A 143,161-nucleotide genomic window follows, 5' to 3' on the forward strand; every position below is an offset into this window, starting at 1 on the left:
TTTAGCTCCCGACTGCTCGGCCCCTGAGCTTCCTCCTCTCAGTCACATGTTTTCACAGAAGCATCCGTCCACTCAACGTGTGTGAAACACGTTCAGCCCAAGTGCTGGGTGCTTGGAAGACGCCGGTGAACAGAGAAAGACACACCCCATCCAAGTGGGAACAGGGGAGAGATAAGTAATTGGTTGTGTAGTTAACCTAGTTTCGTATAGCTTTGCAAGGAGAGAGATGCTCTAACACAAAGAAAAAACAGCAAGGCAAACTCCGTAAAGACTGGGAGTGAGTGGAGAGAGGTTCAGTGCTAACAGCAACAAAGGTTCCTTCCAGGATCCAGCCTCTCTACAGGATTTCTTCCTTCATAGTTTCCCTATAAAGATTTTTTTGTAAGTTTTCATTAGGATTTTTTTACAATGTGTTTTTCTCATACTCACCCCTCCCCTAACTCTTCACAGATGCACGCCTCTTCCCTATCCACCCAACTTAGTGTCTTTTTTTGGACCCATCAAATTCAATTTGTGTTGGGTGTTCTTGGGTCTGTGGCCCTCTATTGGAGCACGGCCAACTTGCCAGAGGCCACAACTTTAAAGAAAACTGACTCTCCCTCTCCCAGAAGCTGCCAGTTGCCAATAGCTCCTCAGCCGAGGGTAGAGCTCTGTGCTGGTCTCCTCGTCTCCATGCCGGGATCTGGTCTGGCTTGAGCCTGCCCATGTCATGTGTGTACTGTCACAACCACTGTGTGCTATGAGCAGCACATTGTGAGCAGCTGCGTCCAGAGGGACAAAGCTCCAAGAGAGACTCAGTCTCCCCTGCTGCACTCTCACTGCTAGTATTCAGGCATTTTACAGGCCGGCCCTTGGGGTTCTGACAAGATACGCCCTCAGCTGTAGCCACTAAGAGCACTGCCTGTGCCTATTCAATGTGTTCAGTTTTAAAAGGGCCCCGCCCACCTCCCCTCCCCCATCTCCTTTCTCTCCCACTGCCCCCTGCCCTTTCTCCGTCTTATGATTCTTTTCCCTTAATAAAAATCCCTGTCTGTTTGAACTCTGTTGCATGGTGTCTTTTTCCCTCGATCTGCTTTTCTAGATTACAACACTCACCCTTTCTCACACACACAATCCTTTCCTCCCGTGGGACTGCCAGCCTGTAGCCCTGTGGGGTTGAACAAGATGAGGATGACCAGAATTCTCTTCCCCTTGCACTGAAATGTTCCCTCACTGCCATGCGTCTTTTCTTTTCCCGTTTTTGATATCTTTCTGGCTTTTTCTCTTTTTTTACTTTATGTTTTGGTGTTTTGCCTGCATGTCTACGTGAGGGTGTCACAAGCCCTGGAACTGGAGTTACAGGCATGTGAGCTACTTTGTCGGTGCTGGGAATTGAACCTGGGTCCTCTGTAACCCCTGAGCCATCACTCCAGCTTCTACCACATGTCTTTTTAGCTGAAACAAAGCTTGTGGCTCCTCCCACCTCAGCTTTCCCCCATGTCTTTTGCTGTAGTTGTTTTCTGTTTGTACCTACAGACATTACAGTGAGCATTTCCGTTATCTGTTCCTATATAGAAAGCACTGGAAGGCTTTTAAAGCCTTAAGGCGTACCCCATGCCCCCACCCTGTGACACACCTCTTCCAACAAGGCCACACCTCCTAATCCTTCCCAAACAGTTCAATCTTGTGGAGACTAAATAAGTATTGAAGCGTATGAGCCCACGGAGGCCATTTCATTCAAACTACCACACTGCACACCCCAACTCCCCAGGCCCATGACTGTATCACAATGTAAAACGCATTCAGTCCAACTTCAAAAGTCCCATAGTCTTTTAGAGTTGCAACACTTTTAAAGTACAAAGTCTCTTCTGAGACGAAAAGTAATCTCTTAATTACAACCCCCTGTAAAATCAAAAAGCAAATCACACACTTCCAACCTCCGATGTCCCCAAAATATATATTACCATTCCAAACGGGAGGAATGGAGTGCATTGAGGAAATGCTATGCCAGGGAAAGATTGAAAGCCAGAAGGGCAAACCCAGCCCTGCAGCTTCATGTCTGGTGTCAAAGGGTTGAGATGGCTCCGCCCTTCCGTCTTAGCTAGCTCCCTGTCTGCAGCTCTTCCTGGCAGATATCACACAGCTCGGCCGCCTGTAACATCTTGGGAAACCAGTGAAATCCAGGCTTCACTTTCTCAGCTTCAAGCAGTGGCCTCTCGGGTCCTTCATGAAAGCACTTCCTGGCTACGCATTGCCTGGGCTCAGCGACTCTCCTTGATGATGACTGAGGGAGATTCCATAGCCCATTGCTTGTGTGACTCTGAAGCTAGAACCACACGGATAACCTTGCCAAGTTCAGCTCTCATTGTGAGGTGGAGCCTGGCCCCTGCTGAATTACATTTGCAGAAACTTTCACTTGCTGCTGGTTTTCAGGAGCAGACATTCCCTTAGGTTGCTCCTTTCACCTGTCGGAAGCTTAACTGGGCTGGTCATTGTCCTGAGGACGCCCTACCCTTTATTCCAAGGTTGGTCAGACCTCACTTTCATCTCCTTATCTTGCCCAGCTAATCTCTTGTTCTCTTTCTCTCCAAACTCTACACTGTGTGATTCTTTTTCCCTACTGCCTCTTTTTTTTTTTTTCACTATATCCCTGCTTAAAAGTGATTGTGAGTAACCAGGTGACAGAATCAGTATTAGGCTCTCTTGAAATCCCCTCCCCCACAGAAATCCATCTATTATTTTCAATGTAGCTCCAAGAAAATTCTCAGAGACGTGGACAGAAAGCAGCCACATTTTTATTTTGTCAAACCATCACAAGGACCATCTCTAGCCAGATGTTAAAGTCCAGCTTGCAGCTGGGCGTTGGTGGCTCACGCCTTTAATCCCAGCACTTGGGAAGCAGAGGCAGGTGGATCTCTGTGAGTTTGAGACCAGCCTGATCTACAGAGCGAGTTCCAGGACAGCCTCCAAAACAATACAGAGAAATCCTGTCTCAAAAAAAAAAACAACAAACAAAAAAAAAAGTCCTTGCTTGCCCTGTAGCCTTGAGCTGGGCCTCCACTGCTATCCTCCACGCTTCTACTAAGCCAAACCATAAGTCCCACTTACAGCATTCAACCACTCTCCAACTCCAGAGTCCCCGAGTCTTTCACAGTCTCCCAAAGACCATACAATCAAGTTCCTCACATAGCCCACTCCTGGTACCAACTTCTGCCTTGGTTTCTTTTCTGTTGATGTGATAGGACATCCTGACCATGGCAACTTATAAGGGGATCATTTCATTGGCCCTACAGTTTCAGAGGGTTAGAGTCCATGAGGGAGGAGTGAAGATATGGGGGCGGGCTCCTGAAGACGCAGCTGAGAGCTCACATCCCACAGGCAGGAGTAGAGCAGAGTGAGGATGACAGGGGATTTTGGAGCCTCAGAGCTGTCCCCTCCCTATGACACACCTTCTCTAACAGAGTCACGTCTCCTGATCTTTGCCAGACATTTCTACCAACAGGCGACCTAGTGTTCAAACACGTGAGGGGGACATGCTCTTCCAAATTGCCACAGCGTCTACCCTGTTGTGGGTGCTGTGTCTGCAGCTGCCATCCTTGGCTGCCACCACCCATTCTCTTAGCCCTCGGGAATTCTCCAGCCTTTGGCTTCACATTGGGACCACGGAGGATGCAGCCCCAAAGACTGAGCAACTGCTGAGCTCTCAGCCTCTCTGACATGCAGCAGCTATTGCTGGAAACCAGTCTAATAGATGCCTGTGTAAGGTGTATTCATTCCACCTGTTTGTTTCCTCTGGAGGACACACACACACATACACACACATACATACACACATGTACACACAGACACACATATATACACACATGTACACACATGCATACACACACATACACACAGGTTCACACAGATATACATACACACATATATGCACACAGACACACATACACACATATGTACACACACATACATACACACATGTACACACAGACACACATATATACACACATGTACACACATGCATACACACACATACACACAGATACACACACATATGTGCACACAGACACACATACACACATATGTACACACATACATACACACATGTACACACAGACACACATATATACACACATGTACACACATGCATACACACAGGTTCACACAGATATACACACGTATGTGCACACATACACACATATGTACACACATATTTATACACACATGTACAGATAGACACACATATGTACACACACATACATACAGACACACATATATGTACACACACGTACACACATGCATACACACATACACACACATGCATACACACACATACACACACGTATACACAGATACACACATATGTGCACACAGACACACATATGTACACACAGACACACATATGTACACACACAAGCAAGTGCACACATGCACACACAGAGACACACACATATGTACACACAGACACAGACACACATACACACATATGTACACATACATATGTACACACACGTACACACACACATACACACATACACACTGGACTCCATCTGGACCTAAGTTCCCTGGCCAGCTAGCCTGCAACTCTGTTACCCAGCTCCTGCCAATCTCCCGTCTTCTTACCACCCACTCTCAGTACTTGGGGCTCTTTCTCTCCTCCCCTCCTGTTTGTTCCTCAACAGAAAGCACAGCATTTCTCAAGACTGTCCCACTGCCTCTGATCTGTCCAAAGCCCCCCTTCCTCTGGTGTCTCTGTCCCGTCTCAGGACTCAGCTGAGGAGTCAAGTGTCAGCACTTCCGGGTGACCTCCTTGAACTTGGCTGAACTCACTGCCTGGGGGCCACATGCCACGTCACCTTGATTTTCCCTGCGCAGCACTGACAGGACCTGTCGTCAGTCATCTTGCTTGGTAAGATGGCTATTTATTATGTGATTTTCCTATCTGAGAGCAGATCCCGTTTGTGTTGGACCCTGCTGTGTCCTCGACGGGAACAGAAGTGTCTGGTACCCGACAGGAATACAGAGCAACGAATCAATCACTGTTGACTGGAGATAGTCACAGTTACAAAGAAGCTGATTATCTGATAAAATCTGAACTTCAGACCCTAGGTCTACCCTGCATTTTCTAGGAGATGTGCTCAGCCTACTTAAGCTTTCTCAGTAAAATGGGACTGGAAACCCTTCCTTTGGGTGTCCCAGATCACTGGAGTTGAAAGGCCAACTGTGTTGAACACTGTGGGTCTTCTCATTTAACCCTTACCAACAGCTTCTGTGAAGTGAAGGGTTTTGGCCCTTTCTACAGAGGAGAACATTGTTTCTCAGAGCAGTTGATTGACACCCAGAAAATCACAAATAACTGATGGTTTCAGAGCAGGATGGGAACCCACATCTATCTGCCTGACACTCAGTAATAACACTACTAAGGCCTCCCCATCCTCTTGCCTTCAGTTCCCATCTGGCTGTGAAAGTGAGCTTGGAATCCAACTTCCTCATTAATTTGGCCCAAGCCTGTCTTGGCCTCGGCCTCTTATCTGTGAAATGAACATGTGGTCTAGACAGTGCATCTGAGTCTGGGTTCCACCTCTGGGCCACATGTATGAACAAGGCTGACACTGGCTTGCACCACATTCCTGGGACGTCTGTTCATTACTCACAGCAGGAAAGCAAACCCACCAGGAGCAGAGCAACAGGAGGTTAGAGGAATGGAAGGCTGAAGCCCACTGTGGGCTCCAGGAGTCTCTCACTAACCACAAACTAACCCACAGGCAGGCACGGGTCTTCCATCATCTCTGAAATCATACATGGCTTATGAGTGAGCTCACGGTGTCGAGCCACGGAGAGGACACAAGACCGGCTCGGGTTCCTCGGCACGTTGCGTAGCCACGGGAGAGGGCTGCCTCAGGCTTGTTGGGAGATCACAAAGGCTGGAAGAGGGGTGTCTGCAGAGTTAGGTAGAGCTCTGGGTGAGCTAGAGAGGACAGCAGCAAGGGATGGGGCCGAGGACTCTTCTCGGGGTAGGGGCAGTGCTGCCAGGTGGAGATGCGACTGCTGTAGCCACCCAAGCCCCTCATCCAGAGCCCGTCTTGTTGATCTGACGAATCTTCCATACCCAGATGAGGGAACTTGATCTCTGTGAAAGCTAGGTTCCTGATCATCTTCCTGGGCGTACAATGAGTTTTTTGAAGGTCTTGTGGGCACCGGAACTCATCCATCCACGTATTCATTCCTTCACCCACTCCAGTATCAAACCTCCACTGAGTTCCTGCCACGAGCTTCACTCCCAGACGGCATGTCCTTAACAGTGGAGACTGCAAAGCCCTTCCTTCCTGGAGTGCATGCTAGGACAGAGAGAAGGACAATCAGGACGTAAAGTGTGTGTCGTTGTGGGTAAAGCCATTAGACAGAGGGAGAGAGAGAGGCTGTTGCTCTCGATGCTGCCGTCTGTGTCCGTCTTAACAAAGCTGGGAAGGAGATGGCTTTCATAGCCACTCCAGGTGACATTGGAATCGTGAGCAACAGTGAGACTTTAAACCAGAGGCTTCTAGAAGTAAAGATGGACTCGCGGTGGAGACGGGGAGAAAATGGAAGAGCGGGACTCTAAATGTGACGCAAGGGCTGAGAGGGTGGGGAGGGCTACAGCGGTATTTTGTTTGTGCCTGTGGATAAAGCTCCCACTGTGTTCTTGAAGTTTTAGGGCAAATTAAGCTACATAGCTCTCGTCTCTCTCTCTCTCTCTCTCTCTCTCTCTCTGATACACACACACACACACACACACACACACACACACACACACACACATAGAGAATGTTGTGAGCCACACCTAGACAACATGGAGAACACGGTAAAATCGCAGTGGTCTTAGGGCTCACAACAGCATCTGTAGCTGAGCAAGAGACTTTCACAGTGGATGTTTTTCCCTAGTTGGGGTTCAATGTCTGACCACTCCCAGGCTTTCTGCACTTAATCATTCCATCATGTCTTAGGACAACAGCCAGGCATGCTCCCCACTGGCGGTTCCTGCTGTCAGGGCTGGTTCCTTGGTGGTCTCTTGGTGTGGGGGAGGGGAGTCTGGTTCTTTATGCCGCCTTTGGCATCTCTGGGCTCACAATGTCTTTTCATTTGTTCCTCCGTCTTCACAGAGCTTCCTCTTTGCGTGACTTCCCGTGCCTTCTTCGTCTCTCCACCTGAGGACAGCGATGCGGGCTTTGGGGCTCGACTTTAACCCAAGACGGCATTTTAGAATCCTAAACTAATGGCATCCACAAACGCCCATTTCCAAGTTGAGACGCTCCCTGAGGTTCCTTCCGTGGGCATAGGTGTGACACACAGTCCAGGAGACAAGCCCAGGGACGCGTTTCTCAGGCTGGAGGCGGGCTGTTGGGATAGCGGGGGAGAAGAGAGAATGGGAAAGAATTGTAAGCAAAGGTCTAGTCGTCCCAGAAAGGACACTGACAAAAGACAAGGGAAGGAATGCACCCCAAGTCTAGCCTGGTGAACCAATGAGTTTTGGGGGGTCACTTATAGGAGCACAGGGACTCAAAACCAGCTGCACCACCAAAAAGAAAAAGAAAAAACCACTGCCTGGCATGGGTGATGACTCGTGACAGCTACATTCCTGGAACTCCCAACATGGCTTAGGTAGCCTCTGCTGGCCTGGGAGTCCCCTCCTCAGCAGTTGCCCATGCTTATATAACCTTGGGGAGGGGCCTCACGACTTTCTGGGTTTCGTGGGCATCGTAAGTCACTTCCAGAGGCTCCCAGGGGTATAGGTGGGGCACCAAGGGTAGGGAGGGTGAGAGCAGAGGGGTCAGCAGAGGACATGTCCCTGTGGGCTTTCAGAAAGATCACAAGAGTTTTCTATTTAGACCCGCTGCTGCTCAGGCAGCCAGGGAGAATTCGAGAAGTGGGGAGTTACAGGGAGGGCGGGGGGGGAGAATCGTTGGATGTCTTGATCCCCACAGGTCACTTTCTAGGCCCTCCAGGAGTCACCAAAGTACCACAGCCACACACAGCGGGCAAAGGGTCCTACCCAGCACCCCTCGTGGTGCAGAGTGGATGGACGGCTTCCCAGTTCTGCCAGTGTTTTCTTGTGTGGAGTAAACAGCCCCAGAAACACATGGTGCTGGCTTGTCCCTCACAAACAGCAGCAGCCCGCAGGACTTGCAAGAACAGTGTCTAAGTTGTGCTTTGAAGCCCTGGGCCAATGCCGGGGCGGGGAGGGGGGCCGGGGGGGCGGGGGGAGGGATTCGCTACAAGGAGCATCCTTCTTGCCTCTTCAAAGCAGTGTCTCCCTACGGCCTCCCTCCCTCTCCCCCTCTGCAGGGGACATGCAGAGAGAGCAATGCAGATTCTAAAAGAACTCATCTGAAAGTCCTTAAGGAGCTGTGTGTGTGGTGCCTGGCTACTGGGCTTCTAGAGAGAGGAGAAGAAAGATGGTATCCAAAGTCTTAAAAGGGATCAGAGGGGCACCGCGGTGCACTGTAAGTGATAAAAATGTTGCGTGCTTTGGGCTCTAAAGTAACTGGTTCCAGATCCTCAGCCTCCTGCAAAACTGGAAAGCTTGAAGCAAGCTGTGTCCAACGAGAGAGCCTGGCTCACCACACGTGGGACAACACACAGCCATTTCAAACCAGGCCCCCAGAGAAGGCACCAAAATATATAGGTTGTAATGTCACATTAAACAAATGAATCAGAAGAAAATTCCCCCCCAAAAATTTTTCAACAACTGATTTTTGTATCATTGTTGATTACCTGAAAGTGTTATCTATTATAATATCCACTAAGTATAAGAATTAAAATACAAATGCTCAACTATGTCTCTTCTAGTTTGCAAAACTTTATGAGAACAGAGGTATTGCTTCATGCCTCTCCACAGGTCAACAATGCTTTGGTTAAATCAGGCTACTGAACTTTTTATTTAGTTTATTTTGTTACTAATTTTCTAGGAAAATGGGCAACAGATGAAATGTTTCCTTAGCTGGTAAATTATATACTCTTTCGTAGGGCCGAATTAATGAAGATTTTTTTGTCTTTTGAGTTGTATGTGGAGTGACTGACATCTATCTAGTCAATGTAACATTAAATTTAATAAGGGCTTGCTATTAAATAAGACAAAATCTGATGTGAGGAAGTAGATCACAAAATGCCATGGTTTCGGCTTTTAAATGATTATGTACTATATACACAATTATTTAAAAATAGAAAAATATTAAAAACTTCTCAAAATATAGCAGCACTGAGAATTAAGTCTGTGTGTACGATTTGATTTTTTTAAGTGTAGGGAGTGGGGGTGGGGCTGAGTGGTAGAGCATTTGTCTACTCTGTAAAAGGCCCTGTTTTTGATCAACATAGTTGTAAAAAAAGAAAATTGACAACTGGGTGTTGGTGGCACACACCTTTAATCCCAGCACTCGGGAGGCAGAGGCAGATGGATCTCTGTAAGTTCGAGGCCAGCCTGGTCTACACAGCGAGTTCCAGGACAGGCTCCAAAACAATACAGAGAAACCCTGTCTCAAAAAAAACTAATAAAATTGTTTAAAAGAAAATTGACATCCAGGAGCTTGAGAGTTGGCTCAGTGGGTCAGGGTACTTCTTACTCTTCCAGAGGACCAGAGTCGGGCAGATTACAACCACATATAGCTCCAACTCTGTGGGATTCAACATGCTTTTCTGCCCACCACCTCCTGGACACCCACGTAAAACTCACGACAAACAAAAATACATAGGCCTGTAGACATAAACACACATAAGCTGGAATTAAAAGTAGTTGCTGTCTCCATGCGCCCATCTGTGGCCAGACTTTCTAAATGTTTTAGTATGCTTTGCATAAACGCTCGTGGCGTCCAATTTTTCTAATTTTCATTACAGATGGGAAGCTGGAGAAACTCAGAGAAGAGGGGAACAACAAAAAACGTAGAAGGCTTATCTAACCCAGATCTGGAGGGGGGAAGACAGGCGGTATTGTGACCCAGGGGAAGCACAGGCTGGGGACAGCGTGGGATGGCTGCCCACACACATCCAGAGCAGCCAGAGAGTCTGCAGAAGTGAGGGGATCAGATGCCTCCCCAGCTAGAGGCTGCCAGCTAGCCAAACCAGAAGCTGTCCCCAAGTGCCCTCAACTAAGGAAGGGGCTGGAGGCCAAGGTGGCAGGAAGCTTAAAGAGCAGAATGTCCCTCGGAGAGTGGCTCCAACCCTTCATTTTACAGAACAGGTAACCTAGGCCTAGAGTAGGGGGAGACACACAGGGAAACACGGTAACAGAGAGAGAGAGAGAGAGAGAGAGAGAGAGAGAGAGAGAGAGAGAGAGAGAGAGAGAGGGAGGGAGGGAGGGAGGGAGGGAGGGAGGGAGGGAGGGAGGGAGAGAGAGAGAGAGGGAGAGGGAGGGAGAGATGGAGAGAGAGAGATGGAGAGAGGGAGACAGAGAGAGATGGAGAGAGAGATGGAGAGAGAGAGAAAGAGAGAGAGAGAGATGGAGAGAGAGAGAAAGAGAGAGAGAGAGAACTCAGACCCTTCGAGGGGCACTGTAGGGAGAGATCTGTGTACCCATAGCGCTGACCACGCCCATTTGGGTGTGTTCACAGGTACGTAGACCATACAGGGGATAAAAGGGCTAGGGGGAGGAGACTTCGTGTGCTCACGCTGGGTACATAGATCTCTCCCTGCAGGGCACACTAGCTCTCACCAGGCAGCCGTGGGCACAGTGCCCAGGTCCATTGCTCACACAGCACCAGTTAGTTACAGGTTTACCCAGACTCTGATCTCTGAGCTGTAGGCCCAGTTCTGCCCACATTCCCGGAGTTCTCTGAGGCCACTGGAGCACAGATTTCCTTCCGGCTTGCCCTGCCTTGCTGATAGCTCACGAACTCTCAAGTGTCTGCTCCAGGCGTACGCAGTCATACGCGCATATGCAGGCATGTGCCCTGCCTCCTCGTTCAGTCCCTCGTCCACACAATCAGTATCTGTCCATCCTTCTGTCCATCCATCCATCCATCCACACATCTATCCCTCCGTCCTACATCCAGCCAGCCAGTCAGGTGTTAACTTGACCAGTTTACTCATTCTTAACTTATTTCCTCTTCCTCCTTGAAAATGTTTATTGAGTTTGTTTCCACTTGTTTTGGAGCAAGTCGTGTGCACTGTGGTGTGCATGTGGAGGAGACCAGGAAGGCAACTGGTGGGAGCCGTCTCTCTCTTTCTACCGTGTGGGTCCTGGGAATCGAACTCTGGTCCTCGCGCTTGGCCGCAAGCTCCCTTGCACACTGAGCTCTCTCCCTAGCCCTTCTTTACGCGTTGTCTCCTCTTCTCTCCTCCCCGGTCCCTCCTGACTTTATACTCAGTACAGAATCAGATGTGGACCAGACGCTTCGCTCAGAGAACGTGAAGAAGGACGCCCCCAGGCAGCGTACAATCTTTGGGAAGAACTGACGGTGTGTGCAGATCTCTTCAGTCCACAGAGGACAGGGTGCTTCCTGTACCACAGCTGTCACTGCTCTTGACATTCTGGCGGGTCAAAGGCACCATGGCGGGGAAGCTGATCACCCTGCGCCTGCAGACGGTGTCCTTGCTGAGGGAATCCTGCATGCGGGGAGGCCCAAGCGTTTTGAGGATGGTGTTATGGTGTGTGGAGACAGTCCCAGGCTACAGCTCTGCCTTGAGTGCCAATGCCAAGTCGGTGGTCCCCGTGACTCCTCCATCATTGGTGGCAGGCACCCTGAGGAGCACACTGCTTGGTAGCTGGAGCACTCCTCTCGACTCCTATCCCCACTCACCACCTTGCCCACAGATCCTGAGCCCTGATTCATCGGCGACCCTTCAAATTGCTCCCTCCCATCCCCGCAGACATCCCCAAGGAGCGTGGGTGTGGCACAACCCCAGCCCAGCCCTCACCCCATCGACCCCATCTCTTTCATTGTCATCAGCTCAGGACTCCTCGGCAGCCCCGTCGCCTGGAGAGCGGACCCGCTTACAGGCTGACACCTTCCCCTTCTGTATCAGTGCCCCTCAGATGGTTCTGCGCCCCAGACTCTTGCCATACCCAGCCTCTTCACCACCTGGACTCCCTGCTGCCAATGCTCTCCCGGCCATGTTCCCTCCCCCACGGCATCTATTCGGAAAGTTCTGAAAGGTCTGACCATGCACTTCTCTGTTGGTCCCTTTTAAGTGTTCCCTTGGAAGGACAGCGCAGGTCTTCACGGCGCAAAGGCTCAGGACGACCTGGCCCCTCGGATTACACTGTCAGGGTGAAGTCTTTAAAATCCCACAAACACGCAGAGCGCTGTCTGCCTGAGTCCCTAATCTTCCTTCTACGTAGAAAGCCATGCTCTCTCCTTCTGCCTAAGTAATCCTACCCACTGACCGCCATCTAACTCTGACACCACCACTCAGACTGAGTGAAAGGACCCGATGTGCCCATAATTCTTTGGGCTTCTCTCAACTACAACCATAGTGGACATGGTTGTTCTGGACTTTTTGTCTGCAGATTAATACCCTCAGAGGTCAAGGCTATGGCTTTGGGCCCACAAAGATCCAGACTCCTTCCTGTGTCTGACATACAGTAGGTGCTTAATCCTCAAGGATAGAGACTCTCTCTACAGCACTCAGAGAGCTAGAAGGCACATGGGGGCAGGTTCTGGAATGTTCTCTGCCAATGGCTAGCCAGGGAATGTGGGGTCCGTGGCTTAATTTCTCTGCATCTCACTTGCCTTGTATATAAAATGGAGCTGGTGTGAAGAAAGCATTCTGTTCTCTCGTGAAGATTAATAAATTAACATGTGCAAGCTGCCTTCAATGGCACCTAGCGTGTACCGCACGCTTAGTAAATACTGAGGTGTATCGAAACGGTAGTAGTTTCTCCTCTTCCTCCTCCTCTTTCCCTCCTCCCCCTCCACCGCACCCTCCTCCCCCTCCCCACCCTTATCCTCCTCCTCCCTTCCTCCCCCTCCTCTCCCTCCTCCTGTCCTTCTCTTCCTCCTCCTCCCTTCCTCCCCCTCCTCCTCTCCTCCTCCCCTTCCTCTCCCTTCTCCTGTCCTTCTCTTCCTCCTCCCCTCCTCTTCTTCCCCTCTTCCTCCCTTCCTCCCCCTCCTCCCCGCCTTCTCCCCCCTCCTCCTCCCTCTGCCCCATCTGCCTCCTCCCCCTTTACTTCCTCCTCCTCTCCTCCCCCTTCCATGGAGGAGGAGTCCCTTCATGTCCCAGAGACCACATTCCTGTTCATCCTGCATGACCTACCTACCCACCTAGTGTTTTTCCTCCTTGTCACAGAGACTCTCTCCACCTGCCCTGGTTTCTGTGGTGACTTGTCCCCGTGCTTGTCTCTGGGACCCTGCCTTCTGTGTCGCCTCAGGCCTGGTTCTTGGGTGAGCCCACAGGCACCCATGGACCAAAAATGACCCGTGTTACCCACACTCCAGTGAGAGGCAGGTAGGGTGAACATATGTCTCTGAGTTAGGAGAGAGGGAGGGACACGGTCACATTGTTTCTGCATGGTGACTTTCTTGTCTCTCCCTGTGGCCTGGAGTCTGGACTGAGGTCTGGGAAGCACACTCAGATGAGGCAGCTCCAGGGAGCGGCACACTCCACGGAGGCACGAGAAGGAATCCCGCCCTGCTCTTGTCCAAGATTCCCAGACAGTCTTGACAGGAAGACTCGTTCTGGGGGAAGGGCTGTCTGGCTCTCACAGGCTCCGGAGTGTGTGAAACCCAGCACTCCCTCCTGCCAGATAACAAATTCCTATCCGCGTCCAGCTGGCTGCTCGGGTGCCAAGGGGAAGTATCGCTTGTCACAGACCTGCTCTTTGTCCACGCCGCATGCATGTTCCCTGTGCTCTGCGAGAGACACAGCAGCCTACCTGACTTCCCCCAGTGCCACCACACGCTCTTCCAGATGGCGAGCCGTATCTGGCTCTGCCTGTCTCTCCGCACATCTACTTCCTGTCCTTGGGGGAGCCGACGATAGATTTGAGGAAATCTGGCCAGGGTACACTCAGAACGAGAGCCCAGCTGCTCAGACACCCTTGAGTCACTCTGGTTTTGAAGGGCATGAGTGTAAGGATGTGTTACAGCTGGGTGTGCTGTCCTGCGGATGAGATCTGAGACTTCCCTGAAGGGATGAGTCAGCCGCAGGTCCTGAGCAACCAAGCACCCCCAACCCCCCACTTACCTACTGTGGGTACCTGATGGGGACGTCTTCTGTGTATATGTTTCTCTTACTGGTTGATGAATAAGGCATTGTGACCAATGGGGCAGGGAGCATAGGCAAGGCTAGGAGACAAGGAGAATTCTGGAAAGTGTGAGAATGCGAGGGTAGGGTGCACCAGGCATTCTCCAGTAAGATAAGACCACGTGGAAATACCTAGATTAATAGAAATGGGTCAATAATTAAGACAGAGCTAACCAATAAGAAGTCCTAGTCATCGGCCAACCATATCATAATTAATATAGCATCTGTGTGTTTATTTGGGGCTCAAGGGTGGCGGTACCCTGACTGGCCAGAAAAGTATTCTTACAGGCACCAATAGTGTGTTCAGATAAAGGTCTCACAGATGCCAGTGAGCATCCTGAGGTAACTAAAGGGATGAATGGCTGAAAAGCTGCAGGCCTCAGCTCTGCCTCTGTGGGTAACAGTGCTGAAAGTCCTACCTGCATGGCTTAGGTTTCTATTGCCGTCATAGGACACCACGGCCACAAGCCACTTGGAGAGGAAAGGGTTTGTTTCTCTCTAAACATACAGTCCTTCCTGAATGGAAATGATGGCAGGAATTCAAGCGGAACCTTGGAGGGATGCTGCTTACTGGCTTGCTCTTCGCAGATTGCTCAGCACCGCCCACAAGGAGCTGGGTCCTTCCGCATTCACCATTAGTCAAGAAAATGTCCCATACACTTGCCCACCAGGCCAATGTGACAAAGGCATTTTCTCAACTGAAGTCCCCATTTCCCAGGTAACCCTAGCTTTTGCTAGGTTAACAAAAAGAGAAAGAAAGAAAGAAAGAAGGAAGGAAGGAAGGAAGGAAGGAAAGGAAGGAAGGAAGGAAGGAAGGAAGGAAGGAAGGAAGGAAGAAAGAGGGGAGGGAAGGATGGAGGGAAGAAGGAGGAGGGAGGGAGGAATGATAAAAGAAAGAAAGATTCAGCACTCCTCACAATTTGAAGACTTGGCAGGATCTGGAGACAGTCACTTAAAGGCATAGTTTCAGTAAAATGGTATCATGGGGACTGTCCCTAACTCCAGTGTGACTCCTAGGACCAGGACACACAGAGAGGAAAGATGTAAGAAGATACAGGAAGAGGATGGCCACCTTCAAGGCAAGGAGAGAGACAGGCCCTGCTGACACCTGGATCGTGGCCTCAAAGACATCAGACTATTAGAAAATAAACTTCTGTCATGTGGGCCAATAAGGTCCACAGTATTTTCCACAGATGCCCAGAAGAGACGATGCTCTTTCTGGCTCCTTCCTCCCCACCCCCATGCCTACACCATGGCGCCCACTCTCCCAAGTTCAGCTCCTCCCTCTACTTTCTGTAGTCAATTTTTTCACTCATGAAGTCACAGGTGACTTCAGTGCTCACCTGTGGAAGGACATTCTGCTTGTCTTCAGGGTGGGTTACTAGAGCTGAAGCTTCTGGTAAGAGTCCTGGACTTAGTTTGGCACAAATGTGACTTTCCCTTCTCCCCTCCTTCCTCCTCTTTCTCTCCTCCCTTCTCTCAGTCCACAGTTTCATCCCCGCCTTTTCTTCTCCATTTCTCTCCTCCTGCCTCCTCTTTAAAGTCCTTCTTCCTCTTCCTCTTTCCCAATTCCCCTGAGGTAGATAGAATTTCCCAGGGAACAGAGGACTAAAGTCACCTGAATTTTCCCATCGTCCATAGCTCAATGTCAAGTTCCTCTCTGGGTCCGTGTTGGTGCCCATCTCCCTTTGCTCACAGCTGTAGGCAGCATCTCTAATGTCTGCCCTACCACATGTACCTACCTCATAAAACGTGTGCCTCTGACTCCCACACACACGGTGGTGGTTGCTGGGGCCTTATTCCCAATGTCTTCCTTCAGTCACTTCTGGGTAAAGCCCTTGCCCAGTGACCACTGTTCCTAATGGGATCCTGCTGTCAGCATGCAAGGCTTATTCTCCTCTTCCTTTCTCGGGAGGCTTCAGGTCCCGTTAGCATAAGCTAACATGGGTTTCTTCCCATTGATTGCAGGGGTCTGGACGGTATCAGTCCTAGGCTGCAAGAGCCATATTATGGACTGATGCCTTTAGGGCTGTGTTCGGAATAGCCCCAGAGTCCAACCCTGATTGGGGAGTGTGGATCAGGGAAGTCCTGGTTACCCAGTGTTCAGGACAAGACAGAGACATCTTGTCATTCAGGAGGGCTCTCAGTCCATACTGGAGACACTGATTTACTCAAGCATCCTCTTAAATAGCTTTCCAAAAGCGGGGTACTGGCAGAAGGCATGTATTATCATTTATTTGGGCTGACTAGGAAACACTTCCTTTAACCCTAGAGATGGTCCTAGAATGTGCATACACAAGCCCTCAGACTTTCTGTAAAGGCATATCTCACCAATCTTCAGACACATCCCACTAGCCCTCATAATAGGCATGTGGCCTAGGTTTATTGTTACACAAACTAGAAGCCATTCTCCACTGTGGCCAGGCCATCCCGAGGTAACCAGCTGACACCTAAAAGACAATAGGAGATTCAGCTCCTGGAACCTATACCTGAAATATTATATTCGTGCCCTAACACTTGACCAATGTATAGTGTATTCATTTTCTGAGGTTCAGTGGATTTCATTGACCAAAGAAACAAAAGAAAGTTATCATTCTACCTCATATGGGAGACGCTCAACTTCCCGAGGCTGACTTGAGACCCTAACCTCCACATGTTTTTCTAATTGAATCTCCTCTGGAGTCAGTGGGGACAGGGGCTGCTTGGAGGGACACTGACTCGGGAGCTCAGTGTGCAGACTTAGGGCTCTGGACACCTTCAGAGTTTCCAGGGAACCTCATGGGCAGGCCCTTAGAGATGCCTCCTTTCAGCACCACACTGCCTCTGAGGCGGTGGCACCTGGCCTGAAGATAAATGTCTCAATGAGGGCTCAGGAGAACCCTGGAGTGTCACTGGCATGGCTAAGGTATGAGGCTCCTCCTACCACAATCTGGATTTGACACACGTCTCGGCCCCTCCTTCCACTGTTCCCTGGAACCCCTGGCATCCAGGATGCAGGCGGCATGCCAGGCTTTGTGGCAGCTGTGCAGCAGCTGCTCGCTGTTCCCCAGCCTGGAATGCCCACTTGCTAGCCTCTGCCAACCCAAACCAGCCGGGAGCCAAGATGCACCATGTGCCCAGCTCTTTCAGCAAGTCTGCAGGACCGCGGAGCCACAAGCACTTCCTACTGTGAGTACTCCAGAAACTCAGGAGATCAATGCTCAGAGGCTGCACAGCACCCAGGGTTGCAGACCCTCGTGCCTGCCTGGGCCTTGGCCAGTGGGTTGCTTACTTTCCTTTTGCTGTGGTAAAATACCACGGCCAGGGAAAGTTATAGGGTACAGAGTCCGTCACGGGAAGGGAAGCTTGTCGGCAGGCTTGGTGACTGGAGCAAGAGGCTGAGAGCTCACATCTTGGGCGGCAGACATGAAGCCCAAGAGCAAAGTCAACATTGTATGACTCTTTAAATCCTCCAGGTCTTCAAACGCCCCAGACTGTGGGCTGCGTTTCTTTGTGGTACTGGCCTCTGTAAGAGACAGGGTAAACTGATGCCTGCCTGGCCATGAGGAGGGTGTGCCCAGCCTCAGTAAGTAGCAACAGCTTGGGTTGCTTCTTGTCACACAGAACTGAGACACAGAAAAAACCACTCCCTTCAGTTTAGTATTGCTGAAAGATGAGAGAGACAGCATGCAAGTCCTTTTCTTTTACCAGAAAGGGGAAAATAACTGTTTGGGGTGTGTGTGTGTGTGTGTGTGTGTGTGTGTGTGTGCGTGCACGCGCGTGCATGTGTGTATTCACACATGTGCAATGATGGAAGCCAAAAGTCAACCTCTGGTGTCCATCTCAGATTGGGGACAGGGTCTATGACAGGATGGAGAAGGACCCAGGAGACAAGTTTCTCGGCATGTCTTGGGGGCACTATCTAGGCTATGTTCATTGAGGTGGGAGGGTAGTACCATTCCGTGGGCACGGGTCAAAACAAACCGTTTCTCCCTCAAGTTGTGTCTGCTGTGTTTTGTCACAGCAACAAGAAAGGCAATTAACACAAGGTCTCGCACTGAGCCTGGAACTCACAACTTAAGCTAGACTGGGTGACCAATGAGCCCCAGGGATCCACCTGGCATCACCTCCTCCATGTTGAGATTTAGAACTCATGCCATCATGAGTGACTTTTTATATTGAACTGGGGGCTCGAACTTAGGTCCTCATGCTTGCTTATCAAGCACCTTATCAACTGATCTACTCATTCAGCCCCACCCTTTTCTCATAATGAGCATCTATTGAGTGCCTGTTGCATGCAATACATGGTCAACCCACAGAAGCATAGAGATTCTATAGGACAGCCATCTCACACCCATCTCAGATCATTGTGGCTAGAACCCGGACCCCAAGGCACAGAATGAATATTGAATGAAGACCCGGATGACCCCAAAGCTGCGGTCACTAAAGGGATAGGATGGGCCTCCAGACAAGAAAGTTGGATGTGAAAGTTCATGGGTTCTGTACATCTGTCCGTCACAGAGGCACTGTGGGTACAGGAGGTGGGGGTGTGGGCTCCAGCGTGAGAGGCACTGAGATCAGAGGACACAACGGAGGCTAGCTTCCATCTTGATCCAGCACAGGGGTCACAGAATGCTTCCAGACACCCTCAGAGACTCCACAGTGCTGGAAGCAGGAGCCTAAGACCCTGCAGGAGCCGGGAAAGGGGTCTCTGCTGGAGTTCGGACGCCTTTGCATTTGGTGTTCAAGTGTAGACCAGCTGCGTCTGCTGGCCACACAAGGGAAAAGCTGACTACAGGGGCATTTCTGCCATCTCATTTCAGCATCTCCTCCTTGACATGTCCTTACTGGAACAAACCAGCCGTGATGGGGATGTCCTTCTGTACATATGTTTCTCTTATTGGTTGATGAATAAAACACTGTTGGGCCAATGGCCAATGAGGCAGGAAGATAGGCGGAACTAAGAGAGGAGGAAAAGTCTGGGAAAGGTAGGCAGAGGAGCCCGCCAGAACCGCCGTGATGTAGCAGGTAAAGGAGCTGCAGGTCCGGCATTCTCCAGTAAGCCAAGACCACGTGGAACTATATAGATTAGTAGTCGTGGGTTAAAAAAATTTTTTTTGGTTTTTATGAGACAGGGTTTCTCTGTATTGTTTCGGAGGCTATCGGTCCAGCCCGGCCTCGAACTCACAGAGATCCGCCTGCCTCTGCCTCCCGAGTGCTGGGATTAAAGGTGTGCCCCACCACCGCCCGGCCGTTGTGGGTTAAAAATTAAGACAGAGCCAACCAATAAGAAGCCCTAGTCACTGGCCAACAATTTTATAATTAATATAGCATCTGTGCATTCATTTGGGGCTCAAGGCCCGTGGTACCTGCCAGGCCAGAAAGCTACGTTACACAGCAGGACTGTAGATTTTACGTGGTGACCAGTGATGAAAGAAAGAAACTGGAGGTCCCGCCTCGCACAACAGACAACCTCAGGGAAGGGACCTGACCCCAGCAGCTGGCAACAGTAGCTGAGCCTCTATGATAAGAACAAAGAAGATGAATACCAACCATTGCTCATTCTCTACCAGGTACTGAGGACCAACTGAGCGTCAGGACCCTGGAGGCAAACATTACCCTTTGTTTGGTTAAGTAACCTAGGCTACCGTACCAAGGCCCTTGCTTTTCTCTGTTTTCTCCTCTTGCGAGTAGTGAATCTAGGGTTCCCCTATTTGTGGCCAGACTCTAGCAAGTCAACCTCAGCTAAATGACCCAGCAGCAGAGAGGGGGGATGAGAAATACCACTGGGGAGGCAGGAGATTGAGCATGATAGAAGAAGAGTTACCATGCTGCTATTAGCATCTAGTAAAACCTCGAGCCCAGAGCTCCCTGCATGGCTTCTCCGTTGTCCCTTGGGTCACAGGAAAGGAGGTGGCACCTGGGCCTAACAGAGCTCATCCCATCCACTGCCACTTACTGTGGCTGACTAGATGAGCAGGTCACCATTGCGTATGCTGAACAGCCAGCCCGGGCCTGCATAGACCTGGCCCTCTGCCACTTACTCGCAAGCGGTGTGGGCTCCCAACATGTTCATGGGATGAATTAAATGACAAACAAACAGGCTGCGAGCAGATCTGATGCAGATGTCAGCCTCGGGGCCTCTGGGTACCTGGTCCCGAGACTGGGGCTGGAGTCTTCCATGCATCTGGCCCTAGTCAGACCGGCTTCACTGCCTGGTGGAGCAAGGCTGTTCTCTGACCCTACTCTGGAAGCCCTTCCCCATCCCCCCTTTGGAATCTATTTATTATTTACAGCTGCTCCAGGAGATCTGCCAGGACACCTCCTGCAAGATTACGGCTCCTGCTGGTTCAGTGAGCCTGCCAGAGATAAAATAGAAAGCAGAGCTTTGAAAGGAACAAGGGGACAGCCAAAAGCAGTCCTTCTATGACCTGTGCATGTTTGGCAAGCTGGGTGTGGGACACAGGAATGCCCTAGGCCAGACCCCCACCTTGGGAGTCTTACCAGGACAGGGGCCAAGAAGATAGAGAACATTCGATAGCACTTGCTCTGTGTTAAACTTGCCTACAACACCCCCACATACACAATGCATCATCACCACCATCATCACCGCCATCCTCATCACCACTATCCTCATCATCACTTCCTCAGCGCCAGGAGCCGCAGGAAGGAAGCGAGAGCACAGAGAACTCCCGTGAGTTCTCCAAGGCCACACAGCTGAAAGTGTCCCGGGGCAGGAATTCAGCCCAGTGCTCTTCAGGTAGCACTGGTCGGTCCATCAATCTCACGGGAGCAGCACCGGCTGTGATGACAGCCAGAGAGCCAGTCCTGAATTCCAAGTCGTGAGAGACTCCTAAAAGGTGAGAGGCTCTCCGGGCCTGCCTTGGGGTACTGACGGTATAGCAAGGCCAATCGCTAGGGAATAAGACGGGGTGAGACCTGAAAGTCAAGCATGGGGGATACTGAGGCAGCCGTCAGGAGCCGCATACTAGGACCAGGCTGTTGGAGAACGTAGTAGGAGGAGAAGTTGAAGGAAACTGTGACACCTGCCATTCACTTGGGTCAAAGGCCCACCTATGCCCAGGGCTTGGTTCCAGAACTTATACTCAGGAAACTGCTCCCTGTTCACACTTAAATGCTTGCCAGATATCTGTTCTCTGGGCCTCAGTTTCCCCAAAGATAAGAGTGTTTCAGTGAGCACTTCTAAAGAAACAGCTGCTGGGGAGTTGATGGAGGCCCGGGACAGTCAGTTACCGCAGCTGGAGGGCACAGAGATGGCTGATCCTAGGGATGGGGAGCTGAGTCAGAGGGGGCAGAGACGGCCAGCCCATGGGAAGAGAGCCGAGAGACAGAAGGGGGCCTTCCCGCCCTCCCTCCGTCACCCTGACCCCTCGCAAAGCCCCACACTGTGTCCAGCATCCCCACATCCAGCCTGCACCCTCCGGCTTCCCCCCTCCTGCCCTGAGAGCCTGAGCCCTCTGGAGCATGGAGGATGCTGGGTGAGAATTCACCCCCCCCATGTGGAATCAGTCCCGGGACTTTCCCTTTAAGAACTGTCAGAGCAGGCAGGGAGGCTGGCCAAGCTGGGCTGGAGGTGGGGACAGAGGGAAGAAAAAGAGAGAGGGAGAGAAGCAGGAAAAGTTTTTTTAGAGGGAAACGCAGGGCTAGTCTGTTGGCCTGACGTCAGATGAGGCTTTCATAACCCCCCGGGGGGTGCCGAGGAAGGCTCTCTGCCGCTCTCCGATGGGCCAGCCCAGTCCTGGCCCAGCTCCCCCGAGAGGCATCTGCATTCTCTGGGCTGAAAGGTAGCTCCTGTGCCACTGACTTCCAGGCATGAGGTGTCTCCCGCCCTGGACGCTGGCAGCTGTGGCAGTCCTGGTGGCGGGCAACGTCCTGGCCACGGTGAGTCCTGCCTGGAAAGGATCAGCAGCAAGGGGACCTGACCCCTTGCTGCCTGGTGCTGAGGCCAAGGGACTGGGGGTCAAGGCAAGATGGATTGGGATGGCGGAGAGAGAGGGGAGAGGGCTGCTGGGATGAGAAGAAGCTGGTGGGGACAGGAGTGGGGACAGGGGTAGCAGTCTCAAGACAGCCAGCCTGCTTTCCTCTGTTTCATACAGGGCACTGGGGATCAGCACCCGGGACCGGCTGGGTGATCTGGGGTGGATCACTCACCCATTCAGAACAGCATAGGATGAGGGGGTTGTTGGGGGGCATCCAGAGCCTGAGAGTGTGAAAACCCCAGGACTCTGGGCATCCGAACACCCAGGGGGAGAGGTACTGGGAAACCCCAGGAAAAGCCAGGAAGGGGCATGCCTGCTTTCGGCAAATTCCTGCTGAGCAAGCCGCGCTTCCTTCGTTTGGGTGTTTTCGAGCTGCACTGGTCACCACCTGGAGGTCCTGTGACCCTCCGTGGTTTGCCCAGCGAGTGTGTCCCAGAAGGCACCTGCAGGGTTCTCTCCCACCTGGGTGCAGAGGGAGGTTCAGAGGTCTGCACCCTCAAGAACCAGGGAGGGAGACACGTGGCAAGTGGGCAGGCCGCCGGAGCAGAGCCGGGCGGCTGGGCAAGAGGACAGGCAGCTGGGAGATGGGCGGCTGGGCAGGCTGGGCAGGCTGGGCAGAGGTGAGGCAGCCTGGGGCAGCAGGGTGAGCTGCTGGGTAGCTGCGGAGTGGGAGCCCCGAGCCAAGAGACATGGGAGCTGTGACGTTGTTGTCATGGAATCACACCGAGGATTTTTAGTGTGGGGGGTGACCACCATGCCTATTCAAGGTCAGGGTTCAGCTACCTGCCTTTGAGTATTGCAGCTCAGAACTAGGCCTGGCTGGGACTGGATCATAGCACCTTGAGGTGTTGCAGGCAGAGAAGGAACCTGTCCAGTTTGCACCCAAGTCCTCCATCTCTTGCACGGTGGTTGCTGGTGCCAGCATCTAACCCTACAAAAAAAATCCCAGCGTAGCCAGAAAGAAACAGAGGTTTGGAGTGACTTGGGACTTACCCGGGGTCACAGTCAGACCTTTGGTGTCACATCCTCGGCAGTCAGTCCTCCCAGAATTTCCTAGTCTGGAGCCCAGGAAGGAAAGAACTAGGCCTGCCTGGGCCTCGGATGGGACTGGGTACAAGCCTGCAGGTGGCTGGGCCTGGGAGGGCCGGGTGTGGATGGAGAATTGGTAAGACGGCAGTCAGAGTCAGGGTGAGGGGACGAGGGAAGCTCGTGACAAGTTCTGCGTGGCCGACTGGGGCATGTTCACTTGCCACTTGGGCTGCTGCGGCCGGAGGACAGTGGGGGCAGAGTTGTTTTCGGTGGATCCCAGCAGAGAGATCCAGAGTCTGGAAGGAGCGGGCAGAAGCAGGGAAGGAGAGCGCTTCCAACAAAAGCTCCCGGGCTACCCACCCCATCCTCCTAGGGTACTCGAGGCCTCTTCATACCAAGGTCTGGATTCCCAGGGTGTCCTCACAACCCCTGTCCCCTGGCACAGGACGGCAAAGAGCTGGGCCCTGCCCAGAATCCAGTGCCTGGCCTCGTGGCCAAATTCCACACATGGCATCCTCCAGAACGAATACAGAAAGGGAGTTCAAATCCAGCAAGGGGTCAGGGGCCCCATGGAAAGAATGACACTCACTGGCCATATGGAAGGGAAAGTATGTGGGAAGTGACGATTGCCAAGAAGACTCTGAGGAAGTGGGCTGGGCGGCAGCCGCCGTCTGATGTGCAGGCAGCACGGTGGGCCATTGGCAGGAGCGGGAGGCCAGCTGGGGAGGGGACATCATAAGTCGGGGAGGCAAATCCTGAGCTCAGATCCAAGCCCAGTACGGAACGTACGGCAGTGCTGGGGTTGACACTCGGCGCGAATAGCAGTTTATGTCATTTCTTTCCTTTGTCTTGCAAGCGTTAAGTGCCCACCTCTAAGAGGAAGCTGGCAGAGTATGTGAGCCTGCACAGGGACCGTGTACCTGGTAACACCCACCCATGTGTCATGCCCGTGTGGAGAGAACAGACTTGACTCAGTACAACCAACATCTATTGATGCTCAGCGTCGTCTGAAATCCCTGTCATAATAATAAGAAAAGGTAACCATCCCTCTTTGCAGATGCCAAAACTGAAGCTCAGAGAGGTTAGGTAAACTTCCCAAGGCCACACAGCTAATAGTCCATGGACGTGACATTTGAACCCAGGAGGAGCAGCATTCTTCAGTGAAGTCTTATGCTGCTCTGAGTCCTTGCAGAGAAACTGAATACATACAGGCCAGACCCCAAAAATAGTTAGCAGGTTGGTGAGGCTGCAGGCTGGAGAAATCCACTCGCGTGCTGGAGTGAGAGAGGACAAGGCAATGTCTTCCCGGATAAACAGGCTGCCACTGGCTGTGTCTTCTCACCCTGTCCATGTGTGGGCTGTGCACACAATTGTGTTGGCGGGGGGCAGAGGTAAGGGAAAGAGCTCATTGTTTGGGAAGGGAATGCAAATTCATTCTCTGTTCCCAAGAACCCATTACAGAATGCCAGGGACCTGGGCATGGGATGAAATCTTTCTTCTAAATGAGAAAGCAGCAGGGCCCAGTCTCCACAAACCTAGGCACAGTGCAGCCCTGTGAATCAACAGCTCTGCCCATCCCCATCCACCCACCCCTGATCGGAGCCCTGTGGGTGCCTTTAAGTCCCCGCCTGGCTCAAGCCCACCTCGGGGCTTGTCAGGGAGCTACTGAACGCTACTGACAGTCAGTTTGACACCCGGAGTATGGCATTTGTCCAGAGATGGGTCTCAGAAGGGCTGCCCCGTCCTAGCCTGGACAGACTTGTGCCCCACGTATGTGCTGGGCAGACCTCTGGTCCAAACACACACAACACACAGGCAGGGTTTAGGGACAGCTCCCTCTAGGACGACTGAACAGGTAACTGCCAAGGGTGCTTGGGACCTGGTGCAGACACCAACTCTAAAACCTGCTGTGATGTCCCACTGTCTCCCCACAAGACCCACCCCAGAACGGCTCCACTGAGAGCAGGGGAGGAGTCACAGTCATGACTTGGCCACCACAGTCATAGAAGCCATGCAGTGTCTCAGAGTTACACTTTGGCATGTGAGCTCTTATGGTCAGCATACTACGGACACCCCATTCGCCAGCCGCAGGAAGAGGCCCACTCAGTTCTGGCATGTAGCTTTAGCCTCCGTGGAGACCCACACATTGGAGCACTGCCCACCGAGAAGACAGAGTGCTACAGTCCAGACCCTCACGGCCCTTTGCAGCCTCTGGGCCCCTGGAGCCGTGATGAGTGTTCCGTTGGATTGCAGAGCTCAGTGGAGACAATGCAGGGTTAGCAGACTCTAATTCCTACCCTCACCCTTGTTGACAGTGTTTTGAGTTCAACAAAACACACAATGGACACCAATTTCTCTTGCTTCTGATTCCTTCTGATGTAACTACTAGAAAATTCTGTCTGTGTCTGGCAAACGGACTCAAAAGTACAGTGTTTGGTGAGGAAGGATCCTTTGGGAGGGTTCTGAGTTGGGCATTGTCCCTTTAAAGGGGAAAGTGTCCCTTTAAATGTTCACACTAGACTCCAGGGATGGTGGGAGGGTGGAAGAGAGAGACGGAAGGCATAGAGAGCATAGACACACACACACACACACACACACACACACACACACACACACACACACACAGGGCCTGCCCATCGTCCCAGCCGCTGTGCTGGATCCCAGGCGTACAGGCCCAGGTTTCAGGCAGGCACTAAGGGGACTGAGCGCACTATCATACCGCGCATGTGCAGAGCAGGGCAGGGTCTGCTCTCCAGGGCTCTGTGCAGCGAACCTTCTAAAGGCTGTTAGCCAGGTCTCCCGCCCTGGGAGCGAGGTCAGTGAGCACACCAGGGCTCTGTGCAAGAGAGGAAATCTGGTGAGCCCCCGCCGCCGCTACCGCGGTAATGCAGGTAACGGCGGTGACAGGGATGGGCTGGCACTGGTGTCGTGATGATGGTGAGGTCGTGACGGCAGAGGTCGTTAAGATGAACGATGGTGGTGGATTAAGGTGTTGATGGCACTTACGGTGATGGCAGAGATGGTGGTGATAATGGTCATGGTGATGGTAACACCGAGGATGCCTGTAGGGTTGTGTGTGTGTCTCAAAAAAGAAAAGACCTGCGTGGGTTCTGCGTTAGATTCCTGAGAAAGCAAGGCGCCTGCCTGGGAGATGGTTTCCTGATAACTCAAGTTTGCTTTGGACTTTCAAACAGTGGATGTGGTGAACCATCCTCTGCTCCCACACCGATATCCTGACACTCATCAGCCAGTGAGCCCCTTTCCCCTCCTCTACCTCCCTCCTCTTCTCCAAACACTCAAAGGAGGAGGCTGGAGGGAGGAGGAAACCAGGCCTCTGAAAGGGGATAATGGGCATTCCAGGGATGAGATTTGATCTCAGCCCGCCCACCAGTCTGGATCCTGAGACAAGTCCAGGCGATGATGATTCCACTGTTGCAGATCTGCTGGGGGCAGGGGGTGGGGAGGGCAGAGGCAAGGCTCTAAGGGCTCCTCCAGGGACTGCCTCTAGTCTATGAATGAGGAGGAGGAAAGTGGGCTGTTAGCCTCCCCAGGGCTAGAGAGTTTGGGGGGATGGGTGGGGATCTCACAGGATAAAGGAATACTTAAGAAAGCTGAATTAACCCTGTCCTTGGTAGAATGGTAGACTCGCTGAATAGCTGTGTGACACTAGACCCACCGCTTCCCTCCTTAAGTTCACTTTTCTCATCTTGAAAGCGAGCAGAGGTTGGACTTGACTCTTAGACTTGCTTCATACCGAAGCTGCTTAGAAGCCTCACGTTCATGCCTGGGCTGGGGCCACCACTGAACAAGCTACACTGGCTAATCTTCATGGATGTGGGGGCAGGGAGTGGGAGGTTGGGGGGGTGCTGCCTTCCTGCAGAGAGCTGCTAATCTTGCTGCCAAAACCGATGTGTCCCTGTTCCAAGAAGTCCCGTTGGTCCTTGTTCCTCTCTCCAGGTCCCAGGGCTGTTTCTCCAGTCTTAGTCTTGTTTGCAAACCCACCGCTATTCCCTGTCATCCTGACCGACCACAGCTATCCCGGCCTGACCTTGGGGGTGGGGGGAAATCTCACCATCTTGGTAGGCACAACGGGGCCCTTAACCAGCTCTCCCTGCCCATCCATGTTTCTGAGACTCACCCTTCATGACTCCCTTGTCCACTTTAAAAACCATTTCCTGAGTCATTTCCCCGTCCTCCATTCTCCATACCTCCCCTGGCTATTATTCCATCCCAGCCTGTCCGTCCCATGCCATGAGGGGCACTTACTCGGGACACCTCCAAGAAACCGTTCTCACGTCTCCCAAGTAGAGCTACGGACATCGCGATAGAGCATACCCTTGTCGAGTGGAAGGGATCACATCACCCAACTGGCCCCACCTTACGGAAGACACCCTGTGCTCCACAGAGCTCAACACCTCTTAATTCCCATCCCTGAGCCACCCCGACCCCTCAACCCTGGGCTTTGCACACAGGCCTGGCTCGTGTTAGGTTCCTTCCTGAACTGGAATGCCACCTACTGGTCTGTTGTGGGCTATTCTGGTACACTGTAGGTGTTGGGGGGCAACTTCGCTGTGACTCGTGAAGCCAGGCCAGGCCTGGTGGGGGCAGGGCACATTGTGTATGGGGAGGGTGGACAGAAAGGGGCCACCAAGGACCTTTCTAAAGTGGAGGTGGCTTGCTGGGGAGGGGCGTGGAATGTTGAAAGAGGACCTGACCCACTAGCTAAGAGGCCCAGGAAACAATTAGAGCCTCCAGACGTGGTACCAAATCAAGAGTATTGAACTTAGCAACCCACCTGCCTCCGCCTCCGAGTGCTGGGATCAAAGATGTGTGCCACCGCTGCCCGGTTTCATTGTGACGCTTCTTCAAGCTGCTGGAAGAAACCACCTCTGGCCTCAGCACAGAAGCCCTGAGGTGGCCGTAGGCAGGCTGTGGCTGCCCTTGCTCTTCCCTTGGTCATTTTCACTCTTGTCTCCTCAGAAGGAAGGGACTAGAGCTTGTGTGAGCATGTATCACTGTACCTGCAGGTTAGTAGAAGCTCTGAGTACGCTGTCCTTTGTGTTTGACACTAGGTACTGATATACATCCCAGGCTAGCCTAGAGAACTCCAGGCTAGCCTAAAACTCACGATCCTTCTGTTTCTGCCTCTCAATAGCTGTGTTCCCAGTACCGTTTGCCTTGCCTCTGTGTACATCTGAAGGATAAATAAATATACCAGGTGGTGGTGGTGCACGCCTTTATTCCCAGCACTCGGGAGGCAGAGGCAGGCGGATCTCTGTGAGTTCGAGGCTATGCTGGACCGACAGCCTCCAAAACAATACAGAGAAACCCTGTCTCATAAAAACCAAAAAAAAAAAAAAATGCTTGCTTCTAGTTTGGAAACATCTATATCTCTAGCCCCCTTTATCCTCTCCACACAAAACTGCCTTGTCCCGCTAGAGGCTTCCAAAGTGCAGTGTGTAAAATTGACGGGAAGAAAATGACAGTCTTCCACATTGCTTGTCCTGACCCCTAGCCAGCTGGAGGGAAAACTTGGGACAACTTTGCTCCCTGAGAGCCCTCCTGAATGTGCAACCTGGGGAGTCCAAGGCTTGCTGAGAGGGGAAAGGACCATCCCCTCATGCCTAGCTCAGGCCTGCAAAGCTTGGAGCCAAGGTCCTCCCACACAGTGGTCTAGGGGAACAGATGCCCAAAAGGTCCCAGGAAGCCCCGGGAAAGCGGCACCATCCAAAGGACCAGGAAAGCAACAAGGCAGTGGCAGTCACGGGCTCCTGTAGTGCACGCCACAGCCTGGAGCCAGGCCCACCTGTCTCTCACCTCCCCCAGAGAGTCTCTTTTCAGCCCCTGCTTCTAGCAGGGAAGACTCCCTCCAGATCTCTGGTCATTAGAGTGTGCGCTACCATTCCTGCCTCGACACTGACCCCTGGTGGAACATGTAGGCACAGCATCTCAAAGGCTTTGACCAGGCTCTCCACCTTCCCCTGCTTTTCCTGAGCATCGCCCAAGTGCACCCTGGAACCTGTGGGCACTCAGGAGGTTTCCCCTTGCTGGACTAATGGATGAAGCTATTGTCTCCTCTTCTGGGGCCCTTTGGAACCAAGGATGATCCCTGTTGCATTACAATCCTGTAGTGGTCCATGCATGCTTTGTACCTCCAGGCTCCAGATACTTGATAGAGGCTTAGTGCATAAGTGTGGTGGGAAGGTGAATGAATGAATAAATGAATGAATGAATGAATGAATGAATGAATGAATGGATGGATGAGGATGTGGTGCAATGACAAACCACACATCCATTCATCCAGCAAGGGGAAAGGCCTTGAGTGCCCACACGTTCCAGGGCGCACTCAGGCAATGCTCAGAGAATAGCAGGAGGGTACAGAGCCTGCCTGAAGTCTTCGGAATGCTGTGCCTAGATGCCCCGCCAAGGGTCAGCTAGCAATGACAAATGCATACTCTTGGGGGCACCAGGGTCGGACACGACTCACAGGGCAGCGAAAACTCAAATAAGTTCCTTGGGTTGTCTGAGCCTCTGTTTCTTCCACTGGAAGTTCCTTGGGCTGTCTGAGCCTCTGTTTCTTCCACTGGAAGTTCCTTGGGCTGTCTGAGCCTCTGTTTCTTCCACTGGAAGTTCCTTGGGCTGTCTGAGCCTCCGTTTCTTCCACGGGAGATGGGAATAGCACTTCCCAAGGACTGATGAAGGCCCCTGCCGCTTCCACCCTTTTACAAACGAGGGGAGAGTTCAGATGGATGGCAGTCCCCAGTGCCCAGCCCTGGCAGTGGTGAGGATGGGAGGCTGTCCCCTCACTTCCCTGTATCCTCCCAACCCTGGACCACTCATGTCCTAAGAGACGAGAGACAGGCGGCACTGGGCCCCCTGTCTGGTCCTTTCCGCCCAGAGAGGGCCCCATTGTCTGATCCCATGTCCCTGTTGGACACCTTCATGAAAATGGAGTAATCCCATTGTGTGAAGCCCAGAAGATTGACTTGGTTTCTGACTCGGTCTGGAGGGGTGGACCATGCTGCCCGACCCTTAGTCACTTCTGAGCTGTATCGCTAATGCGTGTGCAGGCTTTTCCCACAGTGCCGGACACGCCTTCTCAACGCCAATCAGCTTAGGCATTCCTGTAAGTTCAGAGACTTCCCTGCCTACCCACTGCTTTTATCCTAAAGTGTGGGACTCTTAGGGACATGGCCACTAAGCTACTTTCAGGCACTCTAGCAAGCTCTCAAGGGCTATGATAATTTCTATCCATCACTTAACAGTTTTTTGCCCTGGAGGGTGAAAGAAAGATGGCTGTCCCACAGCTATGTCTGGTGGCTCTGTCTGTGTAGGACTCTTTGAGGCACTTTATGCTGTATGTGAAGTATAGGCTTCGAAGAACCAGTGGTAAAGCAGGAAGCTGGCCCGAGGCTCTGCCCTCTCCCTAGCTCCCACCCATTGTTCTCAAACCATTGTTCATACCCTCTTAGGAATCACAAGGGTATGAGCCAACTCAGGCTCTAGGCTTGCCTGTCTAGAAGAACCCAGAGAGTTCAGTTTGGGATCAGTGCATCTGGGTGGGTGGTGGCTGCATTCAGAACCAGCCAGAACAGCCTTGCTGTCCATTCTTCTCCCTAGCTGCCCAAGTTTGGGTCTCTGGGGACAGTGATTGGTCATCAGTGTACTCTGTTATCAAGGTGACTCTTCTGGTGGACAGGAAGTCCATGAAGTTCCGTCGGGCTTTGCTTCTGCTAAAGAACCCTGAGTAGGGAGCGGAGAGGCTCTCAGAGAGGCGAGCATGGTAGCCTGCAGCCGTGGAGCAGGGTAGGCCAGCTATGACTGAGCATGTGCTGTGCACTCTGTCCCCGAGGCCTCTTGGACAAGGCCACTTTCTCTTTGTCCTGCATCTGCAGGGCCTGGTGCCAGAAGCACATTGTAAAAAAAAAAGAGTTTTATGTGAGCAACTTCAATTTGGAAAGGCCAAGCCTTTGTATTTTTATTGGTTTTTCCTGTCTGTCCTTCGTAGCCAGAATTCTCCTTACTTGCTGGTTTCTTGTCCTCTTTCTCCCTTAAGAGTAGCCCGGGGCCCCGGGGCGTTGTGTCTGCACAGACGCGTCTGCCTACTTTCAGGATAGGCGTATTGACCCTGCAGTGTTCGAGAGGATGACAGCCAGGGCTCTCTGGGAAGAGGGCAGGGATCACGCTCAGAAAAGCAGGGACAGGATCCCAGGAAAAACACAAGCTCAGGGAGAGGATCCAGGCAGTGTCCCCCAAAAGGAGGGTGCCTCTGGAGGGCCTTAAAGAGGACAAATGGCTGTTCCTACCTTTGGGCCACCAGGAAATTCTCCATGTGCCCACACGGCACACAGGGCCTGCTCCCAGACCATTTGAGGCTGAGCTGTGCAAGCCGTTGGGCTTACCTGACACCTGTCGCCTCCACGGGATGGTGGTGGCCTTGCTGGTTTATTCTACAGGACAAAGGCCCCTGTAGACCAATCCTCCTGGTTGGCTTACTGTAAGGGCAGATGAGTTCGTTGCTTAAAAGTGTGTGTGTCGGGGGGGGTGCTGGCTCTGCAGTTATGACCACTTGCTCCTCTTCCAGAGACCCAGAGTTTGGTTCCCAGAATCCATGTCCACTGGCTCACAATTCCCTGTGACTCTCGCTCCAGGGGAGCTGATACCCTCTTCCGGTCTCCATGGGCATCTGCACGCACATGGGATACACACAGATACGGACACAGACAGACATATAGACACGGACACACACATTCCTGAAGTAAGGCGTTCCTGTTCACTTCTACCTCCACACACGGCCCGGCACCCAGCACAAAGTAAAAGCTAGAGCTGTGCTGAGTCAGCAAATGAAATGATTCGAGTGGATAATGTCACTGCAACATTGATCGCCTTGTTGCAATTCTCATGCACACATCACCGCTGGGCATGTGTTGGTGAGGGGACTCTATGCAATGCTGCTTCCTCCAAGCCCATCACAGGGCCCAACACACAGTAGGTGGTGCCCGTCACAGGGTCCAGCACATAGTAGGTGTTCAGTAAGAATTATTAGCCAAAGGGCCAGTCTGCATTTCTGTCTGAACTGTCTCTCCGCAAGGCAGAAGTCCCCAGCCAATCATCTGTGTGTCCCTGTGTGCAGCAGAGTGTAGTTCAGCGGAGGTATGAGCTAACGGCTGGTCTACAGTCCCACACCCCAGATAATCCTGGGGTGCAGAGGGTTGGGCCTTGGGCTTCTTGCTTGGGGGGGGGGTAACTGGAAGTATTGCTGCCACTAGGTGGCGCCAACAGCCAAGACTTGGTTGAAAGTAAGTTTTGCCTGGCCAGACACTGCCCAGTGCATCCCATAAGCCTGGGAAGGCCTTCCTACCTTCCCCACCCAGATGCCAGGCCGGGGTGTGGGGAGTGGGACGCTCCAGGCAGGTACCTAGAAAGAAGCGCCTGCCTTCCGGGATTGCTTACGCGAGATGAACGGAGGGGGCTGATGGTGACCCCATACAGTCTGCACACCGGATGTACCATGAGCTGGACAGGCGTCGAGAAATGCGCTCTGGGTGTCTCTCCTGCGCCCGGTGCCTCTACGCGCACTAGACCTTCGACGTCATAGTGGCTCTCAAAGAGGCGTTCTTGTACCACAGGCTTCCAGGAAGCTGGGGGTATGTGCACACAGCCGTCCGGAAACATCCCTATCTAACCCTCTCGGACTCCCAAACTTGATGCTGAGAGGAGAAACTCATTCCAAGCATGACGTCATGAGTATCGGGTGGCCCCACAGCACATTCACCCAGAGCTCCACCCCCGCCCCCACTCAACACCTGAAGAGCCTGCTATGCCTGTCATGTTGCATTCAGGCAGAGAAACAAAGACCTCACGGAGAAGCCACTGTGTCTGTCCCCAACAAGGCAGTCGGTCGCTCCACGCACTTTGCAAGCATCTAGCGACTGAGGGTTCAGAGTGTCCCAGCGGGCCATAGAGAGCAACCACAGGGAAGGGCACGGAAGATGCCTTGAGGCGGGGAAAGGATGCTCTAGGCTGGACCCTAAGCTGAACCTGGACGTGGTGTGGCCGGGCCTTAAGTCGAGGCTACAGGTGACACAGGCCCACCACCGCTGCCTTGCTGGCCCTCAGAGTCCTCCTTTCTCTCCGTACCTGTGCACTTGTGGCATTTCAGGTCCAGATTCTGCCGGTCAGACTAACGCAGCAGCTCATCTCTGGTCCTCTTAGCCAGAGCTATTCCTGCCCCAAGCTGCAGAGAGCTTCTTCCCACTTTCCACAGCAACCACAGTCTTATTCTATGATCCGTAACTCTTAATGCTTGTCTCTTCATGTGTTGCATGAGCTTCAAGTACAGGACCAACTAAGTGTTATCTTCAAGTGTCTAAAACATAAAGAAGGCTACATGCGAACATCTGTAGAATGGCTGAAACAGGCCAAAAAAAAAAAAAACCACACACACAGGGTGCAGGTGTCTCAGTCCCCTCTGGTGCAGGGCAAGGAACCCAGATGGGGCCTGGGTGGGCAGGAGACGGGATTACAGACATGCAAGCATCTTGAAGATCTTGTGCTTGAACGCAGCAAGTCCCAGGCCAGTGAGAGACCCTGTCTCAAAAAACAAGGTGTGCAACACCTTAGGCAAAGAGCTGAGAATGTCATCTGGCCTACACACACACACACACACACACACACACACACACACACCACCACCACCACCACCACCACCACCACAGATGCACATACATGCAATGGCATACACACATCCATGCATTCATGCACACACACACATGTCAACACGCATGCACATACACTACACTGTATCAGACTCTACCAGGCACAGAAGACTCATCAGAGGAAGAGCTTGGAGCTGCAGAAGGCAGCAGTAGCTGTGGGTTGTGAGCAACAGAACTTATCAGCTACCCACATCCCGGCTCCCCCTTCTGGAACTCAATGTAGCCACGCATACCGCTGGGGCTATTGAGGCACCGAGGGAAGAAGGAAGCCAAGACAGGCTAGGGTGAATGCCAGGTGCCAGAACCTCACAGGCTGGGAATTGTTTTGGCTTCTCTGAACTTTGAGCTCCTTAATCTTACTGGCTTTATTGAAAGAAACAGATGTTTGTCTATTGATCGTATGGAAGTTAATTGTGAAATCATTCTAAACTCAATGAACATGGAAAGGCAATTGCAGCCATTTGGAATCCCTGGACTCAACAACCCATTTTCATGTCTCCCCTTCCTCCACAGGTCGTCTCTCCAGCCCCCACAGCCATGACTTTCACTCCAGTGCCGCTGGAGGACGCAACTGCACGCCCTGAGTTCTGCAAGTGGCCGTGTGAGTGTCCGCAGTCCCCACCTCACTGCCCACTGGGCGTGAGCCTTATCACCGATGGCTGTGAGTGCTGTAAGATCTGTGCCCAGCAGCTCGGGGACAACTGTACAGAGGCTGCTGTCTGTGACCCACACCGGGGTCTCTACTGCGACTACAGTGGGGACCGGCCGAGGTACGCAATAGGAGTGTGTGCACGTAAGTGAGACCCTCCGTATCCTCCCACTGTCCCCACTCCAGCCCAAGGACACCCACAGTCCTTCACCTAACCAGGCTTAGCTTGGTAGGAAGCATACGCCAGCCCAATCCAGTTAGAAGCCACAGGATGGGTCATCCTGGGGAGAGAGCAATAACTGCATGACTCTTGTCCCGAAGGTCTCATTGTGTCTCGCTCTCTTCCTATTAGACACAATTTTACCTGAGCGAAGAAATTCTGCCAAGAAATATCCAACCCTGATTTAGTTCTCTCAGTAGATACAACTCTTCAATAGATGCCCAACAGCCTTTTAGACGGCACTGAATCACTGCCGTAGTTCAGATATTTTGATTACCCTTTAAATTAAAATGTTTAATAATATGCATAGGAAAAGCCAGTGACCAGGAAATAATGAAAATGGCAGTCAACGTTTCCTGCTATCCATGCTTTTCCAGCGACCACCATTACTTTTAATTCTATTTTTCTAGTTATCACTACACAGCAATGTCTTCTACTATATCTCGATTGGTTTGCTACACTAATTTTGGATCATTTATTAATTTCCCTACATGGTAGTTGAGGGCTTAGCTCCCCGACGCTGTCAGATACCTTTGTCATCTTCCAAATGTCCTTGTTCTGATTTTTATCTGTATAATCATGACTTTTTTATGTTCTGACTATGTTCGCTGGAACCTAAGTAGTATACACGTTTGAATTCTCCCTTTCTGTAGTGCCTTCTGCTCTTGCTGGGGTTTCTAACTGCCGTTGCTTTTCTTCGATGATTTTGGTGTGCCTAGCATCCTTGTGTTTGGAGGAAGGCTGTTGTTTATTCTTCATGTGCTCCATCCCATGTCCCCTGTCCTCGGCACTGCTCCTGGAGACCATGTTTCTAGGCTTCGTGCTTCTCTCTCATGCCTGTGTCCTTAGTCTGAAGTCTCTGAGCACCGCTTGCCAAATGACACTGCGAGCCAGCAGGATGATGTGCAGCAGCCCAACACACCTGAAACGTCCCTCACCATCTCATAGACACGGGAACTCTTCTCCCATTAGTACTGGATCAAGAGCCCTCCATAACTTTAGCCCACTATCTGTTCATATACAGTAGGGTACCTCTTCTGTGCCGTACACCTCAGATTCCTGGGAGGACTGTTGAGAAGACTGCACACAACCCAAGTCGGTAAACGCTGTCTGCGCCCCTGGCTCCTCTGCGGCAACTTTCTTTCTTGTCTTGTCCTGTTTCTTAATTCGTTTACATTTGTATCTTTGGCTTTCCAAGTACATACTCCTGCTTCCCCCATCTCTCCTGTTCATCTCCTCCTGCTGGAATGTGTTATTAATGCCACGAAACATGCTCAAAGAAGACAGGCATCATAACCTACACGTAATTACCCAGTGCACTGATTGAAACTGTGTTTCCTGAATATCAGCCGGGCCCTGGTTAAATAAACCCTTGAGTCACAGGTGATGTCTGCTTGCTGGCGCTCAAGACTGACATCAGAAATAGTCATCTGCCTTTTCCCAACACCCAGGGAGACCTGGGCAGCTTCCCTGTGCTGGGATCACCCATGAGACCACACGTGCGGCCAATATTTCCTCTCCTGGCTAACAGCTGTCTTTGAGGTCATTTGGAAGGTGATTATACTAATCTCCAAACCCATAATGGGATCTTGCACGCCAGGCCTTGCCCCCTTATGGACATTGTCTCATGGACCCAGAGGTTGTCTTCCCCCGTTACCACGCCATGCCCACCCCACCCTCACAGCTTCCAATTGCAGGACTCACCCCCAATGCTACAGTCCCTCGGCTCCCTGCCACCAGGAACCTTGATGCGGTTCCCGTCCATTTGCTTGGCAAAAAAAAAACCACCCTGACCTAAGGAAGGATTCAATACATTTTTGCATTTCCTGTGACGTCCCTGGCCATGTGGAGTTGCAGACATTGAAATAGATAGACTTAAGCAGGAATTGCAAGGACTCAAAATGTCCCAGCCCACTGTTAATTGAGTAAAGGAGACCCCCCCCCCCGGAGCTCTGACCTTTCCGACTCCAACACTTAACTCTTTCATCCAGGTGCATCCTTACCCGTGAGCCTCACCACAAGCAGTCACACAGACACACATCAGTTGCACTGTGTACACACACATGCCCATGCCTGCACACACACACACACATTTCACACGTAAACATGTGCACACATATACACAATTCACTGGTGTACCCCTAAGCATTTCCCCAGAAACGTGACATAATGTCAGGATCCATGAGTTCCCCAAAACAAGAAGCACGGCAGGGCCTGAAAGTGCAGAGAGGCGGTGAGAAAAGAGAGTCTCTCAGACAGGTATCAAGTCAGCACACGGCCAGCTTAGCTCACGGTGGCCCCCAGGCTGGGCTAAACCTGTCTGGAGATTTGTGGAGAATTAGGCTAAGGCAAGGCAAATGCAAAACAAGCAATCAGAATGCTGCCACACAGGTCCCGGGGAGCTCAGAAGAGACGTCGGCATGCCGGTAAGCGCCAGTTCGGGCTGTCAGTGGTCACCTTCCCGGGCCACTGAGGTCAAGCAGGACAGTGAGTCTAGTCTTGCCTGGACTGCCCAGCTGTCAGGAGGAATCTAGGCTCGTGTGTGATTGGTAAACACTAGAGCTACCTTCAAAGAAACGTTTAAAGTTGTGTCTAGGCCAACTTAAACACGGCAGTGGGCACAGTGCCCTCTGCTTCAGAAGGTTCCGCTATTTAGGCCCAAACACCACCCCGATGCAACTAGAAGAGGCACCAGGGCAAAAAGGTCTGGCGAAGGGAACGTGGTGTTTCCAGGCAGATGGGCTTGGGCTTTCAGTCCCTGTTCTGCCTCCAGCTTGGGCCACACAGCTGAGTGTCTTCAGTAGATCCACCTGGTGCACGGAGGGGAAAACAGGAGGGTGGCAACTGTGGCTTTTGCTTACGTCTGAAAAATCATCTCAGCCCTGTCCTCCGTCATCCTCGGTAAGGGGAAGGTCTTCTTCCAGGACCACCCAACCTTGCATTGCTAAAGGAGGGGTTGGAAAACAGCACGGTGCTTGGGACTAGACAGCCAAAGATGGAATTCCATTGCTACTGCTTAAGTACTCCTGGGATGTCAGACAAACTCCCAGACCTCTTAACCCTCACTGTCCTTAGTAAGGACATAGTGATGAAGGGGGAGAGCCTCTGTGGGAAGTTAGGCTGCCACACGCTTAGATACAGTAGGAATCCAGTGCAGGTCGGGGGACCTGGCACGCGAGTGCCTCTATCCACCCATCGCATCAGCCCGCTAACCCGGGACAACGTGAAGGTTGAGGCTACGGGACCCAAGCCTCGTTCTTACCCCAGCCACAGACGATGAGGGCTTGCCGGTCCCGGTGAAGGAGCATGGTGGCTTTGCTGCCGCAAGCCTTTTAGCTCTAAGAAGGCTGTCCATGTCTCACCTGAACTTTCAAGTGAGGTCACAGGAGAGCTGGCTCTTTCCCCTCGCCCAAAACCAGTCCCCCATGAAGGGAGAAAGGCTTATGGTACCCGAAGAGGAGTCTGACCTCTGCTGGTGGGGAACGCATGGTCATCACACACTCTGACCTCCCTTGGTCTACGTGGGACAGGTTTATCAGCTGCCCCGCTAGTCAGCCTACAGAGAGAGAACTTTCTGGGCACAATAGTACTTGAACTTTGCTGCACACTGGACACTCCTGGGAGACTTTAAAGAATACCAAGTCTGCAGAAAGCATTGCTACAGTTTCTAGGGCTGTCTCACGTTATGTAGCCTGGGTATCAGCATTTTCAAAGGTTTTTCTGTGAGTTCCTTTGAGCTGATGGAAGGATTGCTTTTCCAAGGACTCCAGATCCCTGAACTGACATCTTTACACACACACACACACATACACACACACAAAAGTAGAGACTCACACGCTCATGCACACATCTGCCTACACATATGCACATGTAAACAAACACATATATAAACTAGCATGTATAAAGATGCACATTCACATGCATGCACATGTACACGCTCACGTATACACAGTTACACATACACACCTTCCTGGGGTTTGAGGGAGAGGCCAGGTGACTAGGCTCAGGGGCCCCCTTGCATCCTCTTCCTCTGCCTGACCTTCCTCTCCCCTCATCCCCCTCCTTTGTGGTGTCAGGTAGAAGGAAGGAGGCTGCTATGAGTTTAGTGTCTCTGCTGTGTCATTCACTCATTCCATCACTCGTGTTATTGGAGCACACGAATCCCTCCCTCTCCCAGACCTCCCCTGTCCCTAATGAAGTAGACAAAGCTCTCCTGACGAAGTCATCATGGGGGGACCTGAGTGAGATCATGGACCAGAAGTCCGTGTCCATGCGTGCCAGCTCCTGCTTCCTGGGTGTCCAGAAAATGATGGCAGTCACGAGATGTACACGCCCCGAGCCTGCGGGTCATTGGCCAGCTTGCACTCTGACGTCACCTGGCTGAGACTGTTTTGCTGTACATAACAATGGAAGGGGCAATGTGTTTCCTTACAGAACAAATTATGCCGTGAGACCCACGGCAGAATCCCTGGTTCTGACAGCATGCACACCTGCCAGATGGCCTGACACTTATGACCAGCCACCACCACCACCAATCCAGGGGGCAGGACAGAGCTACAGCAGACTCCTAACTGCTCTCCTCTGTAGGATTATGGCTGTCCCAGGACCCTCTATGTATAGTTCCAGATGCTATCCCCAAGGAGCACACAGCGCCAAGGTAGAATCTGACCCAGCAGTCCCCTGAACCCACAGGCCTACCTATATAGCCAACTCCACCGGGCAAATCTCATGTCTAACAAAGACTTGAAGCCAGCCTGCCCCAGTCCCGACTCCTCCAGAGAGGATGGAAGATCTTGCTCTCTGGGCCGGAGTACAGAGCTCTGGAAGTCTTCTTTGACTCCCGACAGTCTGCAGCTCTCCTTGAAAATGTGTCTGGAAGCTGAACTTTCTCACTGCTTTGGTCTGAGAAGCCACCGCCCTCTGCCTGGGTCACTGGGGTGCTATCCCCAGTGCTATCTTGTGGCCCTCTCCAGCCTATTGTCAATAACAGCCCATTGTCTACTATGTGAAATACGTAATTCACCTCATTCATTCAAGTTTCTTATTCTACTGTGTGCCGGGACGAGTTCTAGACACAGTTGTAGATGTTCCCCTGAGATGAGAGGAAGGTGTATCTGGTCTTTTGTTTCTCTCTTTCTGCTTCCCTTCCCCACAAGGCCTGCTCCTTCTTGTAGCCCTCACACACCTGCAGTAGATGCCCTCCCTACCTGGAAGACTTCATCAACACCTGGGCCGCCTCCCGCTCCTCCTAGTCTTTGTGGAAGGCAGGCAGGAAGCCCTCTCACGTCCATGGATCTTCCGAGTCTACTTGTCCTCAGCCTACGGCGAGGTCCACATTCACCACCCACTCCCTCTTCCCCCAACACTTGTCATGAGTGTCTGCCACCCTCAACAGATACTCCAGATGACCACTGGCCCATCTTTCTACCTCATAGTGAGACCCTCGAGGACCAGACCATTGTCACTCTGTCCCGCATTGGGTTCTCAGCTCCTGCCAGACTCCACAGTCCGCACCGAGGGAGACAAGCCCCTTCACTCCTAGGCTCTGGTTTCCGGTGTGTGCCTTTCTCCCTTGGATGGACATCTGTCAGTACCAGGCCTGGTGCTGGGGACAGGGTAGGGATGACAATTTCCTGAGCTCCTGCACTAGGGTGCTGGACCCTCCCACCCAGCATCCGGCAGAGTCCTCAGTGGCTGTCCCCTGATGCCATAAAAGGCCTTCCCCATACCCTTTCTCCCTGTTGTGTCCCACTCTTTGCCCTTGGGGTGCAGCCTGCTGATACATGGGGCAGCCCCTTCTTCCTCACACAGTGATTTCTTGGCGTGGCATCTTACACTGAGGGAACGCCGCCCAGAAGTATCTTGGCACAGAGCCCACGCCTCCTGGCCTGACATGTCTACCCCTGTGTTTGCAGAGGTGGTCGGCGTGGGCTGCGTCCTGGATGGCGTGCGCTACGCCAACGGCGAGTCCTTCCGGCCCAACTGCAGGTACAACTGCACCTGCATTGATGGCACGGTGGGCTGCACGCCGCTGTGCTTGAGCCCCAGGCCCCCGCGCCTCTGGTGCCGACAGCCCCGGCGCGTGCGAGTGCCTGGCCAGTGCTGCGAGCAGTGGGTATGTGAAGATGATGCCAGGCGGCCACGCCAGACCGCGCTGCTGGACACCAGAGCCTTCGGTAAGTGTGGGCACGGACAAGTGGAGTCTCCAGATACCACAGGGTCCCTGGAGTCCTGATTTCCTTCTAATAAATCAATCCCCCAGGTCATTCATTACCCACTCTACAACTCGCCGGTTATATGGTCCTGGGGATGTGCTATCCGAACCCAAATTCCCCATCTGTAAGATGCAAATGGTATATCATCTTTACTGCCTGCTTTATGGGCTGTTCGCAGCATAAAACCTTGGTATGACACATGTAGTCCTCTGGTATCTTACTAAAGTATCCCAGAGCGTGGTTAGGAACCTTGAGAGAGGATCAGATGGCAGGGCTTAGGAGGGAGTAGATGGGCCTTCCAGATAACTCGTTCCATTGCTATCATCAGGAGAAAAGATGCGGCTTTGCCTAGATAAGCCTGAGAGAAGGAGGCCCTGGGAGAGGGGACAGGAACATGTTTTTTTTCACCATTGCCTACGGGAGCTCAGTGTGCTTGCCAGATATTGGAAAGTACCCAGCTCACGTTTGCAAAGATTGCCATATAGATTTTGGCTATAAGGTGGCTGAAAAGATTAGTGAGTAGATAGCAGATAGATGATAAGTGGGAGTGTGTGTGTGTGTGTGTGTGTGTGGGAGTGTGTGCGTGTGTGTGTGTGTGTGTGTGTGTGTGTGTGTGCATGCGCACACACGCACTGCACCATCAAGACATGCATTATGGACAGATGCATAGAGAAGAAATGGTTGGAGAATGGAAGGGAAGTGGATGGATGGATGGATGGATGGATGGATGGATGGATGGATGGACGGACGGACGGATGGATGGATGGGTGGACAGACGAATGGATGGATCATAGATGGGTTGATAAAGGACAGATAGATGGATGATGGTGGATAAGGGCACAGGTAGGCACTTGAACGAGGGCAGAGGGGCAGGAGGAGGACAGGACAAGGGTAAGAAGCAGTACTGGAGTACACTGCAGAGCCCGGCATCTGTGCTGTGCATGGGGTAGCGGAAGGAATCCAGAGTGGCTCCTGGGCCGGGAACACAAGAGAAGGAGCGTAGTTAGGGTGATGGTTTTCTATCTGGGATGAGCAGGCTGAGTTTGGGGATGGTGAAGGAGGAAAAATGTCCGGTGAGGACGGCCTCACAGAGGGGGGCCCCCACAGTTGGTAGGCTCTACTTACAGCAGCCTGTGGCTGTTGATGTGGCCTGGGAATACCACACCACACACTGAGACGGAGGAGCCTGGGGCAGCGGTCTAGGGAGACCAGCCTTTGAGGAGTAGACAAGAGAGGGCCAGGGACTATGCAGAGATGAAGGGATGGTGGAGGTTGGGGGTGAGGAGAAGCTGGGAGAGACTGACACAGTGGATCACAGAAGGAGGGTGTCACTGGAGAAAATCACCTCTGAGGCAGGTGGCCCCAAAGGAGAGGAGGCTGCTTGCTAATGTTTTGAGAAATTCTACGTATACGAGTTTGCTCAGCTCATGCAGCCTGGCGTCTTGGCCTTGGTGCCGTCAGCATTCAGCATCGTTGTTCTAGGCGTGGCGGCATCCCAGCCAGTCCTTTCAGATGACAGCAGCGCTTTCCCAAGTTATGAGCATCCGAAACACCTCCAGGCATTAGCAAATGTGTCTAGGGGACAAAGCCACCCATGTGGAGAAACGGTGTGGCTTGGATGAGAGCCAGTGTCAGGGAAGGCTTGGTCTCTGGTAGCTCGGGACAGCTTGGCAGCTCCTCCCACTAAGCCTCCCTCCAGCATGTCTGCACAAGAGTCCTTGGGTGGAGGAGGGGAGGCAGAGGCTGCCTGCTCATGGTGTGTGACCCAGTGACCCAGTTCTTAGCCATCCCAGACACAGGCCCTGCAGCGGTGTGGAGGAGACCCAGAAACCAAAGCCTTTTATCCTCTCATCCTGCCAGGCAAATCCCTCCCTCCTAATTTACTGCATGCGCCCAGCCAGCTCATCCCAGACTGTCTGCCTCTGTCCTTGGATGCCTCTGTCACTTCCTCCCTTCCAGATGTCAGCGTCTCTCACCAGCGCTGTCTGCTGCGCATCTGCAAGCTCCGGAGCCTGAGTGAAGGGCTCTGTGCTGCCCTAAGTAGATTCCTCGTCTGCTTGGGGGGCTTTCGTCTCTTCCTCCCCCCATTCCGCGATAACCTTGCCTGTGTTCACTCTTGTCCTCTCCCTGTCCATTCTTCCACCACCCCCTTCTTTTCATCCGATTTCCTGTTTCCGTGGGATTTCTCTCTGTGTCCGCCCCATCTTTCTGCTGGCTGTTTCGTCCTGCCTGCCACCTGCCTGTCTCCCCCCTCCCGTGGCTCGCCACTCTCTCCTGCTCACCCCTGGCTAAGCAGGAAGTCATCAGATGTTAGGGAACTGCATGGTCGCGGGACCAGTCAAGAGCAGACAGTCAGTCCGATGGGACTTCAGTCAGGTGCCCGTACCAGCTGGGTTGCACTAGGACTCACTAAACCAGAGAGTTCCGGTGCATTCACAGACACACACAAATAAACATAAATATAAAAACAAATCTCGCTTTAGTGAAAATAACAGTACAAAAGGCAACGGGAGAATGAGGCCCCATCTGGTCACATGGCATGCAGTCTGGAAGCAGAGAGAGATGAAGGCTAGTGCCCAGCTTATTTTGTCCTTTTAATTGGTACGGAAGCCCAGCCCATGCCCAGAGTTAAGGCAGGCCTTCTCACGTCACTGAACCCAGGCTTAAAAACCCTTGCCAGACATGCCCAGAGGTCTGTCTCCTAGGTGAGTCTAGCCCCTATCAAGTTGACAGTCAATATCGACCATTACAGAAAAGAATTTGACCTGGGGACCACCTGGTTTTAAAGACGGATTTCCTTTCATGATTTCACACTTCATTCCTTGGTCAGAAAAAAATGTTAAGGGTAAGGATACAGTCTCCCCTCCCTGGGTGCACCTGCCAATTAGAAAGCGGTTTTTCTGCCTCCCTGTGGGGAGGAACAGCCCGATTCTGTCTGTCTATCTCTGCGTCTTTGCCTAGGCTTCCACATATCTGTTTGTCTCTGCCTCTTTCTGAGGAGAAGCCTAAACTCTTGGGGCATGGTGATGGCGGGATCAGTTGGAGCTTGTGGGGGTCTCAGACTCATGGGTACTCTGGCGTCCCTCTTCAGCAGCTTCGGGCACAGTGGAACAACCGCACGGGAACTGCATAGCTTACACTAGCCCCTGGAGTCCTTGCTCAACCACCTGTGGCCTAGGAATCTCAACTCGGATCTCTAACGTCAATGCCCGCTGCTGGCCAGAGCAGGAAAGTCGCCTCTGCAACCTGCGGCCTTGTGACGTGGACATCCATTCACACATCAGGGTAAGTCCGAAGCAAGGATAGGCATCTTGGGCAGGTGTGGGCGTGATGAGTGTGCGTAGCTACAGCTGGCTCCGAGCCTGGCCACTGAACTTGTTGGGAGTCACTCATAAGATGGAAATAACGAAGTCTGTCTGGCAGGCCCGGGGCAAGTGATTTAGGTTGACGTGACTGCATGGCTGGCCCACGATGGATTTCACTCAATGGATGCCTTTGTGGTTCCCATCCTATCAGAAGCAAGGTCACTCCAGGGAGAATTCAGGAACCACCCAACGTGTTCTTTCGGTAGTGATTCCGAGGGACCTGTACCAACTTTGATTCCCACGGCATCCCGCACCCGCCTGCACGTGTGAAGATTGCTAGAACTTGAAACACACGGGGCCAAACACCCCTCTCCTGTTAGTGTTTGCTGCTCTCAGAAGTCTCCTGCTACCGTCAAACTCCAGGCCCTTTCCCATGAGTCTAACCTTGGTGGTCATCTCTGAGTTCCTTCGCGCAGCCTCAAGGACCTCTCTGAGAAGCTGCAAAAGGCTGAGTCCAGCCCTAGGACTTAGGCATGGTCTTCCTTGTCTAACTCAATCCCCCCTCACTCACACCTTAGTGCTGGCCCACCCAACATCACATCTAACAAAGTAAACTTCTCAGGGCTCATCCCTGGATCCATGAATGAAGCAGGGTAGGTTCTCTGGATGCCGAGAGAAGGATAAATAGAGAAGAGAACCCCTCTTCCCACCATCATCTCCAGGCACGGGCTTGCTCCCTGTTAAGAGCATCTTGTCTTTGGCAGACATATACTTTTCTTCTTCTCTCCCTCTGCTATGCCAACCCTGGGTGCCATCGGGTCCTCATTGAATGCCTTCCGATTGGAAGTAGGGGTGGGAGGGGCCTAAGACGGGGAGAAATAAGAATTAGGGCCCTAATCTGTTCTAAGAAAACTTGTCCCAACGCTGGGCCCTTCACCATAGGTTCGTGATTCCTCTCCTATCTCCATGACCATCTACCCTAGCTGGGTTGTCCCAACTGGATAAGCTACATGCTCCCACCCACTGTGGATGTGCTCTGCCCCCAGCTCTGACGTGGTGCTGATAATATACCCTAAGAAATACTAGCTCAAGGCATTTAGTAAGTACCTACTGTGTGCCAGCTTCACAATTATATTAGTGAGTTATAGAAAGGGCCCAAGTGTCAAGGAGCCTGTGGCCTTGTGGATGGCTCTAATTGTATTTAAGTAATGTTAGTGCTGTTGAAAATGCTACATGATAATAGTGTGTGTGTGTGAGAGAGAGAGAGGGAGAGACAGAGACAGAGACAGAGACAGAGACAGAGACAGAGACAGAGAGAGGCATTGGATTAGAGGGGACAGGTGAGGGCAAAATGCCCTGCCTGGTCATGGAGTTCCATGCCAGCTCATCCACTCGCTACTTGGGAAGCTTGGTTAGCTAAACGAGGTCCAAGGCTTCCTGCGCTGGCAACATTGACATGGACGCCAGAAAGGTAAAACAGCAGGAGAGAAGGGAGACTGCAGGCTGTGAGATCTGAGCACAGCATGGAAACGCCCTTCCGCAGCCTGCGGTTTACCTGTGCCGTGTGGTCAGGCCTCGCTGTGTCTGCCGATGTCCTTCCTTGCTCGAAGGTGCTGCGAATCTGGAGCGAAGGTGATGCTTGCCATGGGAAGGGGAGGACCGGATGCTTGGAGGGGACAAGGGGCCGTGCATACTAATGGAGCATACTAACGGAAGGCCCCTTTCCTTTCCCGAAGGCCGGGAAGAAGTGTCTGGCGGTGTACCAGCCGGAGGAGCCCACAAACTTCACTCTCGCAGGCTGCGTCAGCACACGCACCTACCGACCCAAGTATTGTGGAGTCTGCACTGACAACAGATGCTGTGTCCCCTACAAGTCCAAGACCATCAGTGTCACTTTCCAGTGTCCAGAGGGGCCGGCTTTCTCCCGTCAGGTCCTGTGGATCAACGCTTGCTTCTGCAACCTGAGCTGTAGGAATCCAAATGATATCTTTGCTGACTTGGAATCTTACCCTGACTTTTCAGAGATTGTCAATTAGGTAGTCGTGTGGCTCGGGGCAAAGCTCCATGTTTGCAGAACAGCCAGCCCTCTGTGGCCCAGGACTTCACGGTTGAGCCTTATCTCATCCCCTTCCTCCTCAATTCTGAATTCCCTGATCCTGACTCTCGGTCTCTGTTGCTACTCCGACCATCCCGATGGCCCAGGAGGATGCTGCTCAGGCCCAGACTAGGCATCCTTTCTTGGGGATATTCTATATCACTCCAAAGAAAACACATTTTGGACTGTTCAAGAGGAATCCCAAGCCTGACTCAGCCTGTCTGGCCCGAGCCTGCTCAAGTTGTCAGAAATCCTGATGGGGCTGCACAAGGGATAGAATCCACTGAAAAGCCACTATCACAGACTCTTTTATCAGATGCCAAACTTGTGACACCAGGGTCCTCTCAGACAGATGGATGGGACCAGGGATACAAGAATAAGCTATTGTTTGGGCCTTGCTAAACGATACTATCATGGGCATTTCTGCCCACAACACACCAAAAGTGCTCTCGTTCCAAAGATCTCTGTACCACGAGGTCACTGAACATTTTCCAGGTGACGTCGACGGTGGTGCCATTTTTTCTTTGCAATAGAAAGTCATTTCCATTAATCTGGGAATAACTGAGGACACATTTCTCTTCTTCCTGCATCGTGAAGGGCTCAGTTGGGTTCATGTTGATTGGAAATGTAATTTGAGAAATTTTATTTATTCTTATTTTATTTCTGGCTGGTAGGTGGCAAGTCACAGTCCATCCTGTAGAGATGGGACAAGGCCAGCCAGTCTCACAAGTCATAGTTGATAAGTTCGCTGAATCTGCTGCATACCAAGTTCTTAGGGCAATTAGCCAGCTCTTTCTAACACCTGGACCTCCCTTGCCCTGGGGCTCCTGGGAGTTGGTAGGGACGTGGGGGTAGCCTGTCTGTAGTCTCAAAAACACCCTGGAACCATTGGGTGGTGGGAAGATGCCCTCATGAACCTTGGAAGGTTCTTTTCAAGTCCAGACCGCATGTAGCAGGATTTGTGTCACACAAATATGTAGGTCATCCTTCACTGGCCTGGGTGGCCTCTGGCAGGAGTGGTGAGGCCAAGATAACCCCTGGGCTCGGGATACATCTCTTTTGCTTTAGGGGTCTATTTCATAGCTTAAGTAGCTGCGGAGCAAAATGGCTCAGTTTTCTAGTCTGAAGATAGAAGTTGACCAGCTGTTTAGAAATGGAAATCTATTCAACCGAGATAAAAAAAAACCCAAAGAGTTTGTAAGTTGAAGAAAAAGATTTCTCCTAAGTGATGAGTCTATTGTTTAGCAGTAGAATGTAAGAGTTTCTGTCATCATTCCTTTAATGGGTATGTCCTATGGGCTCCCCGTTACTCTCAATATTTGCCACACATTTGCGCATTGAAGCTTTGTGACAACGTCAAGGAGTCTACTCCATCATTTCTGTCCTTGAAACTGTGAAATGGAAGCCCAAAGAAGAAACTCAACCGGAGTCACCCATCTGGAGAGTCACACCCCAGACAGATTAACTTCGTAATCCGTACTGCCTCTCTGCTGCTGGGCCTTCCAAACACGTCAGGATAGGAAAGCAGGCTGAATGGGCAACTTCTCAGTCTGGCCTCTTAATGCTGTCTCTCTAGCTCCTTTCCCATAAGAGGCGGGTGTTTGCGTATTAAGCATCCAAACTAAATGGGACAGGAAAAGGCATGTGAATTCCCGGTGACTCCTCCCAGCTCACGGCATGAATTTCTAAGATGGTTCTGTTTGCCCAGCACCACGCGTGTGGTGGTGGACAGAGGCCTGGGGGAGGACTATACTCGTGATTTCCCCTCCTTCCGGTAAGCTCCCAAAATCCTGGCCTTGTGCAAGGCGAAAAGCAGTGCTCGAGATGTATTTTAGGTAGAAAACACATTATGTATACACTCCTACGTTTCCTTAGAAGCATCCTTTTTCCAGGATCTCTTCCTACCAGTGAGAATCCTCCATTAAAGGAGGCTTAGTGCTTTGAATAAATGTATGTTCCTATGTGTACACGAGCTCTCATGTAAAGATGTGTTACTCCTGGGGATTATCACTTGTGTAAGGTGTTTTTTTTTTTTGTGGATTGATTGGAAAAGCCTATTTTTAACATCTAGCTCTCAAAGAACTTCCATAAGCTAGAGTCTCACCAAGTATCCATCCTTCTTTGGGAGAACTGAACAGAGCATCTTTGACCAAAGGAGGCTCCGGTAGAGGAGTCAGAGTGGTCAGCCGTGGGAATAGGAAGGACTTATGGCCAAAGTGACTCAGCTGTCACTGGTTTTGAGAAATGGACCTGGCCTGCATCGGGATCTGAAGAACCGCTTTAGAACCAAGAACTGAAGTCCCAGAGAAGAAGAAATGAATGCAATAGGAAGAAATTCTTCTGAGCAGTCAAAACCAGACTGTAGTGGTGTGGCCTGTTTCCAGGAAAGGGAAGGATAGCAATTACAGTTAAGAAAGCCAAAGTCCATTTATTGATAGCTTATTTGGTGCTAAGCACAGTGGTGCATTTTTATCAGGTTATCAATTAGCAGAGCTATGTTCAGTACACAACCTTTCTCCATTTGATAAATAGAAACTCTGAAGCTCGGAACTTACGCTTACCTGCTCTACCACCAGAGGAGAGCTAGACAGAACCGAAGCAACTGTTACTGGAGTCACGCAAAAGCAAGGCTTTAGACACCTCCCCCCCCCAGTGCTTAGACACAAAGAAAATGCAGCAATGGGAGGGAGCTAACCTTTTGCAAAGAAATTCACTGTGGCACCAAGACTGAATTTCTGAATTTCTTGGGTGTGTTTGAGAGAGAGAGAGAGAGAGAGAGAGAGAGAGAGAGAGAGAGAGAGAGAGAGAGAGAGAGTATCTGGGGCTCATGAGCCAGCAACTTACTAAACCTTCAATTAACATTTGGAGAGCCCTGAATATGCATCAACCAAGACTGATACTCCATGCTTCGCTGACATAGCCCACTTAATCCTTCCAGTGAGCCCACGAGTTATGGCATTACCACTGCCCATTTCCAGGCTGACACAGCAAGGTCTCCAGGAGTTAAGTGATTTGCTCAAGTTCTTACCAAACAGGGCATAGTAGACAAGCTCCAAAGCCCAGGATCATGTGACACCCATGACGTCTGTCGTGTCACTCAGACCACTTGCTTGCCTGTCCTCAGCCAAAGGCTCCAGAGTCACAAGTGGTGGCTCACAGACCCCGGTGCAGAAATTCTAAGGTTGAGGGTGATTGATTGATCAAAGAAAGTAATTTCAAATGATACGATTGTCTGTAATCACCCTAATTAATTTTGGACTGTGCATGAGTGGAGATTGCAGAGAGGGATTACAACCTCTGGCTGGTGTTGTCTTCTGTCGTTTCTTTTTAGAGACTTGATTTTGACTCAGAGGAGCCGCAGTGACAGCCCTAAATGGCTGGGAAGCCGAAATGGCCATGGGTAGTTGTGTGTTTCTGTATAGGGGTGTGTGTGTGTCTGTGTGTGTGTGTGTCTATTTTCAAACTGTGAGTATTTAAATATTCCTATTGCCATTGTGTAAGTGAATACACATAAAGAAATGTCTTGAGATTTCCCAACAGAGGACAAACAGCCCTTGGGCAGCCTGCCACGGTCTACCACACCTCATTTTTCTCCTGATTTGTGTAATAGGGAATGTGTTTGTTCACTATGATGAGTTTTCATTGTTCAAATTCTTTGTTTACAGCTTTTCTCCTTAAAGCAATAAATCATCAGCAAAAGTGACTTCTTTGATTGTTTTTTTCTTGTAGTTTCTGTTGTTAGGCGGCATGATAGAGGACTGGGCATGTTCCACCAATGTGCAGGCTGGAGAAATTAAGTCCCAGATATTGGATAGGAGAGAATAAAAAAATAACTTAAATGCTTGAGCCTGGAAACATAGATTCTGAAACTCAGACACTATTCCTGAAGAGACATGAAGAAACATCTCCTCACCCTAGATAGGGAGCCCAGGGTAGACCAACGGGATAGCACTGAAGTCTGCATTGGTGAACCTCGGCGTTTTATTGGAGCTACTTACAGGAGTCTAGATGGGAAGTTACCACGGGAGTACATATAAATCAAGGGCCATTGCACCACAGAAAACGCACCCAGCAAGGGAAGCTGGAATTTCCCAGCTCACGGTATGACTTGAAGGCTGCTCAACAGGTCAGAGTGTCTCTCTAGGGCAACTCAGCCTATCTGTCTTTAAACAGCCCTGCTGATCCTTCTGTTTTAGGTAGTTCAATTGGCCTTTGTTTCCTTAGTAGTTCTTACTATTTTCACAGCCTTGAGGGCTTATGTTGCTGGTCTGTTTTAGGGACTTTTTGAGTATCCTGAGTTGACTCTTGGGATTTTTTTTCCTTAAGAACAAGCCTGTCTTTATAAATTTTTGAGGCTTAACAAGCCTGTCTTAGAGCTTCTTCGGTCTTAACAAGCTTTGATCTTTGGAGAAAACTGTTTTGCAACAGCTAGAGTCGCCAATGTACCCAAGCTTAAAGATAAGCAGAAGGATTTTAGCCTCCACTCCATCATTCGCATGCTTAGTCACTGGTTTGGTAGCTTGCTATAGTCTTCACTAGATGTGGGGTACCTTGAAGTCAGGGCTGTGACAGCATAGCACAGTGTCTGGAGCATGTCAGGGTGAAATGACAAGAGTATCTACTGCGTACTGTCCTCAGTGCCAAAAGGAGCGCAGGGGAGCATAAAGCTGGCTGCAAGTTGTCATGGAAACAGTTCCGCCATTAGCACTCAGCTGGGATGTCTCAGCTCAGTCTCCCAGCTGGGGAATTCACAAAATGAGAACAGAGTGCACCTTGCTTGCTCCACTTTTAAATAGAGGGGGCAGCATAAAAGTATGATGTTTAACTCAAAGCCTAAGGGACCTAGGTTCGATTCCCCCCAGATCCCACATGAGAAACAAAAAATCTGACCGTGGTGACAGGTGCTTGGGAAACAGAGACAGGTGGATCCCTGGGACTCCCTGGGTAGTTAGCCAGCTTGAATCAGCAAAGGCCAAACTAATGAAAGACTGCCTAGAAGAAAAACAAGGAGGGTGATAACCAAAGAATGACAACTGAGGTTGACACTGGGCCTTGGCATGCATGCACCCACTCGTGCACACACACACACACACACACACACACACACACACACACACACACATAGACACAGACACACACGCAGACACAGACACACAGACACACACACAGACACACACACAGACACACACACAGACACACACACAGACACAGACACACACACAGATACACACACACAGACACACACACAGACACACACACACAGACACAGACACACACACAGACACACACACAGACACACACACAGACACACAAACAGACACACACACACAGACACACACACAGACACACACACAGACACACACAGACAGACACACACACACAGACACAGAAACACAGACACACACACAGAGACACACACACAGACACACACATACAGAGACACACACACAGACACACACACAGAGACACACACACAGAGACACACACACAGACACACAAACAGAGACACACACACAGACACACATACAGACGCACACACAGACACACAGAGACACACTCACAGACACACACATACAGACACAGACACACACACAGACACAGACACACACACACAGACACACACACACATACAGAGACACACACACAGACACATACACACACAGAGACACACACGCACACAGACACACACACAGAGACACACACACAGAGACACACACACAGAGACACACACAGACACACAAACAGAGACACACACACACAGACACACACACAGAGACACACAGAGACACACACACACACACACACACACACACACACCTGTGCATGGCCGCCACCGGCACTCACACAAACACTAGCTGAGCTGTTTCCCTGCAGACGGGGCGGCTACAGTAAGACTAAACGTCAGTGTATGACGGCACTGAGCATGGTTCGCCAGTGGTAGGCTTAGCCGTGTGAGCAGCCGCTGAAGGCTCTGACGGGTGAGGTGAGCGCCTCTCCAGTCCCTTCTAGTCAACCTCTCCCAGAGCAAGTGATGTCATAGCACAGGCCAAGGGGAGACCCAGTTCCAGGTGAGAAGAGCCGCGTGGCGTATTTCCGTTAGCGCCTCTGGACTCAAGCACAGCTTTTTTTTTTCTTATCACACAGATGTCACCATGTCCACTCTCATTTTGGCTGCATTCACAATAGTCAGGGGATGGAAGCAGCCTAGATGTGCATAAGGGGATGGATGGAAAGGGAAAGCAGGGACGTAGGACAGGAGCACTACTTATCCGTGAAGAAAAATGGAACACTGTGATTTGCTGGGTAATGGATGGAACTGGACAATAGCATAGCGACTGAGCCTCAGACAGACAAATGTTATGTGTTCTCTCTCGTGTAAGGGTCTAGCTTCTGAGCTTTAATATGCGGGGATAGACGTGTATAGATAGATTCCAGGAAAGAGGCCCATTCCAGGGGGAAATGGCTTTAATGGGGAGAATTTGCCAGTGTCATAGACACACACAACATGGAAGTGGAGAGCAGAGGGGGGGAGAAGAGAGTAAAAGGGGTGGGGGAGGGGAGGCAGAAAAACGACTGAGGCTAGGTGCATAAGAAAGCCCTACAGGGAAGCCTGTGTTTGTAAAGTAACCAAAATATAAAGTAAAATTTAAAACCAGCTGGAAGCTGGGGCCTGGAGTCCTGTAGGTGCCTCAGATTCAGAGGAGCCGACATTTACTCAATAGCAGCTGGTTGAAGTTGGAGGAAACGGGACCTGAAGGAAAGTGTAAATGCATATAAAGTAGTTGCAGGACAGGCTGGTGATCCTGTAATCCTGTCCGTGGACTACGGCAAGAGGATTGCTTGAGGCCAGCCTGGGCAACAGGGCAGGACTATCTCAAAAAAAGATCTATCTATCTATCTATCTATCTATCTATCTATCTATCTATCTATCCATCTATCTATCTATCATCTATCTATCTATCTATCTATCATCTATCTCTCTATCTATCCATCTATCTATCTATCATCTGTCTATCTATCTATCTATCAATCAATCTATCTTAAATCTCATCTGTTTCTAGATATCATCTATCAATTATCTATAATCTATTCTCTATCATAAATCTGTCACCTATGTATATCCAGGTATTATATTATACCAATCATCTATCATCTATTTACTCATCTAACTATCCATCTATCTATCAATCATAAATATGTCATCTATCTCTAGATATCGTCTATCTACCAATTGTCTATCATCTGTCTATCCATCTATTATCTATCACTTATTTTCCTGTCTATCATCTATCACTCATCTGTCTACCATCTATGTATGTATGTAGATATATATATTTATATATGTATATATATATCTGTCTGTCAGCATCATCCACCTATTCACACTTTAGTCACACCTTATCTAGAAATCCCTTTCCTGCTTTAATTGGGGCTGTCTCTACCATAGAGCTGCTCAGACATGGGTTTGAAGGAGACGCTGTGGTACTCTCTGCATGACACACCTCAGGCTCTTCACCCTAAGCCTCCTTTCTCTGGCTTTTATGCAATACAAAAAAAGAGTGGATTTCTTCATCCATTTCAGTAAAAGGGAGGGAGAGCTGCTGGAAGGAGCCTCACTGATGGCATTAAGAAATGCCAGCAGAGGAAAGGGAGAGAAACTCGAAACCACATCAAAGCTGTGGTATCTTACAAGCTTGAATGTGACCATCTAAAGGAAGAAAACAAAGACATTTAATGGAAAAACAAAGGACCAGTGAAAACCTTCCAGGCCATGGTGTTGATTCCCGGAGCTAACTGATGTGCCCCTATCCCTAGGCATTGACAGGTGAGGGCCAGTCCTGTGCTCGGGAGTTATACACACTGGAATGCCTCGTCAATTCTCAGTCTCTCTGAGTTTTGAAAACTACTCTTTTTGGGGAGTGGAGACTCCCCAGGAGCCGGTCTAGCCAAACTGACGAGTCCCAAGTTCAGTGGGACTCTGCCTCGAGCAGTAAGGTGGGGAGCAATGGAGGAAGATGTCTGATGCTGACCCCAGCCTCTAAGCACGTGCACAGCTGTACACACACAAACACACACTAAATAAAGGTAATGCAAATTCTTTTTAGAAGGAAGTCAGTAGTTAGTGAGCAGGGCAACAAAGTAACATATTGTGTGCGCCTGCATACTCCATATCTGCAAAGTTCTTTGCCTCCTAGGAATGCTGGGCATGCCGGGACCACTTCTCAGAGCAGGGATGAGTGGCAATGGGCTTTGTACCCATGGACTTGGCGGTCAGTAGATGATGTCACTGTAAATGCATCAGCTCCACTGCACTGATTCCTTGGGGCTTGTCTCAGTTGCTGTTCTATTGCTGTAATAAAAAAAAAATGACCTGCCTGGCGGTGGTGGCCCACGCCTTTAATCCCAGCACTTGGGAGGCGGGGGCAGGTGGATCTCTGTGAGTTCGAGGCTAGCCTAGTGTACAAGAATGAGCTTCAGGACAGGCTTCAAAACCACAGAGAAACCCTTTCTCAGAAAAAAAAAAAACAAAGATCATGACCAAGGCAACTCCTAAAGGAAAGCATTTAATTTGAGGGTTACAGTTTCAGAGGGTTAGAGTCCATGACCACAATGGCGGGGAGCATGACAGCAGGCAGGATGGCATTGGAGCAGTAGCTGAGAGCTTTCTAGACCTAGATCCTCAAGCACAAGCAGAGAGAGACAGAGAGAGAGAGAGAGAGAGAGAGAGAGAGAGAGAGAGAGAGAGAGAGAGAGAGAGACAGAAACCAGTAGGTTTCCAGTTCAATAGAAACCTCAAAGTCTATGCGCAGTAACACACCTCATTCAACAGGCCACACCTTCTAATCCTTCTGAGACCAAGAGAGGCCAAGCATTCAAACAGGTGCGGCTGTGAGGGCCATTCTCATACAGGCCACCACAGAGCACCTGCTGCATCGTGGGGTGCAAAGGAATAACGTGAGCCCAGAGTTGACTGGGTTAGGCAAGCTGGACCTTATTTAAAAAGGGCTGGAAGACGACTTAGTCAGTAGAGTGCTTTCCCCGCAAGTGCGAGGACCTGAATTCAAGGGGTCCAGGGCCCACGTTAATAACTAAAACAACAAACTAGCAAAAAATGGTCAAGAAAGTAATCTCAGGGCTGAGAGAGTGAGGAAAGGCAGATGCCTATGTCTAATTGTGAAGCCTGTGCCGCTGGATTGATGAGTCCCTGGTTCAGTGAGAGACCTTGTCTCAAAATGTAAGATGAAGAGAAAGCAGGGAAGACACTTGATATTGCCCTGAGACTTACACAAGTGCAGATACATGTGTGTACACACACACACACACACACACACAGAGAGAGAGAGAGAGAGAGAGAGAGAGAGAGAGAGAGAGAGAGAGCACCCAAGTACCACAAAACAGCTCAGTGGTTAAGAACACTGACTGTTCCTCCAGTTCGACTTGATGCACCTACATGGTGGCTCACACCATCTGTAACTCCAGTTCCCAGAATCCGACACCCTCTTCTGGCCTCCACACGCACCAGGCACACATGCAGTGCAGATTGGCATCCAGACAAACACGTGCTCATGTATAAAACACTTTTCTAGAAAGCCAGGCATGGTGGTGCATGCTTGCAATCCCCAGTGCTGTGGGGGTAGAGATAGGACAATCAGTCAGCCTAGCCTACTTGATAAACTCCAGGACATGTCTCAATAAATAAGCAAACCACAGCAGCAGCACAGAGACCGTCCTGAAGACTCCAAGAGCACAGCTGTGCATCTGCCCAACAAGGGCATCGGTTTCCGTGGCCGTCCTCCAGCCCAGAAAAAGCCTACACGGATCTCAAGCAAGTGCCCTTCACGCGGATACTTAATGCTCACGTAGGAAAGACCTGCAAAATGGGTGCAGACGATAATAAACTAAGACGCAGAGTTCTGTCACGAGGCGTTCTGGGACACAGAGGGGACGTTAAGAGAACTGGTGTTGTCCTGCTCCTGTCAGAACCTGGTGAACAGTGAAGCATTGGTGTTGGTCTTTTAGTGGCAGGCCCCAGGGGCTGTGATGGGGAGTCTCTGGAGTGATTTGCAATGGTTTGCATATAATTGACCCCCTTCAAAAAAAAAGCCTCCCACACTGTAGACTTAGCCCTGGGTGAACACTCAGAAACACAGCTGCATTAGGAGGGCACTGATCCCGACTGGGGCTAATCCATCAGGGGATTCAGAACCGAGTGGACCATGGGGAGGTGGTGAGTCATGGAAAGCAGGGCCTGACTGGAAAATAAAAGTGGTTTTCAGGTCCGTCCTTCTGGGTATTTATAGTCCCGGCCTCTTGCTCTTTGCCTCCTGACTGCCACTATGTGACAGCTTTCTCTTCCACAGTGCTGCTACCATGATTTCTGAACCGTCAGGCCACTGTGATAGCCGGTTAACCAGACTGAACTCTAAAACTGCGGGCTGAGATAAACCCTCCTGGGATCCTGTCATGGCCACAAAAAACTGACTGAAACCAACTACAGGTGTCCTATAGGTTTTTAAGCGAGTTACAAATGGGCGTTGGTGGCGCACGCCTTTAATTCCAGCACTCGGGAGGCAGAGGCAAGCGGATCTCTGTGAGTTCCAGGCCAGCCTGGTCTACAGAGTGAGTTCCAAGACAGCCTCCAAAACAATACAGAGAAACCCTGTCTCAAAAAAACAAGAGAGAGAGAGAGAGACAGAGAAAGAGAGAGAGATACAAGCGGACGGTGGTGGCACACGCTTTTAATCCCAGTACTCAGGAGGCAGAGGCAGGAGGATCTCTGTGAGTTTGAGGTCAGCCTGGTCTACAGAGCTAGTTCCAGGACAGCCTCCAAAGCCACAGAGAAACCCTGTCTCGAAAAACCAAAAAATTTTTAAAAAGGGAGATAATTGCAAAATGCTTGATACAATGAGGAATTATGTTAAACCCCGTTAACAACTTTCTCTTTTAAGATGCAAGCTCTGGGTCTCCACTGGTATCCAGCAAGCAGTTCGCCACCAAGTCATTTCCTGAGCCTGATGCTGGTGTGGCAAGACAAGTGCCTGGGGTTTGTGGCCAACTCAGCTTACATGGTGAGCTCCAGGTTCAGTGGGAGACTATCTCAAAAACCGTAAGATGGAGAGCAAGACAGGAAGATACCCAGTGTCAACCTCTAGCGGCCACAGGTGCACATAAACGCAGCATGCTACAACACATACACACAGAGCAAACATCTCCCGTGGGATAGGAGAACAGTTGTCTTTTACCCAAATGCTTCCCTCTTCTTCCAGGTTGGAACGTGTTCTCATCACCGCAGTGACCTGCAGTTGGATGCCTTGTGTGTGGTGAGGCTGACTGAGCAGTGTGTTCTTTTAATACAGAAAAAAAGATGTGTCTGGCACTTTGCACAGAAATGGTGACAGTGTAGATACATTGGGTTAAAGGACGCGATATTTAAATTACCTTCACCTGTCTCTTTCTTCAGTATTGTTACCCAAAGGTTTAGAAACCCATGTGACAGTGCCATTTGTACTGGTCAGAACCATCTGTGGCAAAGAACAGTGAGGGGCCCACAGCAGGAGCTCGGGTGTAAAGCTCCGCCCCTCCCTGTTCCACAACATCACACACACCCTCGCAGGGAAAGGAAAAGACACAAGCCACTGCAAAGTTACAAATTTATTGGTCTGGAAATAAATACAAACATCTCGTTAAGAAACTGCCCTGGAAAGACGTGTACACTGATTTCTTGTCCGCATTCAGGCACCCTGGTCTGGATCCCTGATCTTTCCACGCAAGGTCGGCGGAAGCCTCCATGGTAGGAGTTGGTGGGTGAACCGAGTCCTTGCCCCTCGTGCCGCCTATGGGGCATGAGGGACCTTTCTCTAGCAACTCTAAGGGCCTGGAACTCGCCAGGCCTCGAGAGTCAAGCGTGTCTGATCTGATCACATTCCCAAGGTTAGCCACACTGAGAATCTCAGGGCAGTAGTACAGGGTGTGGGCATTAGGCTTGCACTGCTGCCAACGCAGTCAGCAGGAGGGGCAGGAGGAGGGGGCAGGAGGGGAGGGAAGCGAGTTCCCATGGAATGTACGGATTCCGAAACCACCTCCTCAGCCCATCCCCCACCAGCAATGCGACATTTAGCTATCAAGCTTAGAGCCAAGCCCCAGATGTCAAAAATGGGTTTGACTCAATCCCACGAGATTCCAGGTCACGGGCTGGTGCTTACTGAAATCACACCCATGGGATCCTAGTCATCCAATCCCATCGCCTACGACATCGCCACCCCTTCCCCTGCCTAGAGACTCACAGACAAGGACCACTTGCCACCTGTTGAGTTCTCTGTCTCGAAGAATGCAACTACAAATCAAAACCATCTGCCCCAGGAACAAAGGTATCACCCTCTCATTCACACTCTGGGATGGGAGACAGGAACCAGTATTTGTGGGATGACTTTCTTTACAGAGCCTGGAGTTGGTTGGCAGTCTCTCCCTCACATGTTAAAAGGTTGTCAGAAAAGAAAAAACAGGCTGTGGGTTTCAGCATCCAGAACTTTTCAAACCAGTCCCTTCAAGTGAACTGTGGACTTGGCTTTCTTCTACCTGGCCTAGGACCCTGCCTCTTTGACTCCCTGTCTTGTTTTCCCTTCTTAAAATAAGGCGCCCAACTTCCCTGCCTCGCTCCCCCTTTCAAATCAGAAATAAGTTTGTTTCCAGGAATGGGTTTAGTGGGAGAGGAAACAGGAAGCAGGGGGGGGGGGCTGGCAAAATGCCGGCTTGGATCAACCTAGGCTTGGAGCCAGGCAGTGTTACAGCTGTATGTTTCTTAGTTGTGGCAGTCTGGCGTCTGAGGGTAGAGAGAACGGCCACCAGGCCACTTGTTAGCAGAACGGAACTCTGATCTGCTTCTTGCCACCACCCGCTCTGGTCCCAGGAGGCAGCCTGAACAACTTGGCTCTGCCACCGCCAGCGTTCATTCTTACAAAAAGCAGGTTTAGATTAATACCGCGTTAGCGCAGGGTGGCAGGCAGGGGTTGGGGGCTGAGGGAGAGATCACCAGCCCGGGATGACTGACTGATGCACACACTGCCTAGCAGGACACCTCCATGGACTTGGGCCCCGTACTGTTCCCGGTGGCACCAGAGTTGGGGGTGATGTTGAGACGCGCATCCTCGCTGGTGTGGGAGCGGCTGCGGGGGCCCTCGCTGGTGTGGGAGCGGCTGCGGGGACCCTCGCTGGTGTGAGAGCGGCTGCGGGGGCCCTCCAGGGAGGTGACGCTGGAGCCCGAGGCTGTGCGGGAGCGCATCAGGCGGGTCATGCTGGCAGACGGCACTGGGAACACAGAAGACAATGTGGTTAGGATACGGGGAGCCTCTTCCTGTGTAGGGCAACTCCCCTGTCTCCCTAGGAACCCAGGTGAGCACCCTTTCCCTATTGTCTTCATCCTTGGGACATCCACCTTCTGTGTTACTCACAAAAGGGACAGTAAGGCCTAGGTGTGGGAAAGGCGCATAACGAGCACATGGCAAGAGACCTGGGCCATTATCTGGGTCTGGGCCACCGCTTGTTAGGTGCTTATTTAGCTGGGTGGCTGCTGGAGTGTTGTCTGCAACACGAAGACCTTCGTAGGATCGTGCAACCTCCTCTGCAGTATATTGTAAGTAAGTAGGCAGGAGAACACGGAGGCCAGAAAGGCTAGAGTCTGCACCAAGTGAGCCCATCCCTGCCCACGCCTTGACCTCAGCCCGGCAGCCTCTGAACTTGTGGCGAAATGCATTCCTGATATTTAAGTGCCCTCTATGGGGGAATCTCTTAGGGTACTCATTGGGGGTGACTAAGGTCACACCCCAATGAAGCAGTGCCCTAGAGCAGACACCCAAAATTGGATTAGCCATTGCCCAGTGGACTCCTCTCCTTAAAGAGCAAGTGGTGCCGGGCGGTGGTGGCGCACGCCTTTAATCCCAGCACTCGGGAGGCAGAGGCAGGTGGATCTCTGTGAGTTCGAGGCTAGGCTGGACCGACAGCCTCCGAAACAATACAGAGAGGCAGAGGCAGGCGGATCTCTGTGAGTTCGAGGCTAGGCTGGACCGACAGCCTCCGAAACAATACAGAGAAACCCTGTCTCGTAAAACCAAAAAAAAAAAAAAAAAAAGAGCAAGTGGTGCCGGTGCTGCTGGTTCCCTTTCCCCCTCTCTCCCAGGCTGGCCTCCAACTCTCTGTGTGGTTGAGATGACCTTGAACACATGACCCTCCACCTCTGCGTCCCACGTGCTGAGATGACAGGGCTGTCCCACCACATAACTAGCAGCCTATTTTTAATTCAGAAAGATTTGGGGGTCAGCGCACATCTGTGGCTCTCCGCCGAAATCCGTGGGTCCTGATGACCTCACCAGGAAATGGCAACTTCCCGTGACAGCAGACGCACAATGGACTAGTCCCGGGAGCCCAGCCTCACAGGCAGACACTCTGTGAGCTGGAACATCCCCCTGGGCAACGCCTTTAGGCCTGTGACTCTTCCTCTTATTTCTCCAAGGTCTATGGGAAGCTTTGCCAGACTGGTCTGGGGGACAGAAGTGAGGCGAATTTGGGGACAGCCAAGGCCTAGTCTTTTCCTCCCAGAACACACAGCACAGGGGCTGTGATCCACTCCCAGCAAGGGAAACTGGACTGCCCAGCAGTTTTCTCCCATTTCCACCGGGGAAAGCAGGCTGGGTGAAGGGAAGTCCACAGGCAGATGTTCTGCTGGGGAGGGCCAGCTAGCCATGGGGACCTTGTCTGAGGCACTCCCATCCGGCTGCCTCGCTCTAGCTTGCTGGGAAACTGTAGTTCTTCACCAAATAGGCCCATCCGTCTCGAAACGCGTTTATAGCGCAGGGAAGAAACAGCTAAGAAGGATGCATGGACAGTGACTCCAAGCAGCAGGCAGGAAGAACTCAGTGGACGGCTTTGGGCCAGAGTCGCAACTAACATGTCAGTCAACCGGTGTCAGTCAAGGCTACTGGCCGGCTGAACGTGGGGGCCCTGGTCACAGCTTAGCATTTCTGAGAAAAGAGGCTGCTGAGTGACAAACTCACTCTAAGCTTGAAGCATTTTGCCTTTGGGCTCATGCACTCTGGTCTCCCTGGTTTCCCCTGCCTTCCACAGATATCCCTGTGGCCTGCTCAGCCCCTCCCTTGTAGGATTATTATGCTGGCTAAAGGGGGAAACAAAAAAGACTTCCCTCCTTTGCTACAAGTCTGGTCTCTTAAGCAAGGGTGTGATCAAAATTAGGGGCATTCCTTGTTTAGCTGTTGGTCATTAATTATTTTTTTAGGGGTGGGGGAAGTGTTTAAAGGGACAGCTCTAGCCTAGTATAATTCCTGTCCCGTAGTCCTAGCACATGGGAAAGTGAGCAGGAAGATTGTTACAAATTTCAAGACCAGCCTGACCGATAGATACTCTTGTCTCACCCCTGTCCCAAATAATCTTTAAATGGCTCTCAGGTAAACTAAATACATGTCAGGTCTTTCGTTCATGCAAACATAACGGCATCTCATTTAGAAGAGATGAGGTCTTCTGAGACCACACGACTCAGAGATGCCATCATGAGTCAGCATGCTGTGTGATAAACAAAGCAGCTGCTGATTCACTCCTCATTCAGCCACACGTGGCTGTCATTACTCCTTGCCCAGTGCTTATGAGCTAAAGCCAACCAAGATGACAGGCGGGCCCTCTCCTGCTCCTCACTGACTGCTGTGACATTACCACCCCACATCTGCCTGGTGCCCAAGGTGTCATACTCACTGTATCCCATGCCCTGCACAAAGTACTTGAAGGCCTCAGCAAGCTTGGCGGGCTGTAGGAGAAAGAGACAGACAGACAGAATATGAGGTCAATTAGAGGTCCAGATCACCATGGGTCACCTGCACCTGTAAACCAGAGCTGCGCCCAAGATGGAGTCACCACATACGGCAGGAAGAGCATAGAAGCCAAAGAACCAAGGGATGGCTATGGGGACCAGAGTCAGCTTTGCCTAGGAGCAAAAATCTCCCAACCTGCCTCACGGCTAAGTTACGGCACTTTCCGGGTCATATCCTCAACTGCATATAGGGCCAAGTCACGCTCTGTGCTCCAAGTCCAGTGCCATGAGCCACCTGGCCTCTAGGGACTCTGCAGAACTGGAAACCTGATACCAGCCTGACAGAGCCAGGCTCCTGTGTGCACACGGCATAGACGATGAGCAGAGAGAGTGGAGGCTGTCTACACCTAAAGACCGGAAGCAGTCAGCGGGTCACATGGGCGAACCAGTCCCTGCACACCAGGAACTCTGTGCTGAGGTTCACACCGGGTTGACGGAAGGATGGTGGGGTGAGTAGGAAGGACAGTGATGGGGGAACGGCAGTGAAGAGAAGAAAGAGCAGAAAGGAAGGAGGGAGGATGGAGAAATGACGGGAAGGGTGCAGGGGTAGAGAGATGGAGGGAAGGGCAAGGGTACACATTACAGCTCTCATGTGTGCGTGCGTACATACATACGTGCATGCATATTTACATATACATTCATGCATATATACATATACACACATGCATATATATACACATACATACATGCATATATATACACATACACACATGCATACACACATGCATATATACATATACATACATGCATATATAAATACATATACACACATGCATACATATACATATACACACATGCATATATATATATGGATACATACATGCATATATACATGTACATACATGCATGCACACATGCATATATAGACAATTACATATATGTATACATATATATATATACATACATCTATATATATACACACACACACAGGAATATGCCTATACACACATTTGGTGCCATAGCCTCTCTGTCCCTCTGTTCTGGGCTTGAGATCCCAATGTCCTGACAGCCATGAGCCTGACCCCGTGGCCACACCATGTCCATCTGGCAAATCTCATAAGCCTGTGGCCCTCCGGGTCACCCAATCCCCCAAAAGCTGCTTGGCAGGGATCTAGCAAATCCTCAACATCCACAAGCATATTTTACGAAGAAGATATGCATAAACTACCATTGGCTTCCACACAGGGGAAGTAGGGGAAAGAAAGCCCTTAGGACACAAAGGCACATGCACCCCACCAGTGGGAGGTGACGGGTGCTGAAAGCCACAGTTCCACTCACCTGAGAGATCTGAGGGAGGCCACCACAGTCTGCCATCTAGGAGGGAGGGAGGCAGGTTAGCACCAAACACCTAGGCCGTAGCTGAGGCGGCAATCTGTGCTCGGTCCCAGGGTCGCCCACCCGGACGCTGCTCTGGGTGGATTGAGGGTGATGCTGTTGACTGTACCCCCCTTAGCCTCCTTGGCAGCTACCCCTTAAAGCTTAGGCACAGCAACAAGCCCCTACAGACCACTCCACTTAACCCTTAAAAGCATACAGGGCTCAACGGTGCCATTTTGGAAGCCAGGGTGGCACGTGGGATTTTCAAGATCCCAGCCTCCAGAGTACCGGGAGATCCTTAGGAAGAAGCCTGAGCCTGTGGCACAGCCCAGACACAGCTGCCACACACATGTGGCTTTGGGTGTGCAAACAGCCCTGACAGCTTGCTGTGGGGTTTCTGAAGGTGTCTAACACAAGGTAGCGACCACACTGAACTCGGAAGATTGCTGGAGGAGGCTTGCCCGGCCTCACAGCCTCTCAGTGCACTAGATCTGGTACAGTGATGTACTTGCCCCACCCTAGGATAAAGAGACTGCTGTCCTACGTTTCCGGTCTATCCTGCCGCAGCTGCATGGACAGAAGTGTATAGACCCCTGCTGTCTAGTCTCCAGGATGGACCACTTGCTTGCTTCCTTAACCCTATCTCCACGTGTTCCTTTCTTTCTCCCTTTAAGACAGGGTCTCTAAGTATGGTCTGGGCTAGCCTAGAGCATGCTGTGGAGCCTAGGAGAGCCTCAAACCTGAGGTTCTCCTGCCTCTGGAGACTACGATATGCACGACACCCAACTCCAAATCTTCATTTTTATGGCTCTAACAACAGTTCTAGGCTCCAACAAGCTTAGCTCAGTTTCGGAAACATATGGTGCCTCTAAGCCACACCCGCTGCAGACCCAGTGTTGCTCATACCTTCAGCAGGGTGGTCTTCGTAGGGTCCAACTTGGAGTTGCATTCCACCTGAACCGGGGGAAGGGGGAGGAAGAGTAGGTAAGTACTTGACTCAGCCCAAGTCGAGAGATCCCTGTTCTCCCCACCTTCTGAAACACCAGCGTTCTTTCAGCCGTGGAGAAAGAAGGTAGGCTTTGGGTTGTTAAACATACATGGCTTGGAGCCTGGCCCTGTCACGACTAACTCTGTGACCTGGAGACAAGTCAGGGTCAATACTGCTCTGTGGAGAACAGCAGAGGCAGGGAGACACAGTCTGGACTCTGAGCGACAGCCTCATGTCACACATCTCCTGAGGTGTAGGGACGCTGAAAAGCAGACATGCTCTCTGTGCCTCCTTAACTGAGGCAGAAAGCTCTGCCTGACCCGGCTGCCTGAACCGCTCTTCCAACAAGCAGAAATAAAGGCCCACTTGCTGTGGGGACTGGGGGAGGATCCCTAGCTATGACACTAAATAAACCTCAATCCTGCCGCACGGATATGTGCCCAGGGACAGCAGGAGGGAGGGGAGGCACATGGCCAGGCAGCCAGGACGGGTGATCACAGCGAGAAGCTGGCCTGAGCTCTGCCCCAAGGCTGGTGTGGCATTTAAACAATGTCCTTGCTCTGGGAGGGGAAGGCGGGGAGACTCATACAGGTGTGCACCTGTGTCTGAACGGATACGTACCACAGCATCTACTGCAGGAGAGTTGTCCCCAACCACCAGCAGAGCAGGGCACCTGCACAGGACAGGGAAAGAGGAGTCAGTCCAGGGTCCCTCCCCAGGGTCTTACACGCCAGCTCCGGGCTGCGGCAGGGTTCTGAAAGCCTGTTTAGGTTCCCTAGCACCCTTCCCATCTCTATGCCCCTATGCTCACTCCCATCCTCGGCCAGCAGCTGAGGGCTAGCAGCTACTTATATCTCTGTATAAAATTGCAGCCCAGTGACTCCTGTGTCTTGGTACTTTCATTCCAAAGCACCCTCCGCCTGGGGAAGGAGCAACTGGAATTTTCCAGGAATTAAGATGGATCAAAAAAAAAAAAAGTCTGGCATAAATGACAAAGAAAATGACATATGCCAGGTTCACAGGTATCCGACAGTGTGGTGAACACCGGGAACCATAAAAGACACCATCACCGGCAGTGGAATATGTTAGCGGCAACCACTATATATATGAATGGCTGTCTTTTTCATGTCTAGGCTTTGGGAAGACTCGGCCATTGGTGCTGAACACACTAACTAAGGCAGGCAGCTTCCTAGTATTTCAACGGCTCCCTTGACCCGACACTGACTCCAGCTACGCAAGGAGAAGCTCGAGTCAGATGCCTTGGGTAAGGCATAGCCAGCCCTCTTCACCAAAGTGTTCCGCCCTAAGGTGGCATTTCTCACAGCCGGCAGAAGCCAGCAGCAGCAGCAGCCCTGAGTGAAGCATGGCAGCCTGGCTACACAGGGGAAGGAAGCCACTCACTGCAGGGTGACGGTGTGGGTTCCAGGCATTGGCCTCTCGATCTCCAGGTCCCGTCGGCTGCAGACAACACGTTCATGGTTACTATTGGCAGACCTGCCCCGGAAGCCACTCCCACCATGCCAGCCCCGGAAGCCACTCCCACCAGAGACACATAGAAGAACACCCATAGGCCATCTTTATGAGACCATGTAGCTCTCAAGACCTCATGGCCTCTTAGTGTCCACAGAGCCAACAGGTCTCATCTGCTTCCAGTGAAACCTTCCTCATTTTGCCTGAAGTTTGTTATCAGGGTTAATATCAGTTCCGCAGGAAAGCAAATCAGGCTCTCACTAGAGGTCCCTGCCTCCCTGTCCCCCTAGCTAGGGCCCCCACCCACCATTGCAAAAGTTCCAGGATGTTCTCCCGGCACCCGTCCGCTCCTAACTCAGCAGTTTTGAAGTCTCAGCACAAGCAGCCATCTCCAAAACTCGAGCCACCTCTCCATGTGTCCCACTCCGCTAGCAGAGGTCCAATGTGGACCTGGTCCCTGCCTGCATGTGAGCACCGGGCCTCTCTGCCTGCTGGAGCTCTGACACCAAAGCTAGCCCTGCGGAACTGAAATCCCGTCGCGCCACTTCCTAGCTGTGTGGCCTTGGGAAGAAGTCTAATAAACCTTTCTGTGCTTCCTCACCAGGAAAATGTCTCAACAGCAGCCTTTGCCACTGGCTGCTGTGCAGGGACCGGCTTACACCTGTGAGCCCCACTCCCTGTCCAGCCAGGCATCCGTCTTCTGGGTACCCATTTGCATCTTCAGACAGCAGCGAGAATGCCATGGGTCCCCTGCACTGGGACGCTGACGGGATTGGGGAAAGGGCACCCAGGTCCATCAGAGATGCTAGGCTCATTACAAATGTCAACTCACTTCTAGGAGGTTAAATCCTAGGCACCGTCCTGGGTGAGATGCATGCAAGGCTCACACCTGGCCCCTGTGTTGGGAGCACAGCAGAGGTGCCTCAGCAGGCTGAGGGAGTACATGCCCCATGACGCTAGCGACCCTGTGCTGCCCCTCCTCAGGAGAGCTCCACTAACTATCCTCATCCGGGCGGACTCTCTTCCCAGCAGCCTCCAGGGTTCCATATACCCACCATGCTTCTCTCTCTCTCACCCAGATCTACCCACAGCAGCTCTCACCCTGAGCCAGCCTTGGGCACATACCTCCACTCTCCACCCAGACTGCGCAGCTACACCCCACTCATCGGGTCCCAGTCTGGATAGAAGTATCGGGCAGCTCCTGGCAGAACTCACTCAGTGCTGAGGGCCTGGCAACGCCGGGCACAGTCATTGTCCTCCTAGAACTCAACTGTCCTAACCTACAGCTGCACAGACGGTCCAGGCCTGCTGCAGGAGGCTGCTGAGGCCCCCAGGCTGCCACGGCCAAGGCCAGCCCTGCACAGGGCTCTTACCTGTTGTAGGCGCTGATGAACAGGTGTAGGTTGCTGGGGTTCATATCGTTGAGAATGTGCTGGCGGTACGTGTGAACCACCTCCACGTTGTTGTGCATCTCCTCCTGCGGTGACAGAGGGAAGAGTGGGCGAGGCTTGTCACCACTCACGCCACAGAGATAGGGAGGGAGAAGACGGCCGGGACCCAGAAGGCCTCGATCTGGGGCACGCCTGTGGTGCCCGGCGCCGGCTGCTGAGTGACACCAGGGAGGCCTATCTTTCCCCCCGGGAGCCTCAGCTACACTGGGGACTCCTGCTTCACGGCAGACCTCAGAGCAAGCTGACCCTGTCACTTAGAACACCAGAAGGGCCCATTTGTCAGCAAGGATGCTAAGCCACGGCAAAGTATCCTGGGGGACAGTGGTCTGCGGGACCTGGTTAAAATAACAGTGCAACCTGGGGGCCTCAGCCAGCCCCAAGGGACTTGAGGACGGTCTGCAATGTGTGATGATGCCCTCAGGTTGCCCTAAGCTGTTTCCCAGCCCAGGGTGGCCCCCCAAAAAAGCAAAGCGGGGTGTCTTCTGCTGCCCTGAACGTTGGGACGGCATCACGTTGTCTCTCATTCATGAGCTCGGCAGCAGACAACGCTCCATCCAGTGAGCGGTGTGCATCAACGAGTCTGGGCAACCAAGGGGTTTTTCCAGACGTTGAACTTGTGTGTGAGCCGAAAGCACATCCTCTCTTGGGGCTGCTGGCTCTGACTGAGGCCAGATCTGTGACACCAGGCAGAGGCAGGGCCCAGGCCCGCCACCAGTACACTGCAAGGATGCATGCTCAGCCTTCAGCCCATGGAAGAACCAGGCAAGGGTAAAGGCTGTAGGCAAACTCGCAAGTTCAAATACCAGTCACGCTTCTCCTGGCTTGGGAGACCTTACTCTGGTCAGAGTTTTTTCCCCTCAAAATGGACTGAATGTGTGGTCACAGGGCTCCTGTGATGATTCTACGGTATGTATGTGGCCTGAGCTGATTCTTTGAGCTAATACTGGGGATGGAGCACCACACAGACTTGGAGCTGATCCCACAGATGTGTACACTGAAGCCATCACTCGTAACAACCCCAAACTATTACAGATGAAGGCCCATCCCAGGCCAACAGAAAAGCTGCGGTATGTCCACTGAGTAAAACATTACGCAGTACCAAATGGATGACGTCGTCCAAAAGTTTGTAAGCAGATTCCAAAAAAATTCTAAAATCATCTTGCTAAGGGTGAGAGGCCACAGCAAAGAGAGCAGTACGGGATTCGCGGACAGACATCCAGGATGACAGAAAGCAGAGCAGTAGGTGCCGGGGAGGCGTGAAAAGAGGTTCCAGAACATGTGTGTGTGTGTGAAGGACATTTCCACTGCCTTAGCGGTTCTGAGGGCTGACGTTTTTGTTCAAATACATACCACTCATTGAGCTTCAACTAAAGGCTTAGCAAGAAGCCTCACCCCTGCTGAGGAGCTACTGGCTGTTGGCTTCAAGGATGGTGTCCCTACGTAGGCTGCCCATGCCTATACTCTTGCTTATATCAGCAGCACCAGCCGGATTCAGTAACTAAACACACACACACACACACACACACACACACACACACACACACACACACACACACACACACACACACACACACACACACGGTCGGGAGGGAGACCTGGGAAGAGCTGGAGGGGAAGACATTGTACACATGTATGAAATTCTGAAAGGGAGGGGGTAGGAAAACAGTATGAATGGCTTGCTGGCTGTGAGTCAGTGTTTCACAATAATTCACAGACCTCAGTCTGGGTCACCCCTTGATCGTATCATGTGGCCCTGAGTGCGGGGACAGCAGGAAACACACACCACTCACCTTGCCGAAGAGGTGGGACACGACCATGTCTGGTAGGGCTTGGGTCCATCCGGAAATCTGTGGAGGGCAAGCAGAGGAGAGTTGGCAACTAGGACTCAGCAGCAGAGAAAGAAGACAGCCTGGGGCCCTGGGGGCAGAGTGACACCTGGTTCCCGGAGCCTCTCCCAGGTCTCCGGGACAGCCTGGCCAGAGCTTCACTCTGGGATATGTGCCAAAGGCCAATGGAGTGAAGGCTCTCCTGAACTATTGGGAGATGAGCGGGCACCTTTGAAAGGTTGGGACCCACAGCAGACCTCAGGGACATCGGGGTAATTTCTTTTGTTTTTGCCCCAGCCACAAGGCGGCTAGACTACTGCCGGGGCACACTGTCTCGTCACAGGGACCAAGTCCTCCAAACCGGTGAGCCCCCGCTTCCTCAGCGGAAGTCGGTTATCTCAGACACCGAGCATAGCACACATCTGCTTGTGTGGCGGACGGGCTCCTGAACCTACAGGGCAGGCAGGCCTGGCTTCCCATCTAGTTCCTTCCTCTTTGAGCCCACATGGAGGAGACAGACAGCATGTGTGGTGGAGTCACAATCCAGCTAGGCCAAGTTTTCCCTGCTCCCGAGGCCCACCACCTCCTCAGCACAGGCCCCATCACCCAAAGCAGTGAGGGCCTTATCCGCAGCGCGGGGCCCCACTTGACCCTGACTACCCCTCCCCCACCACCCCCTAGCTTCTCTCCTCCAGCCAAGTTCCTGGTCTGTGAATTCCTTCAAGTCTCTGAATTCACTAATGACTACCCACACCACCCCCAGAAGGACTGGATACAGCAGGATCTGAAAGCATGTTAGTACGCAGCTGGTGGTCAATAAATGTTCAGATCGTGACATAAAATCCAAAGCACTAGTTATGCAGCAGGAGCTGTATAAATGCAGAGTAGTACGCAGCTGGTGCTCAATAAATGCTCAGATTGTGACATAAAATCCGTAGTTATACACCAGGAGCTGTATAAACCCTATACATGTACACTGCTCTCCAGATAAGTTAGACACCATAGGGGTAGCACGCTTGGGTAGAGATGGGTAAGAAAGATGAGCATTTGACCTGGGGTCCTGAACTGGCCTGATGGCTACCTGCAGCTGAGGAGCACTGGGCTGCTGGCTGGCGGCCCTGGACCTCAAATCTCTTGGCTGTAACTGGAGGTGTTAAAAACCATGTCATCAGGACATAGCAAGGCTCCCACGGTAAGGATCTAATAAGGCATCCAGGCATGGCTGGCTCTGACACTCGGGCCGGGCACACCATAGGCCCTAGATACGCAGGCAGTCCTTCAAGGCCAGATGGCCAGCCATGGGAATTCATTAAGACCACAGCATCTCAGCCAGAGGCCAGCCCTCCTTGATTGGCTTGGAACAGGTGAGCACCAGCCAAGTCGGCCCAAATGGAATGCCCCTTTCTCAACTGGAAAATAAAATAAAAACCAGGGAGGATGCTTTGCTCCTCTGACCGCCCTACAGGCAGGGCCAGGACTCTTGATGCTTTTGGAAGAACCATAGCACCTAGCAGACAGGGAGGGGGGTGGGTGTGGCTCATGCCCTCTTCCTCAACAGCTGTCCAAACTAACAAAAACCCCCATTCCAATGAGAGACCAATCGCTCCAGCCCGAACGGCTTTGTCGGAAGTTTCTCCTTACCCTTGGCAATCCCTGGGGACTTTATAGAAAAAAGAAAAGCAACCATCACTTAAAAAAAAAAAACCAACAGGATCAACAGGGACTCTTGGGACAGCAGCCAGGGTGGAGTGACTTTTGGTTGCTAGTCAAAACACGGTCCAAGAAGGTTGCTCTCTTGGGCAGCAGGGAAAGTGGAGCCAAGAAGACACCCCCGGGAGGAGGCTGGAACCCCGCCCGCCCGCCCGCCCGCCCAGCCTACCTTGGAGGCGGCCCAGTCCATCCATCCTTCTGCACACGGATTCACATTCATAAGCACGAGGCCTTCCACCATCTCAGGATTGTTGAGCTGTAATCAGAGACACAGCGTGAGCTATAACCAAGGAATTAAAAAACACACACAGAGGCCTTCAAGCCAACAGCAGTGGAAGCTTGGAGCCCAGTCAGAAGTAGGTTGGGTCCTCCCAAGAGAAGCCACCGAAGAAAATGCGTTCACACTTCGGGGACCTGCAAATCATGTCCCCAGTCTCAGCTTTCCCGGATGCCCAGGGGTGCCCCAGTCACGCCACAGCAAAGTGAGAAGGACCCAGAAATGCCCTGTGGCTCTGCTGCCTGCAATGCCTGTGTATTTAGGACTCTGAGACCATCCCATATCTACTTGAAGCAGATACCCAAGCTGGCTTGCCTGAGCACCATCAAGGCTCTGCACTCAGCAGGCATCAAAACACCCCCTGAGTTGAGGGACGTGGGCCACTTTAAGGTCACTGGCAAAGGCAAGAAGGACCCCCACGGTGCTAGCAGTGGGCACTGTCACATTCGTATGTGTCTCGTGATCCCGTCAAGATCCCAGAGGGCCTGGATCACAAAACTCTGCAGGCAAAACACTGCAGGATCTGAGGATGCTGAGGGGGAAGCCATCCCCATTGCCTACACAGGGAACAAGGCCTGTGACCAAAGCCCTGTCCACTGTGGCATTTCAGCTGTTAGTATGAATGTACATGCACAGGGACCTATGGGGCACATATCACAAGGGTCTCACACACACACACACACACACACACACACACGCACGCACGCACGCACGCACGCCAGAGACCTCTCCAGAGTCTCATCTAACTCCACCCCATCCTCAGGCTGAGGTTACAGGTGCCTGCAGCCATGCCTTTCTTCAGCATGGGTTCTGGGGATTCGAACTCCAGTCCTCAAGTCTCTGTGCCTGCAAAGCAACACTCTTTTTCCCAAGTAGTTTTTGCGAACTGTAGAAGAACTTACTGCAAAGCGGGTCAGGATGTAGGCGCCGGCTCCTGTCCCCATGCCAATGACACTCTTGAGCCTGGAAACCAAACACTCAGGTAGCCGAAGGGAGACGTGACAGAGCTCCTGCCTGCCCCAGTAAATCCCCTTCGCTTACTCCTGAGAGCTCCACCCCTTAGATAGCTCTGAGGATGCCGGCAAGCTTGCCCGTGCCCTGAGAGGCAGGCTGCTCTGATATGCCCTCCAAGTCCAGAGCTGTGACCTTGGGAACCTCATCCCTCCTTTTCTCCTTGCTGCAGCCAGCCAAGGCTCTGAAGATGCTTAGCATCTACAAGAAGGCTCATTAAGAAGTTGCCTCACCCTACTCCCAAGCCTTAATCTGGTCTCCAAAACTTGCAACGAGAACAAACTGGTCCAGAACCATGGGGTTTAACCCTAGGAGAGGCTGCAGCGAGAAAGGAAGGGTAGCCTGCAAGGCAGAGTGAAGAGTCTGGAGAGAGAAGCCAAGCTTCCAGAGAACACTATTCCAGGAATGTGCCAGGGGACCAGCCAGCAAGGACAGAGAGGGCACTGAGGCCACTCAAGAAGCAAGGCTGCCGTCACGAGCTGGCATTCACAGTGGGTCCAAGCTGCTGCAAGTCCCCTTCCAGACTCATCTGAGGTCTCCGACCTGCATCTTAGTGGTCAGGCCAGGGACGAGAAGGGGGCCGGCAGCTGCCCTTAACATCCTTAGAAGTGAGGGCCCCTCGCTCTTACCCAAACTGCTGGAGGACTCCAGGGAGCATCTCAGCCAGCTGGTCCATGGAGGGGTAAATGTACCTGTGGGAGGCGTGGGGGTGCAGATCTTGAGAAATCAGACGCTTCGAAGAAACAAGTCATCCCTGCCAGGACATTCTGAAAGCCCAACACGGGCTGGCCCCTCCACGGAGCAACACTGGTGTGACATCCACACCCCTCGGCATCCGCTGTGTGAGGACATCCCACCCTAACCCCTAACCCTACAACTTCCTCTGCCCTGAGTCTTTTGCAGGTCAGTAGAGGGCAGCAGATCTCATGACAGATGGCTGGGAGCCACCATGTGGTTGCTGGGAATTGAACTCAGGACCTCTGGATGAGCAGTCAGTGCTCTTCACCTCTGAGCCATCTCTCCAGCCCTGCCTTGAGTCTTATCAGCTACGTGGAAGCCACTGGCCATCTGTCTAGACTCAGAAGGTAGCTAGCAAGCAGGAAGATCTGTCCTATCTCTGGTGATGCAGATGAAACACAGATCACATGGCATTTCACAGCTGTGGGTGGCCTCAGGAAGAAGCATCTAGAACGCGTGTGAAGGAGCGGAACCCATGTAGCAGTTCGTGGGCTGGGCGCACAGGTCAGGTTCCCTGTGAGGAACGGAGCCCATGGGAACCCAGCAGTACAGGGACAGGTGAGTCAACAGAAAAGAGTGTAAAAGGCACCGGCGGGATGGGAGCAAAGGGATCCAAGTGATCAAGGAGGGTCTCCAGGAGGCGGTGATGCTGAGGCAGTGCCAGAGCCCAAAGGGGAGACGGATCCTTGGCAGGGAGGACCCTGGAAGATGGTGTGACTTCTCTGCACTGGAGACAGCTTTGGGACAAAGGAGGGGCAAACACATGGGACTGCTTTGGGGGTGGCCACGCCTCAGCTTGGAGCTGGAGTCTCCCAAGTACAAGACGGAAAAGCCACCTAGCTATGAGGGATTCCGTTTCCTGTCAGCTTCCTGGGACCGGAGAAGAGTGGCAGATTCCTAAGCACGAAGTATCCTCCAGAAAGGAGGATACAGCCATTGATCTCCAATCCTGCTTTGAAGGCTCCAAGACAAGGGTGTCACCTAGCCCCGACTCCAGAGGACAGACAGGAGAAGCCACATCCCGTCCCAGCAGTGCGCTACACGGGAGCCACCTGGTAAACTTAGGGGGCACACGCACATCTAATCTGCATTTTTCTCTGGGGGAAGCAGGTCTAGGAACGTCATGAGACTTTACTTGGGGGTAAGTCTCCTCATAACCTACCCCCCATCTCTCAGACAGTAGTTGTCCAGGCTGACTTAGTGGGGATGCCCTGATTTTGTCAGCTGGTTAAGAGTTAACTTTACCCCATCATTGAACAAGCTCTTTAGACCTGGGCTATGTTATGTATGCTATGCTATGCTATGCTATGCTATGCTATTCTATGCTGTGTGTGTTATATGTGTTATGTTATATACACATGTAGCCATAAAAAATTGTTGAAATAAAATATACTGCCTTGGGCTTTCTTTCCTTCCTTTCTTTTTCTTTCTTTCCTGACTTCTTTTTTTAAAAACTTTTTGGAGATGGTTTTGCAACGAGCCCAAGCTGACCTCAGCTTTCCTCCCGCCTCAGCTTTCCAAGGGCTGAGATACCAGGTAATGCTTCCTGACGCCCAGCTTAGAAATAGGAAATCTGGTATTTTACCATGGCTAAGTTTCATTTTACCTTGACACTTCCCACACCACCTCCACCCCATCTGCTCCCGGGGTGAGGTCTCCGCTCTTACCCCGCTGGGAAGGATGGGGCACCATCCTGTTGGCCAGGGGCATCCACATGGCAGACGGCAAAATGATGTGTGATCTCCTGCATGTCCTCAGAGTTGAAGAGCGGGTTGTAGCAGGTCTTGTCTGCCGGACACGAGAAAGAAGTGAGGAGAGAGGGCTGGCCGCAATAAACCACACTCATTCATTCCACCACTTAGGAGCAGCAGAAGTGTGCGTCTCTGTGAGTTCGCTCGAGGTAGCCTGGTCTACACAGAGAGTTCTAGACCAGTCATCCTAGACAGTTTCACTCGTGAAATCCTATGTCAAAAGAAAGAGTACAAGTCTGCCCACCCTCCCCCCAGGCCTCCCTCCGGTGACAGAGGCAGGAAGAAGCCAGAGCTAAGATCTGGTACAGGGTGGAATTGGTCCCTAAGCTCCTTGAATGCCCCCTCTTGCATAATCACCACGGGGACAGTACCAGATATACCCACTCCTCCCGGCTTCCAGGCTGTGGGGTCTGGGACACCTTTCAAGACACACATACTTTTCAAACAAGGAGGGTCCACCTGTGTCTTCTGGAATGAGCCTCCCACTTGCTAAGGGCTGAAGCAAAGAGGCTGTCCTTGAACTCCTGATCGTCCTGACTCTCCCCACAAGGGCTAGGATTAGAGAGGGCCGCACTACCACCCACGCCTGGCCTCGTTTTCGGTAGCTCAAGTTGACCTGTAACTTACTATGTAGTCTAGGTTGGTCTCGAACTCACAGAGATGCCCTGGCCTCAGCTTCCCAAATGCTGGGATGACAAGCATAGGCCATCAAGCCTGACTTACTTCCTGTCATCTTAAAAATCCAACGTATCAATATTCACTACAACACTGTGTATAACAGTTAAGTCCAATGAACCCAAATATCCACCCTCCAGTGTGGTGGTTTAAATGAAAACGGCCCCCACAGTATTTGAATACTTAGTCATCAGGGAGTGGTACTGATGATTCGATTAGATTAGATGGACTTGGAGTGTCCCTTTGGAGTAGGTGTGGCCTTGCTGGAAGCAGTGTGTCACTGTGGGTGGGCTTTGAGGTTTCAAAAGCCCATGCCCACTCACTGGTTAAGAGCACTGGCTGCTCTTCCAGAGGACCCTGGTTCAATTCCCAGCACCCACACGGCAGCTCACAAAAGCCCACGCCAGTACAAGTCTTTCTCTCTGCTTGCAGATTAGGGAGTAACTCTCAGCTACTTCTCCAGCACTGTACAACTGCCTGTCTCCATGCTCTATGCCATGACCAAAATCTGCTTTGATTTCTAAGAGTTTCCTTGGTCATGGTGTCTCTTCACAGCAACAGACCAGTGCCTAAGACAGAAGTTGGTACTGGGAGTGGGGTATTGCTGTGACAGGCCTGGCCATGATGTTTGTTGGAGAAATGTGGATGAACGAGTGTGGCTTCCGGTAGGATCCTATTCACCAACAAGGGAGTGAAGTACTACCAAAGGCTACCACACATATAAATGTTGAAAACATGGACGAAGCCAGGCATGAACCAATCATGAAGGACCACACACTGCAGGGGCGTGCTTATATGAGAGTCTTAGAGACATACAGAAGGAGACAGGGCGTCCTCAGAGGGCTGAGGTCCATGAAAGATCAGGGCAGTGGAGAAAGGGGACAAGGCTTGTTTATAGGGTGACTACAGACTCCTAGGGCTGCTTGTGTTGCTGACTATGCACATCTCTGTGGTGACATCGAAGACTGTTCCACGCACTAATTTTTAAGTCATGTAACAGGTTGTTAGGTGGCGTAGCACTTGCTTCCTGTCCCCAGAGCACCCAATGCTAGTAACACTGGACCATACGCAGTGTGATTCATGTTTACCCAGATGGAGGCAGGAATCCCTTCTGGAATAGCTCCAAGTCACAAAAAAGCCAGAAGAGCGGCTGACTCCCGCTAGCCACGCCTAGCTGGCATTGTCCCTCCCCCAAGTGACCTGGCTCTCCGAACTCACGGTTCATGCCGATGTCGTGGTATGTGAGGATGACCGGACGGTTGCCCTTGGGGGTCCCACACAGCGTGACATGCAGGGAGCCGTGTAGGGTTTCAATGTCCTGCTCCTGCGGAGAGATCACAGACGGAGCCCCCGTCACCTGGGATTCACAGTGACAGTGTGGCCGAATCACTGGACTGTGGACACCTGCCGTGTTCCCAGCTGTGCTCTGAGGATGCCCCAAGTACACACCTCCTTTGGCCCCCGGGGCTCTGTGCTGGTGACAGCGGATGTTTGAGGCCAAAAAGAGGGAGGAGAGGGGAGGGGAGAGGAGGGGAGGGGAGGGAGGGGAGGGGAGGGAAGGGAAGAGGAGGGAGGGGAGGGGAGGGGAGAGAAGGGGAGGGGAGGGGAGGGCAGGAAGGCAGAGCAAAGCTGTACCGGGAGGCAGAAGACAGGTTGTGCACTATGGTCCAGGGACAAAGTGGCCCCAGCCACACTCCCTGAAAAGGACTTTGTTTTCTGCATCTGGCATGAGCTTCCTGATTCCCTGCACCTGTGCCTCACCTAACCTATGGGTAATAAATATTTGCTTATTTGCGGCTTCCTGGAAGTCACTCCCCGTTTCAAAGGACACCCCTGTTTCCTGTGGGAATATACAATGTGGTATTTTGAGTAAGAATGGCCCGCATGGGCTCATATATTTGAAAGCTTAAGCAGCAGGGAATGGAAACCTTTGATAGAATTAGAATTAGGAAATTAGGAGGCATGGCCTTGTTGGGAAAAAGCGTGTCACTGAAGGCAGGCTTTGAAAACAAAAGCCCACACCTGGCCCAGTGTTAACCTTTCTTTCTTTGGTCCCCGCCCTGACCCCTTGGCCTATGGGTCAGCCACTGTGGGCTGCCGAGCTCCCTGCCATTGATGATAATGAATTACACCTCTGAAAGTGTAAGCCAGCCAATTACATGCTTGAGTTTTGTTTTGTTTTTTAATGGAGGTTGCCTTGGTGTCTCTTCTCAGCAAAAGAGCAGCAACTAACACACACACACACACACACACACACACACACACGCACACACGCACGCACGCACGCACGCACGCACGAACGCACGCACGCACGCACGAACGCACGCACGCACGCACGCACGCACGCACGCACGCACCCATGCACGCACGCACCCACACACGCACGCACACACGCACGCACACACGCACGCACACACGCACGCACACACGCACGCACACACGCACGCACACACGCACGCACACATACTGCACCCCTTGGCTCCAGTATCTGTTGGTGTTCACCTCTCCTGTTTCACAGGTTGAGGTCAATTCCCACATTGCACCTCAAAAGTCACTCAAGAGCAGGTGATACCAAGCAGAGCTAACCTCACTGCTGTGAAAGTGGATCAGGCTTGACCTGGCAAAGCCTAACTAGCAGCCATCATATTACCACAAGGCAAGGGTTCACCTGAACGAAACCATCAGCCCGGGGATGGTAAAGGGAAGCAGAAAGAAGGTAGAAGTCTCAAAGGCATCCTCCTGGGACTGTCAGTGTCGTGGGCTAACAACCTTCCTTTCTGGGTTGACCAGAGAACCTGCAATGATCCACCTGACTCCCTCTCTCTCATGCATCACTGAGAGTCCTCCCCATGCACCCTCATGAGAGTGAGGAACATGCCCATCTTTCTTCTGCCCCCCAAAAGGCAGGCTCCATCTTAGTCCCAAGCCCTCGTCTCCCTGTGCGCTGGTTTGCCCTGCCTTTGTCATCTGAACCTCCCGTGTAGATGGTTGTGACCCTGCCTTTGCCCCACGCTATCTGTCCGCTTTGTTGTCAGTCAAGGCTTCTAAGGACCCAAGACCCATCTCCGGGGAGCGAAACTCCTCATCTGAGAGCACCAGCCTCCTCCTCTGATGTGGTTGGCTGCCCTCCTCCAGGTCAGCTGGGGACACTGAGGCCTTCCTTGTAAGCCGTACCCTCTCCAGATCATTTCTTGCAAGGGGTGCTGTGTGACGCCTGCATCCACACCTGGTGGTCAGAGGCAGGCAGGTGACACAGGGGGAGGTGCCCCAGCCAACCAGCCCTGTTTCCCTGAGTCATGCACGCCATACACTCACACACGTTGGAAACATCGGAGCCCACTTGCATCTCAGAAGGTCACGATGCATCAGCTTGCAACAAATGTGAGATTAAATAAGTAGGACACAGAAAAACCCCTGGCGCCACCAGCCTTCTCCCAGAATCTAGCACCCATACGAGTCTCTTGAGGCGGGAGGCAAGAGTGGTACCCCACGGTCTAATGGGGAAGACACCCACTCAGGAGCTGTGGTCTGGGAAGTTGAACTCTAACCTGTCTTGGGAGCAGTCTCCTTTGGGTGACCAGAATAAGGCTGTGAAGCCCATGGGGACAGGGATTCCCTGATTGGAGGACTATTGTAGCACAGACATCCGTGTCTACACAACAGAGCACGTGGGTGTACTGGTACAGCAGTGCTCATGCCTGTACTAAAACAGCAGCCCACATGTTTGCAGGGGTGGAGCAATGCATCCGGGTGAGCCAGTATGACACTGCTCACAGAGGCAGCGCACAGGCGTACTGCGTTTGCCGTGCTCGCGGGTGAAGCAGCACACACAAGCTCATACTATTACAACACTGTGCCTGGGTATGGATGTAGTCGTTTTAAGCAGAGCAGTCCTGATGCACAGTGCGCAGGGATGTCTGTGAACAGCAGTGCACATGGGTGAATTAGCAAAGGCGTGTGCATGGATTCACTGGTACAAAACAGAGAGAATGAGCCCTCATTGCAGAGTCCCACCTCCAGGGAATGGTGTCTGAGTGCTGTTTTCTAGCAAAGGCGTGTGCATGGGTTCACTGGTACGAAACAGAGAGAATGAACCCTCATTGCAGAGTCCCACCTCCAGGGAATGGTGTCTGAGTGCTGTTTTCTAGCAAAGGCGTGCATGGGTTCACTGGTATGAAACAGAGAATGAACCCTCATTGCAGAGTCCCACCTCCAGGGAATGGTGCCTGAGTGCTGTTTTCTCTTTTGGCCGCTTGCACACACTGGAGATGGAACCCGGGGCCTCACACCCACCAGGCAAGTGCTCTGTGGCTGCATGACGCTCCCAGTAGCCAGTGTGCCACCAAGGCCTCACTCTAGGTCCATACACATGTATAGCCCCTCCCTTGAAGAGGGTAAGATGGGCAGAAGGAGACTTTGAAGACAGCCTGGGCTACACATTGTCTCAAACACACATGAGCACACACTCAAGACTTGGCTCTGTCCCCACCAAGGCAGAGACACAGGGCGTCCTAACCCTGAAGACTTCCGGTGCACGCATGCCCAGAGCCCCCCACCCCCACCCCATTCTGTGGAATAGGAATCTGAACCTGTGGCAGTGTCTGTGAGGATGTGAGGAGACCGCAAGGCGTGGGCAGGCCTTGGCACAGGCATAGGCAGGCACAGGCAGGCACAAGCACCAGGAGGCACAGGCACCAGGAGGCACAGTTGGGCACAGGTAGGCACACAGGCACAGGCAGGACCCCTAACTCCAGCACAGTAGTCTCCTGAGCCATATGCCTTATTGTTCCCCCAAACAAATCCCCAGCCCCCACCTCCCCACCCCACCCCCGGGAACACAAAAGCCCAGTCCTGCCTCCCTCCCTCCCTCCCTGCCCCCTCCCCTTCAGGCTCAGCACTGCTCTCCTACCCAGATCAAGCTCTGGAAAAACCCATAGGTCGGGAGCAACAGTTCAGCCCCTTTGGACGTGGCTCATCTGCTGACCCTGAAGCCACCACAGAAACAATGGTCCATTGTGGGGCCACATTCTTTATTGTCTTTGGGGCTAGCCCACATGGTTCCTTCTAAAAATAGCCCAAGCCAGCCTCTCTGTGGATACCACCCTTCAAATCCTTGTCCCATTTGACAAACCTTCAGGCCCTTGCCTCTCAGAAGAGGGAGCACGTCCCCAACCCAAGATCCCCAGCAGCAGGAGTTGGATCACAGCCAGGTAGAGGGTAGCATCTGTATATTACCACCACTGAGACCAGCCTTAAAGCGGTGGAGATGCATATCTGACTTTGGCTCACCCCTTTAGAATCCTTACAAGTTATATTAATTCAAAGGGGTCACCTCTCCACCCAAGAAAGAAATGGTACCCTGCTGTGGCTTCCTCTTCTACAGGGACCCTTTCCTGTGCACAGTAGGGCTCAGGACTGCAGAGACATCAGAACTGTGAGTTGCTTTAGCTGTCTCTGTGTCCGACAGCAGGCAATCCCCTGTGGTGGGAGTCATCCGGGACACTTTTGGCTGGGATGCTGTGGGAACCTGTCTCTCGCTCCTCTACCTCTAGGGCCTTACACTCAAGGCTACAGCAAGACAGAGGCAGAGACCCAGCTCAGTGGTCACACAGCCAGGAAGACATGCGACAAACCCCATCATTCACTCGCTCCGAAAAGTCGAGAAACTATTTTTCTTAGGGGTGAGGGGTTGGCATAGGAAGATGTCAGGAGGGACCATTTGAGATCACTCCATCTTACCACAGGCCCAGCCTCCGGCTTCTTCCTATGTTCGACTCAGCCACCTAATGACTACCATCCTGCATAGATGAGGGAACCGAGAGGTCACACCGGAAGTCATACAGCTAGGATGGTGGTGCAATGGATTTAGACAGCCCAGGTCCACAGCCTGGCCTCTGAAGGTCCACTCTCTGCTTTGTGCAGATGAAGGAGTTTAGCACAGCAGTAAGCAACGCAATGGGCCCCGTGACTCCCTGGGGACCACCTACAAGCTGGGCCCCTGTTTCTCTTCCCCGCAGCATGAACCCGTGTGTGGTTACCCTGGCACGTGGAACTGAGAATAACCAACACCTGTTCCTGTCATTCTGCTGAAGTGTGCACCTGTCCTCACTGCAGGACACACACCTGTCCACACTGCAGGAAACATACACCTGTCCTCACCGCAGGACACATACACCTGTTCACACTGCCGGACACACACACCTGTCCTCACTGCAGGACACACACCTGTCCTCACTGCAGGACACACACCTATCCACACTGCAGGAAACATACACCTGTCCTCACTGCAGGACACACACACCTGTCCTCACTGCAGGACACACACACCTGTCCTCACTGCAGGGCACACACCTGTCCTCACTGCAGGACACACACACCTGTCCTCACTGCAGGACACACACCTGTCCTCACTGCAGGACACACACACCTGTCCTCACTGCAGGACACACACCTGTCCTCACTGCAGGACACACACACCTGTCCTCACTGCAGGACACACACACCTGTCCTCACTGCAGGACACACACCTGTCCTCACTGCAGGACACACACCTGTCCTCACTGCAAGACACACATCTGTCCACACTGCAGGACACACACTCCTGTCCTCACTGCAGGACACACACACCTGTCCTCACTGCAGAACATACAGCCTCACTGCAGGACATGCACCTTCATGGGCAGGGCATCAGACACAGAAGGGTCTCAACATAAGCCCCACCTACCTAGAGAGGCCCTTCCCATTACACCATGCCCACAACACATATACACACACACCACACACACACACACACACACACACACACACACACACACACACACACATTCTCCCTGCTGTGCTATCATCATGGATACTCATCCATAGCTGCCTACTCAGACCAGACTGGTGACTTCCAGAGAGAAGTCCTATCCCTGAGACAGAGAGGGTCCAGCTCAGACTGCACACTTAAAGAGTTCAATGGCCCATACAGCCAGCAAAGACACATACTCTTGACCCCAGTGTACACTCTTGCAAGCAGGGAATGGCACTTGGGGACACCTCCAAAAAAACATCCCTCTGGCTGCCACACCTGATCCGAGTGTGAGCACTGCAGCAGACTCTTGAGCCCTGAGATGGAGAGTGTCTGACCTACGTGAGAATAATCCTGTACCCACTCAAATGCCCAGCAAATCTCTCCTTTTTCTTATCTCTTCTGAGTCCTAGGATGGTCAGGAAACACTGCTCTGGCAGACAAAACGCCAGCAGAACTCTCTGGGGTCTCCTGGAGACTCTCGAAGCTAACAGAATGACACAGGAACTCTTTTACATTCTTAACTGGGGCGCTCACAGGACGCTCAGTGATTCAGCAGCTCGTGCTACAAACATGACGTTGGAGCAGGAAGACGGAAGGACCCTGGGGCTGAGTGATACATGTCTCCTGCTAGTTACACATAGAGCAACCATGGTTGTCTGGGGAACTGAGATGTGGGAGATACCAATCCTAGTATCAGCGTGTCTATTCTGTGCCATGTTATAAGTCATCAGCCAAATCTGAGAATCCCTGCCCTTAACCGAAAGCCCGGGGTTGCTCTGGTTTCATTTCTGCTGTGACAAATACCAAACGCAGTTTACTAAGGAAAGGGTGTATTTCAGTTTACAATTCCACGTCACTGTCTTTCATTGAGGAAGTCAAGGCAGAAACCTGAAGGGAGGCCTTTTTACTGTTCCACACAATGCTACCTCCAAGGAACTTAGGCCATGACCAAAGGCCTATGGTGGGCGAGCTTTCTTATATACCTGCTTAGGGAATGATGCCACCCACGACGTAATGGAGTTTCCAACATCAGTCATCAATCCAGACAATCCCCCACAGACATACTCATAGGGTAGTAAGAACCAGGCAATGAGATTCTCTTCCCAGATAATTCTAGTTAAAGCTAACAAGAACAGGGGTAAGGGCAAGCCTGCCTCTCCTCAGACTGTCACCAAAACTAAGACCCCGAAAGTGCCTTTCACGTTGCAGCCTCTCTCCATGTCGGTTGTTATGGCAACTGCAAGAGGGGTGATTACTGTGGAGGCAGAACGGCTGGATAATCTAGGGCTCTAGACACCAGCTGCCGCAGTCGCCATAATCTCACTCTTCCCCCAAGGACCTGGGCAGACACAAGAGGATGGCACTCTCCCAGATTCTGAGGCGGTAGTGGTGTGGGCCGCCCTTCCCCAAGGCCAGTGGAGACACTGGGGAGACGAGACTACAAGGACTCAAGGCTCCACCACACCCTTCCGCGTCACCATCCCACGAGCACAGGAAGAGAAGCTACAGGTCACCGCTGTGTTGGCTTTGGTTCAGCCCAGGTCACAGTGAAAAGCCAGAGTCTCCAAGGAAGGTAGACAGGGAAAGACTGTTCCTGGGACAGGAAAAATCGCTACCCACAGTACAGTGGGGGAAGCACCATGGTCCGTGCATAGCATCAAGGTACATGGATGGGAGGCTGGCCACGCCCTTCGCGGTAGTGACCCCAGCCTCCAGGCTTCACAGATTAGAACTAAGCCGTGGCGAAGAAGAAGGTGAGTAAGACAGAGGCCTTCTGTCCACGGCACTCCAGTTACCTGACGAAGGTCTTCCGGCTTTAGCCTGACAGAGCCTGGCCTGGGGCAGACAGCTCTACGCCCCAGCCTAGACAGCTTCCCTTTACTGGTCCAGGGGGCTGTTGCTAGGAAACCCCAGAGCAGGCAGCTGGCACGTCCCATCCATCCAGATGTGCATCTATCTCTGCCATCTGCCAAAGGGGTTTCTGAGTCTCAGAAGCTTTGCTGGGAATTGAGAGCAGGAAAGGGAAAAGGACAGGAAATGGGAGACTTAGGACTCTTCTGTCCCAAGAGTCCTCTAGTCCAGGGGGATGACAACAAGAAACAAAGTGTAGAGAGAAAGAACTTAGTCCAAGATGACTGCTTGTTGGAGCTTCCTATGACCTAATGGGCTTGCAGCAGAAGAGCAAAGGCACAACCTCCAGTGTGGCTTGCTCCAGTGACACAAGGAGCTGCAGGAAGGAGGAAGTGAACACAGGAGTCCCCGAGGCCAGACGCGCTGTCTGGCCCTCCACCCTCCAGCAGGCCCTAAAGGGAACAGCTGCTCATTTTCCAGAGTGCGCTGGGTGCCCTAACACATTCCCATGGAAACCAAATCAGATGAGCAAGCACAGGGTCTAGGTAGAAGGCATTAGCCTCTGAGGACCTAACAGCAAGAGCCAGCCAACCAGCCTGAGCCAGCCAACCAGCCTGGAACCAGAAGTGACAGAGCAGGAAGAGTGGACATGAGCACTCCCCAACACACACACACATGCACACACCACACACACCACACACACACACACACACAACTTGCAGAGGAGACTCTGACTCTAGATGTTGGAACTGAGACAGCATCAACACCCATCTTATCATCATGAGACTTTCCCAGAGTTGTATCTTAGATGTTAACACTGAGACAGGAAGAGCATTGCCCTCACCAGGCTGTCATGAGACTCACATGTGGCCATTTGTGGAGAGCACAGAGCAGTTTCCAGAAGCCAACCTAGACTTAAACTTGGGACTATCCTGACAATACACCTGGATCTCTCTGCAAAGATAGGTAACACCGTGTGTGACCAAGTAAGGAAGTGTTGGGAAACCCAATGAGTTAGACAGACACATCTGGAGCACTAGAGCAGGGCCGAACCATCTCAAACTGGCATCTCACAATTTCCATCATCTTGAATTCCAGAATCATAGTCAAAGAAAATAATCTCAGATCCCACACACTCCCACAACCCCAACTCGTGATTTATCAACTACAGGCAGAGGCTGGAACAGCCACGCACTGGGAACTGGGGCTGTGTGTCCAGGAGCCTCCGCAGGAGGGAAGAAGGCTAAGCTGCCGCCCAACAGGAGCCTCCGGGATGCAAACCACAACCTCCAGGTATCCTCACTGTGCCCAAGGTGCAGGCTAGTGGGGCCTCACAATGCCGTGGGCATCACCCTCAAACGGAAGCAAGCGTCCATCTCTGTACAGCCTTCAGATGGTCACTGTCCTCACCTCAGGGCAGCCTCGAGGACCAAGACGAGTGTGTGCGTGTGTGACTAAACCCCACAGGGTCTCCTGCTGGCTGCACAAGTGTGGGCTAGACCACCTCCCTCTGCCTTGGAAAGACACGCCCCCCACTTTACAGTGCTATTGGGGTGTGGAGGGTTACCTCTGCACTGCGAAGGTGCCACCTTTCTTAGTGGACTCCAAGGCTCGCACACAACAGTAGCTTACACCCTATTCCTATTGCCACATACACAGGACAGGTTGTCCTCTGAGGAAAACAGACAGAAGCCGTGGCCTTGGACCCACACTGGGAGTCCCTGGAGCCCGAATCAGACTAGACCCTTAAAGGCATGCCCCATACCTTCTTGTAGCTTATCAGGGCCCATGATGTAACTAGGCCAGCTTCTGACCCTTGTTCTAGTTTTTCCTTTTCCTCCTGGAGTCAAGGCCAGAATCCCCACCTCTGTGTGGAAGGATGAGTGGATCACAGAAGGAGACCTGGAAGATGTTACGGTTGGCTCCTCTGCAGGAATTGGCCGAAGCCGAGATGTGGGGCTGAAAACTGTGGAAGCCTAGGTGAGCGCACCTGCAGACTACCCGGCGTGTGCCTATCCCTCCCTCCGTGGTGTTCAGGATTGGGCATGATGGCACCGGGCACTGGACAGAGCAGGGTTTCTCCACTCTCTACAAAGCTGGAAACACGCCCTGACTGGCCTCCAGCTGGCTCTGAGTGAGCTACATACTCCAACTTTTGGGCAAAAAGGACAGATTTCCTAACACCGTCAAGATTAGCCCATCCCCATCCCGCAGGGTCCCGTGGACCTCTGTAACTTCCCACACACGTGCCAGTTTCCAGGGCCACAGGGCTGTATGTCTGTCTGCCCTCCTGGGGGCTGGTCAGTTCCCGCCTGCCTGGCTGGGACTCGGGCTAGCTTCTTCCGGAGGAGGCTACTAAGTGTGGGAATAGGGCTGAGGCCCCTCCCTTCCCTCTGACACCACATCTAGACAGCAATCCGCTCCAGGCCGATGGAAAGAAGCAAAGGAATAGGTGGACAGGTGGATTAAAAAAAAAAAGAGGACCCGCTCTCTACTTGCCTGAACATCGAACTCTTGTAGGAGGCCAGTGATGGTCTGTGGAGAGACGACAGAGTCATGGTTAGTTCCCTTGGTTAGAGAAGACAAACATTGGTACTCACGGTCCTCTCTTTTGCCTGGATCTAATCCCTATTCAGTGGGCTTTCCTTAAACTTGCCAGGGAAACTGTTTCATCTCAGGTAAACCGGTCCATGTGCTAGATTCTTTTCTGAGGACAGCTGGCCAAAAGATCTGGAGGAAGCAGCAGGGAGCAAACCCGGGTGACGGACACTACAAGTGGCTATGCAGTCAATACACACACCCACTGGCTGTACTCCTGAAACTCCAACGGGACCACGCCGCTTCCGAGTCTGCGTTCTGCATTTAAATCCAGTCTTTTGCTGGGGGAAGAAGAGGATAATGGAAATCTCGAAGCTTTTTCCTCAATTTCAGCACAAACAGCTTTCCGTGACAGGAAGGGCCCGGGAAGGTAGGAAAAGGTCTTGACTCCACTGAAGCCGGGACAGTGAGTGTGGTTCAGGGAGGATCTGGAGTCTCGCTGGCCCTGTCAGCATCAGTTAAGGATTGCTACTAGCTATTTTCTGCCCAGATTTTAGAGACTAAATGCAAACATAGAACGTCAGGCGCCAGCGGAGCCATGAGCCTCTGGGACAGAAGATGGTTCAGCAGAGCCAAATGCCCAAGAGGCCAGGGGAAGAAAGCAGGGTGCAGAGGACCACGGGGGCTGGGAAACTGCAAACCAGCAATAACGATGGACGGACGGACGGACGGCTGCAGGGGCCGTGACTGAGCAATATACAAGGACGTCAAGAGTCACTAAATACAGATGACAGAAACAAAGGGGACCAATGCCTGTGCAGTGCGTGTATGCATGTGTGTGTGTATATGTGTGTGTGTATATGCAGTGCATGCGTGCGTGAGTGCATGTGTGTGTGTATATGTATGTATTCTATACATTTGCTTATATGATATGCTATGCTATGCTCTTGTTCACATGTGTGCATCTTATGTACAAATGTGTTCATAACCGTTAGTGTGCATGCCACATACCTATACATGTGTGTGTGTGTGTGCGCGCGCGCGCGCCCATTATAAGCACATGACGGACTCACCTCCCCTTTTTCCACCAGAGGCTTCACCTCTGCGAGGTCCACGTCCTGTAGCTCCCGGGACATGTCCCTGCTATCTCAGACCTACCAGGGGGAAAAAAGGTCAGGAGGTCAGCACTTGCTGGATGAGAAGACTTTCTTGAAAGAGGCTAATAGCCGAATGGAACACATTTAGAAACGCCGCGCCAGGCCTCCCCGCTGTCCTCCAGCTCCTCCCACCCACAGCCATGCCCGTGCAGTGGGCTACAAGGAAGCCCTCATCCCTGAAGCCTTTCCCAGGCTTCCGAGCGGAACTGGGTAGATTTCTGAAAGCGGAAACAGACTCATCGTCACGGCTACACCGAAGCAGGTGGGTGGAGAACCAAAGGCCGGTGCCCCATCTAACCCTAATTCAATCTCATGCCGACACTTCCTCTAAAAGGAGACCCCTTTACTGATACCAAAGCCAGACATCCTCAGAGGGACAACCAAGAGACCAAAAGTCCCCCTGGGAGTCACCATGTCCAGGTGCTAAAATACACTCCTGGGCAGGACTCCAGGTTGCCTGACCATAGCAGAAGAACAGGACACAGGGACAAACCCAGGCCATGGGTTTGACAGGCACTGAGCCCTCAGTAGGACGCAGAAAGAGGAATCTAACACGAGTGGCACTTCCTGAGCCAGACCCCAAGAGGGCAAGCAGGAGCGGCCACGGGTGACTCCTTGTCTGGCGCTGGGACGCATACGCTCCCACGGGCCAAGAAATCAAGAAATAAAGGCTACAGAAACAGACAGGGAGCTGGGGGTGCTGTCCTAACGGGCTCCTGTGGAGAGAAGACAGCAATGATACCCACAGACCTGGGAGATGAACACGTGTACTTCTAGAGCCACAGTCAAGTTGGAAAGTAGATACCCACAGAGAGCAGCCGCAGATGAGGCTCAAGGGATGCTGGGAAACAGAAGTGTCACGGGTGGTTCGCGGAGGTCTGCGGTGAAGGAGACAAGCCAAGAGACAGGCCCAGGATACGGCCTTCTAACTACCTACAGGCAGAGTACGGGTCAGCACCCCGGCTGCTCAAGGCCCTGTAGATATTGCAGCAAAAGGAGCTAAAGTTTCAAAAAAAATTCCTGAGAACCAGCTGCCCGAGCCCACAGGAATCCTGTGACCCCTCATCTACAGGCCAGGCCTGCAAGCCAAAAACATGGCATGCCGTGGGTGGACGGGTGTGCTGGTCTGGGGCCCCAACGTGACTCTCCCCAGCAGATAACCACCTCACAAGAATGTCTTTATGCAGCCTTTTGGGGTCTGGGATCCAGAACATTTCAAAAACAAAGTCAGTTTTATATCTGCGAACATTCCTGGGCTTCTGCCAGCTCCGTCCTAGGCGGCGGGGCAGGAAAAGCTATGGTCTGAGAGTCTTGCTAATTCAGCATGTTCATAGTCCCGAGACCTTAGCCGTGGGACACCTCGCCTACACAGCCTTGAGAGATCTTCCAAAAGCCCTGGGCTCTGGCAACGCCACCTCCCATGCTGAGAGCGGAGGATTTCACAGTTCACAGGGATCCTGAACATGACTCTGCTCAACACAGGGCTCAGGGTGAAGCAGAGGTCTTTAGCTTTCCCACACGATGGTTCGGACAGCCCTCTTGGGCCCCGCCTGTGAGCCCCACCCATCGGGTAGCGAGTGCCCCTGCCTTGTGTGTCTAGTCTTCGGCCAACAGCGGTTACTTCGATTCCCCTCGGTTGGTCACTAACCCTGCAAGCTTCCTCTGCGGTTACAAATGCATCCATCACACTCTGTCATCTAGCTCAGTTTGGTCAGCCCTCCTCGGCTTCTAGAACGTGATGCCAGGTTCCGCCAGCTCTGTCCTCCTTGAGAAACTACAAGAGATCAAGCGCAGCCTCGGGCTCCCTCACTGAACTGGCTGATTCGCCCACCTCACACCCTTTCTCCTTTCCCCACAGGATGAGAAGGGATGAAAGATGGCAGTCTCCTGACACTTCAAGCACTTGCCTATCTGGCCTTTGGAGCCTTAGAACCCTCTCTTGACAGGCCTCCAACCAGCTATAGGCCTGATGGAAACCCAAGAGTGAAGGACACTTGAGTGTAATCTCCGATAGTGTGCTGTGTCTCCAAGAGGCCCTTCTACGTGCTTCAAGACCCTTTTGATTGTTATGAATGGAGTGCTACTGGGATTCATCTTGGTGGGTTGAGGCCAGGGACACCGCTGAAGATCCTACGGCGCACGGGACAGCCCCCACAGCCAAGATGACCTGCGACTCTAACCATGCAGAGGCTGAGGCATTCTCGTGAAGACTCAGAAACTGGTGTGGAGAGACCACATGTCCCAGCAGACTGCGGGGCATGCTTGGGGACAGAATGCTGTAAGTGTGGAAACACCTGTTCTCTCCAGGTCACTGTTTCTCAGTAACCAAGACTGGGCAGTAACCAGGACTACAGACACCTGGGCTACAACAGGCTACCTCTGTTTCATATATTCATCAACTGCTGGGGCCTACAGCGCTGCCGTTCTATACTCGCTCCCCTGACAGGACCAACGGGGGCCCAGTCCCTAAATGGCTTTGGCAGCCCAGCAAAAAAAAAAAAAAAAATTCCATATGTTTATTTTTCCCCCATAAGCTTCTGTACAACGATCGTCTTTTTAGGACATTCAGTGTAGAAAAACAGATTTAAAAGCCAAAACAGGAAACTTGGATATAGCCAAGGCTACATACAGGTATGGCTAATCTGTGGGTCCTTGACCTCCTTCCCAACCCCACCCACTGTGCGGTGCACCTCCAAAACTGCTCTTAGCCAGCAGCTGAGTGCCATAGGCAGTCTACAAGGTTCATGGTCTTAGTTTCTTCCTAAAGGACATTAGTAAGGACAAAAGCAGCTGCAACATGGAGAATTCGCCAGGTGACGGGTCTGGGGATAAAGCCACTACTGCTCCCAGGACCTCAGTCTCAAGACTTGTATGTGGCCCTCAGGCCCTCTCTACAGCCGAGTGGCACATCTGTCTGTCCCTGTAGGGCCTGACTCTCCAGGATCAGGAAGGAAACTGACCCACCAACATGTTTTAGCACTATGACATTTAGACCCTTGAGCAGCTTACGATGTTCAGATGTATCCCTGGCCCTGGCTAACCAACCCCTGAAGCCGTGACACCTACAAGTGCCTGCTGCACATGTCCCCTGAGTGCAAAAATCCAACCTTTTCTAGGATTGGTTGAGCTTGGTGGTATGAAGTGGGCAGTCAACTAGACACCATTCTCTAATCCAGTATACACTCACAACCACTTATCCCCAAATCTAATGACTTCCGCTCACACGGGCAGCTGTGGGGACTATAGGAGGGAGAATTTCCTCCCAGGGAAAGTCTCCTGCAGAGGGTGGGGCCCCAGGTCATGCCACCAGCTGGCAGCCTGGCTGGCACGGCTGCCTCCTGTCCCACCTGCCTGCTCCAGGAATTCTGGAAAATAAAATAAGGAGTGAAGACCACCTGGGGTTAAATAGCAGTTGCGGAGCAGACTCTAGTGTGGCCACCAGCCTCAAACCCAAGCTGTCTGAAACTGCATCTCCGTGATCATCCATGTGCATAGGGTTCCAGGGACATCGTAAACCCAGCTCGCAGCAAGCAGCTGGGCTGACACTGAACAAAGATACAACAAAGGATCTGCAAACAGCTGCTTAATGAACCAGCGTCTCTTCCTTCCCGAGCTGCTGGGGAGTCTCTGGGGCACTGTGAGGACACAGCCTGTGCTTTACACGTTGTTAATCCCAGAGTGGCCCAGCAGGGAGGAGAACACATTAAAAAATGTTCAGCCAATGCTAAACAGGTCTTGGTGTTGCACGATGAGGTCCCTCTAATATCAGAGATGTTAAGACCATGAGTGGCAAGGCTCAAGAAGGCTGAGAAAACCCATCTTGGTCAGTAACGAACGAAAACTCGAGGGCTCCTGGCCAAGCCAAGCCAACATGAGCTGGGAGCGGGGAGAAATGTAACCCTGGGCCTCAAAGGGCAAGGGGCGGAGTCCCTCCTGGCAACACAAGGCCACTTGAGAGTCACTAGGCACTCTGAGGGCATTGGGGACAGAGTGTGGGATTCTCGAGAAGTGGCAGGACATGTTTGGGAGTTCCTAGTGTCATGGGAATCAGGTCACCTTCTTGCCTTATTGTGAACCTCAGTGAGTCCACTTGCAAAGGATGCGTGTCTGTTCTTTGGACACTGGATGATTCCCAACACACCCGGTACACGTGGGGACCTAGGCAGGAAGGCACATCCCCAGACAGCCATGTGCATTGTGACCAGCTCTCCCTGAATGGCCCTGCCTGACCAGTTCGACTCTGTGAAACCCAGTCCTCTGCTTGCCCCCTCAGGCAAGCTCTCCTGGACCCCCTTGGGTCCCCGTGGGATGAAACATGCAGGGAAGAACCGCTCTGGGACTTCCAGGATCTTCACCCATGGGGGCTTGACAGTACAAAACCCCACATGGTCACACCAGAAGTGCCACTGGTCACTGCCATGGCAACACACTCATTTCTGTGCCCAAAGATGTCCTAGGCAGGGGCACTGCCAGCTCCACAGAAAGGTATCAGGAGCACGGTAAATGCCCCTCATGGGCCTTCTGGAAAGTTCAGTCTCAATCCCCCAGCCTAGAAGAGGATGGCCGCCTGGAGTCCTGTAGTGAAGCGGAGAAAGGGAAACCGGAGGGGACCACGCCTGGCTCAGCACGGCCTGCTACATCAGCAGCTGGCCCAGATTCTGCCCCCAGGTGACAGCAGCAGAATCATGGGCGTTCTCAGCTTGTCCTTTACCGTACCTGCGCTGGTGATCAGTGTGAGCAAAGGCAGCATAGCAGCCCCTCAATAGGACAACCCCAGAAAGTCTGCAGGGCAGTCTCACTTCCGTGTTAAGCCAGGGAAAACTCCCTTGGGACAAGCCCGGGTTTTCCCGCAAGCCCACTGGGACATTCCTATGTCAGTTCAAAGTCACTCTGAGGTCCCTCCGTGAAGCACTTGCCCAGATCTCTTGGTGTTTTCTGGACTTTTGGGACTGCAGGCTCTGGGAAGAGGGAGGTGGGAGCCCTGTACTGATTTCCTTATGTAATCCAGCTCATGAAGAGGTCTGTGGACCGTGCAGGGGACGGGCTGGAGCTCTGAGAGCTCTCCAGTTAGGGGAAGTGTAGAACAGACATCCAAACACCAAAAGACAGTACCAGCATCCTTCCAGAACCCACCAGACCAGGGTTCCTCCAGGGCCTCAGAACCCTGCAGACTACTGGGCATCACTGTCTGGGTCCAAATGGAGAAATGAGACAAGGGTCATAAGAGAAGTCGCCTGTTGCCAGGCAACCAAAGCTGCTCCATCCCCTATGCATCTGTGGGGACTGGAACTTTTGGTTTTTTAGACTGAACCCAGTATGCCACCAAGGGCTGTGCCATGGAACTATGACTCCCCCCATTTTTCTACACCTTTCCTTCTGAGACAGTCACAGGTTGCTCAGGCTGGCCTTGAACTTGCAATTCTCCTGCCTCTGCATCCCAAGCAGTTGGGATTACAGGGCTGTACTACCTATGGAAAGGGTGTGTGTGTGAGTGTGTGTGTGAGTGTGTGTGTATGTGTGTGTGTGTGTGTGTGTGTGTGTACATGCATGTGAGGTAGGAAGAAAGAGCAGAGGTCTGTCTGAAAGAGCAGGAAGAGGCAGTGCCTGTCCCCACCACCCCCATCTTCCCAAAGCGCTCAGTGGCTGGCGTCCTGGCACTGGACTCTGGCAGCTAGTGGTTTGGCAGACGACTATCTGAGGTATAAGCCAGCAACTGGAAGGGCATTGGTCACACTAGAGGGCTATTCTGCGAATCCGTGGGATGGGTGCGAGCTGTGCTGGCGAGGCTGAGACAAGCTTATTGACATCACGGAGCCGGTGTTAGCCTAGGACGGAAATGATCTTCATACAGAGCCCTTTGTCCCCGAGACAGGACTGCGTGCTGGCCACCCTGGTGAGATCTTCCCCCAAAGCGTCTCTGCCACTTCCACACTGCAGAGCAGCCCCTGCCATCCTCCCTGTACAGACGGGCTGGTTTGTGGCCCTCAGCATTGGAGACTTCCTTCAGGCAGACACGGATAGAGAACTCACTGAGTGCCAGGCTCTCGGGCCCAGGGAGGGGGCAGGGAGAGCACAGGACAGTGTGATCCCACGGGAAAATGAGAATGGACAGGCGCTCAGCCCAACTGCCAGGCACGGGACACGCCATGGGAGAATCTGAAGGGCAGAGGCTGCCTACCTGAGGAAGGCTAGCCCCATTGCATTTGTATTTAGAGAGGACTCCAAGACCAGTCTCAGTAGCAAGTGGGAGGAGCTGGGGTTGGAAACTAGGGAAGGGAGGGGCGGGGGGCTTGCCTGTGCTCTGTCTCTCTCAGCAGAAAACTACAAAGTGAGGGTGTAAAGCTTTCTTCAAATCCAAGGAAAGAGTGAACCTATCTATATAAAAGATGAACTGCTCCAGGCGCTGGTGGCGCACGCCTTTAATCCCAGCACTCGGGAGGCAGAGGCAGGCTGAGCTCTGTGAGTTCGAGGCCCAGCTGGACCAACAGCTTCCAAAACAATACAGAGAAACCCTGTCTCGTAAAAACCAAAAAAAAAAAAAAAAAAAAGCAGGGGTAGGCAGCGAGCATACAAGCCTACTAAATCCGATAGGAAAGTGAGCTTGGGTCAAAGAGCCTGTTTGTGGGCCCAGTTTGGGAAGCATGCTCTTATTCTGAGGTGCCAAGGCAGCCTTCCTCACATGCTCCCTAAGGGCTTGAGTTCTCCTCCACAACACCCACCGTAGAAGATGAAGCTCTGTGCCATCATCCAGACACAAACGTGGTCCCCCACCTCTTAAAGTCTCCCTCCTCTTGGAGGACAGCGCCCCCCACCGCCCCGTTCTGCGTCTCTGCAAACCCCTTCTGATTAGACAACCGGAGGCCACGTTGAGCGGCTGCATCTCCCAGGCAGAGAAAGAGCAAGCGAGAAGGGCTAGCCTAGGCTCAGACAGATGTGTTCAAGAAGGCCCCCGGGCCTGCAGAGAGTCTAACCAGCTTCCCCACCCACCCCAAAGCTGGGCCCAGAGGCTCTATGTGGCCTGAAGGGGCAAGGTTGGGGTTTGGGGACTGGCTAGGGAGGGGTGACTCCATTTGACCCAGATCCACTCACCAGATAACAAGCGCCAGCCTGTTTTCTAACCTGGGAATTAAGACCGTCTCCAACTCAATTGACTGTGTAAAACAATATGCTAGGCCACAAGGCAAGTGCTATGTATTGAGCGACCATGAATTTCCAGACCCAGGGGGCCAAGATGGCCTGGTGTGACTATGCCCTCCTCCCCTCTGCTGTCCCCCAGTCTCCTGCAGCAAGAATTCCCCAGTGCCCACCTTCAACCTAATCCTATTGTTTAGCTTTTCTGAAGAATGTCAGAGGGACAAGTCTGGGAGCGCTGGGGGTATCCACAGGCCTGGCTAGGGTCATCACAAACAGTGCTCCAGACCAGCTGTCAGGGGGGTGGCTCTGCAGGCTCCTCCACTGCTGTTATGGGGAACTTCCCCACAGTGGCTCCCCCCCCCCCCCGATGTGCTGACCGCTAGCCTCACTTCCACACGGATTTGCCTAACCAAGCTCTCCACACCCCGATGGGGCAGTTTTGTGTTTCCCTTTGTAGAAGGGGATACCTGAGGCACAAAGCCCCGCATGTTGACTCTACCCTGCTTTCTCCAGGCACCTGGGTAGACATGATAGAACACGATAGAGGTTTTGAGGGCTGGCTCAGCCTGGCTCTCCCACTTTCAGCCTCTGGTTTCCTCATCCACTCGATAGACAGGCAGTCCAGGACACCGGGATGCTCGGCCCATCCCATCCCAAACTGTGGCGGCAGCATCTCGCCATGCCAGTGTACTTGTGGTGGTGGCCACACCCCTTGGGCGTGGTTTCAGGGGCAGGTGTGACCCATTGCAAGATAGGGAGGAGGGGATGGCTGCCTCATGATCTCTTGGGTTGTGGAGAGCATCGAAAGGGCGGAGACTGCACCTTCTGGAGCAGGAACATTGTGGTGATTGTTTACTCTTATCTGTGGGAGTGCTTTCCCAATAAACACCTGCTTATCGTTTATCTTGTGTCTGGTGGACTCATTTAAACCCCGCCTTCGCTGGGCGTTGGTGGCGCATGCCTTTAATCCCAGCACTCGGGAGGCAGAGGCAGGCGGATCTCTGTGAGTTGGAGGCCAGCCTGGGCTAAGTTCCAGGACAGCCTCCAAAACAATACAGAGAAACCCTGTCTCAAAAAAACAAAAAACAAAAAACAAAAAACAAAAAAAAACCCGCCTTCACCCTCCTAGCTGGTATTCTGCCTGTTCTGGCTAAACCCTCTCATGCTAATTATCATGATGGCTTGCCTGGGACACCACAGGACCTGTGAAGCACACCTCAGATGGATCTCTTAAGGGAAGCCCTGCAGCTTTGGGGACATCAGAAAAACATGTCACCTGCTTTCTGTCCCCTGCTGGGACTAGCTCAGACCACCAGGGATCAATGCACCCAGGGGCCCCAGCACTGTTGGGGGGGGCAGTTAACTCAGAAAGCCACCAGGTGGAAGGACTGTGACCCATGTCTCTTTCTCACTAAACTGACTTTGCTTCTGCCTCAGCAGCTGATTCAAAAAAAAAAAAACTTTTAAAGAAACAACAACGAGCCAGGCGGTGGTGGTCCACGCCTTTAATCCCAGCACTCAGGAGGCAGAGGCAGGTGGATCTCTGTGAGTTCAAGGCCGGGCTGGTCTACAAAAGCCAGTTCCAGGACAGCCTCCAAAGCTACAGAGAAACACTGTGTCGGAAAAACTAGAAAAAAGGAAAAAAAAAAGAAAGAAACAATGAAAACAACTTACTCTCTGCCTTTCCCTCTAGGTGGCCTCATCTGAAATTCGGTAAACAAACTAACTCTTATTCACACCAGGTAGCATAGAGACAAAAATCACGTTCAGCACCAACCCAGAGACTTCAGATGGGGCCCTGGATGGAGTGCTGGCTCCCCTGACATCAGCACTGGCCTCTCTGTGATCTGTTCTCATCTCTAAAGTGGCAAGAGGCGGGACAGGACAGTGTCATAAACTTGGACTTCCTTGTCACATAGCCAGACCAGTGATTAGCAGTCTCTGGTTTGCCTTCACCAGGGGAAAGCTTGCGAGGACAGGAGACTTTGCAATGGATCCAGAAACCAAGCAATACCTCCAGACATAGGATATATCAGATGCCTACCTGGGATCCACAGGTGGGCCAGGGCAGAAGGCGGGGCTGTCCTGGTCATTTTTAATGTATGTGTGAGCTCTTCCTATGATATGAGCCAGGCTACTGTCCTAGGTACGACAGGCAAAGTTCTCCTTACCCAGGTACCTGGTACTGGCCACCGGGAGACCCAAGTCCCATCAAGCTAAGAAGGCACAGGTGGGATTAGCTCCCCGACATGGTCATCCAGAGTTCCTCCCCTTGGGCCCTTCCCAGGGCTTCCTGCAAAGCCTCCCTCACACCTTCTTACCCTCACTTGATAGATGCCAGCCTGGCCTGGAGATGGTTGAGCTACCCCACACACCAACGGTGGCCTGTCCCTGGCTTTCTCTTCATTCACACACGCGAAACAAGCAAAACGCTAGGATTTCTAACAGGAAGAAGTCACGCGGAAGACTTCCAAACTCATTTCACTCAGCAGCGCACTTGGGGTAGTGTAGGAGAACATGGGGAGGGCGGTGCATTGACGACCTGAATTCCCCATCTTCCACGGGAGCTACAAGGGCTCAAACAGGCTAGCTTGCCCAGGAAACCTGTGTGTGGGGAAGAGCTGAAGGCGGTTCCAGGACACGCGCCACTGGGCTTCCCTCCCCCACCTGCGGTTCTCCCACGTTCAGGCCCCAGGGATTCTACTTTGGGGATCCCTGGCGACTGCCAGCAGGGGCGACAGACAGGGAAGAAGGAAGGTGGCGGAGTAAGGAAGCGAGCCACAAACCCCAGCTTCAGCTGCTAATCTGACAGAGGCGGTGGCAGCGTGTTCCCCCGAGTCCGCAGCATTCCGCACGCCCCTCCCGGATCCCCCCCCCCCCCCCGCCCCCGACAGGCTGAATCAGAGACCGCCACGGGTCTCCCGGGAACGGGCGAGCAGTTCCAGCTGCTCTCCCGGCTAGAACGGCAGGGAGGACCGCCTGGGAGAAAGAAAGGGGAGGGGGGGTGTAGGCGGAGGCGAAAATGACGACAGTCGGAGCTCCTGCCAACTCGGGGGCTGCCAGGTGCCCGTGCGACCCTGGCGGCACAAGCCACCTCTCCCGCGCAGCCTCTGCGCCAGCCTGGCGCTACCTAGAGGGCCGCACCCAGCCCGTGCTGCGCTCGCTGCCGAGTCTCGCTTTGGCGCGTGCAGCACGCGCCGGGGACACACCCCGGACTCTCCCCCGGCACACACATGTCCGCTCACACGCACAGCTCGGAAAAGCACCCGGCCCTGCGACCGAATGGGAACCTGGGCGCAGATCACCCTGGTTCGGGACCAGTCTCCAAAGCAGATGACAAGCACACACCCTCGGCCCCTTCTGCCTGCAGGATCCCCCTTCAACGCTGCTCACCCCTACTCACCACGCGGGTACAGTCTGTACGGTCGCCCTTTCCCGGGTCATCCCAACGCCCATCCACACCCCGTTCACACCGGCGAGCACACACAGGGTGTCCCCCGTGAGCCCACTGGACAGACAGAGTCAGCTGTGACTGGGGTGGGGGTGGCACCAGGAAGAAGGACCCCAGGTGTCCCTAGGCTCTCCGCGTTAACTTCAACCCCCCTTCCCCAATTAGAAAGAAAGCGAAGACCGGACGCGTCTTTTCTTCCCTTACAGTAATCGAAATCCTTCCAGTGATGCCAGAGAGCCCCCACCCCCACCCCACGCCAGCGCCACCAGGTCCTCGCAAGGGCCACAAAGGCGGACGGGGAGTCCAGCAGCACCTCCAAGGCAAGCCTATTAAGGGTCCTGTCGCTCCCCGGAGGAAAAAGGCGTCCGGGGGGAGCTTACCTAATGAGCGAGCACGGAAAGAAGCCAACGAGGTTGACTGCGCGGCGCCCAGCGGGAGGTGAGGAGGAGAGAGGCGAGGATGGGTGAGCAATCAATCAGCCGCGAGAGGGTGACCTGGCAAGGTTTGTTTATGTCCGGGCGTAGGGCGATTTTTATAGGCGCCGGGGCCCCGCCCCCAGGGCCTCGCCACTCCCCGACCCTCAGCTCCCAGCCCAGCGGGGGACACACCCCTTTCCCCCGCTCCCGTCGCGTTCACCCTCCCTGGGCTGGGCTGGACTGGGCGGGCTGGAGCCGCCGCCTGTTGCGCAAGCCTTTGCAGGGGCGCGGCGGGAGGGACTGCCAGGCCCGGGCTGCGGCTCCTCCCTGCGATCCCCTCTCTGGGCCGCGGCGTGCGCGGCGGACGTGTGTGCTCCGAGCGGTTGTGTGTTCCCGAGCGTGTGCATGCCCACTTCCTTGTGTCTCTGCGCGGCCGCGTGGCCCCCCGTCGCCTTCTTGGAGTCTCCAAAGCGTTTGTCGGCTCCACGCCCTTCTGGGCGGCACCCCCACCTCCTCCGGGTCTCCACGTAGTCACTCCTCCGGAGCCCCATTTACAGCTGAGACTGCAGACTTTTCTTTCCAGGTTCCTTCATTCTCTCGGATCCCGACGCCCCACAACTCACTTCCTGCACGTTTCAGTTCCACACTATGGTCTCCCTGCTGCTCCAACCTGCCTGGTCAGCAGTGAGGACTCTACAGGCTGCCTTCGTGGTCCCCAGAACTCGCCCAGAGTTCCAGCGTTTCCAACCGTGGCCGACCCTGCTGCGGGGGCCATTCTAAAACCTTGGCCTGCCTGCCTGTTCCCCGATTCTCAGCCCTAGCCTCCACCTGAGACTCAGGGAGGCCTCTGTTAAGCAGGTGGACATCCTGGCTTCGCCTCAGAGCAGCTCAGTCAGAATCTTGGGGAGTGTGTGCTAACACGGGGGCTTTTTAATGCGCTCCCCAATGGGTGAGGCAGGATGGCTCGGATGGTAAAGACACTTGCCTGCCAAACCTGAGAACCTGATTTCCATGCTCAGAAACCAAAAAAGTAAAAGGAGAGAACCCACTATCACAAGTTTTCCTCAGACCCCACTAAATAAATAAATGCTATCCAGGTTGGCTGTAATATGAAGCGGCATTGAGAACCTCAGCACCCAGTCCACCTAGGCCTAGTCCAGTCATTGTCTCAGAGGCACCTGCCAGTCTCTCTGCCTCAAGGGACCTTCCTCTCCCCCTCCTACTAAGCCATGCCCTCAAGGCTCCTCTTGGCTTCCAGTATGGTCTAAATACCCTGGCCCTCATTCTGTTGGTCTATGGATGTCTAGGAAGCTGCTTTACCAGCCTGGCCTGAGCTAAGGCACTGGGAAAAAACTTTAAAAAAAGAAAGAAAGAAAAAGAAAAAAGAAAGAAAAGAAAATCCTTTGTTTTGAGAATATAGCCAAAGATTTCAGTTTCCCATCAGTAGAACATGGCTAAGCTGAGCTTATCCTGTATGTAGCTGTACTAAGCACCTACTATGTGCAAGAACTTCCTGGACCCTGGGGCCATGAGAGTGAACACTGGCATCCCTGGGAGTCATTCTGTTGGTTAACAAACCTTCAGACAAACTACGCAATCTATTACCCCACTAATAACCATTTTTCCAAATCATTCCCTGTTTTGTCTTTCAACAAACCTTTATTGAGAACCTACGGTTAGCTCCCGGCCAAAGAGTGTCCAATTTGAAATGCTGGCAGAGTTGCCAACGTTCCCAGCAACGGGAAATGTAGCCTCAGTGTGATCTGGAAGAGGTCACTTGACCAGCAGAAGCCATCTCCCGCCCCTTTGAGGAAGTCTTCTTTTGGGACAAAGCATGTAGAGCAACCCAGACCTGCAGCTGCAGCCTCCAGTGCGCTGCCTGTGGGACCTGAGTGTGTTAAGGAAGCCAGATGTTTTAGGTGCCCTGCAGCCCTGAGCTCTCGGCTGGACAAGCTGGACCCTGGTGGCTCCACCTGTAAATCCGGTCCTCAGGAGTCTACAGCTACAGCAGGGGGACTGCCAAGACCTGCATGGGCTTTGTCTCAAAGCAATACCGAAAAGGAAATGGTCAGGAGAGCGGAAGAGACGAGGGCGGAGAGACGAGGAAGACGTTGACCTTGGTGTGGAATTTTCATAGCACTGGCTTTCTAACCCCATAGGCCAATCACCTTGGGAAAAGTTCTGAGTGAGATCCACTTGAAACTCCACACGCCATAGGTTGTGGTGAGCCAAAACAGTCACGTTTCTCTTCCTGATACAACCGATTGACCATTGAGTATTCGGTGAAGCAAATGTGTGTGGCTACAACACCTATGCCCGGGTAAGAGACTGCCCTAATGCAGTAGTGTCTTCACCCCAGGACAGAAGTGCCTGCTCTCCACAGAGGTCACCCATCAGGGTGCTGACACCCACCTCCCCAGCCCAGGCCAGCTGAGGCAGCAGAGCCTGTTGAGTTGAATGTGACTGTCACTGCCCTGAGCTGTTGGAATGGATTCTCTTTCTCACTGGTCAGCAATAGAATTGGATTTGCTTAGCAAATACACACAGGCTGCCAACCCCACACGGGGTGAGATTAGATTTTCTAGGCTAATGTGCCCTGGAAATTTCTATTCGGCAACACCTTAGATTTCTTTTCTTTTTTCTTTTTCTTTCTTTTTTTTTTTCTTTCTTTTTTTTTTTTTTGGTTTTGGCTTGTTTTTTTTTTTTTTTTTTTTGGTTTTAAGAGACAGGGTTTCTTTGTATTGTTTTGGAGGCTGTCGGCCCAGCCCCACCTCGAACTCACAGAGATCCGCCTGCCTCTGCCTCCCGAGTGCTGGGATTAAAGGCATGCGCCACCACCGCCCGGCAACACCTTAGATTTCTAAACGACTACAAGACTCATCTGTTTCGGCCTTCTTCCTTGTAGTCTGTTGAATGCTGGAGTTGGGAGAGACTCCAGGGCTAGCTGGTCTCCAGGGGAGGAATGTGGAGCTCTGTGGTGCCTTGTACACCTGTGTATCTCGGGTTCTATGGAAATGACCTATTCCCTCTGACAAACACCTGTGAGCCACTAAGGAACCTATGGAAGGAAACTGGGAAACCGGCTGCAAACTTGGGGAAACGGAGACTGTGCTCTAGACCCAGAACACGTACGTACTTCGAGCATAAATGAAGAAGTGACGTTTGGTCTCCAGGAAGGTAGTGTCTCCTGGCTCCCGACTTCCATGAGCTTGCCAAAACAGCCATAACCAAGTCTCACAAGCTGTGGAAACAAAGGTGACATGTCTGTTCTCCCTCAGTCCCAGGGGACAGAAACCAGTGTCATAGCACAAAATGAGGCCTACTTCTTGGGAAACCTTGTCTGGGGTCTGGTGTTACTGATGATCCTTGGTGTCCATTGGCTTTTAGAGGCATTACCAGCTGTCCTTCTCTGTGAGTCTCCTTAAGCGTTCTTCCAGAAGGGCCTCCGTGGAAGTTACGTAATGATTCTTTCATGTATGTGTATATATGGTATATGTGTGTGGGCACATCCACCACAGTGATTGTGTGGGAGTCAAAAGATAACTTGTTTTTATATGTGTGGTTCTGTATGTGTGTGCGTGCATGCGCATGCGTGCATCTCGTGTGTATAAGTGCCTGAGGGGGCTACAAAAGGTATCAGGTCCCTTAGAGATGGAGTCACAAGTGGTTTCAAGCCGCCACTGCCTGAAGTGGATCTCTCTGACCACAGAGGACAACTCTGTAGAGTCAGTTGTCCCCTTCCATCTTTTTATAGGTTCTGGAGACTGGACTCAGGTTGTCAAGCTTGCATCACCGAGTGACATCTGGCTCTGCCTGCTGAGCCAGCTTGCTGGCTCTAACCATGAAGCTCAGTCTTGATTGCTCACTAGGCTGAGTCTGGAATCAACAAAGAGACGGCCTCTGAGTCCATCTGTGATGTTTTTTCCGAGAATTATCTGACATAAGAAGACACTCCCTGGGTCTTGCTTAGTTCTTGTTGGCCTGTGAGTCTGTCCCACCGTTCCTGTTTCTGCCACCTCTCACTGGCACTAGAAGCTTCTCGGGCTTCCTGGTGTAGATTGAAGAGCCCTCCAGGGGACCTATGTATCTCCACCAGCAGATTAGGACTCTTGAGGCTCCAGATGTGTAGACTGAGCACCAGCAGGTTAAGGCTACTGAGGCATCCAGATGTGTAGGCTGAGCACCTACTGGGTGCCCAGCCTCTCCAACACACAGACGGCCGTTTCGCAATGTTTAGTCCATTCTGTCTGTCCCTCTAGAGAACCCTGACTAATGCAACCTCATTCTAACTAATCATCAGAAAATGAAACCAAACAACACCAACTGTTTCCCAATGCAGTACTGTTTGCAAAGTCTGGGAAAACACAGTTTGGGAGGTTACTATTCAACCCAGCATATGGCTAACATGGATTTGGAAAGTGGGCAGAGAAGATTCCTGGGAGGCCCACGCAGCAGCCAGCCTGCTCAGGAAACCATGAGGCTGTTACAGACCTTGGAGAAAAGAATGGAAGCGTACAGTGTCATCGCTCGGACGCTGGCTATGACCTTTCCCGACCTGGAAGTCTTTCCACTCACCTCTCCCCTGCCCTGTCATGCTCTTATGCCTCACTTCAAGGAGCAGGGAGGAGCAGGAAGTGGGTAACTGTTAACTTCAGGTGTGGACAGGGCAGGGGACATTCTGCCCCTCCCTGGAGGAAGGATATGGGTAGAGCTCATGGAAGGTGGGCGGGGGAGGGAGTGGGGAACATATTTGCAGATAGGGAGGCAAAAGCTTGGGTTCCTGGGGGGTGGCCCTGTTGTCCTGAAAGGGGAGAGGGTGGCAGTCCTCAAAAGCCAGAAAATATGTATGATGCAGGGTCTATTATTTAAGTGACAGCTTCCCTGAGGTCTCCACCTGGAGGGAAGAAACTCAGAACAGATCCCCGGTCTACATTTAATAGACATGTGGGGCAGTATCTTCTTCCAGTGAGTGACTCAAGTAAGGACAGGGACAAGAGAACCCTCACCTGGGCATGAGTTTGGAACTAGAATCCCAGCACTGGGAAGACTAAGTAGGAGGACTGTTGTGAGCTTGAGGCTAGCCTGGTCTACGTGGTAAGATACTAAGGGGGCTATTCCTATAGCCAGAGTCAGCCCTGTCTCGTCCTCCGGAGCCCATGAAAAATGAGGGTCCCTCAGCAAACCTTCCTCCATCTCTGCCAAGCAGGCTTGTATTTAACCCCATACCATCTGGTTTAATTTACAACTCACCAGGCACAGTAAAGGGAACTGAGCATAATGGGATTAACAAGAATACACATGTCTTGCCCTTATGAGGGCATCTGCGGCCAGATTATCAGAAACGTAACTGTTGTGAATCTTCTGAGGTAAGACTCCAAGACCTAGAGACCCAGGAATCTGTCCCACTCATGGAGATGGAGGGAAAGGGCTCCGGAAAACGTTTGAAACAGAAGCTGCCTAGGTAGGAGCAGGTGGCTATGACCTCTCCACGTCCAACCCCTAAGCCAGGGGTTCTCAACCTTCCCAATGCTGCAACCCTTTACTGCAGTTCTTCATGGCGTGGTGACCCCAACCATAAAATTATTCCATTGCCAGTTCATGCTGTAAGTTTGCTACTGCTGTGGATTGTCATGTAAATATCTGATATACAGGATAGCTGATATGCTACCCCCAAAGGGGTCATGACCCTCAGGTTAAGAAACGCTGCCCTAGCAGCTCAACATCACTATGTCTTATTAGTTAGAATTCCTTAGTGCACACCTGACATAAATGTCATTTCAAACTGAGCAATAACGGTGGTGGTGGGGGTGTGTTTGGTTGTTGTTTTGTCCTTATTATTTTTTTCGAGACAGGGTTTCTCTGTGGCTTTGGAGGCTGTCCTGGAACTACCTCTTGTAAACCAGGCTGGCCTTGAACTCACAGAGATCCCCCTGCCTCTGCCTCCTGAGTGCTGGTATTAAAGGCGTGCCTCACCACTGCCTGACTTGGTCTTATTCTTATCGATAAAGTCAGGTTCAGATCTCTCTAGGCCTCTGTCTCTGTGGGACTCACGGATTCCCTGATCCGTTTTTCTTGATATTGGCTTTTTCTCAGGTGCCTCCTTTACTGCCTAATTACCCTTACTACAGGTGACTGAGAGTCAGTCAGTGAGAGACTTCCTGATCAATGATGACGGTAGAGCCCCAGGCTTTGTGAGCTTGACGAACACCTATCCAGAGCTTGCTGACCTATGCTCTGCCTGTCTACCTGGCCCCCAACAACTGTCCCTTCTAGCTGAACACGACTGCCTGCCACAGCCAGTCACGGAGATATCTTTTTACTCGTCTGCCTTAGGCCTCTGTAGGGTGAGCCTCCTTACTCCTGAACACAGTGACTCCTCCTCCCGGGAACAAGCACGTGTGAGCCTTCAGCGATGCTGGTTAATTCGATGGAAAGAATGCAGGGAAGAAGGAAGGGAGTGGAGGTAGGAGAAAGGGAGAGGAGAAAAGGAGAGAGGAAGAATAGAAGAAGGAAGGCAGGAAAAGAGAGAGGAGGGAGGGAAAGAATGGGGAGGAGCGGTGGGGTAGGAAGAAGGGAGGGGGAGGGAGAGGAAGGGGTAAGGGAGGGAAGAAGAAAGGATGAGAGAGGGAGAAAGGAAAGGAGAGAGAAGAGAGATGGGGGTGGGTAGGAAAGGAAGGAGAGGTCCTCTTGAGTCTCATAATACCTACGATGGGCTTCATGCTACCTGTGGTCATATTCCTAGGGCATCATGGCTCCCTGGCATTTCCCAAGTTTTAGCCTCCAGGGTTGGCTTTACTGTATCCATGGAGATGCCCATTGCCTTGCAGGAGCAAATGAGTGTAGTTGTCTACTTTACTCTAGCCTGGCTGATGTCTCACCCGGCTCCAGGGGGGGAGGTTACTGGCTCACTCTGACCTGGGGCCTGGCCCAAGAAACACAAAAGGATTCTCACAGCAAACCATAAAAGGAACTCCCCAACTTGATCACAAGGCAAATGTCACCTGCCTGCTTGTCTTGTGATGACTCACAACATAGCAGGTAGCCCTGCTCCTTGCTAGACCTGGCAGTAAACTGCATGTTGGTCAGTAAGGTTCCCCACCGGATGAACTGTGGAGTCTGGTGTCTCCCCAATTTCCTTTTCCTCACAATTTCATTTTAATTTTTATTTCATTCTGTCTCTGTGTGTGTTCCTGAGTGTGTGACCAGTAAGCACCAGGGATTTGCCTGCCTCTACCTCCCCAGAGCTGGTGGGGATTATAAAAGTGTGGCACCACGGTCAGTTTGTTGTTTGTTTGTTTTTTGTTTGTTGTTGGTTTTGTTTTGTTTACATGACTGCTGGAGGTTGAACTCAGGTCCTCATGCCTGCAAGGCAAACGGCCCAGGAACTGAACCCCTACAGCACACCTTGCCAGGCTTTCTGGAGCTAAGTGGTGTTAGAGTCACCACTGTCAGGGCCTCCAATGCAGTGTCTTCCCAGGACAGGGGTGGTGACATTCACCTCACAGGGAGGGACTCAGGCACTGTAGGTTTCTGACTCCCACTAGGGTCAAAGACAAGAGAAGAAACATGACTAACAGTCGCCTCGACGCCTTCCCACATCCTACCAGAGCCATGCCCAAGAGAGGAGTGGCCCCATCTGCCTAGAACACATGGCTGCCCCTGCTTTATTGCAGGTCCAAGCTCATATTTGAACAGGCAGACGGTGGCTTTGCCTCTAGCACACAGACTGTCAACAGAGTTTACCTTAATCCAAATCAGCAAGTGTTATGAAAACAGTGGGCAAGTTCATCTTACCACATTTCAAGGTTTTAGAAGGGAAGGCTTTGTGTACAACGATCAGCAAATGCTACATACTTCCATACATATACATATGTAACTGTACAAATACAACACATGCACATACACATGTCTGAAAAACAGAAAATATAGCAAAACATAAAATATAAGACAAAGCAAAACATAAGACAACCCCTTGTGTAAAACTAATATTTATTGCATCTCTGAGTTTCTCATTCTAGAATTTTTTTCTATAGCTTTGCGCGAGTGTCTGTATGTAAACTTACTATATTTGTATTTCAATTAATTCTTATATTTTTGGTTGTGAGGCTAGCCTTTAACGGCTGAGCCATCTCTCCAGCCCTCAATTAATTCTTAAGAGAATTTCATTCAATAAATCCTGATTCTCTTCACTCTCAACACACACACACACACACACACACACACACACACACACACACACACACTTCTCCAGACTGGCATCTACAAACATCTATCTGACAGTGAGGAGACGTTTTCTTTTGAGACTGGGTCTCACATGGTTGAGGGTGGCTTTGAACATTGGATCCTCTCAGGTGTACCTGCCTTGTGCTGAGATTACAAGCATGTACCATGAGCCCTGTTTATGCTCTGCTGGGGATCACACCCGGAGCTGTGTATGTAATAGAAAAGCTACACCCTCAGCCAGAGTATATTTAACGAATCTACCCACACAATCCTTTTCATTCCCTATAAAACAGACAAAACAACAACAGAAAGCATCGCACTTGGGTGTGTAGGCTAATGAAAGATGTAGGTGAGGAACCTCAGGATACAGCAGGCTCCTGGGAGAGACAGAGAGCACAGCGACTCCCTACCTTGATGTCTGCAGAAAACCCTCCTGGCCTTGGGACCGGCCGTCTGGTGGATATCTCTCACCTCATTTCCTGTGTCTCTTGCTGTGAGACCTTTCTTTGGTTATTTGTGCTTCTGTGCTGGTATGCCTAGCCCTGAGTACCTACCTCCACACGCACTTTAAAAGAGTAACTAGTGCCAGGCGTTGGTGGCACACGCCTTTAATCCCAGCACTCGGGAAGTATAGGCAGGCGGATCTCTGTGAGTTCGAGACCAGCCTGGTCTACAAGAGCTAGTTCCAGGACAGCCTTCAAAGCCACAGAGAAACCCTGTCTCCAAAAAACAAAAAAGACCAACAAAAAAATCATAAAAGGGAAACTCTGGGTCCAGGGGTCTGCAAGACTTTTGAAACACTGTTGCACTCGGCCTTCCAAAAGCCACCGGAGGACTGGGCCCCGGATGCTCCATCTCTGTCTCCGCCCAGATGCCTGCTTGATGAGAGGGGAGAGCAAGAATTCTGCTTTTGACACCGTGCGCTCAATTGTCCTCTTTGCTGGAGAAGTTAATGGTGTTACTTACTTCATGTATTTACAGTTGACTCCCATGGATCACAAATGAGAAACCCTGCTACCAAGAAGCACCACCTTAAGAGCTGGTCCCGTTTATGTGAATCAAAGCCTGAATCTCAACCCTCTTCCCAATCCACACTTGGAAGCCATTGCTCGGCTCCCAGGCAGGAAGTCGACTGTATCAACGGCACCAAGCCATCGATTCTGCCAGGGAGGAGCTGTGGAGGCTAAGCCACACTGCTCCCTTCTCTGAACCAACAAGGGGCTATTTAGCCAAGGAGAAAGTCGTGAAAGTGGGGAATAATTATGGCCTTAGCTGTAAATAAACCAGTACTTGGGTCACATTTGGTGGCTGCTGGATTTGACATTAAAGTGTCTTGCTGTTTCTGACTTCTCCCCTCTACCTGTGAAGCAGGAATTCCAGAATTCCAGTCCTCAGACATGAGGGTTAGAGAAGATAGGTAGGAGGCCTCACAGCTGATTTCTAGAACCTGCTGGAAAGAATCTTTTTTTTTTTTTTTTTTTTTTTTTTTTTTGGTTTTTCGAGACAGAGTTTCTCTGTGGCTTTGGAGGCTGTCCTGGAACTAGCTCTTGTAGACCAGGCTGGCCTTGAACTCACAGGCTCTCGGCATCTTTAGCTGTCATATGGAATGACCATCACTAAATAGTGCCCAGAATGTTTTCCCAGAAGGTTATCAGGTCATCTTCCTCCACTCCTCCCCTCGCCCCCCCTCCCCCGTCGGTGCTACCACTACTAGTCACACACATCTAGAACTAGACCAATGTTCCTCATTAGAAGGCCGGACCCATGCCCAGGCCCACTCGGGAGGCAGAGGCAGGAGGATCTCTGTGAGTTCAAGGCCAGCCTGGTCTACGGAGCAAGTTCCAGGACAGCCTCCAAAACAATACAGAGAAACCCTGTCTCAAAAAACCAAAATAAAAAAAAAAAGCTTAATATACACTTAGTACCAAGGAAGCTGTTCGACATTTGTGTATCATCATCATAATCTTCACACCTTTCTTTTTTCTTTTTCTTATTTTTAAATCATCCCCAGTTTATGAATGGAAACACCAAGGCTGGAAACAAACAAACAAACAAAAATGATTCATTTGCTCAAAGAGTCTCAGATAGCAAGGTAAAGCTGTAACTGGAATCCAGGTATCCAGCGAACTACCTGCCAACCTTGTCTTATGATCCGTAAGCCCACACCCTGTCACCAAATCCTCAACTCCTGTGTGCGAGTGACTCCGAGCACGTCCTTGTAGGCGGTGTTGGTGGGAACATGCTTGAAGCCGGTACTATCTCTGCCACCGGAGGAACCCAACACCCACAGAAAGTACATCTGGCCCCAGGTACCAGGTCTCATGACTAAATCCTGTCCTACAAGAATTCAGGCTGCTCCTACCTCCTCCCTGGCCCCTGGGCAGCCACGGGCCTGGACTCTCAAGAATGATACAGGCTGAGTCACCAGGTGAGTAACCCTGGCCAGCTTCTTTCCAGCTATTTATTAACAGAATGTAGGTGTGCGTGCTCAGGGATAGTCTGGCTCTTTGGGAAGCAGGGCTGGCTTGCTGTCCAAATCTGTGACGTCACCTGGCTGAATCATGCTTCGGGCCACCCCCCCCCCCCCCGATCCTTTTCTGGCAGAAGACTCGGCTTGTCACCTCTGGGACACCTCACTGCCACAGCAAATCACTGCCCCCCACGCCCCTCCTGCTGAATGGCATCACCGGTTCCCAGGCTAGCTGCAGCAACTGAAGCCTCTATCGGAAGACAGACTGACCCCTGGGGTACCCTGACCATGCTGTCTAACATCTCTAGACTTCAGTTCTCCTGTCTTCGTAATGGGTAGATCAAATAAACATTGTATCTAGGCACAAAGCAAGTCACCGGTCACCATTGTGATGGATATGTCTAGGTGGCTATCAGGTTGCTGGTGTTTTTGTTGGTGGTGCTGGCTTTTGTTGTTGTTGTTTTATTTGGTTTTTCGAGACAGGGTTTCACTGTATTGTTTTGGAGGCTGTCCTGGAACTTGCTCTGTAGACTAGGCTGTCCTTGAACTCACAGAGATCCACCTGCCTCTGCCTCCTGAGCGCTGGGATTAAAGGCGTGCATCACTAATGCCTGCTGGCTATGAGGTTGCTAGCAGCTGCCATAGACCCCCAAAGGACCTTGTTGTTTTATTTACTTTTGTTTATATTATTATAGTTGTTATTGCTTCTTTTATTTTTTGAGATTATAATATGATTACATCACTTTCCCTTTCCTCTTTTTTCATTAATTATTGTTACACGCATGTACATATGCATACCCAAAGTACACCTAAATACAACATCCATCTGCATTATATTACTTGTATGTGTCTGTTTTCAGGGATGACTGTTGGGTAGTACACATCAACAGTTCTTCCCTGGGGAGGACTGTTTCTCCCACTCCCAGCATTCCTTAGTTGCCTGTAGTTCTTTGTGTAGGACTGAGGCCTCATGGGTTTTTCTCCCACCCACTTTGGCAAGTCTACTAGTGTGTCTGGGCCATCAAGTTGGTGAGATTTCATGGGTGTATCTTCTGACATTATAAGGAGGTATGATACCATAGCAAACTCCCAGATCCTCAGGCTCTTACAGTCTTTGCCCCCCTCTCTTTCTGTGAACGCCTCCCCACCATCTCCTATATTCTGCAACAAGGGGCGTGACAAACCTCCGAGAAATGAAAAACGATTGCAGTATCCAACAGTGGAGTTCGTCTTATTTTTAGTACAGTGTTTAGGAAGAGACCTCCACCCAAAGATTAGAGTTACATGGAGCCCCGAAAGAGGCACAGCCCTTGCTGGCTTTTTGTTTTAGTAAAACCGGAGGCATGAAAGATTTGGGCCAAGAATACCAGAATGGAGGCAAGGAAATCTAAAGTGGAGAGAGTACCATGCTTCTGGGACAGGGCAGGGCTCCAGGTGCTGTGAACAGCTAGGTCGCCTCTATTCCCTTCCACAGTGAGCTGGGGGAGGGCTGCTGTGTCCCCAGCCCCCTCTCCTTGTCTCCTGAGACCCTCCAGGAAGCAGCCCTGCCCTGAGGACCCGTGGATACTGTCTGGTCCCTGTCGCATAGTTCTGGGCTCTTAGCATTAGTAGGAGAGCTGTAGTATTCCTCTTGTGATTCCGACTGAACTTGCCACAGAGTCTGCAAGCCATGGACGCACGTCCACGTGTCCACACTGACGACTGACATTAAGACAACAAAGAAACGGAGGTTATCTGTGTTTTTGTTGATGATGGCAGTTGTAGTGTAGTGAAATTCTGGAGATCAAGTAGTTTATGAAGAAAGAAGTTTATCTTGGCTCTGGATTCTGGCGGCTGGCGTGGAGGCATCCAAGCACAGGGCCTGCGTCTGGGAAGGGACTGGTGTTGCCTTCACGTGTGGTGAGCACGGCTGAGTATGCAGACACGGAAGAGTAGCCTGCTCTGCGGCTGGGTACGGGGTTCCCATCGATAATTCCATTCTGAAAGACGGGAGGCTGAGGGATTATCAAAATTTCCCAGCAGGCCTGATAAATGCTCTGAGACCCTGTTCCAACCCCAACACCTTGAAAACAACTCAATCTAATCCAGAGGTAATAGGTCCAGTCCCACAGAGCCAGAACTTACTCCTCCCTACAAAAGGCCAGTCATCCATTCTTGAGGTCCTGTGTGGAGACAGGGCAGGTCTCCAAGTGCTATGAGCAGCTGGGACGCTTCTCACTTCCATGAGGGTAATTCTGGGTCCTCGGGAGGGCGTAAGTGACCGGGGCATAAGTTGCTGTGACCAGGCATCTCCAACTAGGCTTCTCTTCTGTCCTTGTATTGAAGACTGAAGGCTTGAGCCGGGTGGTGATGGTGCACGCCTTTAGTCCCAGCACTCTGGAGGCAGAGGCAGGAGGATCTCTCTGAGTTCGAGACCAGCCTGATCTACAAGAGCTAGTTCTAGGGCAGCCTCCAAAGCCACAGAGAAACCCTGTCTTGAAAAACAAAAACAAACCAAAGGATATTTGTTATGAGAAGCTTTTTCTTTGCTAGCCGCTTTGGTTTATCCCCCGCCAGCCGCCTGGGCTCTGCTGCTTTGTAGTCCCAAATAAACACACAAGACGCTGTATTAATTATGAAGCTGTTGGCCTTGCTTGTTTCTTACTGGCTAGCTCTGACTTAAGTAATTACCCCATAATTGTTAATCTAAGTATGTTTCCTACCGGAGAATGGTTCCGGGCTTCCTACCCCCATGGCGTTACATGTTGACTCTCTTGTGTTTCTCCTTCCCAGAATCCTCCTTGACTCCTAGTCCCTCCTATCTAGATTCCCTATTGGCCAGACAGTGCTTTATTGGCATAAGACTTCCCCAACAGATATTGCTCTCCCTGGCTAGACATGGATGGGCTGCCTTACTCGGCAGCCGGTTGCTGCATGCTTAACTCAGATAAAGGGAAAAGAGACATCTCTTTGGCACCCTTTCCAGGGAATCAATAACTCTGGTGACCATTGGCTGCTGAACTAGTCAAAACACATCTCGATCATTAAAGAAAGTTACATTCGTGTACTGATTCAACAACCTAAACTGGCACAGAGCAGTTCTTTAGCAAGCTCTGCAGGAGAGGGTAATCGAAACAAAATAGATTCTTCCCTTAGACAAAGGCAAAGGCTCCCGTTTTTCAGGGGCAGTTTTATTTCCAACAGTCAAGAAGAACCCTAAAAAAGACAAGGGTAGGTAAAGTTACATGACAGAAGAAAGTGTGTGTAAATTATTTCCTGGAATAGGAAGTCTGGGCCACTGTGTTCTCAGGGACACTTCCCTCCACATCTTCTGAGACCTTCTGGGATGTGTCATGGGTGGAGTCTCCCCTGCCCACGGGTCTCTGAAGGATTTCTAGGACAACAGCAAATGATCATTTCATTTTCTGTTCTGAAGTCTACTCTGCCCCAAGGGTGCTGGCTCTTGGAGAAAAGCCTCTTAGTCAGGAGAGTACCCTACCATCCTCAACCAGTATGCTTGTTAGCCTAGAGCACCTGGGAAAAGTCTCAGTGAGGGATTGTCTACATTGTGTTGACTTGTGGGCATGTCTAGGAGGAAGTGTCTTAACTAAGTTAATTGACATGATGTAGGAAGATCCAGGCCACTATGGGAGGCCTCATTCCCTAGGCAGAAGGTCCTAGACTGTAAAAAAGTGGAGAAATTAAGAGTTGGGCATTGGTGGAGCACTCGGGAGGCAGAGGCAGGCGGATCTCTGTGAGTTCGAGGCCATCCTGATCTACAGAGCGAGTGTCAGGACAGCCTCCAAAACAATACAGAGAAACCCTGTCTCGAAAAAAACAAAACAAAACAAAAAGTAGAGAAATTAAGCTAAGCCTAAGCAAACAAGCAGGCAACATATTTGGGTTCATTTATCTCTGCTCTTGACTGTAGAAGTTATAACCAGCTGTCCCAGGCTCCTGCAGCTGTGACTTCCCCACAGCGATGGACCGTGACCGGGAACAAAGAGCTAAAATAAACCTTTTTTCCCCCAAGTTGCTTGTTGTCAGGATATATTTTATCACGGCAGCAGAAATGCAGCTAGGGTGGTCAGGTTGCATAGGGGCTTAGTCAATGTTGGCTGGGAATGGCTGCCTATGACCTCCTCCACAGTTCTTTGTAAAAGTCCTGTCCTCTCTAGGAACCACCAGCTTTGGACACAACCCCCCTCCATAATGACTGCTTTCGTAACAGGGCCAGAAGCTGATAACAAAGCAATCCAGGGCTGAGCAGAGCTACACAGCTGGCTTTGTAGTTATAAATCAGAGAGCAGAGAGATCAGTGGCCAGAGAGGAGGAAAGGTGGGAAACTGATCCCCCACGCAGAGCAGCAAGAACCCATGTTGGGATTTGAAGTGGATAGACCCTCTGTCCTAAGGGATTTGTCATCAGTGACTGGGAATTGTGTGTCGATGGCAGTGAACTAATCCATAGTGGCCTTTAATCCTGTAACAGACGAGTGTGAGGAAAACACTTCAGAAAGCACGTAGCACAGCGTGAAGAGAAGCTCTGCTCAGATAGAAGTAAGCAGGACCCTGAAGGCTGGGCTGGCTCTGAGAGGTCAGAGGGCACGCAGTCTGGAGGTCCGGATGACCACCTAGTCCTGGGTGCGTTATGGTCCCAATTTCAGAGACAGCTCATCTGCCTCTCAGGATGCTGGCTCTGCCTGCCCTGGCGGCTCGGCTCCACAGGTAGCTGCCAGCTCCTTGGGCAGGGCCAGAACCCTGCACTGGCTTGCCCAGGTGCTTCCTCACGTCCCCCTCGTCTCCCTCGTTCCCCACACACAGCCTCCTGACGTGCACATAACCTCTGGCCTGAAGCCAGGTGCGTCTGGTCTGGCTGCCTGCTGGGCGGGCGAGCGCTAGCCTCCCTGCCCCCACTCTCAACGGAAACCTGTCATTTCCAAACACCAGCATTCAGCAACAGTTTAGCTCTGGTTTCAAACATTTGTGGTCCAAGGGCCTGGGTAGCTAGCTCCTGTCGGTGAAGCGCTCGGAGGAGCACAGTTGCCCGTGCTTGGAAGTCCAGCGCTGAGAAGGTGGAGACAGGCGGATCCCTGGGACTCGCTGGCAAGCCACCCTGCACCCTAGCTTACGTGATGAGCTAGCTCCTGCACAACGAAAGAGAGACTTTGCCTCAACAAACAAGGTTCATGGTGTTTGAGTAACCTGGTGTCGTCTTCTGACCTCCACATGCGCGCACACACGTACACCCCAGCACACACACGTGCATCCACACATATATGAATACACGTACACACACACATATAGCTCACTAGTTATGCAGGGATTTTAGCCCCCATGTCTTCCATTGAACACTGAGGCAGCATTCATTCATTCCCTCATCATTCATTCAGTCAGGCAATTGTCCGATGGGGTCCACCACAATGATCAAAGTCTCTCCTCCTGAACACCAGAGAAAGAGAACAGAGGATGAGCCTTGGCTGGATCAGGAGGCCAAGCTGGGTGGTATCAATTGGCATAACTACATTGTGTGCCCACAGAAGCCAGACCCTGCACCAAGAGCCTCCCATATCTGGAGTCTTAGAATATTTTGGAGAAAGGTGAAGTTATGACTCTTATTATATACAATGAGAATGGGAAAGTGTCCTGTCACTTGTCAGCTCCTGGGGCAATGGTGACTAAGTATCTACAGTGAGGGCGTGATCCTCAGAATAAATTCCCTGAAGTTCTTAAGGCTGGAGTCCAAGGCCAAGGGGTCAGCATTGTTGGTACCTCCTGAAGATGAAGGACAGTCCTTCTTGACTCTTAAATCTTTGCTCTGTGTCTGAGAGTATCCAAATGTCATCCTTCATGTACCCCTTCCCCCTCCAATCCTATTGGGTTAGTTCTCCCCATTAGCCTCATTTTAATTGGGTTTACTTTTGAAACACCCCAGGGCAGTCACACTCTGGGGCTCTGCCAGTTAAACTTTATCGAATGCATTTAGGGGGCACAGTTCAGCTCATATCACAGACAGCAGGAGGTAGAGCCAAGATTTAACCCTAGGATGGAACGCCCCCCCCCCAAAGTCCATGCATTGCCTGTCACAGAGAATTCTTCCAGAGGCTGACAGGGTCACAGAGGTCTGAGACCCTGGACCTGGAAAGGGGTGTCCCTGCTGGCTAGTTTTTACGTGAACTTGACACAAACTAGAGTAATTTTGGAAGAAGGAACCTCAACTAAGGAAAATGCCCCCGGCAAGATTGGCCCTGGGGGGAGGGATGTCTACATTGCATTTTCTTGATGGGCGATTCCTGTAGGAGGTCCTGACACACCGTGAATGGTACCACACCTGACCCGGTGGTCCTGGGTGACAGATGGAAGCCAGCAGAGCAAGTCACGGAGAGCAAGCCAGGAAGCAGCACCCCCCCACCACCACCCAGGGTTTCTGTGTCAGTTCCGATGCTATGAGGCACCACAGCTACCATGGGCAGCGCCTCTTTGCGTTGGGCACACAGGAAAGGGACTTCCATACAGTTTAAACTACTTTTTTTTTTAAATTTTATTTTCCAGTTTAAATTTAGATAAGAATCAAGGTTGCTTCACAAGTCAGTTCCAGGTCCCTCTCCCATTCCCTCCCTTCCTCCCGTGCCCTCCACCCCCCGTTATCCCCTCATTTCTCCAGGGAGGGTGAGGCCCTCCATGGGGGTGTCCATAGTGTGTCATTTCATATAGGGCAGGGCCTAGACCCTTTCCCAAGAGTTCAGGGTGAGAGTGCACCTCACATTGTTCTATTGGAGTCCTAAACTACTCTTATTAATAATCTGAAATCCTCTGGGAGAATTACCATGGCTCTCTAGCGGCAGGGGAGCCACGCAGGCGTGGGCGCGGGCTAGGTGCGCGCATGCGCATGCGAGCCCTTGTTGTGGTGTGCCCTTTTCCCGCCGCCTTTGCTGAGCTAGCCAGGCAGTCTCCCTGAGTTGACAAGGCATTGTTGGCTTTCCCCACAGATGGGCGGGTGGTTCCCGCTAAGGTTAGAGAAGCCTGTGTTTTGCAGCAGACAGGTCATCCTGGGCCAGCAGCACGTTCATCACGGCCTCATCTTTGCAAGCCGTTCCTGCACGCAGGGGCAGGGCTGCTGCTGACTCAGGCATCCTGGCCCCTGGGCTGCCTGCTGCGGTAGAGCAGGACCGTTAGGACCTGCTAGATGTCCACTAGCCCCAGACGAGGGGAAGGAAAATCTGAAGGCCGGGGCAGGCTCCTGTCGGGAAGAGAACACAGTTTCCTCTCTGACTTGCATTGCCCTCCTCCCGCTGGCCATGTACTAATGCTGCCAGCGTTCCCACGTTCATTTGGATCCTAGGGGACGTTTTTAACAGCTTGCCAGACAGGCGCTGTGAAACGCAGGAAAACAGAGGTTAAAGGTGCAAGCCCGTCAACCCAGCAGGTACGTGGGAGGCTGAGACAGGAGGACCAGAGTTCTAAACCAGCCTGGGCTGCATAGCAAGTTCTAGGCCAGCCTGAGAGAGACCTTGTCTCAAAGTCACAATAGTAATAGTAACATAATGCTGCTTATGAGTGTTTGTTCACATGTACATGTGTGCACCACGTGTGTGCCTGGAACCTACAGAAACCAGAAGAGGGCGTGACATCCTTTGGAGCTAGAATGACAGATGGTGGTGAGCTGCCATGTGGGTGCTAGGAATTGAACCCAGGTCCTCTCCAAGAGCAACCAGTGCTGTTAACGCTCACAGCTCTCCAGCTGTACTCTTTCAAGTTTCTTTCTCTTGGCCCTGATGGCCTTACGGGCCACCTTTATGTTTACACTGAGGAATGAGCTTAGTCCTGTTTGCTCTTCCTATTCCGCTGTGTTGGGTGATTTCTGTATTCACGCCACGGCAATTCAACTAACAACTAACTGATCACCAAATTTCATGATATACTCAAATACCTGCCGTGATTCTTCCTTTAGATTTCAGAAGCCTTGAACTCACTAGGTCGGTAAGGATGAGCTGACCTTCAAATTCTCCTGGCCCCACCTCTAATGTACTAGGATTGCATGGCATGGACCGCTGTGCCTGGCTTTATGAGGTAAAGGGAACCCCACCCTGGCTTTCCAGAATTGTAGGCAAGCGCTCCTCAGCTCTCCCTGCGGTTTAAGAATGAAAATGACCTAGCCCGCTTCTGAAACCATGACAAAAGCTTGGAGTTTTGTTGTTGCTGCTGTTGTTGAGATGACACTAAATTTAGAACACAACCTTCATAAAATCTGCCATTGTTGTGCCGCAGAGTCTTCCTGGCCAAGGTCAGGTTTCGTGTTGACTTTGGTTCGGGTCTACCATTGTGTCTTTTCACAATGTCTTACAGTTTCCTCCGCAGCGAACCTTATTTCCTTTAAAATTTATTCCTAGACACGTAAAGGTTTTGTACCTGCTGTCCTTGTGTGTTCTTCTGCTGTATCTGTTTGATCAGGCAGTCAGTAAAAAGGAATCCTGTTAGGGCTTTCATTCTGAGGAAATGGAACACAGGCATTGGATTCAAAGTTGCCGGGATTGCTGGGGAACAAAGGAGAGGTGGGGCTACCCCGGACCGGAGAGATGCTGGCATACAACTACTTGCCAATGCGGTGGGGTCCCTGGAGTCTTCTGTTGCCACACCGGGATGATGCCCCTCTCTGGAGCTCAGAAGAGTCTGAGCTCCCCTCTCCACCCCCACGGCATCCCTAATCCCCCGCCCTGTGTTTCCATATCACCCTGTCTCTCTGGATCAAACCCAAGGCCTTACATATGCCGTGTCAGTATTCTGCCATTGAGCTACACACCCCAACCTAATTAAATTTATTCCTAGTCTATTTCCAGTCATCTCTCCAAAATGTCAGCTACTAGGAAACAAACCTTACGGATTACATTGTTTTGTCCATAGACGTTTCACTATTAAGCATTAAAAAGTAGGTACTCGGGGTTGGGGAGATAGCTCAGTCAGTCAAGTGCTTGCCTTGCAAACATGAGGACCTGAGCTTACTCATCAGAACCCACAGAGAGAGCCAGGGAGGCAGGGAGAGGTGACTCCCCGAGGCTGGCTCACCAGCCTGGCCTGCTTGACCAGTTCTAGGCCAGTGAGAGAACTTGTCTCCAAGAAGAGGTGGCTGACACCTGAGGGGGCATGACATCACACACACACACACACACACACAAGGTCTGTCCTAGTTAGGGTTTCTATTGCTGTGATGAGACACCATGACCACGGCAACTCTTATACAGGAAAATGGTTAATTGGCCATGGCTTACAGTTTCAGAGCTTTAGTCCATTTTCATCATGATGACACACACGGCAGCAAGCCGGTAGGCATTGTGCTGGAGAAGGAGGTGGGTGTCTCACTAAGCTTAGCTTGAACATAGGAGACCTTAAAACCTGCCCCCCCACTTCCTCCAAAGGTCACACCTACTCCCTAGTAGTGCCACTCCCTATGAGCCTATGGGGCCAAATTCATTCAAACTGCTGCATGGTGTTTTAGTGCCAGCCCTGAACTCCTTATCTCCCTGTCTCGGTCTCTGAGTGCTACACTTACAGACATCAATCTGCCACTGTTGCCAAGTCTTCCTTTCAAATACAATCACAATCATATCAGGCATATTAACACGTTTGCTGTGAACAGATACTTAGCATCAAAACTTCTCCAGTTGCAACATGAATCTGTTCAAATAGTCTAGATAATTGTAGTTGCTGAAAATGTTGCATAATAACTACACATTTCCCTAAATCCACGTATCTTTTTAAAACTTTAGCTATTGAATAAACTCGGTCCTACCTCTTAGTTGGATTCTTACAGCCTGGGCTTTTCTTGTCTAAATCTCTAAGTATCATTTGATATACTCTCACCTCTAGGTATTTCTTTGTGTTTTTGTTTTGTTTTGTTTTTGTTCAGCATAATGACTGGGTCAAGTTCAACTGGGATGTGGGGGACTGCTCAGAATACCTCAGAGGTCCATATAGGGAGTCACATATCAAATTTATCTCACAGGTGAACAGTGTTCCTTCCATTTACTATTTAGTTATTTAGTTATTTTTATTTTTGGTTTTTCGAGACAGGGTTTCTCTGTGACTTTGGAGGCTGTCCTGGAACTCACTCTGTAGACCAGGCTGGCCTTGAACTCAAAAGAGATCCACCTGCCTCTGCCTCCCAAGTGCTGGGATTAAAGGCGTGCACCACCACCACTTGGCCTATTTACTATTTTAAAAACAAATAAGCAAACAAAAACCCCAGCACTTTCATTTTTCCCCTTGCTTTTTTCAAACAAATTAGATTGTAGTCATCTATCTATCCATCTATCTATCTATCTATCATCTATTTATATCTATCTATTCATATATTTAATTGGTTGGTTGCTTGCTTTGTTTTGTTTTTTGTTTTTATCAACACAGGGTTTCTCTGTGGAGCCCTGGCTGTCCTAGCACTCGCTCTGTAGACCAGGCTGTCCTGGAACTCAGAGATCCACCTGCCTCTACCTCCCCAGTACTGGATTAAAGGTGTGCGCCACCTTGTTTTGAGATAAGCATAACCCAGTTCCCCTCTCTTGACTTCCACTTTTATCCTCAAGCTATGTCATTATTGTTCTGTTTGGGTGTTCCTTTTCTAACTTGATTTCTCGTGTTTCTTGTTTTCAATTTCTGTGCCCCCAAGTCACTAAAGCCCTCCTCTGAGCCCTGTTTTTCTCCATCCACATGTTCTGACATACTTTTCTCTATGTATTCTGCCACCGGGACTTGGATTCGCCTTTTGAAGAGTTGCTGCAAAGGGATGGCCTGGTGGAGTTTCTTTCTTTCTTTCTTTCTTTCTTTCTTTCTTTCTTTCTCTCTCTCTCTCTCTCTCTCTCTCTCTCTCTCTCTCTCTCTCTCTCTCTCTCTCTCTCTCTCTCTCGTTTTTCAAGAGAGGGTTTCTCTGTATTGCTTTGGAGGTTGTCCTGGAACTCGATCTGTAGACCAGACTGGCCTCGAACTCACAGAGATCCGCCTGCCTCTGCCTGCCGAGTGCTGGGATTAAAGGCGTGCGCCACCAACGCCCGGCGGGATTACAGATTTATGCAGCACTAGAGAACCAGGCCCCTGGCTTGTTGCCGAGCTGCTCCTCCTCTGCCAACAGAGCCACATTCCCAGCTCTCGGTTCCCATTACTAATTTCTAGTTCTAATGAACTGTGGTGATCAGAAAATGGTTCATATTATTTTCATATTCATTAAGGCTTTGCTCATGGCATATTTATACTCCATCTCAACAGATATCACAAAACACAACCTAAGAAAGCACATTAGTATTTTGGATTCAACATTAAAATGCCTATGCTAAAAAAACAGGATTTTAGGTTACATTTTAAGTCCTGTTTTATCATAATTTTTCTATCAGGTACTAGGTAAATTAAAATCTGCTAGTAACAGGTATAGTTTTGCCTACTTCTCCTTTTGGCTAATACATTTCACTTTAAGAACAGGACTACTGTTCAGTTTAGACAATGTTCATGGCTGTTTCGCTTTGCTTAGGAACTATTTTGTGTTTCCATCTTTGTCCCACTTAATACTCGCTCACCAGAATTCCTCTCTGCCCCAGAGCAAAATTTCAATTATTGTTTACCTTTCCTCTTTCTGTCTTTGTGTCATCTGCTTTGATGTTTTCAATGTGCTTTATTCTGGATAGTTCTAATATTTTCAATGTTCTTTATTTTGGATGTAGTACATTGAAGAGCTGAGCTTTCCTTTGTAACTTAATCTGAGAATTTTTCTCTTTAACAGATAATATTAAAAAATAGCATCTGTCCTGTGACTGTATGTAATGTTCTAACAGTTAAAATTTTATTGTGTTATCTATTTTAATGTGATATATATACATATTTAGTTCTTATAAAAGTAGAAAATTATTAGTATTTTGTTTTGTTTTGTTTTTTAAAAAAAGGTTCCGTGTAGTCCCAGATGGTCCTAAAATTCATTGTGTAATTCTGTGTGGCCTTGAACTCCTGATCCTCCTGCCACTAACTCTTGAGTGTTGGGATTACAGGAGTGGTCATCACACCCAAGTTGCAGTTAGTATATTTATCATAATAATCATCCGTATTTATACCTCAGTCTTCTTCGTTCAAGCCAGATGCCATAATGAATCTCATGTGGGCCTCCTCTTTTCCCTAAAGATTTTTTCACTGACATTGGGATCTATCTCAAGCCACTGTTGTTAATATTCTGAAATAGGTATTTGGTTGGTCAGCTCTAAACGGCAACTTTTAGTTTCCCAGCTATTCTGGTAAATAAGCTACCAGCAGAATTACCGTACTTCCCACCCCAACGTTATGTATTTTTATACAGCTCTGTCATCTCAACTCCACTCTTTTTTTGTCACATCTCACCAGTTTTGTCTAGTCCATGGCTAATCATGTGCTCATAGTCCTCGGTGAAATTCTGACCGGCTGAAATGAAGTCATGTGTCAGTAGTTCCTCAGAGGACTGATTCATGAGAACATTTTCATTAAACCTATTGGTGAAATTAGTTTAGCTGGGTATAAATCCCTGACTCTCACTTTCTTTCCCTGGGGATAGTGTACTGTAGTTTACTTGGGTATAAATCCCTGATTCACACTTCTTTTCCTGGGGATAGTGTACTGAAGTTTCACAGTCTTCTGACATCAATGTGCCTGTAGCCAACATAAATCTACCTTGGCTCCTTTATGTGTGGTTTAAGCTTCTTATCCAGCTGTCCAAATAATTGCCTTTACTTCATTAGCTTCCATGCATATGCATTAATATTGAGCACTTCTGTAAGTTTTTCCTGAAACAGAATACTTTTTTTTGGATACTTTGGATTTTTATTAGGAAAAAACAAACAAACAAACACAAGGCCATCTCATCACGGGTTTAAGAATTCTACCGCCGGGCGGTGGTGGCGCACGCCTTTAATCCCAGCACTCGGGAGGCATAGGCAGGCGGATCTCTGTGAGTTTGAGGCCAGGCTGGACCGACAGCCTCCAAAACAATACAGAGAAACCCTGTCTCGTAAATACCAAAAAAAAAAAAAAACAAAAAAACAAAAAGAATTCTACCATAGGAAGTAGCTGTGAAGCTTCACAAGCTACTCTGAGGAAAGACATGCCCTAGTGTCATTCAGGAGTTTAGGTAAGTGGGACTGCTATTACTATTATCATTGTCACTACTTAAAAACTGCCAGATGAGGTCCTTGTCTGTGCTGATCACAATGCAATGCTAGATATGGCTAAGACATGTGCCTAATACTCAAATATTACCATAGGGGGAGCTCAGACACCCACCTCCTCGAGTAAGCACACATGGCCAGGATGGCAACTGTGGTGGCAGCAATTACCTCTGGTATCAGCACTCAGCCTACCTTCCCCAGAATTCTCCTAGTCCCTAGTCTACTAGTCCCACCCATCTTCCTGCCTCATTGGCCAAACTGTTTTATTCACCAACCAATAAGGGAAACATACATACAGAAGGACATCCCACCTCTATTGAAAGACATCTCCCCCTCCCCTCCTCCTATTACGAGTCTGGCACTCATTCACCTTGGATCATGCTGGCTTATATGTGGCTTGATTCCCCTGCAAGACTGTGTGTGTCTGGGAGGGCAGGCCATGTCTGCTTTCGTCACTACCGAATCCTTTGTGCATGAAATACAGCCTGGATCATCACAGCACTAGGTAAATATTTCCGCACATGCATGAATAAGTATGCAAACGTTTCTGCCCCAGTTTAAAAACAACACAAAACCGTGTAGAGCGATGCTATGCTCACAGGTGTCTGACACTCAAGAAGGGGAGTTTTCGTAGACAGAGAAGTGGGGAATGGTCCTATGAGGTGGGGTGAAGCTGGGAGGAGTTTTGATTGACTGGTACCTGAGTCTAGACTGCCTAGGGAGACAGGGGACACTCACCACCACCTACAGCCCCCAGCCTCCGGTTTCTGCAGAACCCACAAAGGCCCCTCGGGTAGAGCACATATCTGAATTCATTGGGGCTTGAGCTAGTGGAGCCTGGAGCTCAGAGAACCAAACAGGTTTGCAGAAGGTTTTTTGTTTGTTTGTTTTTTAGTTTTTTGTTTTGGTTTTTCGAGACAGGGTTTCTCTGTGGCTTTGAAGGCTGTCCTGGAACTTGCTTGGTAGTCCAGGCTGGTTTCGAACTTACAGAGATCCGCCTGCCTCTGCCTCCCAAGTGTTGGGATTAAAGGCATGCGCCACCAACGCCTTTGAGAAGACAAAAAAAGTGCCTTAGCTCATACTGGAGCTGAATGGGCCAGCAATGGCCCAGTATTGGGGGGGGGCAATCATGAGGAACACATATGCTGGGTCGCTTAACTTACGGCTTTGGGAGCTGGCTGGAGGTGGGGTGTGCTCTCCAGAAGAGTCACAACTGACAAGTGATACGAACATTCCAGTTGTCTGCCCATACTACCTCTCCCATCCCTCCAGACAGCAGACAGTGACACTCCAGCGTCCAGTGCCAACCACAGCCCTGCAGACAGTGACACTCCAGCTTCCAGTGCCAAGCACAGCCCTGCAGACAGTGACACTCCAGTGTCCAGTGCCAACCACAGCCCTGCAGACAGTGACACTCCAGTGTCCAGTGCCAACCACAGCCCTGCAGACAGTGACACTCCAGCGTCCAGTGCCAAGCACAGCCCTGCAGACAACAGACACCCCAAGCATTCAATGCCAACTATAGCCTTGCAGAGAGCAGACACTGAAGCACCTGGTATGGTGAAGTGAACATCTTTTTTCTGCACGACCTCAACAACAGCCTGTGACATCACCGTGCCTCAGTTCCCTGATGTGGGATGTCCTTCTGTGTGCTGTGACCATATGTTTCCCTTACTGGTTGACGAATAAAGCTGTTTCGAGTCAATGGACAGGCAGAGTTTAGCTAGACTGGAATCTCAAACAAAGAGGCAGGGTCAAGGGGGACAAAGAGAGAGATGCCATGTAGCTGCTGGGGAGGCAGGAAGCCATGGCATCATCTAGAGAAGCCACGGCCATGTGGAGATACACGGATGAATAGAAATGGGCTAATCATTAAGAGAGAGCAATCCAGTAAGAAGCCTGAGTCAATGGCCAAACAATTATAAATATACATTACGTCAGAGAGGCTGAGTGAACCCTGTAGGCAGAGAGAAACTGGTCCAGTGGGGGAAAGTATCCCTTTACAGTTTCCTCCTCTGTGAAATGAGGATGATATACCCCCAGAGTCCTTGTGAGGAATCAGAGGGCTCTAGCGTAGGAGGAACACTGGAGACTGCCTAACACATAGTATGTATGCAGGTGTCAGAGTTACTTTTATTCTCATTATTTACCTAGAGCCTTCCTGTATATGCCAGGCTCTGTTGGGAATTACATGAAACACGTGGGTTGCTCGGATGGAGCCTACGTCCTTCACATGCTTACCGTACAACAACCCACCAGTAACCTACTAAAAATGCACCACCTTTGTCCCTGTGAGAAAACCATTTCTATGGCCATCCTAGCCAAGGGCCTAACTTAGAGATACTCAGATGAGATTTTTTTCATGTGCTTCTGTGTGTGCTTGGTGAAGTTGTAACAGAGTATCCAAGGCTGGCTAAATTACGGAGAAAAGAAATACTTACCTCACCATTATGGAGTCCAAAGTCAGGAAACTGGTGAGGGCCTTTTCAAAGCATCAGACCTTGTCGGAGGACACCACATGACCGAGGTGATGAGTTACTCTCTCATGATAATGATGTCACCTTCCTCTAGAGGTCAGGGCGTTCGTGATCTGATCACTTTAAATCTCCCACTGATCAGCACTGATACATTGACCACGGGCCTCCCGCACATAAACTTTGGGGGACCCACAACCCATACCAGCATGGTACTAGGATTGCCTGGCTTTCCTGGGAAGTAAACCCTGTGTGAAAGGCGAGTAGTTCGTGCTCCATTGTTTTGGAAGGCCACATGACTCAGGGAATGCCAGTGTCCTGCCAAGCATACCGTGTTGATGGGTTTATAACTGATCAGGGCAGTTCTGATGTTAGGTGTCAGTAACCTGACTGCCAATTGCATCTCCAACCGTCGCCATCCTGGGACATTACAAATCGTTTGGCTTCTATCTCTCTCCGCATGCGAAAGCTTGAACATGCTATACACCGTCTTAAAACTACGTTCACAGGAAAAGCATGCTATACAATTGTGGTTGCTTTCAAGGACCTACTAGGGGACACAGAGTAACTAGTGTTGGGTTTTCTGCAGGAAACAGGCCAGAAGGTCAAAGCTTGCCTGTTCGAAGGGCCGGGTGGAGTTGCAGGTACGTAAACACCCCTCAGAGAAGAGACTCCTCCCTGACCTTCACCTCACTTTCATCTGGCCTCTAGAAAGAGGGCAGCATCCACACTCTTCTGCTTTATCTGGAGTATACTCCTCGTACAAAAGAGCAGGCTTCCTGATAGCATTTGCATACATGTATGTCACATGCTTTGGTCACTCTGACTCGGCCTCCTTGTCTCCTCCAGCTGGTCCCCTGTCACTCCCCAAACACCTACACATCTGCTTTCATGGCGCTTTGTTTCTGGACTCCACACATGAAACAAACCACAGGGTTTTCATTCATCTTTCTTAATGCCATGATTTCTAGTCCCCCCCGCCCCATTTTCCTGCAAGCTTCAAGACTTCACTCTTCTGCTTTAGGGCGGAACAGAACACCACCAGAAGACTTTGAGGATTGCCTTCATCCACTCATTTGTTGATGGGCGTCTAGGCTGGTTCTCCTTCTAGGCCACAGTGAATAATTCTGCAACACTCATGGGTGAGCAGGTATCTTCTGGTGTGTTGACTTAGAGTCCTCTGGGTACGTATTTAAGACACAGAGCTGGGTCATGTGGTACTTCTCTGATTTCTGTAGTGACTACACTAATTTATATCCATGCCAGCAGTGTTAGGGACATCCCCATCCTCGCCAGCATTTTTTTCTGTTGCTATTTAACTTCTTCATGGCAGCACCTCTTAGCCTCTTCCCCTGTAAACCAGTAGTTTACAAACCAAACTTCCTAATGCTGCCATGGTTTACTGCAGTTCCTCATGCCGTGGTGACCTCAACAATAAAACTATTCCCATTGCTACTTCGTGACTGCAATCTTGCTACTGCTGTGAATCGTAATGCAAATATCTATGTTTTCTGATGGTCTTAGGTGACCCCTGTGAAAGGGTTGCTCAGTGCCTCCCAAAGGGCGGTGACTCACAGGTTGAAAGACATTCATTTGAAGGTTCCAGGACTAAAGAAGTCTCTATGTCCTTCCACTGTGACTGGGTGTTACCTCTCAGAGTAAAAGACACCAGGTAAGACATGCAAGACACGTTTGAGCCCTCCTCTCACTAACGTGATTCTCTGTACCTTTGTCTCTTTGTCTCTCAAAGTGAGAGGAAGGTATTCGTTTGGAGATCCCACTCAGCTATGGGAACACCCGGCAGTGGGCATTGGGCCAGGGAGTGTCAAGACCACATCCACTGGGAGCACAGCTCATCCTGAGCCCAGAAACCGTGGCAAATTAGGAGGAGCTCAGGACCAGCTCTGCCCACCAGCCCATGCCATGCCTACTGTCTGTTTTCCTATTTGCAGTTTCCCCAAGAACAAAGGAGGCATGGGCAGAGCTGACCAATGGAAGACAGGCTGAGACCCATCTACCCTCAGAAGCTCTAAGAAGCCTGTTAAAGGTTGGGTCTACTGAGAAAGGGAAGATGCCTCCATGCAGAAGGCACTGTCTCTGGAGGCTGGTTTTATGAGTCAGCTAGCTTGGATGAAGGGCTCCGGGATCCTGTGTCATGAATGAGAGTCATGCTTGCATCTATGGCCTCCACGTAGCCGAGCCCCTCCGTCCCCAGGGAGGCTGGACTCCCTCCAATTCTCTGAGCAAAGGTGGATGAAGGAGAGATTTACCTCCTTGATACACCTCACTGCCAGGGAAGCAACACTTTCCTTCCTCTCTTCTTGCCCCTGGATTGAGCCTTGCACCATTCATTCCTTGACTCTTCAACCTCAGTAAATAGTCTGCAGTCACTCCCTTGGCTCCTCAGACCCACTGCCCTGACTAGCAAGGATGGATGCCTATACGTCTCAAATTCCAGGACTACCGGAGCCATGCCTTGTAATGAAACTTAAGGGTGTGAGTTAGTTGTCTAAGGAAGTTGGTTATTGAGAGAAAGAAACCAGATTGCACAAGGACTCATCTGCAGGAATCCAGCAGCACTCGCAAATGACTTATTGACTGGAACCCTGAATGACAGGAAGTCCAGAAGCCCTTGCCAGAATCTCAGTGACCTGTGCTGTTGTAATTCACCTCAGCATCAGTTATTTGCCCAGTTGCTATGACAGCATCAGCATCAATTCACTTGCCCTGTTGCTATGACAGCATCAATTCACTTACCCTGTTGCTATGACAGCATCAGTCCGCTTACCTTGTTGCTATGACAAAACATCTAGCAACAACGACTCCAAAAAGGAAGGCTTTACTTTTGCCCACACAGGTCTGGGGTACTGTCCATCATGGCAGGAAGAGAAGGTTGGAGCAGTTTGAGGCAACTGCTCACACAGTCTGAGTCAGCGTTCTATTGCTGGGAAGAGACACCACAGCCATGATGACTCTTGGAGGAGAAAGCATTTAATTGGGGCTGGCTTACAGTTTCAGAGGCTTAGTCCATTATTATCATGTCAGGGAGCATGACAGCATGCAGGCAGACATGGTGCTGGAGAGGGAGCTGAGAGTTCCACATCTGGATCCTCGGGCAGCAGGAAGAGGAAGACATTGGGTCCGGCTTGGGGCCCTTAATGCCTCAAAGCCCACCTGTAGTGACACGCCTCCTCCAACAGGGCCACACCTCCTAATGCTTTCTAATAGCGCCATTCCCTGTGAGCCTAGGGGGACCATTCTTACTCAAACCAATGCACATATCCACACAGGAAACAAGCAAAGATGAATGTCCATAGTGAGCTTGATTTCTTATTTCTGTCTAGTCTGGGATCACAGCCCACATTCAGAGACAGTGTTCCCATTTCAACCTAAGACGTACCAAGAAGTTGCTTGGGTTGTTGTTCGTTTGTTTTAACATGGTAATTCCAAATCGGATCAAGTTGACACTCAAGATTAACCATCATGGAATCTAACAAAGGATGTGAATGCTCCTCATGGCGTCTCAGGACCCGATGTCAACCCTGGGAGAAGGTAGGTCCATCCAAACCCATCGTTCTAAGGTTCTTTGATCACCAGGGAGTCTAGAAATGGAGAGAGAAGTTTCCAGTTCTCCCTGTGCCGGACAAGGCATGGTTTCTTCTGTTATGAGCTGTCATCTACCTCACAAATAACGCCACCCTGCTACCTCAGGAACCTCTGCTCCCTGCTTTCTTCTCTTGGGCTTTGTGGATGTCTCATTCCTGCTGAACAGCTTACGGTGGGTAAGAAATGCTCACTGTTAGTTTCAAGGAAGGCCAAAGTTCCCTCTTGGCCTTCCTCACTGAACCCTCAGTGTTCTTCCATTCTCACATCAGTCCAGGTTGAAGTCCCCTACGTCTCTGCCCTCTCCCATGGTCCCTGAAACGTTCTCAGAGCTGTTGGTCTCTCGAGCCCATCCTCAGCCCTGTGGAGCTCTCTGGGCCTTCTCCTGTGGCCTTCCCAGTTAGACAGTGTTCCATCTGAAGAGGCAGCCTCATCTCCTCATCTCTCCATCTGTCTTTTCCACCACACTGTTGCCCAAATCCTAGTGAGCGGAGGAGCCAATGAGTGACTTTAAAAGATGCTGCTTAGATAATGGGTGGTTAACATGGGCCTTCAGTAAATCGAAATGTTTCAATAAGTTGCTTTTATACAGTGCACCCCTGGGTCCAAAATAGCCTTAAGCCTTGAAGTCTTAAAGCGAATCTCCTTTTTGCCTTCCAATTCCACTCCAGAGACTGATGCCCATAGAACGTTCCTTCTGCTTGAGACATTTCCCTTTTAAATGTTTCATACAACTGGAGAAACACCATACAAATTGCTGGGGGAGGGGGGGTAAAATGGAAAAATCAAAAGACTTCTGCATTCTGCAGAGAAAGCAGAATATAGAACAGGTGGTTGCTTAGTTTTACTTCTTTCAGCAGTGAGTGGTGGGAAGAGTTTTATAGTGTTCATGGGCACACACAGTTTAGTCAAGCCCCTATTAAAGCCAAGTATATGTGTATAATGGTCGCCACCAGGGCCTGTAGCCTCCATCCTGTCTGCTGTTGTTACTGTGTTATTCCCTTTTGGACCCAGGGACTTTCTTTTAGATGACAGCAGTGGGGTGTCCTCGTGGGTTTTTCTATATCATGTGGATTGTATTTATCTAATGATGAATGTGTCATATTTATTGCTTCCAAAGACAACAAAGGCACTTCAAAGGCCGGGACTAGGCCACAAGAGACCACTGCTCAGCAGGTCATCCTCAGCGCATAAACGAGGAGGCAGACATCCCGACTGTCACGTTTCTTCCCGGATGATTCTAGGTTGCTCCAGTTGAAGATTAGAAGTAACCATCGCAACAGCTTAGCCAGAAGAGGGCTTGCCCATCAGGCACAGACCCCTGGCTCCCACCCTCAGCATCGCACAAATGGGGCGGGGGCGGCGCCGGCCTGCAATCCCAGCACTCAGAAAGCGGAGGTGAGTGGGCAGAAGTTCAAGGTCATCCTACACTACCCAGTAAGTGCCAAGACAGCCCCGACTAGACAAGACACTGTGCGCACACATACACACGCGCGTGCGCACTCTTTGTTAGAATGTGTCAGGCTATTCCACAACAACGCACTTTGAACCCTCAGGGTCTTGACACAATGAAGGTTTGCTTCTTGCACAAGGAAACCCTGAAATAGGTCAGAGCAGACAACATCCAGGGTGACTCTCTTCTGGAAAGTAACGTCAACTTCCCCACCACCCCACCCCACCCCCGACTCCCGATCTCTGCAAATTTTATGTTATGATCTCATCATGCGGCCACCAAGGACCTGAAACAATGGGAGTGGGGGGAGGTGACGGCAGGGGGAGGGGGAGGGGGGAGGGAGATTTTTCCAGGGCCTTTTATACTCAGGGTGAGAAATGGCACGTAGAACTCTCAGCCATGTGTGCTGGCCCGTGCTCCTGTGACCTCAGCATGACTGTGCTGGAGGGAGCAGCACTGTCCTGCTGTGTGTCCGGAAGAGGAAACGGCATGCTGAGCACAGAGTATTGTGTTTGCTCTACGAAACTGGACCATAAATCTATAAACACAGAAAATGAAAACACCATTAGAAAGTGACTTTTTGTATGAGCACATTGTGAGTAATTTCTCGTTGTTAAGTATCTTTCGAATAATTTGCTGGCGTATCAATCAGCCAAACAATGGAAAACATTTTTAAAACAAGAAAAATATCTTTATATTTTGTGTGCCTTTGACAATTCAAAATATACCCATTTTGGCTAAGGATGTGGGTCATTTGCTGGGGTACTTGCCTAGCACGCATGAGGTCTAGGTTCAGCCTTTAGCATCCAAGAAGGAACACGGTGACACAGGCCTGTAGTCCCACCCAGCACTTGGGAGTTCAAGGCAAGGCAGAGCTACGTAAGACCCTGTCTCAGAAAAGGAAATGACAAAGAGAAGAAGGAGGGAAGGGAAAGAGACAGAGGGAGGGACAGAGAAAGGGAGGGGGTGAATCAGGCGGGCGGGAGGGCAGACAGGCTTGCACACACCCATTTTGAAGTTCATAAGGGTAAGCAGATGAGACTCAAACAAAAGACCAGCGCACGTTCAAATCCAATCCAAGTTCTCTCCGATTCCAGTGTTCAGCTGCCCCTAGCTTCCTAACCAAATCATTTCAGTTTGTTTACAAGAAGAACCACGATGGATACCTTTGGACTCTTTTCCCCCACCCCCTGTCCTTATTGGCTTAGAAGTTATTTCCAACGATCACAGTTACTCTTTTCACAGTATGGACGCCAGGACCTGTGCAGCAAGCAGAGCTACGCAAGCAAGAAGCCCACACTGAACGGTCCTGTCTGCAGCCTCCCGGATGTCACGTGGAGTCCCCGGGAACACGTAGATCTCATGTTCCCGAGAGGGCAGATCTGAGGCCAAGCTTCCTTCACACAGGCCAAACTCGGAGCTGAAGACCCGGCTGAGGCCAAGGGTTGAGACTCAGAGCTCAGAGAGCTATGTGGAACACTCACCACGAGCTTGTCCCGCAGGCCACCGGTGTCTGTAGGCACATGAGTAAACACGAGAGATTGATACGGACCTTTGGGATGTTATACCCACCTCAGAGGTTAAAAGGTAGAGATGGAGCATGAAAGTCACTGGAACACACATGATTAGAGCTGGTGGCTTCTCTTTGTCACTCAGTCTGACCATGGGATGTTGGCAGATTCTGTCCCAGGTTCTCAATGAAATCTGGATCACTGATCTCAGTGTGGTCACTCACTATTGATCAGGTAATTAATTCATAATTATTTTTGTAACAGCACAGGAGGAGTGTTGCTCTACAAGGTAAGCTACATGACGCGGAGTTGGACTCGATGGAACAGTTGTCATGGGCGATCTGTCTCCTCCATCCCAATCCATATGGTGAAGCCCTAAGCCCTGGGATCTACCCTGGGAGACTCCGTTAAAATGGTATCCTCTGATCCATGCCAGTCTCACAGTGAGTGATGTCCTGAGGAGAAATGGGGGTTAAGACAGAGACGTGTGGGTGCTTAGGCAGAGGGCTGTAGGAAAATACCAAGAGAGGATCCTGCCTGCAAGCCAGGGAGAGAGGACTCAGTTTGAGGCCCTTGATCTTGGACTATGCTGCTGCGGAAGTCTGTGATACTTGCCTATTGCTATCCAAAGTAATACAGCAATGTACTAGCTCCCTACCACCATGACAAAATGCCAGGTGGGAACGGCTCTGTGACAGCGTGTGTAAGCGTGCGTGTGGAGGGCAGGAGCTGATGTTGGCTGTCTGTCTCAGCCACTTTCCACCTTGTGTTTTGAGACAGAGTCTCTCAGAGAGCCTGGAGCTCACTGATTTAGCGAAACTCCACCTGCCCACCACAGGACTAGGGTCGCAGACCATGCTTTGGTTTTTACCTCATTCTTCTAGGGCAGGCATTTCACCGAGTCTTGCCGAGTCTGGCAAGACAAAAGGTTATCTGTGTGGGCTGCCCCATGCACTGTGTGAGGAGGTCCTGCCTGCCAGGACCCAGCTTGCACAACTTCTCTGACCTCCCCGCTGCCCTGCCAGGTCATCTGGTCCACTGACCATGCTCACACATTTAAAGGCCTGGTCGATGTCTAGGGCGTGGCTTAGAAACTGGGGCATAGACCACTATCGATTGGTGGAGATGAGGCAGGCAAGGTCATGGGGAGTTCATTTATCCATTCACCCAGTTATTCATCCAGTCAAGAAACTGGTTCAGAGCCAGTGACCACTGACCTGGAGGTCGGAAAGACAAATGAGGCTTGGTCCTTAGGCTCAGACACTCGCCATTGCACACCCAAAAACATGGTAATGGCTACCCACCACTGTATACTGTCCAGAGTGGGTCATGACTTGGGGGAGAGGGGAACATGCAGAGGGACACACTGTGGGACATTTATTCTCTCCCCACCAGGGTCTCAACGTATAGCCCAGCCTGGTGTTCAAAGCACTCCTACCTTCTGAGATTACAGACAAGTGTCCTCATACTGGGCCAGCAATGCCGATCTTTCCTGAGGCTCTCGTTGGTGACAAAGAGGTACAGGTGACAGCAGCTTTATCCTCCCAAGTTTCCCAGAGCCTCAGTGGAGTCTGCTTTTATGAATACGGAGTCTTGCTGAGCAAGATGAGGCAGTACTCATGCTGGGAATGTGACTCCGTGCACCTTGTCAGGGTATATAAAGCCCTGAGTGCGAAACCCAGAACCTCAGGGTTAGGTGTGAGATCCAAAGCCCACGCCCACACAGGAGCCACAACACCATACTTTGATGCCACGGCCAGAGGAGGTCCAGGCTGTCCAGATAGGACACTGCGGCAGGAAAATGTGGACATGGGAGGAGAATCTGGTAGGGGCTGAGGCCCAGAGCCATGCCAAATGGCTTCACAGGGCTGCTCTTAGTTCCCAGAGAGGTTAAGGAACTTGTGCTGGGAAACTGGGGACAAATTATAACGTTGCCATTCTTTGCAAGGCTAGCCTGCTGGGCTCCGGGGAACCCTTGCAGCCAAGGTCATTTGGCCATGGGAGATAGAAGTGGGGAGATGGGAGAGGGGGTTCGTGTGCCAATTTTTTACTCTTCCTCTTCTAGTTAAACACAAACCAAATAATGAAAGTGCTGCCGAGGCTCCCAGAACATGCGGCAGCAGCAGCCTGGGGCCTGTGCTGAGCTCTGGCGGAAGTCCTCAGTAGATGGGGCCGCAGCGGGGAATGTTTAACCAGGGACGGTACAGGAAGGTCCGTGCTTCCCAGAGCTCAAGCCGCAGCCGTGACCTTGGGCATTCCAGAAAATGCTGAGAAGGGTTTCTGCTGCCCAGAGCCTCCTCCACTCTCCAAACCAGGCCTGGGCTTTGCTCAGATCCATTTATCTTCCTGCCACAGCAAGAGTTCCCAAGAGACGACAGCAGGACCTTACAAACCAGAATAGAAGTACCTGGAGGTCTGGTCCATCTCAGAGAGACGCTGAGCACAGAGATGAGGTCTGTACTAACTTAGGCTCTGTGTCACCTTAGTCAAGGATGTGTGGAAAGCAGGAGCCTGTCACCCAGTCACAGCCGCCTTGCTGTCCCACCACAGGGGTGGCTTTCGCAGAGGACCCTTGAGACCTCACTGGCAACATGGACTGGTTCAGGACTGGATTCATACTGGTTCACACTGGTTCAGGGCTAGGTTCACACTGGTTCAGGGTTAGATTCACAATGGTTCACATTGGTTCACACTGGCTCAGGGCTAGATCCACGCTGGTTCAGGGTTAAATCCATGCTGGTTCACACTGGCTCAGGGCTAGACCCACACCGGTTCAGGGTGAGATTCACGCTGGTTCACACTGGCTCAGGGTTAGATTCATGCTAGCTCACACTGGTTCAGGGTGAGATTCACACTGGTTCACACTGGTTCACACTCTGCCCTCATTCAAAGTCAAGAAGGATCCTGTCCCTTGTCCCTTTGCAACTGAGGTAATCTCATGGTGAAGCCCTGCCCCGCGACCTCAGGTCAGGAGCTTCTGTAAGTTTCTCTGCAATCCCACAGTCCCACAGCTGGCTCAGTCCCGGCACAAGCTGGGTGCTGGACTTCCTCTCTTGATGCACCTCACACCCTGCCTCCAGATTAACCTCTCTGTGGTTATTTGAGGGGAAGTGTGGGTGAGAGTTGAGCCGTGCCAGGCCCTGAGGCAGGAGTGTACACAGTCATTGCTAGGGACCCGAGGGAGGTTACAATAGCTCAGCAGAGACCACAGAATGCGAGAGAAAGAAACGGCCAAGGTCACACAGCCTCTGCACATGCCACACACTTAGTGGCTTTGGGTAGGACACTTCATGACTTCGGTAAGAACGAGGAGGGGCTGTTGCCCATTTCTGCTGGACAAGGAGGTAATAGATCCTTGGTGTACTCACGGACTGGTACATCAAGTGAACCTCCTCAGGCCTGAGGGTGATGGTTCAGCCTCATGGGATGCCTCCTGGGCCTTGGAATCTATCCAGTACCCCAGAGCTCATTGGAATACAAACTGTAGCTACCCCTCAACTGTGTCCCCTGCACTCTTCAGACTCAGCCCTTCGGATTGACACGCTCCACCCCTAGTCCTTCAGGTAAGGAAGATGTCCCATGGCCATTCCAGTTGGAGACTGGAATCCCTGCTCTGTCCGTGCGATCCTGGCCCATGCCTTTACCTCTGTATGATAACATGAGGATGGTCATGGCTGTCTCAAGGGCTGCTACGAGCAAGAGATAAGCTTCTACAATGGTTAACTAGAGACAGAACATGTTATCAGCCGTTGCTAGTCGTTATCTAAATTCTACATGTGACCAAAATGAAAGGTACTAACCCTTTCCTCATTCCACACCCCCAAGGCCTCTCACAGGCTGGAAGACAGTGCAAGTCTGTAGATCACACAGCTGTTTGCTGAAGACAGCGGCCTCTAGCTGAAGCCTTCAGGAACAGCTTGACTGACTTGGGTACTGACACTACTACCAGTCACAGTGGTCCTCTCTGTGTGGATCACACTCTGTGACGTGACAGTGTCCAGGAGCCCTGTCCTTTCTTGCAACTGTAGGCCAAGTCACACAGGGCTGACACCAGCCTTGCTTCCCAGGACCTCATCAACTTCCTGCGGATGCCCAGCCACTTCCTGCCTCCTCCATTCAGGCATCATAGCCACCCAAGACGGCAGGTTCGGATTGAGGTAGGCTCAGAGTGTTGAATAAGATCAGTCCTGGGTGATATAAACCATTCTGAGTTCAACTGTGACATCTGGCTCCAGTGCTTCGAAACAGCTCCTCCCCACCCCATCCCCACCCCGCCCCCATCCAGGACAGCTGCTCCAGGCTGAGCAGCAGTGTGCAGTCAAAGGGAGAGGGAGAAAGGGCAGACACAGGCAGGCATTTGCTCCCTCTGCCTCCTGTGGCTGTGATGGAAGCCACTCGGCCTGTCACACCCTCTTGCCATGAGGGCTGAGACCTCTGAAACTTTGAGCCAAACTAATCCCATTTACTGCAGTTCACCAATGTCAAGAAAGTAACTGTTACACAGCTTCATATGGCCCACAAGCATACATGTTTCTTTGTCTATTTTGTACACACACACACACACACACACACAGGCATACACACGCACACTCGCACGCATGCACGCACTGGTATGTTGACAGTACAAGTCCTTAGCTGACAGGTGGAAGCTAGCCTCTCTGTCTACACTGACTTGGGACAGAGGGGACTGGGGCAGAGTTGTTGCTGCCTCTGGTCTTGCAACACCAGCTCTGCTGCTCTCCCTGTCTTCTGGCCTCCATGTGCTGGGGATCTGAATTCAGGTCCTCACGCCGCACTTAGCCATGCGAGCCATCTTCCAAGCCCCACCCTCTTTCTGTTTGCTTGGCTTGTGGCTCGGAGTGTTGGGATAGAGCAGGGGCTTCCTTGCACCTACATGGAGGTGAAAACACCTTTTAGTGACAGCGCGAAGCGATCTGTGACAGTGCCTGCACCCCTCCAGTCCATGGGGGCTGCCTGTCCCTGGAGATACAGTCTGTCACTGAGCTGGGGTCTCTTCTCCTGACTAGCCCTGGAACAGATGCCAGCAACCCCTCCCCTCCCCGAGCGTGTGAGACACACACACACACACACACACACACACACACACACACACACACACACAGCCCAAGCGGTCAGCTGCCCTGGGTCAAATCTGGAATGCGTTGTTTCGCTGTGTAATTAACAGTATTCACTTTTAGGGCCTGACTTGGAACTGGGTGCCAAGAGCATTCCTGAGGGGTCAGAGGGAGCATGTTTGTTGCAGCAGGAAGCTCCTGCCAGGAGCGCTTGGTTTGTGCTCTTCAGATCAGTTCCTGGGTAAGCCTCCCCGGGCCCTGCTGTGTGTCAGCCCTGGAGACCCAGAAAGATGGGGGGGGGGATCTATGAGAGGACAGCTGTGGGAAGGTCAGTGACACCAATGAGTCCAAGACATAGGGGGCGGGGACACATGACACAGATGGTCGCTCCTTGGGCCCTGAGCACCAATGTCCCCCATTATGCTAGAGACTGAGCCATTTGCAAAGGGACTCTTCAAGTCCAAAGGGTTTTTTTTTTTTAAAAAAAAAGAACGTTTGCTCTTTCTTCCTTTCAAAACTACAAAGTGCTGTGGAATGTGCCTGCTCAACAACACAGGGTCCTCAGCCCTCACCCGCGTGGGCTGTGCACACTTTCTTTTCCCCTAGCATTTTCTCCCAGGTTTCATAATAACAGCACCATGGAAGCTCATAGCACTGGGGCCGCACCCAGCCCTCACACAGGAGCCCGTGGGTGTATGTCTCACAGTGTCCATTATACGCATCAAGGGACTGGCCACTCCAGGAACGGTCAGTCCAGACAGCAAGGACGGATGAGCCCCTTTCTGAGCACTTGACCCAAAGACAGGAAGGTCAATAGCTCACCACCTTCATCGGAAGCCAAAATTTGCAGGGACCCAGTCCACTCTCTGCTGCCATCAAGGGGACAAGCAGTACAGAGTGTGGCATCCTTGCCTGGAATCCCAGCCCTAGGGAGGTGGGGACAGGAGAATTCGGAGGTCAAGGCCAGCCTTGAGTTCTTGAGATCTTGTTTCAACAAAACCTGTCAAACAAAACACAAGGAAGAAGAAGCTGTGTTGGTGTTTATCAGCCTCCCAAAATCTAGAACCAGGAGAGAAGAGAGCCTCACTAGAGGAAGTGTCTAGATTAGCAGTTCTCAGCCCGTAGGTCGTGGCCCCCTTGACAAACCTTTGTCTCCAAAAATGTTTCCATTACTATTCATAACATTATCAAAATTAGTTATAAACTATAAATAATTTTATGGTTGGGGTTAGGGTTAGGGTTATTAAAAGGTTGCAGCATTAGGAGGGTTGAGAACTACTGATTTAGATGAAGTTAGTTTGCAGAGTGTCTGTGGGGATTTTCTTCATGGCTGGTTGAGGTGGGATGGCCACTCTCAAGGTGGGTGGCACCATTTCAAGGTCTGGGACCTGGACCAGTATAAGACTGATGAAAGTCAGTCCAATACAAGACAGCTAGCAAGAAAGATCCCTTTATCCCGTCTCTGTTCTTGCCTGCAGATTCGATGAGACTAGCTGCTCTTGGTTAGAAATCAAAGCATCACGCTCAGGAATCGCAAAGGCAGCGTGTGGTCACCACCATCCTCTGGGGACACTGGGTTGGGTCTGGCAGTCCTGGTATGTAAGCTACATATAGCTGCCACACACAGAGCCAAGAGAGCGGTCCTAGCTGTAGGGCAGCCTGTGTGCCCTGTAGGCAGGCCCTTGTACAGTGCACAGATTAACCAGCATTACTGGTTATTCTGGTCGGTATGGTAAAGGTGTTTCTGAGCTGCGTGTATTCAAACCCATCTTTAATCCCTGGTTGTTCGATGCCCTAGGACAAGGTCTTTTTGTTGTTGTTGTTTTGTTTTGTTTTGAGACAGGGTTTCTCTGTGTAGCTTTGGAGCCTATCCTGGAACTCATTCTGCAGACCAGGCTGGTCTTGAACTCACAGAGATCCGCCTGCCTCTGCCTCCTGAGTGCTGGGATTAAAGGCGTGCGCCACCAACGCCTGACTTAGGACAAGGTCTCTAAAGTCTTTGTTTCAGCTTCTTGGTGTGAGATAGATTCTTGCTGTAAATCAGAGCGTCTGCCTTGTATAATGCAGCCAGATAGTAAAGTTAAGATACTGGAAGCTTCTGCAAACACCTGGGGTGTGGGCACCACTTGGCACCTGCTACCAGGCTGCCAACAGTGCCCCTGATCCTATGTACACGCCCCAACCGCTGTACCCCCTGCCTCCCACCCCTCCGCTCTTTCCTCTCGCACCAGGAAAACCTTTGCCTTGTAAGTAACAGGTGTTTGTGGGAAGAGCTTCATGTGTGGGGGGGCGGGGATGGATCTGGTGTCCCGGCTTCTTCTCTCCTCCCCAGTGACCCTTAGCACTCCTCTGCGCACCGTTCTCCACAGCACAGAGCTTTGCTCCCGGCTGCTACCTGTAGGGGTGCCTAGCAGGGTTTCCACAGAGGATGCTGCCCCCGCAGCTGCAGCGGTTCTGGGGCCCAGAGGTTGCAGCAGGGACCTGTGCCGTCTGGAGGAAGAGTGACATGGAGAATCACCGTGCGTGTTCCGCCCCTCTACTGAGCTGCCTGCCACGGCTCCACCTGCTGAGGTGCAGGGACCAGCCCCGTCTCCCGGCAGCCTGGTCCCCAGGTCTCCCCCAGCGCTTGGTGTAGCCCTTCTTACGGGTGCTGTGGGCCGGCTTTCTACTGCCTTGGTTCTTCGTTCTCGCTGGGAGATTGATGGAACGTTTTCTGAAGGCAGAGGCTGGGGTAGCTGGAGGCCCTCAGGGTGGAGGCTCAGGCAGTGAGAGCGTGTGCTGAAAAGATTGTGAGGCCCGGTTTCCAACTCCGCCTCACCGCTCCAGTATTCTCGAAGGCGGGCACTCCACCTCTGCGAGTTCATCCTGCTTGGTACGCTCACCCACCGTTTACGCATGCCTACTCTGTCCCCCTTGGCCCTGGACAGCCACAGGACCCATTCCTTGGGCCTTAGTCACTTTTAGTCACTTTTCCTGTTTGCTGGGATAAAACACCCGGATCAAAGCAATTAAGGGAAAGGTGTTTATTTGGCTAACAGTTCAAAGGTACAAAGTATCCCAGTGGGGATTCCAGGCAGCTGCTCACATGGTCTCACAGTTGAGGAGGCAGAGGTGCTGGCCTCACTTTCTCCTTTTTTATCCAGTAGGGACCCTGGAGTGACTCCCATGCCTAGAGTGGACCTTTCTATCCCAGACTCACAGGCTTCCATGGGGGAGGGGGAATGGGCTAAGTAATATCTCATAAGTGTGTTTGGAGTCCTGTCTCCTAGATGCTTCCAGATCCTAGAAGCTGCTGACCAACACTAACCCAGGAAAACAGGAAGGCCTGGGGGGAGGCAATAGAGACCCCCAGGCAGCCCAGCCCACATTCCTTGTCTTTCCCTAGGGGCAGGAGAAACTTTGCACAAGGTGGCTCTGGCCCTGGTGTGTATTGTCCAGACTCAGCAGCCTTCTGATGGCTCAGCCTGGGAGGAGAAAGCAGCTCTTTCTCTGCCAGACTGTCTCTAGACCTGAAAGACCCGTTATTGCCCATTGCTGGGCGGAGCTGTGGGCTGCGGCTACGCTCGGAAGCCATGCCCTGCAGTCACGGCAATGAAGTCTGCAACAGACAGACCCTTACCCGAGAGTCTGCCCACCACCCGCTGCTGCGCCCGGGCTGCACGTGGTCTTGAGGTGCTCAAGGGGGTGTGTAAGAGAAAGTTGACTGAGGGTGAAACTCCAGGGACATGACTTTCCAAAGCTGTCGGAGGCTGTACTGGACACTTTAGGGATGCGCTGCCGCGGTTACCCATGTGTCACCCTTCACCCATCACCTGTGGCTGTTGGGTAGCCCACCATGCTCTCTTGCTCCTGTTCCAACCCTCACCCGGGTCCCCGTACCAACCCTCACCCGGGCCCCCGTACCAACCCTCACCCAGCTCCCGTACCAACCCTCACCCAGCTCCCGTACCAACCCTCACCCGGGCTCCCATACCAACCCTCACCCGGGCTCCCGTACCAACCTTCACCGGGCTCCTGTCCCAACCCTCACCGGGCTCCTGTTCCAACCCTCACCCGGGCTCCTCTATCAACCCTCACCTGGGACCCTGTACCAACCCTCACCCGGGCTCCCATACCAACCCTCACCCGGGCCCCGTACCAACTCTCACCGGGCTCCTGTTCCAACCCTCACCCGGGCTCCTCTATCAACCCTCACCTGGGACCCTGTACCAACCCTCACCCGGGCTCCCATACCAACCCTCACCCGGGCCCCCGTACCAACCCTCACCGGGCTCCTCTATCAACCCTCACCCGGGCCCCGTACCAACCCTCACCGGGCTCCTGTGTGTAACCCTAATAATTCACTGGTTCACCAAGCAGGACCTGGGAAGACTCATTTCTTCGATCTTTTAAAGGAGTGAATATTCAAGTTTCCCCAGGGAAAGTCATACAAGTACCAGGTCTCACTAAGCCCGGAAACAGGCCTAGAAGGACATGCCATGGGCCAGGTTTGAAACCGTGTTTACATGTTTATTATATTCAAGCTGTAGCCCTGATAAAGTCCCGCCACCACCACCCCCAGAGTCCTCTTGGTGTCATTTTACTGTGTTTGCCTGAAGAATTCAGAAACTGTGAGGAGGCTCTGGCTCAGAAAGGAAACTCCCGCTGAGTTTGCCCCAGGGGTATTGTGGGTCAGTGACACACCAGACATGCCACACACACACCACACGCCTCCCAGTCCCGTGAGCTATGCTGGTCCCAGGCTCCTGCAAAGGCAAGACCTGAACACTTCCGTCCATCTGGCTGCTTGGCCCACAGACAGTGTTTATATGAGTATTCCAACTTAGGGCTGGTCCCTATGTGATATAGCTGTAGGTCATTTCTGCTGACTGCTGTAGCTCTCTCTCTCTCTCTCTCTCTCTCTCTCTCTCTCTCTCTCTCTCTCTCTCTCTCGACGTATTAGCAGACCCAACGGAGGGGCTGCTTGTGAGAGCTCTGACCTCCTCTTCCGGGCTGGTGCATCTGTGTCTAGAAGCTGAACAGAAAGGACACCCAAGGCAGTATCCTAACCTTCAGCCTTTATTGGGCAGCACTGTAAGTCTACCTAGATGGTGAAATGCCAAAGCCACACAGTGCTCAGGACTCCAGTTAGTGTCACAGGGACCGAGGAGGTGTGACAGGACAACTCTCAGCCACAGGAGTGAAGTGCGGTTGAATCTTGCCTCCATTTCTGACAAGCTCCTAGGTGCTGCTGGGGGGGGGGGGATGGGGGTGAGATGGGGACCCAAATCCTCACAGGACTGTCACTGCTTGACTGCCTGCTGGGTGACACCCACATCCGTCCCACACTGACTGTGGACAACAAACAACTGTACTGTCTCTCACTGAGCAGGCTCATGCAGTCCTGCCAGGTGCCAGCTCCACGATGGATGCTGGACAGGGCTCACTGAAAAGTTTCTGCGCCCCATAAGCCCTTTGGCCGGCACAGCAATCCAAATCAGACCAAGCCACACCAGATAGAAAAAGCCCACGCTTAATGGATACAACACTCCAGATGGTCCTCCAGCCCCCCCCCCAGAGAGGAGATGGGAAACAGGGACTGGAAAACCAGGAGTCTGTTTTCTTGGGGGGGGCAGTTTTAATACCCTGCCGGGGTGGTCCTGAGCATCTGTGGGGAGGGGTCATCATTTGGCAGGCTTTCTGAGATGCTGCAGGGTTTGGAGAGGAGAGAGATAGGAAAAGGCACTTGGGTGGAATTTCCACCACAACATTGCAGACTCTTTGGGTATATGGATGCCAGGGGCTGGGGTAAGGCTTCCTCCAGAACATCCACCACTCTGAACTGGGCCACATCTCTGCTCTACCGGGCTCATGGTCCGGAGGAGGGCAGGGTGGATGCTGTCACACAATGTCACAGTGCCCACTTCTCCCTGGACATTAGGATGCAGCTAACTCTGAAGTCACAGTTGCCGCCAGCATCACCCTGGCTTTTCCTGGAACTCCAGAGTGCTGAGGCTGGGAGTCTGCCAACTTCCTAGTCAATGGAGGGTTAGGCACTCTGTGGGCTGAAATACATGGTGAGCTGCTCCAGCCGTGACCAAATGGACAGTGCTGAAGGAGACAGGAGTTCCGGTCTCCTGCAACAGTCTGGCTAAACCGGCCCTGCCCAAAGGGCTGCTCAGCTCCTCAGTACGCCTGCAGTCTTGGCGTAGGGAATGACGGTGATAACTCACCCAAGCCACCCAGCACGTGATCCCTGGGCGCCTGGCAGAGGACATTGATTGATCTTGTGGTTTCTGGAGTCACGGACACAGATAGCACTTCTCACGTCTGTTCATGAGCCACAGATCACAGAAAAACTAAGCCCCGTGGCCTGGCCTGTCTGCGATGAGGCCTGGACAGGA

General features: G+C 51.5%; 2 protein-coding genes across 6 annotated transcripts; one reads left to right on the top strand and one right to left on the bottom strand.

Annotated features, from left to right (window-relative positions):
- Positions 1-21,800: 21,800 nt before the first annotated feature.
- On the top strand, positions 21,801-50,103 carry Ccn4 (cellular communication network factor 4). 5 transcript variants are annotated; one of them, XM_040730475.1, is made up of 7 exons: positions 21,801-22,071; positions 24,055-24,235; positions 34,430-34,709; positions 40,701-40,961; positions 43,753-43,845; positions 44,092-44,285; positions 46,042-50,103. In XM_040730475.1, the coding sequence occupies exons 3-7, from the start codon at positions 34,454-34,456 to the stop codon at positions 46,339-46,341; spliced, it is 1,104 nt and encodes a 367-aa protein (XP_040586409.1). In that variant the 5' UTR covers positions 21,801-22,071; positions 24,055-24,235; positions 34,430-34,453; the 3' UTR covers positions 46,342-50,103. The 5 variants fall into 5 exon arrangements, with proteins under 5 accessions (XP_040586409.1, XP_040586407.1, XP_040586411.1 ...); XM_040730473.1 differs by lacking the exon at positions 24,055-24,235 and having other exon boundaries at positions 21,803-22,071; XM_040730477.1 differs by lacking the exons at positions 24,055-24,235; positions 43,753-43,845 and having other exon boundaries at positions 21,803-22,071; positions 44,095-44,285.
- Positions 50,104-58,037: 7,934 nt separating this feature from the next.
- Ndrg1 (N-myc downstream regulated 1) lies at positions 58,038-98,947 on the bottom strand. The gene is made up of 16 exons (XM_040730338.1): positions 98,790-98,947; positions 87,741-87,821; positions 86,629-86,664; positions 76,704-76,809; positions 74,727-74,847; positions 72,951-73,013; positions 72,213-72,273; positions 71,203-71,289; positions 69,288-69,344; positions 67,420-67,523; positions 65,978-66,034; positions 65,198-65,249; positions 64,495-64,542; positions 63,550-63,585; positions 62,157-62,208; positions 58,038-59,705 (listed from the first exon to the last, which is right to left on the bottom strand). The coding sequence occupies exons 2-16, from the start codon at positions 87,801-87,803 to the stop codon at positions 59,464-59,466; spliced, it is 1,185 nt and encodes a 394-aa protein (XP_040586272.1). The 5' UTR covers positions 87,804-87,821; positions 98,790-98,947; the 3' UTR covers positions 58,038-59,463.
- Between the last annotated feature and the right edge of the window lie 44,214 nt (positions 98,948-143,161).

Source organism: Mesocricetus auratus, unplaced genomic scaffold (genome assembly GCF_017639785.1).
Source record: "Mesocricetus auratus isolate SY011 unplaced genomic scaffold, BCM_Maur_2.0 Super-Scaffold_100023, whole genome shotgun sequence".
Taxonomy (NCBI): domain Eukaryota; kingdom Metazoa; phylum Chordata; class Mammalia; order Rodentia; family Cricetidae; genus Mesocricetus; species Mesocricetus auratus.

Bases quoted from the DNA above. Each gene is read 5' to 3' on its own strand.
- Ccn4 (XM_040730473.1), top strand. From the start codon at position 22,003: ATGAGGTGTCTCCCGCCCTGGACGCTGGCAGCTGTGGCAGTCCTGGTG. The intron at 34,710-40,700 runs GTAAGTGAGACC...CTGTGTTTGCAG, and splicing joins CGCAATAGGAGTGTGTGCAC to AGGTGGTCGGCGTGGGCTGC. The intron at 43,846-44,091 runs GTAAGGATACAG...GTCCCTCTTCAG, and splicing joins GTCAGAAAAAAATGTTAAGG to CAGCTTCGGGCACAGTGGAA.
- Ndrg1 (XM_040730338.1), bottom strand. From the start codon at position 87,803: ATGTCCCGGGAGCTACAGGACGTGGACCTCGCAGAGGTGAAGCCTCTG. The intron at 66,035-67,419 runs GTAAGAGCCCTG...TGTTGTCTGCAG, and splicing joins TTCATCAGCGCCTACAACAG to CCGACGGGACCTGGAGATCG. The intron at 65,250-65,977 runs GTGAGTGGCTTC...TGTCCTGTGCAG, and splicing joins ACCCACACCGTCACCCTGCA to GTGCCCTGCTCTGCTGGTGG.